At 37.0% G+C, this 144179-nt stretch overlaps 1 protein-coding gene across 2 annotated transcripts; it reads right to left on the bottom strand.

Moving 5' to 3' along the window:
• Positions 1 to 25046: 25046 nt before the first annotated feature.
• LOC150091434 (malonyl-CoA decarboxylase, mitochondrial-like) lies at positions 25047 to 143297 on the bottom strand. 2 transcript variants are annotated; one of them, XM_090383896.1, is made up of 12 exons: positions 143241 to 143297; positions 127931 to 128062; positions 105461 to 105601; positions 99414 to 99554; positions 89338 to 89493; positions 74740 to 74904; positions 69374 to 69503; positions 55543 to 55695; positions 38867 to 39100; positions 38394 to 38441; positions 35466 to 35571; positions 25047 to 25250 (listed from the first exon to the last, which is right to left on the bottom strand). In XM_090383896.1, the coding sequence occupies exons 1-12, from the start codon at positions 143280 to 143282 to the stop codon at positions 25133 to 25135; spliced, it is 1566 nt and encodes a 521-aa protein (XP_090240022.1). In that variant the 5' UTR covers positions 143283 to 143297; the 3' UTR covers positions 25047 to 25132. The 2 variants fall into 2 exon arrangements, with proteins under 2 accessions (XP_090240022.1, XP_090240030.1); XM_090383904.1 differs by lacking the exon at positions 38394 to 38441.
• Between the last annotated feature and the right edge of the window lie 882 nt (positions 143298 to 144179).

Here is a 144179-nt window from a genome sequence, read left to right as displayed (position 1 = left end):
CACACTCCATTTCTGAATGGCCTGGCCAAAAACATGCAACAGTTTTTAAACTGGGGATAAAAGTACATGCACATCGAAGCCCTAAGTGATGAGTCATATCGTCATTAGAGGGCACATAATTTTTATCATCAGCTGAAACTTCAAAATGTGATTTTACAAAGGGCAACTAAACAGTAATACTGTTTAGAGGCAAACAAAACAATACATGTAACAGCATGCATGATTTGGCCTCCGCCCACCCTACTGTGCATGCCAAAATCCCGAAAGTAGCACTTTCGCGAATTGCTCTGTCAGTATTTACCAGGCCAAACTAACGAAAGTGCCACATTTGTGAATCTGGAGGTGAGAAGTGTTTTTTTTTTTTCACAGATAAGTGAAAATGCATGTAACATTTTCAACCACTTTGCCTAGAAATACATATAGGAGTCTTTGGCAGGGTGTAGGTGACCAAGAAACAACCTCAAGAATGCATTTAGGTAAAAAGTGCAAAATTTGCATATTTGTGGACATGGTGCTGACGGTATAGCCCCTACCGCAGACTGCCTCTGATTACATTATCATCTAAAATCTGTTTTCAGCTGTAAATAATAAGAAACAGAATGATAAACATTCTAGTAAAAGACACTTTTATTTTGTTGAAGTGTTAGATCATAGTTTTAGGTTTTTTTTTTTTTTTTTATTCCAGAATATACTTTATTCTGCATTCAATGATCATTATTAAAATAATTGTCTAACAAATAGTTATTTTAATAATGGAATAATTTTAATGAAATAATAATATTAACATTATTATTATTTCATCACTAGAGGGTGATTAGATAGAACATGGCTTGCATTGCTCTGGTTTTCAAATTCTAGTGGTTGTATGTGTGTGAGTATGAATCTGTTAAAATAATATAAGTATTTTCAGGTTAAAGCTTTTTTTTTTGCCCTTTTGTTGACAATGGCTACTAAAATGCAGAATGTTTGCAGAAAATGTAACCTACAGCTTGATGTGCAAGAAGTATTTTGTTATGGCTGCAGATGAAAATATCATTATAGACATTCCTTAAAGGAATCCACATACAAAGCCTAAAGCAAAGAAATCAACTTGGGGATGTTATTTATGTAAGGAGGATAATAAGGAATTAAAATTAGAGATGATAATTCTCAAGAGTTGTCAGAAATTTCACAAGGTTTTGCACAGTACATATCCTTTTTATCTTCTCTGAATGAAGAACTAGAAATACCAGATTCACTGCAAGGAATTTTGCCCAAATTCAAGAACACACTAACAATATTGTTAAAAAAGAATATTTATTTGATTTACTCAGGGAGATTCCCGTTATGAAAAATTGTGTTCATGATATAAGTAAGTTCATTTTCTTTATTCCTTCATCTTTTAGTATTAGTATTGGCAAATGATGCAAGAAAGCAAGCTTGTAAAGCATTAGCCATAAAAAAAAAAAAAAAAAAAAAACCTCACCATCTATACCCTCCAAGGATTTGTCTAGATTCTTTAAATTTATTCAAACTACCCACTTCCACAACAGATGGAAGTTTGTTCCAACGATCAACCACCCACTGGCTGAAGCAAACTTCTGCACATCTATCCTGCAACTATCCTTCCTCAACTTGAATTAATGTCCCCTCATGTGCGTAGTCTGAGCAAGAGGAAGAATGCCATCAACATTTTTCTTACTTAATCCATTCAAGGCCTTAAACACCTCGCTCATATCTCCCCACTGGTGCCTAGTTTCCAGATGCTTCAATTTGCAGAATTGAAGTCATAAAGCAGGATTTTTTTAATTCCATAGAGTAGAATGTAACTAAATTACAAAAAATGGTTACATCATTGAATAAACAACAAAATAAGCATGAACTGACACTTAAAGAACATGATAAAAGAATTAGGGAAAATTCTCTGAAGATAGAAATAATGGAACAAAATCAGTTGTTTAACAATACAGAGAGATTTCACACTAAATCTGGCAACTGGCAGGATGTGGAAGATTTTAATGTTCAGCTAGCCACTTTACTCAATGTATGCTATCAACATAATGACATTATACATAAATATTTAAAAAAAAATAGAAATGAAAATAAATGCTATATGATCTTTCAGTTTAGAGAATATTCCTTGAAGAGGCAACAGCTTATCAAGGCAAAAGAAGCAAGAATACTAATTACTGTATTTTGAATAATAATTCCAATGACCAAATTTATATTAATGAGTATCTTTCTTTGGTGTATAAGAAACTATCATGGAATGCATGACAAATGGGTAAAAGACATAAGTTTAAATTTTAACAGGTAAATGCTGGAAGAATTTATATTAGAAAGAATGAAGAAGCCAGTATAACTAGGATCTATAATCGGTCTGATTTGGATAAGATGATATGGGAATGAGTGATGTCATAGTAAAACGTATCTATAATGGAAGTGACTAATTCATTTGTATTTAATTTAAAGGAGTCTTTGTATTTACAAACTTTTTTGCAACTTATTAACAATGATGTATTGCAAAAAAAGATTGGCTGTTTAGGAAATTTTAATATTATTGCTCTTAATGTACGATCCATCAGAAAGAACTGGTATTACTCCTTACACTATATTAGTTTGTCTGAGAGATAAGACTGATTGCATTGTATTATTGGAAGTTAATATACATGAAATTGAAATTAGTAATTATAAAACTGATGAGTTTAATCTTAGAGAGAGTAAAAGGGGTGGTAGTGAAATAATATTTTATAAATTATGTTATGTGTGTATTACATTAAATTTGAATACCACATCCTGCAAAAATACATATATATATATTAAGCTTATAGGTCAGTGATAATATTATGATAGTTATAGTGGGTAGTGTACAGACCACCATCTTTATCTGTTGTTTTATTAATGTAATGGAAAATAAAGATTTAGTGAATGAAAATTTAGATTCTGCTGAAGGTATTTTAACTGGTGACTTTAGTATTAATTTATTTAATTCATTATGTGGCAGAAATGTTCAAAATTATTGTACTATATAAATGTGAATGGTTATGAGAACTATTTTTGATATTACAAGTAAACATACTGGTATAAGTTAAATAACTCTTGTTTGGTTCATATACTTACTAATATAAAATTAGATAAAGTTATTTCTGTAATGTTAACAACAGAATTCTCTGACCATAATCTCAGTGCCTACATAATTCATATGGATAAAGCTTAAATGCTGTTAGTACGGAAATTAATTATTCAGCTATTGGTAAATTAAACTCACTAGAGACATACTTAAATAATGTATTATTAGATGATAATGGTAACATTATGGTGGCATGAAATTGGGTGATCTTATTTATAGAACACTACAGACAATTAGAAATTCCAGATAGATAATAGAAATTCTGGACTGAGAAAATTAGAGAAATTAGAAATTCTAGACAGTGAAAACACACATGAGTTTAAGCACTGACATACAAAATATGAGAGTTAACAGAGATAAGCCTTGGATAAATAGTGATATTAAGATGTTGATGGGTCAAAGGGATAAGCCCTTAAAACAATTTAGAAATTGTCCAGCTATGAAGACACACGATTTTGAGAAATAAAATTTTTGATTGTAATAAATAAAAAAAATCTTTTCTATAAAGAGATATTTAATGATAAAAATATCACTGTAAAAAATAAATGGCAATTGATAAGATTTTACATAATTAATCCATATGACTATAATGAAAGCTATTCATTGGCTCAAATTTTTGTTCACACCTTTACTAATTTTGACATATCTGATGTTTCAAATTGTCAGCTGAATGTTGGTAATGGTATGCCTTATTACTTCAGTGCCCAACTCATGTAACTTAGTGGAACCTACTCTAAAAGTATCATTGAACGCTTTATAATGAGACAGATTAACTCACTTTTCAATAAATGCTCTGTTCTAAACAATATTTTTTCATATCAAAAAGGCAAACATTCACAAAGGGTACTAAGTGAATTGTTTGAACAGTTCAATACACACTTAAATAATAACTTAATTTTATTACTATTTATTGATTTCAGTAAAGCCTTTAACTTGGTTAATGTTGATGTACTTGTAAAAAAGTTGTGTGCTTATGGTTTTAGGAGCAAATTACATAGGATATTCAATTAATACTTGAAGAATAGAAAAGTAATTACTATGATTAGTAATATATTCAGTAAAAAGATGTTAGTTGGAAAGGGAGTATCTCAAGGCTCTCTTACTGATCCAGTATTGTTAAATCTATACATAAATGGCCAGTTTGATCATATGATGTTAAAGTGAAATTTTTTATTTGTATGCAGTGACTTACTTTTATATTTTGTCGGTACAAATTTAGACTTCATGATAAATCTGATGCAAAAGAATTTTTTTTAAATTACAGTTATGGGCTCGTGATAATAATTTACTCATGAACCAATCTAAAACAAAGTATGTTAATTAAGCCCCCACACACACTATCTTGACTAATTCCTAAAATAATATTTCATAATCATGAGTGTTTATATACTAATCAACAAATGCAGTGTACTTGTGAACCTATGGAAATGAACAAGAAGTTATAAATAACCTGGTTTACAGATGAAACAAAAATTGAATTTATTTAAGCTATCAACTTCCACAACGACAGATGGCAGTTTCTTCCATCAATCAACCACCCACATTGGCTAAGGGCAAATTTCTGCACATCTATTCCGCAACTGTCATTCCTCAATTTGAATTTACATCCCCTCAGGTGTGCAATCTTAGCAAGGGGAGGAGCCCCATCAGCATTGAGCTGATGGGGTTCTTCCTCTTGAAGCTCAATGATGAGGTTCAGTACAGAAAAGGTCACCAATCTCCTTGCCCCTTCTCTGTACTCATTCCAGCAACTCTACATCCTTCCTAAAATGAGGCCTCCATATCTGTATACGGCACTCAAGGTGTGGCCTGACCATTGCCTCATACAAAGAGATAATCACCTCCTTATCCCTGCTAGCAAATTTCCTGTATATATCATTGACAAGACCCCATGGGCTGTTCTGGCAGCTTGCCTATACTGCTCAGAATACCTCATATCCGGCTGCACAATAACTCCCAGGTTCACACTTGGAATACTGTGTTCAAGTATGGAGACTGCACCTGAAGAAAGACATTGTGCTGTCTTGAAAGGGTCCAAAGATGGGTAACTTGTGTGGTGAGATCGGCTTGCAAACTAGGTACCTTAGAGGAGACTTGATCGAGGTGTTTAAGGCTCCGAGAAGCATAAGTAAAATGAATCAGGAAGAAATTTTCATGGTTATAAATGATTCTAGAACTAAGGTCCATAATTTCAAGTTATGGAGGGGGAAGATGTTTAGACGGGATTGCAGGAAGTTTTATTTTAACCAGCAAGTAATAAATTACTGAAAAAGTTACCTACATGGGTGGTAGAGGCCAACAGTTTGTGGGAATTCAAAGGTCAACTGAATAATTACCTACAGGAGGGAGGAAAAACATAGGTTGTCTATTTCCTTTTCTCTTATTAATTATTTTTTTTAAATTTTGTTCTTATTATTTTAATTATTTTTTTAATTTAATTTTTTTTTTTTGGCTGGTGCAGCATAAGTCATAAGCTTCCTTGCACCATGTGGCCATTGCTAATACTAAACTCTTTTTCATTTTCCACTACCCTGAGTGTACCTTGCAGGGTATTATTAGCACTTGCAGGGGTGCTAATAATACCTCGCGAAAGGGCGCCTCATAAGCATGGGGTATTCCTAGTCCCTAAATTCGGCATTGTCCACTAGACCGGCCCTTGATAAATAAAGAAAGTAGATTAAAAACATGGGGAAAAAAATGATTGGATTCATCATGTAAAGACAAATATACCAGTACAATAAGCAAAATTCAAAATTTATGCCCTTCCTATCATTCAGTACATGTATTCCCAAACAACCTGACTGCTTCCTCTCCTTACAGTAGGAGATTTTCTTATATTGAACTGAAGATTAGCAACTGTAAGTCCAAAATGGCGCAATTGTGCTTGTCATCACAGGGTTTTTTTTTTTTTTTTTTTTTTTAATAATAAAAGCCTTTTGGAACACCTGCATATTTTAATACCTATTATTAAATGTATTATCATTTTTATGTAATTAATTAAAATTATTATAATAGAATCAATTATATACTAACAGCAATACATTATAGACGTAGATACATACATAATATATAGTAATAATGAATAAATACATATTTTTATATTTAATTTTAGTAGTCTCTCTCTCTCTCTTCATCATTTTTAGGGAGTTCACCACATTCTCGTTTCTGAAATTAATTCCTTGTGATCAGTCTTTTGCAAAAATATATAGGAAATAGAGGAAAAACTTACGTTTGCTTCCAACCAGCATTACATTCGGGTTTCTTTAAATAATTAACGGTTCATTACTAAGATTATCTAACTACAGCCTTGCTATTGCTTGCTTCAATGTTAATTAATACTGAACAATCAATTTAATAACTTTTTTTTTGCGAAAAAGATAATACAGTATAAGCAGAACAGACACTACCTAAAGTAACTTTGCTGTACCACTGACCAAGCAGACGATACCTAGGCACTCTTTTTTGTTATGATGACAGATTCCCAAAGTGGCGCATTGATCGCATTAAGTTTATAATATGGCGTTACAAATATTTTATATGCCAATTGTGCAAATTACACCAATTAAAAACAATAAGTGCATAGTTAAATGAGTAAATATTTGAAATTATGGAAAATTAAGTGTATACAAAATATTTCGCCCTTTTATTGCAATACTGTTTTTCATTTCTACAAGAAACAAAAAAAAAAAAAAAAAATTCAGTCATAATGTTGAATTCAGCTGTTTCGTTTGGTGACAAAGCAGCTGAAGCTATAAGGTTCTGCGTTGCTTATATCTGCAAATTGTATTTGTTTATGATCAGTGTGGGAGACGCAAAACTATGAATTTTTTTGACCACTCACGCGCATACCTATTCTGAAGAAGGAATCTAATGGGTTAGTCATATTTCCCGCAAGATTATCACAGATATGAGTAAACGCCAAGTTTTCATTTTTATCGAAATTCCTAACCCCCCCCCCCCCCTTCAATTAAAATTCATCCTTCTCTTTCTTGGTGATTTCCTTCTACTTCTGACTCTCTCTCTGCACACACACAGGGTAACTGAAATTTTTTTTTTGGCTGGTGCAGAATAAGCCTCAGGCTTCCTTGCACCATATGGCTAATTTTAGTAATAATAATAATAATGTCTCTCTCCCCGTCTGTGTCCAGTTAATCAGAAGTTACCTGAACTTGTATCGCCATCTACCGACCAAGGTAATAACAATTGAGGTAAAAACACAGATTTTTGGTAAAATTTTGTGTACTGTATTTTCGAAAATTTGTGAAATTTTACCGAACTTTTGTGTACCGTAATTTTTTGAAAATTTCCAGAGCGTACCAGAACACCGTTCTGGTTCATCATACGCATTGTTAATGTCTTGACATACTTGAATCAAGTACTGTAATATATATTTTATTAACGAGCGCTTTGGTTTTTAAAATTTTGCATTTCGACTCCTGAAATTTATTTGACTGGGTTATGTATATTAGGGATGTGAAAATTGTTCGTAATTTAAGGTTAAATAAAACAAAACAAAAATATAAAAAAAAAAGTTTTATATATTTTTGAGCCCTGAGCCTCCCTCAGGGCTCAGTGTTGGGTCCATTATTGTTTTCTGTATTTATAAATGATATTGATAATGGTATATCAAGCTTAATGTCGAAGTTTGCAGACGATACAAAGGTAGGCAGGGTTGTCAAGGACACTACTGATGCTATGCTGCTGCAACAGGATCTGGAAAGGTTGAGCAGATGGGCTGAGAGGTGGCAAATGAAGTTTAACATTGACAAATGTAAAGTACTACACATGGGAAACAGCAACCCCAGAGCAACGTATCAACTCTGTGGTACTACACTGACAGTGGCTGAGAATGAAAGGAACCTGAGGGTGGTTGTGCAGGCAGATATGAAGTTCTCTGAGCAGTGCAGACGGGCTGCAAGAGTAGCTCATGGTGTATTGTCAATGATATATAGGAATTTTTCTAGCAGGGATAAGGAGGTGATTATTCCCTTGTATAAGGCAATGGTCAGGCACACCTAGAGTACTGTATACAGGTCTGGAGGCTTCATTTCAAGAGGGATGTAGAGCTGCTGGAACGAGTACAGAGAAGGGCAACAAGATTGGTGAATGGAACAAAGGGGTGCTCTTACGAAGAAAGGCTTAAGTTTTGCAAATTACAGTGTCTGGAGACTAGGCACCAGCGAGGTGATCTGATAGAGGTGTATAAAGCCTTGAATGGTTTGAGCATGCTCAATGCTGATGGGATTCTTCCTCTCGCTCAGAATAATCACCTGAGAGGGCATACATTCAAATTGAGGAAAGACAGATGTAAGATAGACGTGGGGAAATTTGTCTTTAGCCAGCGGGTGGTTGGTTGGTGGAACAGACTTCCATCCCTTGTCGTGGAAGTTGATAGCCTAAATAAGTTTAAGGCTCAGCTGGACAGGTATTTCGAACGAACAGAGGGGCGAAGTGGAGTGGGTTTTTTTTTTTTTTTTTTTTGGCTGATGCTGCATAAGCTTGCTTTCTTGCATCAAATGTCTCTACTAATGCTAATGCTAATGCTAAAGTTCAAAAATTAAAATACCCTTTGTCCCATGCTAGTTATTCTTTCTCAAACTGCAACGATTGTGTACTTTTTATAAAAAATTAACGAAAATATTTTTAAAAACCATCCCAGTTTATAATATTCAGTCCTTATTTATACTCAGATGGGACCACTAGCTGAGAGGAACTCACAATTAATTATTTTGACATTGAATAGAATCGTTGACCGTATTTAGCAATCACGCGAACTTGAACCATCGTTCGCCAACTCGTGGTGGGCATTAATGCATTCTCGCGCTTGACCGCCCCTACGTATCTCCTTTGTTCGTCCGGTACTGTGGTAAAGTATTTATTAAAATAAACTGTAGCTGAATCAAGCTACTGCCAAACCCCGAGGGAAAGGTCGCATGCAGTTACATGTGGGTGGATTTAGCTAGAGAATCTGATTTGCAAATGGTACGTATTATTTTTAGCATTTCTAAAATCACGTTTTATATAAGATTCTGAAAGTTTTACTATGGCAGAACCTCTTTTAAAATAAAAAAAAAAAAAAAATGATCGAAACATGACCTTTTTTTTTTTTTTTTGGTAATTAATGGTAATTAATCCCTTTAGTAGCGATTCATTACCATGATAAATAATTGGAGTTTTGCTGAATGTAAAAATAAACTTATTGCAAAATGTAAAATTAATTTTATGTTAAATTTAAAGAAAAAAAAAACAATATGCCTTTATTACCCATAAATGTTTTCAAAAGTATCATTGTAATATGGCTCAATACGAATAAGTTACAGATGCGCCGAAAACCCTACAACAACCAACTAGCCGGTCCAATCAAAGACGGACTGGCCACATCTCATCTGGTTAAAACAGTGGTCATACCGAGGAGATTCTTTATGGAATGACTAAGCATCAGGTTGATTGTTATAGGGTTTTAGAAGTGATAGCCAAAGCATGCCATGGTGATGGCTACATTCCTTATAATGTTCCTGCAGATCAGCCATAGATTAAATAATGCCTCAACAAATGAGGCATTATTTAATCAAATGTCTAAACAAATGTCTGTCCTCGAGATATTCCCATAGCCAGAACTGAAAAAGAATAAAGTTCGGACAGCGAGGTGACCAAACATTATAAAAATTTTGGAAAATGGTGTGATAATCATCAACTGGGGCTAAAAAAAGGGGGGGGGGGAATGTTCTTACCAAGAAAGGCTTAAGTTCTGCAAATTGCAGTGTGAGGCGATATTCTTCCTCTTGCTCAGACCACACGCATGAGGGGTCAAAAATTGAAGTTGAGGAAGAACGGTTGCAGAATAGATAGTTGCATAAAAACAATTGTGCCCTAACGGTCACTCTTTCTTTTAGAGGACAGGAATTATATGGCGTTGAAGAAGACCACCTAATTAGAAACCACAGAACAAAGTGTGAGTCGGCGGGAAATCAGTGAAATTAAGTAATGCAGCACATGGATCTTGAGGAAAAACCATTGCAGTAGGGGGAGAATTGAAGCATTTTGCCCATGTAATCTTTCTTGATAACCAAGGGATGATCAAGAAAGATTAAGAGGAATTTTACTGTTCAAAATATTATTATTATTATTAGCTATATGGTGCAAGGAAGCCTGAGGCTTATGCTGCACCAGCCAACAAAAAAACAAAAAGAAAAAAAAAAAAATTCCCGAGTTACCCTGAGAGAGAGAGAGAGAGAGAGAGAGAGAGAGAGAGAGAGAAGGGAATCACCAAGAAAGAGAAGAATGATGATATCCAGCTCAGGACCCTGGGTGTGCCAAGCCCATACTCACCAGATGTGAGCCCCTGGGTTATTAATGAAAACCACATACAGTACATTTAAACATATCAGATATTCATCATATATATATATATATTTTATTCTCTTCGGCTAGGCAATAATTTCTGAAAACCAGCAAAGGATAACAAACTTACTTACAAGGGAAATTCTGTCGTATTGAGCAGTTCTCGCGGTTATGATCAACGTCCTTCCCCACACCGAATGGAAAAGACCCTGGTTCGAGCCCAGTGATTAAACCCAATCACTCAGCCACGGAGTGATTGGGTTTAATCACTCCGTGGCTGAGTTAGTCAGCCTCAAGTGAGGACAACGAGCTCTCCCCTCCTCCGGAAACTCGGGTTTTCGATCAGTAAAACGACAATTTATGGACATAATACAATAGGTAGATGGGTTGCTCTCGGGTGGTCCTAATATGACATTTTTTGTCCTATTGAAAACAACACTAACAGAAAAATTAAACTTCCAGAAAGTCTAAGGGGATCTGTTGATCAGATCCTTTGCATTTGTATGCTATAAATGGTTTAATGATGGAAGTACCGGTAGAGAACATAACCCTGTCACAGAAAGTCCATGAACATCAGTAACCCATGCGACAATTGGTACAGCATCTGCTGGCATCTTTGAAGACAGCGAATTAGTCAGAAAACTTGCAGAGGCCTTGAACATTAGTTATAGGAACGTATAAAGTACAGTATTTTGAAAAGACATTTAGGAATAACATGCAAATTAAGTGGACATGCATCTTTGACATCTGCACTCTCAAAAACACCTACGTCTGTAGAAAAAGTGATGCTGTGTCCTTAAATGATTACAGTGACGTTGTAATAAAAAAATCAGAATCAGAAAGTTGTCCACTAAAGACCTGAATTGATAACGTCCGGATAGCTACTGCACGCGACCTGAATTGCTGAGGAAGCATGGAATCACAGTTTCCCACCCATCCTCCCTAAAGTGCAGATCTTGTCTCCTGCGACCTTTTACATTCTCTAAGCTCATGGAATTCATCAGACTTTTAACATTCCCTAAGCTCAAGGGTTTCATCAGCCCTGAAATTTCCCAAGCGAACTTCAGGAATATCAGCGTTGATGAGGCATCAGTATATTGTCTGTAACTGTGCGTATTCTTCGGTCAAAAAAATTCAAATTCAAATTCAAATTGTTATATTAGTGCCACCCGTAATTTCTTACATATATCCATTTATATTAAGTGTCTGCAAATTGTGTTCTCTGGTCGATTTGCGCTTTGCTGGACGAAAAAAAACCCACTTCCTGGGGGGTAAAAACCTTGCCATCTGCGCCTGAGACTGACTAACTCAGCCACGGAGTGAAAAAAGCCCATTAAAGTTCCTCGCGTCATCGATGGGATTCGAATCCTGACCTTTTCCATCCGGTGTGGGGAGGACGGTGACGATACCACTGTGCTACACGCGCAGATAATTCTTCGGTCAGCAATTTTATTTTTGCTGGATGAAAAACTCAAGTTTCCGGGAGGAAAAAACCCATGTGTTCCTCACCTGAGACAGACTAACTCAGCCACATTATAAACAAAGTCCAGAAAATTCTTTGCGTCACTGACGGAATCCTTTTTTTACTCGGTGTGGGAGGATGGTGATTATATTCAATGTGCTATCCGCGAGAGCCGTGTGAGAGAGAAAAACTGAGGTGGGGAGAGGGGTTGGAACAATCGCCTGCCTGCTTGCGTGACGAGCTTCAAGATGTGGCCACTAGGGAAGACCGTGAACAGCTGAAGGCCATTTAATGGAGTGCGTCGATATTTAAACGCTGCCCACAATAACGAATGGGGCGTATATCAAAACTTTTATGTCCATTTTTATTGTAGCTGGATGGTTAACGACTAATATTGTGGTGTTACTGGTGGAATTTCAACTTTAGCATCTTCGGGTTAATGAGGTGGAAGGTGCCCAAGGATACCATTTAAATGCTTTTCAGGGCGTAACCAACCTTTTGTGGTAATCCGAAATTACTTAGCACACTGTTGTAAACTGTTAGCTAAACCATGGGTGGTGACCCTGAAGGAAAACAAGAGAAAGAATTCTATAAATACAGATTATCATAAATTTCCGCACGTTCGCTATCGCGATGTGTTTTATTAACATTCACGTGGTTTCCACTTTGACTCAATATGGTAACGTAGGGGGGGGGGTCTACAAAACCCCGCCATCTACAAAAGCGATTTTATAAAATTTTGATCTTTATGTAAAATACTGTACACAAACTCCTACAGTGGTACGGGAGAACGTTTTCCAAATAATGATGTCCGAAACACTAATTTGAAATTAGTTTTTAAAAGTTATTAATGTTTCTGGTAGAATTAACGGATTTTCTTGGAAATTACTGTGAGAAAAAAATACTTTATTGCAAGTACATTTTGTCAAATTACAGGTCCAAGCATTTATACTGTTTGTTAATAAGTTTAGCACTGCTTATCCAAGGTATTTTTAATTTACTGAGACTCATCTGTGACACCTACAAAGCAAACCCTTCACTGAAAAAGAAAAAAGGGTTGGAAAGAAGTCGAATGAATTATTGCATGATCCACAGTGGAAGCCATACCATTTATATGATTATGCAATCATTTCCTTCAAATCCTCTAACCTATGCATATCATTATGAGAATGGTGAATGAAAAGTCCATGAGTTAAAAGTTCAGCTTATATCATTTTATTTGTAAATATTTCTTTGAAAAGCCAAAATGGGTTATACCCAAGAATGAATCAAGTATTCAAACAAGCAGCTCAAACATTCAGCATCCCAGCCTTTTCCATTCTTTCTCCATATGAATTTATACCGTAAATATTGTGGCTCTTCGACCAAAGGCAACTGCTGAAATAAAATTACAACATCTTCATCCTGGCACTGTCCCCTTGATGAAATTCCTAACAAGGCTGATGATCCGAGGTTAAGTGCTACCTTCCAAGAAGGTACACTATGAGTGTTGATGCTGTCGCAACAAAAGAAATGATTGTGAAGATTGAATTAAGTGACCTAGAATTCAATCTGACAAATACAGCAATTCATTTCCAACAAAGGAATCAATTGATTGAGATGATTCAATTCATCTCAATCAGTCTTCACAATCATCAATCAAGGAATTGAATTTGAGCAAGGACCAAGGCAGAATTTACTGGAGCTGCAGAAGCACAGTTGGTTTAGGGCCTATAAAAATATGTGCACCAGGACCCGTGACTACTAGCATTGGTGAAGCCTGTGGCACAGTGGTGCTGAAAGTACAGCCTGTGTCCAGGGGCAGATCTCAACAAAATTTTATCAGGCCTGCAAAAGAATTTGAAAATTATCTCTGGTCAAATTACACATGCTAGAGACAAAATATGGATCTATAGCTTTGTACATCAGCAGCTTCAAGATGCTGCTTAGATATTAGCATGCAACTCAGTAGGTTCAGGGTGGGCAGAAGGGGCATATTCTCCCCTTAACCAAAATTTGAAATTAAAGAAAAAGGACGCAGAAGGCATTCTAAAAAAAAAACTCAAAACCTTGATTGCCATGCTCCACGTTACGACGATACATATATGATGAAGATGCAAGTGCTTAAGAATCATTTCTAGAAGTATAAACATCAAAAGTTTTTTCTTTTATTAATATTTAATCACTCCGTGATTGGGTTTATGTTGAAGGGCTACAAAAATTTTGTAGCCCTTCAACATAAAAGATTGAGTACCACTGCTTTAACATCAACAGTAGAGTACAGGGTGTTTGGATAGCTCCATTATTCCCCTATAAAAGTGAAATTTGTTAAACGGAAATAAAGACAACATGCAGACATCCAGTGTGTCTATAAATGAATCTTCATTTTCATAGCATAATATTATGCACCTTGATGTGCTGTGTAAGAATTGACAAATGCATCCCTGGAAAGCTTTCTTTAGTTTTATGTAAAGTCTCTGGGTCATTTTCTGTTTAATGAATCCCCATAATGCATTGTCACGTGATGATGATGTGAGCTTTGGGGCATCCAATAAAAAGGGAAAGATAAAATTTGGAAACAATGTCAATTTTTGTCTTGGAGGAATTCCAGGACACTCAATGCAGGAAGAAGTAGGATCCTGTCTTTGCTGAAACCACAACTGACTAGTTCTAAATGTTCATTTGACATACAAATCATTTCCATTAATACATTGAAGCAGGGGCATATATACAGGTTAAATTATGGGCTTGAGTAGGTTAGCTGGAAATTTGTTTATCATTGTTTGGTGTATATATATATATATATATATATATATAGTTTTTTTTTTTGTTTTTTTACTATATATAGAATACCTTAATAAGTTATGCTATATATAGTAAATGATGCTTTTAATAATAATGTTATACAGTACTCTTATTAAAGTAGATTTTATTAAATGTATATGCAATTTTAAGTAAATTATTTTAAATAAATATTTTCAGACTGGAACAAAGAAAAAAAAAGTCTTCTCTATTAATTAATTTTCTCAAAAAAAATGCAAATTTTCTGATGAGGAAATAAAAAAAAGATGAAGAAATAGAAGCAGAAAACAATGAAGTAAAACAAGAAAAACTACACTACTGACTTCAACAAAGGTAACTGATGACAGAGATGATTTTGACATATTGGTCTACGTTAACAAAATTTTAAGCAATGAGGAGAAAATAAATTTAATTGAAAAATTCTGGAAACCGAAGGAAGATTTCAAATTGCCATTAACATTGCTGGAAATAATAAGGGAAAGAGAAGATTTAACTACAAGTGGCTTGTTCATTTTTCTTGGCTTGTTTATTTGAAATCCCAAGATGGAGCATATTTGTAAATAATGTTTTTTATTTGCACAAGAATGTGTCTGTAAAAATAATCAATTTCTTGGGCAGCTGGTTAGGAAACCTTTCTCTAAGTGAAGAATTGCTGTTGATAAATTCAACACCCATGAGAAAGCGGAGTACCACAAAATGTCTATGCTAAAGGCTGAAAACTTGCAAGAGACTATGACGGAAAAAAGATGTTGTTCAACTAGTGGATACAGCTCGTTTGGCACAAATTAAAGAAAATTGCTTAAAATTGACACCGATCATAAAAACAATCATATTCTGTGGACGAAATGGGTTGGCACTCAGAGGTCACCACGATTCTGGATGGATTGATGTAACAGATTCTTTTGAAAGTGAAGCTCATGAAGGGAATTTCTGGCAGTTGTTGAAATTTAGAATTGATTCTAGAGATATTTTTAAAAAATTATTTAGAAACAAGTGCAAAGAATGATTTATATACACACCAATAATTCAAAATGAAATAATAGACTGCTGCAACCAAATAATAAAAAAAGATTGTAGAGAAAGTAAATGAAAGCAAATGTTTTGCAGTATTAGCAGATGTGATACAGCAGATATAGGTAAAGTGGAACAATTTTCATTATGTGTTCGTTTTGTGGAAGAAGTAGATCAGGCTAAAAAACTTGTTGAATATTTTCTTAAATTCGTCCATTGTATCGACGACTGGGGAAAGCTTGGCCAACACAATGCTGGATTCACTAATAGCAATGGGTATAAACTTGAAACATCTAAGAGGACAGGGGTACGATGGCACTGGTGCAATGTGCAGTAAAGTAAAAGGCTTGAAAAAAATAGTTCTCAACAAGTATCCATCTGTACTCTACGTACACTGTGGTTCCCATTGTCTCAATCTAGCCAATGCTTGCTCCAAAAAAGATATAGAAATTGCATGGGAATAGTTGAATCCTGTTATTCTTTCTTCATTACACCAAAAAGAAACAGTCATTCTTTGGGAATGAATTGGTAAATTATGCCTGATACAAAAAGGCAGAGATTAAAGTGGCTATGTTCAACTAGGTAGGTCAAAAGACATGAATCAATCACTGTATTTGTAGAACTATTAAAACCTGTTGTTTCTTCTTTGGAACAAATTATTGAGGAGTGGACAAATAAACAAACAAAATTAAATGCAGCTTTACTACTTCATTCCTTAAAAAATCCTGTTTGCGATTGCATTACTTTCCATGCAAGTATTGCATTCTTATATGTTGCCGCTGAATAGAATGCTGCAGTCACCTTCAATCGACTTAGGAGAAGCAGTTCAAATGGCTGAAACTGTAACCTGAAACAAACACGTAACAATGTTGATGCAGAATTTGGCAAAATTTACAATACAGCTATTAAGTTGCTGAAAGATGTCATCTGTCAAGATTATGAAATTCCTCTGCCCAGAGTGACAGAACGCCAAAAATTTTGCCATTACTTCAATGTGGCTACTCCAGAGAGTCACTATCGTCATCTTATTTATACCCTTTTTAGACTCCATGTTTGTACAGCTAACCAGTAAGTTTACCAGCCACAAAGAAATTTTAGAATCAATGAACATCTTGTTACTGAATAAGCCTTATTCAGACAATTATCATGAAAAATTAGTTAATAAAAACTTACGAGATTGATTTGTAGTGCAGTGTGAACATAAACATATTAAATTAACAACTGCTACTGTGGAGGGATAAATTCAAAGCTTTCAAATCCGAAGATTTGTCTAGTCACGCAATAGAGTACTTGTGCAATGAAAATATTTTCCCCAATGAATATAAACTCTTACGTATTTTGACTACCCTGCCAGTAACAACAGCTACTGTAGAAAGAACATTTTCAACTTTGAAATATTTGAAAACGTATCTACGAAGTACTACTGGACAAAACAGAATGAATAGAGAGCACTTTTGTATATTCATAAATTACCTATAGATTTTGACAATGTTTTTAATATTCTACAGAAAAAGAGTAGAAAGTTAAACATTATTTTGTGAAGTTACTAAGTATAATTCTTTATTTTGTAAATTATATTTTGTAATTTTTCTTTTCTTTATAAATTTTAATTTTAATGTGTACATGAACTTTATATTATTCTTTCTTTTATTTATTTTGTTACCTATTTCAGAATTTCGTTTACTTTGAGTGTAATATTGTTTTTTTTTTTCTAGTTTGCAATTTTTTTCTAGGCAACTTTATGCATAATTTTAGTGTATACATGTTCTTCTATTACTCTTTCCTTTTATAATTTTCTTAACCTAGTTTGCTCTGCATGTTGTATTGCCAAACTTTTTGAAATATATTATTGTCAGCCAACCGGGCTAGCCGGGTAGGTAAAGTGCCTGCCTGGCAACCCAAAGGTCGCAGGTTCGAATCCCGCCTCGGGCTTGGATCAAAGTACTGCAAAAACCTTGGGAAGTGCATTATGGCCACAGAAGCTGATGCGTCAACAACTACCAAAAAACAACAAGTAATATTATTGTCATTTTTTTATGATTAATACGTATTATTATTCAATGCTTTCCTAATATTCAAATAAGGATAGTCAATTAAACATTATTTATGTCAGTGTTCCTAGATCTATCTAAAAAAAAAAAAAAAAAAACACACTAAAAAATCTGGTTGCCATTCCCCCCCTTATGATGGGGGGGTATGGATACACCACTGCACTGAAGTAAGTAGTCTAGTTGATGGCACCTGGAAAGAAATATAGACTGAATAAGTATGCTTCATACACTGCAGCCCATATAATGTGTGGTGGCAGTGTACTGTTTTCCTGTTTCTCAGTGAAGCATGGGTTCTTAATCTAGAAATAAACTTTTTTTTACTTTTTCACAATGTGTAATCAGAGATCATTATTTTTCCGAATGCAGGAGTTGCTGGGAAAACTTCTAGGAAATATTTACAGGCTTCATATCATTTCATTTCTTCATTCAATAACAAAGGGAGATCTGGTTTCACACTGAATCCTTTGTGATGTGATTTCTCATTGTGGACATGGAGACACCCTATTCCTCTCACCATTTTCAAAGTGATTTCTTTGTTCGCTTGAAGTGTGTAATTACTTGCTGTTCCTTACTTTCAGTAAAAACCATGTCTATTAGTCTTTAAGTGTATTACAAGTTTGCAATTCTTCAAGACAGGATTCAAACCCTGATCTTGCCCAACGAGTGATGGGTGATGAAACTAGTACATTATTATGAAGGATGTTTGATTATCATATATAACTATGCCCCCCATGAAAAAATGAATCACATTTAATGTGGTTACTGGATCCCAGAAGACTTTAAAGAAAATCTATTTGCATCATATACTTTTTTTCCTCTTCTCCTTCCCTATCCTTAATTATTGTGTAGTGTGAGTCTGTCTGCTGCAAGTTTAGTGTGCCATGGGCTCAACCAGTGCTGTAGTGGTAAAATTAGCAGAAGGTATACTCTATGAATGTCAGAGACGTGGTGTCACACAGATATAAGTAATGCGGAACTGGAACTTGGGGAATACAATGTGTATAGAAAGGATAGACAGGACAGGAGGGGAGGAGGGGTTATGCTATTAATTAAGAAACACATAAAGTCCAAGGAAGTGAAGCCAGTCGACATCGATGGACAGGGCAGTGTCGAGTCAGTTTGGTGTGACATAAGCATAGGGAAATCAAAATTGAGAGTAGGAGTGTGCTATAGGCCTAATGACACTGATGAGTATAATAAGATATTGTACAGGGAAATAGAGTGGGCCAGTAAATCAGAGAGTCTTATAATGGGGGATTTTAATTTCCCAGATATTGACTGGAATTTGTGGGTTGGTCACTCGCACACTAGCAAGGCTTTTGTGGATTTATTGGATGATTGTTTTCTACATCAGCATGTTCGTGAGGCAACAAGAGGGAGCAATACTCTTGATCTGATTATCAGTAGTGATTCTTCATGCATTAAGAATCTGCAGATAAATGAACCACTAGGTGGCAGTGATCATAGTGTGTTGAAGTGGGATTTACTCAAGGAGGTAACTACCATCAGAGGTAAAGGGAAGGGTTTTTGTTTTCGTAAAGGCGACTATGATAGTCTGAGACAGTATTTAAATTCTATACAGTGGGACCAACTGATGATGTTACCAACAGCAAACTCAAAATGGGAAGCATTCAAGGAACTAATCTTGGAGGCTACCAGGCTTTACATACCAACTAAGAAATATTGTTCAAGGTTTAGGCCTAAATGGTTGTCAGATGAACTAATGAGACATGTGGCAGAGAAGAAAAATGCATGGGATACATACAAATTAATGGGTGACATGGAAGCCTATGATAGATATAAGTTGGTCTGTAACCAAGTCACAAAGGAGATTAGGCAGGCAAAGGCAGACTACGAAAAATCCTTGGCAAAGGATGCAAAGAAAAACAGAAAAGAGTTCTTTACATATTTAAACTCAAGAAGGAAAGGGATGAATCAGATTGGTCCACTGGATATTGATGGTTCAACAGTTGAGGATCCTGCTCAGGTGGCTAACAATCTAAACGAGTATTTTGATTCTACATTCACGCATGAGGAGTTATTCAGGAAGGAGAATGATGTAGGTAAAGTAAACATTGGCAGTGAGCTGGATGATTTTGTAATAACTGAGAGGAAAGTGGAGGAGAGATTGTTGAGGATAAACATAAAAAAGGCACCTGGGGTGGATGGGATCTATCCAGTTATATTAAAGGAGGCAGCAAAGAAAGTAAGCAAACCCCTAGCCATAATTATGAGAGCTTCTTTGGACTCAGGGGCGGTACCCATAGACTGGAGATGTGCAAATGTAACCCCAATTCACAAAGGAGGATCAAAGGCTGACACAAGTAATTATAGACTTGTTAGAATAACTTCTGTTCCAGGTAAATTAATGGAGGCACTGGTTAAAGAAGCACTGCAGGATCATCTAGACAAGAATTCAGTTATAGCTCAGACGCAGCATGGTTTTGTTAAGGGCAGGTCTTGCCTGACCAATTTGATTGGATACTATGATGTAGTCACAAAAGAACTGGATGCAGGGAATAACTTTGATATTATATATTTAGATCTTAGAAAGGCTTTTGATACTGTTGCACATGGAAGACTGCTGCACAAATTGGAGCAGTGTGGCATTGGAGGCAAATTGCTGCTATGGATAAGGGGATGGTTGAGTGGCAGAAGACAGAGAGTGGTAATCAATGGACACTGCTCGACGTGGACTAATGTTATTAGTGGAGTTCCTCAGGGTTCAGTGCTGGGTCCGTTGTTGTTTTCGGTGTTTATGAATGATATTGATGATGGGATATCAAGTTTAATGTCCAAGTTTGCAGATGATACAACGGTTGGCAGGGTTGTTAAGGACACTACTGACGCTATGCTGCTGCAACAGGATCTGGAAAGGTTGAACAGATGGGCTGAGAGGTGGCAAATGAAGTTTAACATTGACAAATGTAAAGTACTACATATGGGAAACAGTAACCCCAGAGCAACGTATCAACTCTGCGGTACTACACTGACAGTGGTGGAGAATGAAAAGGACCTGGGGGTAATTGTGCAGGCAGATATGAAGTTCTCTGAGCAGTGCAGACGAGCTGCAAGAGTAGCTCATAGTGTCTTGTCAATGATATACAGGAATTTTTCTAGCAGGGATAAGGAGGTGATTATTCCCTTGTATAAGGCAATGGTTAGGCCACATCTTGAGTACTGTATACAGGTCTGGAGGCCTCATTTCAAGAAGGATGTAGAGCTGCTGGAACGGGTACATAGAAGGGCAACAAGATTAGTGAATGGAACAAAGGGTTGCTCTTACGAAGAAAGGCTTAAATTTTGTAAATTACAGAGTCTGGAGACTAGGCACCGGCGAGGTGATCTGATAGAGGTGTATAAGGCTTTGAATGGTTTGAGCATGCTCAATGCCAATGGGATTCTTCATCTTGCTCAGAATAATCACCTCAGAGGGCATAAATTCAAATTGAGAAGGACGGATGTCGGATAAATGTGCAGAAATTTGCCTTTGGCCAGCGGGTGGTTGGTTGGTGGAACCGACTTCCATCACTTGTTGTTGAAGTTGATAGCCTAAACAAATTTAAAGCTCAACTGGACAGGTATTTCGAACGAACGGAGGGGTGAAATGGGAGTGGTGTGTGTTTTTTTTTTTTTTTTTGGCTGATGCTGAATAAGCTTGCTTTCTTGCATCATATGCCTCTACTAATGCTAATGTTACGAAAAGCAGAGAGTATACTGTGCATATCAGGCACTTATTAATCAAATTTCAGAGGGTATATGGTGTATACCCGTGTGTGTGTGTGTATTAAAAATATATCTATATTAAAATAAAAAAACTATGAGTATTGCCTAAGAATCAAATTCTAATAAATTTATTTTTTAATTTTCAGTAAATATTTTTATAATATTTGTTTTTTCAAGTCCTTAAAAAACCAGAAGGTATACGCTATTCACCTAAAAAAATCCTGAGGATATACGGGCGTATACCCTCCACTACAGCCCTGGGCTTAACATGCTCGCTGTTTCCTGAATGCAAATGTGCAGTTTTGGATTTTAATCCACTTGGAAGAAAAACCACCTTACTTTTAGAAATTTTTCTTCCAATTTGAAAGAAGGAAATTCCAGTTGTTTTTGTTAGGTAACCTTCAACAGGGGCTAATTAATTCAGCCATAATGAGAAGAAGGCCCAAAAATGTTTCTGCCCTTTCCAATCCAGATTGACTTATTCCTATGGTTTTCAATCTCATGTCAAAAAGATTGTCCAAAAAAGCCAGCAGTGAAAGAGTTGTTTTTATTTTGATCTGCTATCTTGGCATAACATTGCCATCGCTCAAATTACTTTATCAGTGCCACCCATTTAGAATTTTGGTGTTTTACAATCTGATACAAATCAAATTTAAAGTACATATGAATAGGATTAAACAAAGGTTTTTATAGGGTCCTTATAAACAGCATGATGTCAGAAGGAATTGGGCCAAGTTGAAGTCATGTCAGTGACGTAAGGAACCTTTTTGCAGTTTTTTTTTTCCATACCAAGTTAGTCAGTAAGTGTAGAAAGTTTTTTTCCCAAAAACTGAGCTGATTTTTTCTTCCAAAAAAGACAGCAAACTGACCACAAAACACATGACAAAGACTTTAAGCACCTGTCCTGGCCAACCAGCCACATCCTTGGATGTCAATCCTATTGATCCCAGTAGGATGAACTGGAAAGGTGTTCATCAGCAAAAACCTTATCCACATTGCTCTAGTGATTATGGACAGTTCTGGTCAAATATTACTAGCAACAATTTTCAATATGCTGTCAACTTCATACCAAACTCTCAGAGCAGCAATTCTGGTCAATGCGCCTCCGTAGCCAGGTGGGAAGGAGCAGCAGTGCATAGCACACGCTTCTTGATTAGACCGGGGTTCAAGCCTGTCACCACCAAATACGGAGGATGCGGAAAGGTCAGGGAATGACCACCGCATATCCCGGAGCAATATAGCCTTAGTTGCTAATGCTCCTAAAAACCAAATAACAAAACAAAAAAAATTCTGGTCAATGGCAGTCCAACATGCTATTAGCTCACGTTCCTAATAAAGTGACCAGGCAGCGTACAGCATCAAACATTCCTGACTTTCATAACAGTCTGGTTTAGTCAGACTATTATGAAATGCATATTGATGAAACAATATGTTCGTGATGGCCATTTTCTTACATTCCATGTAGGGAGCACAAATGGTGTAATTGTGCTGGCTCAGCATTCGTAATGGAGAGGATAGACTGAGAGATAACCTCCCATGCTACCATTTTAAGCAAATGTGTGTAATTACTTGATGTTCCTTACTTTCAGTATAATCCCTGTCTATTAATGTATTACAAGTTTGTAATTCTTCAAAATCCAAAACTGATTTTAAAAAGTGCAAGGGTTAATAACTTGCCTCTTGTCAAAATGGCAAGATATGCATAACTTCACATTCATGATTAAGTGTTAGCAAGTTGAAAGTAACCATTGCCTTCCTGCAACCATGATGCAGGAAAGCATGTTTGCCCACAGATGCAAATGACCACAGTTGTAAATATGCCATATGATCAGCAGCAATTTGCATTCATCACAGACGTATACTTTTTAAATGGTGTCTAGAGGAGTTTGAAAAAAATCATGTAAAAATTCCCTTTGTGATTGGGAGTCAGTATATCCACGCAAATATACGTGGATATACTGATTTCAGCAAGATGTGCCTTTGAAAAACGGCATGCAGAGATGATAGGAGCTTGTGGTTATAACCTTTATATAGTTATATTTAGTGCTATATTGGATGTGAACATAACTTTCATGATGTGTAAGCCACAGGCAAAAGCATAATTCTATGATTAGTGTTTTTTTTGTGTGACAAAGGTTATGTAACCAGGTAACCTTAGAGGCAGTGCCATAGTCGTAAAATTACCAGAAGGTATACTCTGTGAATGTTACGTATGCAGAGAATATACTCTGCTTATTAATCGAACTGCAGAGGGTATACAGCATATACCCTCTTAAGAATCCAATTCTAATAAATTTATTTTTTAATTTTTAGTAAATATTTTAATCATATTTGTTTTTTCAAGTCTTTCAAAAACCAGAAGGTATATGCTATTCACCTAAACAAATCCAAAGGGTGTATACCCTCTACTACAGACCTGTTTAGCGGTAATATTTTCTCTGATGAAACTAGGTTTTACTTGAGTGAGTACATCACTAACTTCTCCTTTCATGGAAGCTTGGTTAGGCATGCAATATCATGATGACATGCAACTGGTTCCTTCTTCATGGAATTATCAGCAGATCATATATTTATTAAGTATTTTATATTTAGAAATTTACCTGCAGAACAGAGAGAGAGAGAGAGAGAGAGATATGATCATTCATTAGAACAACCTTCCTCTGCACACAAAAATTATAACCTAGGAAATGTTGCTAAACTTTGCACTGTGTTATAAGTACAATAAAAGACCTACCTATTAACAGGCCTAACTATTTTAATACAAAACATTAATTTGATAATGAGTAACATTTGAATAATAAATGAAACTAGTAATACTTTAAAAAAAATATATGTCAGTTTATTCTGTTTTATTTTCATAGTTTACTGCTTTATAAGCTATACAGTATTTTATAATATGAAATTATGCATAAAGTACCATTTATTTTATATGGTGAATAATGAATTTATTTCATGATTCAACAGGATGATCATTTACTTTTTAAAGCACATTTTTAAATAAACAGCATGCATGTTCATAAGTCAGCTTTATTGAGTGGTGCAGTTTGGTCCAGGGATTTCCATAACTTTATTTTAAAGCCTTTAAAAATAGGTACACTATACAAAGGCCTCAAACTACTTCAATCTGGTATTAATATTTATATGCTTGTGCACAGGTGTGTGTGTGTGTTGTGTGTGTGTGTGTGTGAGAAAGAGAGAGAGAGAGAGGTTAGAAGTAGTAAAACATGACAAACAGACCAAGAAAAATAATTGCTGATATAACAAATGTCAATCTTTTAATACTTGGAAGGTCCTTTATACACATTACAGAGAATATAAGAAATATTTTCCATATTAAAATGTTTACAAATTTATGAAATCAGATTTTTAAAATTATGCAAACTGAACATTCTGGAACAAAGGTTTGCATACAGTAATTTTTCCAATTTGAGGAAGTTACATAAAATTACCTGCAACTTTCCCAATTTTGCAACATTATCAAACAAACACATTTAAACACACACACACACACACACACACACACACACACACACACACACACACACACACACACACACACACACACACACACACACACACACACACACACACACACACACGAACACAGAAAATTATTTATTCTTGCTGAATTGTAATCTGCTGCAAGTTTCATCAGAGTGCAGACTGACAATGATGTGCTGCTAATAATTGCTGTACTTCTTCAGAAACTTCCACATGATATCGTTCAATATATTTTTTGCTGTTTTGCTCTGCAGCTTCTAGGAAATACCTAAATTAAAAACATATCAATCCGATATCAGAAAAAAATGCTGCTTTATTATAGTGCAAAATTTATTTTACATAAATGTTAAGTCAAGATTTCAGTCACAAAATGTTCAACCTGTGCCCTCCCCTTCCCTCTGCTTTTTTTTTTAACAAATATACCATGCCAATTATTGCCTTCCTGACCCAACCCCCTCTCCCTCTCGGTGACATACTTGGTGGTATGGTCTTTTTACTATTGGTACCAATACAGTTTTTTGATTTGTTTGGTAAAGAACAAGAAACAAGGAAAAGAAAAAAAAAAAAAAAAACTGATCCGCATGATTTTTAAGACAAGCATTATTTAGAAATAGTTTTTAAAGTGCCTTTTACTATTTTTTGCATTTCATTTCCTTTAAAGCACCTTTTCTTTTCCTAATCAACATTGTCCAGTTCTTAAACATAGCAGTGGGATGTCATTATTGACTTTCCTCTTGTTTATGGTGATCCTTAGATGGGAGAGACTCAAATACTCAGAATGAGTCTTTGGATTGTCTGATGACATCACATTTTAAGACAAAGAAGGTTTAAAATGTAACTATTCCAAGCTTCAGTTTCCATTTGTTCAAGTTTCCCAGAGAATGCAAGTATTGCTTCACCAGATTTCTGTCCAAGTTACAGAGTCCTAATTGCTATGCAATCTAGATCCAGACACAAGTCACTCAAGTTATCAGTGAATGTACCATCATTATTCCACTGGAGCCATTACCAAGCCTGGATTAGGCATTTCCTTTTTGAATCTTTCATTTTATTTACTGTATCATCATTTAAGGTTAATTCTAATTACAGTAGACTCTCGATTTTCCGGGATAGATGGTAAAAAAAAAATTCCCAGATAATCGATTCCCTGGTTAATCAAAAAATACAGTGTCTCTGGTATATGTGAGAGATACATTCCAGGACTTTTTATGTAACTCAGGAATGACTAATAAAATATTACTACTATATCCCTGATATGCCAAAATTACAAACACCACATAATACCCTCAGAAGAATGAAGAAAAATAGTTATATATATTTAATTAGTTCAATTAAAAACTTTACCTGGGGACGGCGGTGAAGTAGCCGGAGTGGCACATAAGAAAAGAAAACATAAAAGGAAGAAAACAAGCATGTTACTGTACTGTAAAAACTGATATGTATTTTGTAGCCTTGTTTATTATAGTTGACTTCATTGGTGCCAATAGCTTCTCGTATTCTGTCTTTCTCCTTTATTGTGTTCACCGTTGCCACTAACAAATCTGAATTTTGCACGATACTTGTTAATGTTTGGCCATTTTCATACATTCTTATTATTTTAATTTTCTAATCCAACTCGATCGCTTTCCTTTTCCTCATAGATTTACTAGTACCGCTGTCACTTATACTCTTAGTTGGCACCACGATAACAGTCAAAATTAAATTTTCTGAAAAGAACTTCACAGGGAACGAAAACTCACTATTATCACCCTACGCGAGTGCGCTCACATTTTACTGAAGCTCATTTCTGGAAGTCACCGCCATAAAACAATAAAAACAATTTGCACTTTCCGGGTTATTGGGCTTTTAACGGGTAGTAAACTCTCCTATTGCCTTTGTGATAATACTGACAGCTGGAATTCTGTGGGATTTTACGTTATTATGGTGAAATGTGTCCCCCCTTCACTGAAATCTTCAGTCTATAAAAAAAATATACATAATGTAACGTAAGTCCGAAGCTATGTAAGTCATGGACTTACTGTATCGAAAAATGTTCAGCAACCTACATAAAAAGTATGCCGATAGATAAAAAACGAAAAAACTTACCACGCACTACCCGCGTGTCCAATGCGATGCTTCCCTTTATTTTTTACAATGTCGTGTATGGTTTAGTAACCAACATTATAATGGTTCATTAGAGATTTAACGGATGCAACGTTTTCAAACTTTTGAATAATTTCAGTTTTTGTTTAATTGAAAGCACAACTCTTGTGTTTGCCCATCATTTTTGCAATTTCTAAACAAAAAAAAAAAATAATAATAAATAAATAATAATAAAAATAGTTACTATAAAAAAAATCTGACATCCCTGAAATAAATAATGAAACAAAATTTGTCCTTTTGCAGTGCGATAGAACTAAAACAAACTAAACATTTGGTCTCTTTTTTTTTTTTTTTTTTTTTTTTTTTTTTGAGAGGCAGGTGTGAAGACAGCGGGGATTGCAAGATAATAGGTACACTATTCTCCCAATGACGACTTATAACGCTGCTTATTTACGACTTGTAAAACATCTGTTTATAGCTATTCTAGTTATCACTTGAATTTTATGATTTCTGGTTGATTTTTTTTTTTAAATTTGGAGTCTTTAAGTCTCCCGGTTAATCAGACCCCAGTAAATCGAAAGTCTGCTGTATTTAAGTTTCATTTATTTAACTAATATCAATTGAATGGTCTTTTGATACAAATATATGGGACATCATTCACAATTTTTGTTTTGTATAGTTTTATTTTAAATTAACTGTCCCTAAAAATTATTTGTATTACTTAATTGATTTGTGTTTGTTATTTTAATTTAGACTATTCTGACATTTGATTTCAAATGATTTAATTTGTGGAGGAATTTGTGTCTCCTCATGTGATTCCCCCTTTATCTCATTATAATTTTAGCATTTTATCTCATTTGAGTCTTATTTCAAGTTACTTATTTCTACACTTTTGGCAACTCTAAAGGCTACCTTACCCAACATTTAGATGTTTTTCTTATTTTAATCCATATTATGTTTTAATATATATATATTTTTTTTCTTATTTGATTTCTGTTCATTTGTATTTGTGCTTTTTTCATAGAGCAGTGGTTCTCAAAGTGGGTGCCACTTACTCTTTATAGGGGTGCCGCAACGTCAAATTTAGCATCGGCTTACATCGTGGCCATTGCTACAAAAAGTTGTTGAATTTCATGCAATGGTGTAAATTAGAAGTCATCATGAAATAATTGCTGACTGCATCGCAGTGTTATACACGGAACAGCCGAGCCGTCTGTCACGTACACTGTATTTGAAACAGCACCACCTTACAAAATATTCTGCCAGTGCCAAATGCACCCAGGACTAGGGGTGCTGGGCATTTTTCATAATGGATTTAGGGTGCCTTCACATTAAAAAGTTTGAGAACCACTGCCATAGAGGAATCTAATTTGTTAATGAAAGTGCTTATTTTTGGCCTACTTTTTTTGTAAAGTTCAACAAGATATTTCCTTATGATACATAGTTACCATGCTGCATCACTTGACAATTGTGTATATGTTTTTATGATCATGGAGAAGGGAATAACACACAGTATTTTCTCAATGTCAAAGTTTACAGGCAGAAATGTTATGTAATATCTTTTCCCCTTTAAAGTGCAGTTTTTTTCTTTATTACAGTATAGCATGATCTTATTCTAAAAAACATTTTTTGCCTTGTCAAAAGCATGACTTCCAGATGTCTAAGTAACATCATAGACAGAGTTATCCTAAAAGTAGTTGTAACATTACAACTACAACTTTTGTGTTTCTCATGTGCCCAGTTTTCAGGCCACTTTGCTTGATTGCAGGGTATGTGTAACCAAGTCCAATAACACAAGTAGTGTGAATAAAAAAAAAAAAATTAAATATGGCCGATATTAAGACAGTCCACTGTTCAGCTTACTGAAAATGACAGACTCAAAAGGAGTGAATTCTTGGCATCCATTTTTTACAGTGTCAAAATTTCACAGTGAAATGATTTTATTCTATTAAAACAAGCATGAAACAAGCAAGGGCGTGATGTATAGGATCCAATGTACAAGGTGTGTCATGTACACTGGAACAAGACTGTTGCAATAAAATAAATATAATGAAATATTTTGTACCCTTGGAGTTATTCCCTTCAAAATTGCCTTAGGCTAGCACACACTGTTCCATACATTTCTTCCAAGTACAGAGACATTTATGGAGGTCATCTCCTATAAGTCCTTTTAACACTTTGGGTGGTACTTGGTGTGTAGTGGCTGCACATGCAGTCTCATTATTTAACAGCCACACCTTTGTATATATACACAAACAATTTCCACTGCTAAGTAGAAGAGGGAAGTATTCATCTAAACTGAATAAGATGATAACATTAAAAAATTTAAAGTAATAAATAAGTATAAAGGATGAAGAGTTGATATTGAAATAGAAAAAAATTAATATAATAGATTAACTTTTTGTCTCTCAGGAAAAAAAAATAGTTCATGATCTACAAAAGAGTCAGTTTAGGAGAGATTCTAAGCCTCAGGAGAGAAATTTAAAGTAAAACTAGAATGAGCATTTTAGTAAAATTCTAGCTTTACTTCAGCAGAAAGAATGTTAATTGGGAAATATGCACAGGCTTATATTTCTGCTGGCAGAAGAGCTTTTTCCAGTGCAATGTAAGATTTTAATTTATCACTCAGTTTGGCTGAGTGGATTTCCCACATTTTTATGCTTCAAAACTTAGCATGTGGCTATAGAGTTGAATTTTAATATGAATTTGGTCTCATTAACCACCTTATCAACTAGTAATTGTCTAAGTTTTTTTAAAGTGTGTGGCCATGCTCCTTCATTTAGAGATTGTTTTGTGGCTAAAATGTATACAGTGGATTCTGATTTTAGTTTTGCCAGATGCAGTTTTTGAAGGAGAATTAGCGAGGTTAATTTTGTTGTTTTTGGCTTGTAAATCAACATTTTTTGTGCTATCACTATGATGAAACAATGGTCGCCACTATAGCTACAGTATAGACAATGATAGCATTACCACTATCAATAATTTTTCTGTCGATTTGCTCCTTCTGCCTGGCCTTTTCAGGCTTGAACTTGCTAGTAAAATTTATGTTAAGGATTTATTTCTTGACAATAGCTGGGTTTCTGACTTTCAAGGTGTTTTTAATTGTAAACATAACATATTTTTAATTCTGTCCCCCACTTTCACCCCCAAAACTTGAAACATGCCCTATATTTGGGTAATAAGAGGCACAATGGAAATAGGATATCAATGGATTCCTCATTTGATCTAGAATTTAATGTTCACAAGTTTAAAATGTTACAAGCCAATAACTTTGAAATGACAGATTCCAAAACAGAAAGTATTTTACAACCTACTGTCACTCCTAAGAGATACTCTAGAATTGTAGCACAAGCAAATTATGCTGAAGATGAAGAGTTCAAAAACAGGGCTCACATTGAAAAGAAGGCCCACAAAACTACCAGATTGCCCTTGCAATTACCAACAACCTTCCCAAACAGGAGTGAAGTTAGGGAAATGTAAGATACAGAAAACTTTATTTCAAACTGTTTAATTTCTGATGTTTACTCAGAATTTCCTCCAAACACACACACTCAGAAAAGAGGATACACCACCCGACTCTACTGAGGGTGACTGTGAATGCTGAATCAGGCAGCGCTGATTTAGGTTGTCATAGCAAAGGGCCACAGCCTCTTAACTCTGCCTAAGGTCTTGTGGTAAAAGATGAGACCTTAGTGAATGAAAATCTGTTTTGAGTTCTTGAAAAATTTAGGTTAGCTCACTGCTTTTTTGTTGGGAACGGCACAACATCTTAGTTCCAAATTATGCACAATTAAGTGTTTTTAGTAACCGGTAAAAAAAAAAAAAAAAAAAAGTTTTGGGAGGTTTGTAAACATTCTATTATTGTGTTTATTGTTTTTCAAATAACTTCTATAACTTATGCACTTTTCAATTGTGCTTAGTCATCAGAAAAGATAAAATTGTCACTGTCTTTTCTGATGGCTAAATCAAAATCTTTTCGTCTTATAAGCAGCACCTGAAGGTTAAACAGTACTTACATAATACACTACACTTTTTCTCTCCAAGTCTAAGCCCACAAATGAGACATCCAGACGAGACATTCCTGAAACTGATCAGCCTCTCCTCGCATCTGCTCTTCCCTAGTCATCGGCCACAACCAGAACAGAATGAACAGCCAATTGGGCATCTTCCTTGTAGGAATGATGGCACTGATATGAAAGCACCATCATACTCACTTCTTTAAGCTAACCAGGGAAAATATCCTGGTGGGATTTGAAGCCTCTTTTGATGGGCAACATCTGCTCTGCTTTGCTGCACCATCTTGATCATTCCATTAGGCAAGTCTCCAGCACCAGTGAATCAACTCTTCCATAGTCAAATTCAACCGATACCCACAACTTCCCAGATGATCAGCAGGCAGAACTTCTACTCACACTTTCTCTTTCCTTCCCCACCCCATGCCCTTCTCTAGGGACATCTGCATATTTCACTAAGCATTTTCCTCTTTTCTGTTTTTGTCTTGGAGGTACCTTCCACTCTGCTGCCTCCAAATTGCCTTCCCTGCTTTCATCTTTTCTGTAAAATGCCCCTTTCTGCTGGCTTCCTTCACTCTTGCTATTGCAAGAGTGCAGGCAGCCTGACAGTCATTTTTCTACTGTCCCTGGTCTGGAAGGCCCTTTCCCAGTAATCGTGCATCCCAGTAACTAAGAGACCAACTGAACAACACAAACAACACGCTACTCACACAACCCACACTGACTGGCTTTGCAAAGTTGCACAGATCACTTAAAGCAGAGTTGTGGGAAACCACAGAAACCGGCTAACAAATACGCTATGTTCACTACACTTTTAATTATTGCTGACCCAGTGGTTATAGCCAGGGCTATGAGACAATTGTTAATATTCCAAAAACAAGTTTTTATTTAAACAGCCTTTTTGCAAATAGAATATTTTCACATTGCACTGTTTATATACTGTGCTGCCACTTTATTAGGAACGCCTACCTAGTAGCATGTTGAGCCTCCTTTAGCCTTCAAAACAGCCTGAATTCGTCTAGGCACGGATTGAACAAGATGCTGAAAACATTGTGCAGGAATGGAGTACCATGCAGATGTGAGTGTGCACGCAGTTCCTTGAGATTCGATGGAGGTGTAGGCCTGCAGTGAACAGCCCTTTCCAGCTCATCCCAAAGACGTTCAATAAGATTGAGATCCAGGGGACTGAGCGGGCCACTGTAGCAGCAAAGAAACGTCATTGTCATGTTCCTGGAACTATTCCATAGTGATTCGGGCTTTGGTGCATTATCTTGCTGGAAGCAACCATCTGACTGCGCATAAACTGTCAACATGAACGGATGCATTTGGTCAGCAATGATGTGGCATTCAGACATGAATCTACAGGTATCAATGGACCAAACATGCACAGAGAAAACATTCCCCACACCATAACACTACACCTACCGCCTTGCACAGTAGTCGTCAGGCATGACGAGTCCATTTTTGCCAAATTCTGAGCCTTCCATCAACATGATGCACCAGGAACTTCAAATTGTCAGACCAAGCAACTGCTTTCCAATCCTCAATAGTCCAGTGCTGGTGTTGCTGTGCTCTCTTGTTCTTCATTGATAACAAAGGTATGGATGTGGTCGTCGGCTGATGTAGCCCATTTGCGACAAAGTGCGACTAGTGGTCCATTGCGATATTTTGTTCTTTGCACCAAGGTTGTATTCTGATGTGATGTGCGACATTGTGGCCCGTCTGTTTGCTTGCACAATTCTAACCATCCTCCTCTGACCTCTCTCATCAACAAGCGATTTTCTTCCACAGGAATGCCGTTGAGAGGATGTTTTCTGTTCTTTGCACCATTCTCGATACACTCTTGAAACTGCAGTACATGAAAAGTTCAGGAGAACTGCTGTTTCAGAGATGCTTTGTCCAGCACATCTTGAACCTACTACCGTGCCACGTTCGAAGTCCATTAGATCACTCCTTTTCCCCATTCTTGCTATGGTTTGTACGCTTAACTGATACTAGAAAGGTTGTTCTGCTGCATTTATATCCACAACTGTGTCACGTGACCTGCAACGTTGTGGGACAAACCATTTGTGTGCACAGCAGGGGTGTATTTAATAAAGTGGCAGCACAGTGTATCTTCACATGAAACTGTTTGCAGTATAAAACAGTTTCACAAGAAGGGAGAGGTGCTTAGTTTTGATTGTTAGGTCATTATTTTTCATCGTGTTTCTTGTCTTGTTTGCTTTTGTTTCTTGGGCTTTTTTATCATGTGACTTTTATTAATTTTGTTTTCAGACTTGTTCACTGTATTAGTTTTGTAAAATAAAAAAAAAAAAAAAAGATAATTTCTGTTGATGTGCATGAGTTTATTGTTAATTTGCCGTGAAATCACTGTTAATTGATGTGAAATTGTCTAATAATGTATGAGCGAGAAAAATCAGTGGTTGTATGTGATGTTAATTTTTGTTAGTTGTTAAAAAAAAAATTGCTGTTTTGCTGTTTCTTTTTCTTCATTTCAGCTCTGACATATGTCACGTGACATCCTCTAGAAAGATTGACTTGAACCTGGAGAAAAGCAGTGTGTGGGATATGGCTTATCTCAGCCAATCAATGTTGGCACCACTCGTAAGTCACATAGTTTCATGTTTAGTCATCTGAACGCTCCAGTAACTGTATTTTTACTGAAAGTTATATTTTTACCCTTATGCAACTAAAAACAAACAGGATACTGAATTCATCCAGTGTACTGCCACTTCCCACATTCTAACCCTATTATTCACTTAACTGCTAAAAGATGATAGACAATGCAATGTCTATCATCTTCTTGCAATTAAGTGAAAGAACACGACAGACATTACAACTTTAATATGAGCAGTTATGAAAAAAAGCTTTTTGATAATTTTTTTTGTAAATAGATACATCTTAAAATAATGTCAGCACTAAATTTTTATAGGTGGAAGGTCTTATGTAATTCAAAACCACTGCTAAATACTAAATAATACTGATGTAGATATTTCTTGTTGATGATATAAAGGCAATTAATGACAGTAATCAGGGTGTGCTACTTCAAGGTCTAGCTAAATCAAGTGGATGGGCTGAAAACTGGCAACTTTAATAATAGTATATGCAAAGTTTCGTAACAGCAAACTCAGAATAACATACTGTTTGGGTAGGTAGCACCAAACTCAAGGTAGTGGATAAGGAAAAGAGATCTAGAGATAATTGTACAGATTGATATGAAATTCTCTGAGCAGAGCAAATAGGCTGCTAAAATAGCCCATGGGATTCTATTAGTGATATATAGGAACTTTGCCAAGACATAGAGATGATTATCCCATTGTATAAGACAATTAAGCCACATCTGGAAATTTGGAAATCTCATTTTAGGAAAGACACAGACACCTGTAAAGGGTTCAGAGAAGAGCAATAATATTAGCTGGGCAACATAAAAGGATATTTTTACCAAGAAACATTGGTGGTCTGTAAAATGAAATATCAGGAAACCAAGTGCCTGGTAACCTCAATAAAGTATATAAGGTTTCAAAAGAGTTAAGTAAACTAAATAGGGGGAGGGGTGTAATTTTTCCCTTTCCTCAGATGATACACACAAGGGGACATAAATTTAAGCCTCCGTAGCCAGGTGGGCAGGAGCACCAGTGCGTAGCACATGCTTCTTGATTAGACCAGAGTTCGAGCCCGTGACCACCAAATACGGAGGAGGTGGAAAGGTCAGGGAATGACCACCGCATATCCCCGGAGCAATATGGTCTTAGTTGCTAATGCTCCTAAAAACCAAATAACAAACAAACAAACATAAATTTAAATTGAAAAAGGATAGTTGCAGAATAGATGTACAGAAATTTGCATCCAGTCAAAGAGTTACTGATTGTTGGAATAAACTTCTACCAGATTTTAACAAATTATTGGCATGACTGGGCAATTGAAGAGGTTTTTTTTTTGTATCATATTGCCAATACTAATAAAAAGACTTCATCTTACAAACAGATTGAATGAAACACATAAAAGTCAAATTAATGTAAATGTTATATAATAAGATCAAGTTGGTTTTATATGAACTTATTCATATCCTCTCATCATCCATTTCTTGGGTCAGCTAATAATATGTAAAAAGCAAAAATTACCTTGTTTTTTGCTTTTTTTTCATTTTATCTTTCTAAGGTTTTAGTAGTTTTTCAGGAGATCAACATTCAATGCATATAAAAACATAAACCACAGTCTACTGAATAAATTATTGTTGGGTTTATTTTTTTATATTTATTTTTATACTTTGATGGTAAACAAATGAAAAATGGATGAGCTCTAATTCACCCAATACCTGAAAATGGATGTTACCTTTATTTTATTAAAAAAAATTATCCATTATGCTCTTTTTTTTTTAAAATGATTACCTATAATTCACCATAATTCCACAGGAACTGGCAATTCCACGCGGTGATGGGTCTGCTAACCAGTTAATCCGCCATATAACTGCACCATTACGAAGATGGAAATGAGCTATGAAATGGGAAAAGGTAATAAAATAAATAAAACAGTTTGCAGGTACTGTGTGTGTGCGTGCCATTCAGTTTAGATGTACAAAATTATTATCTTCAAATATTAACTGTTTTTAAAAAATAACACAACCAAAATCAGAAAAAAAAAAAAGCTTATTGGAAAACCGAAGATGCACCTAATTATCTGAAAACTATCTACTAAATTGGAAGCTGGCAAGTAGATATTACCCTTTGGAATTTTTTTTTAGTACAGACATAACTGATTAATGTACAGATGGCCAACCTTTTGAAGTGAAACTCCTTTAGACACGGCTCAAGCAGTTTCCACATGGGAGTAACTTGCGTCCGTGGACTGACAAAAATCACAATGAAAATGTGACACGAAATGACATATGCTGTACGTAGCAGTGACACATGATGCAATCAGTACCTCTACAGCAATTTGCTCCTGGCAAATCCACTATCGAAGCAATACAGAACCTCCTCTCTAGAGCCACCCATTGTCAAAGGAAATACTTCCTCGTCATCGCAGTGGATTTTGCCGAGGCATTCGACACCCTCTTGTGGCCGAGCATCTTGACGAGACTCATAGCTGCCAACCTTCCATTGAATCTGTATAATTGCACAAAGGATTACTTGGCTGATAGAGCAGTGCAAGTTACCACACCATATAAATGCCTCAGTCGCCCAGTCCGCAGGGGCTGTCCCCAAGGTTCTGTCCTGTGGAACTTTGTCTTAGACAAATTCCTTGCCATGGATCTGGGTGGTGTGGAGGCCCAGGCCTATGCAGATAACTTGGTCTTGACCATCAAGGCTGACAGCAGATCCTTAGAAATGCAAGAAAATGATGCCCTGCAAAAGCTGCTAGACTGGACGAAGTTACACTTGCTCAAACTAGCACCCGACAAGACAAAATCGGTGCTGCTAAAAGGTACGCTAGACTTAAGGAGACCACCACAAATTAAGATTGAGAACAAAACAGTTAAGCTGTGCGAACAGATTATATACCTAGGAATAATCCTGGACAGAAAATTAAATTTCAAGCCACACCTAGAATATATTAAACAAAAGATAAGAAGATACGTGGCCCTCATCGCTAGAGTCACTCACAGGGCCTGGGGACTTAGACATATTGCCCTGTCTCTCTACTACAAAGCTCTCTTCATCCCTGCCATCACATATGGCTCCCCGTCTGGTACGCGAAGGCGGGACTAGAAGTGAATAAATGGATCCTCGAAACCATTCAGAGGACCATCCTCCTTACCATGTCGAGAGCAACTAGAACGACTAGCACGGCTGCCCTCCAAGTCCTGACAGGAGTTCTCCCCCTGGATCTCGAAGCTACCCGCTGTGGTCTGCTCTACCATCTTGCCAGAAACACATCGGCTACAATGTATGACCTCACCTCTGACATCACTAATGACCGCAACTATGAGAAGAAAAGAATCACGAACCACCTCGTCCAGATTTGGCAGAGGAGATGGAGCAACACAGAAAAAGGTGCAGTGACTAGAAGATTCCTCCCCACTGTCACCAAGCTGTACCCTAAGGCGCCAGCGTGGTTTCACCCCGGTTGAAATACCACCTTCCTCCTTACAGGACACAGCCCGTTTAAAGCTAAATTTCACCAACTTGGCATCATAAATAACGCGGATTGTCCCTGTGGCAACCCGGAGTCCTGGAGACAATGTTTGAGTGCGATTTGTATGATGACCTACGACTACGCCTAATAATGGCAATCCAATATATACCAGACAACCAAGAACCCAGACTGTTAGACACTGAAGTGGACTACAAGGCACTCAGTCAATATGCCCAGGATGTATTTTCTAGAAGAAAAACAATGATAGAAATACACCAAAGGCAACCCGACTAGAAAAAATGCAGGAGGTCAAACGAGTAAAAAAACTCACCATACCACAGAAAGACAAGACTTTAGGGTGATTTGTATGGCCTACTGGCGACCCAAAACTGCACTCCCTTGTGTGGCTTTTTTTTTTTTTTTTTTCCGAGGAGGGGAGTATTTGCTCTTCTCCTCTCCTCCCCATATTTTCACTCTCGTAGGGCACGGGCATGCCCCACTGAAAATGGGGATCACCTTCCTATCCAACCCCTCTTCTTCCTATTTCATCCCCCATCTTCACACTCCCTCCCATCACTTTCTCTTGTACAGCGACTGCCCCACATGTCCAAATTTAAATCACATCAAATTTTGCCCGAACCTTTAGGCTCTCTAGAAATAGTTCTTTCAGCGTAAAACCCCACGCAATGCTTTCTAAATGCAATTTTACTTAAATCAACTGTGATAGCTCCAACCTTTATTTTAGGTCCTAGTCACCGAAATCCCAGGAAAGTAAGTGGCAGGACCTGTCAGAGTATAATTAGTCTCTTGGTACACCCGGCCAGCATCCCTGTTGCTAGGTATGGTAATGCCGGGTCCCACTGGGGGCCCGGTGGCCAACAGGCAGGATGAACAATGGGCACAACAAACTACATACCATATGACCCATACATTATTTTTAAACCTCTGGCATAGACAGGGTACTGTCACTCGATACATAGAACATACACGGAGATAGGAGAAATCCCCGGAGCCGTCAGACCCTCAACATACCTATACAGCATGGCCAGCGTGTAACTAACACGTATGTCACATTTATGTTTTAAACCACTATATCTCAGCTTCTAGCAGTCCGATTTTCAAAATTTAAAAACCAAAATATTTATTTTATTTCTCTACCGCATTTCATAAAAAATTCTGATGGAAAAAAATTTATAATTCAACATGCCAAAGACATTGTAAGGTGTATAGAGCATATTTACCTGTAATGTGACCACCGAAACCACCTCCATTGAGTACAAAGGAGAAATCTGTAAAAACCTTATAATAAACTTGTAAAACAATTGTAAAATATTAAACCACTGTAACATTGAAATAAATGTTTCAAAAGATTCTAAAGAAGTTTCACTTAACTTCTGCTATGCATGCTCGGCACACACACACAATTTTTTTTTTCTGTGAAGTGCCAAATTATCCAAAATATCAAGGTCTGAGGAATCACACAAATATCGATGCACTGTTGAATAAATTAGTTGAATTTATTACCACAAAAATTCAAGTAACATTATTAAATTCAAACTCTTGTTAAAAAAAAATAATAATAATGCTCTCACTTCAAAACATTTGGGTTTTGGAGAGTCGGTTTATAAATTTATACTTTTATTACCATTTCTCTACAGTAAAAAAAAAAGAGCAAACAACTAAAAATTTGATTTCTTGCTATGATAGTACTTACCGACACTATTTAGTGCATAGCTTCTCCTTTTCTCTTTGCATAAATAATGAGCACATGCTCTTATTAGTGGAACTTGAAGAACTTTAGTAATCCTTTCATCATGAACCCAATTGTTACTTCCAAATAGCTTACTTAACTGCATCCAAGGTGAAATATGAGAATTATCAGTGGAGAGGAAATTTTTGACAATTAAAAACTCATCACTTGTAAAGAGTGCAGCTAAGCCTAATTCACCTAATATAAAGAAAAACAAGTCAATAATAGATGCCTATATGCCAGATATAATATCATAAAAATTTATGAAGTGTTAAATCAATCCCTCACCACATGAACAAGTCTAATTTTATAACTTTAATGTTTTGAGTAAACTGATTATCACACAGACAGAGAAAGTAATATATCCTGCCATGAAACACTTTCAATGAAGACATTGCACAGTAAAAGACCAAACAGATTACCAATTTCATTTTGACTGATTTATCAAGAACTGTCACTAGAGACCTATCTATTACTTGATGAGAGACCAGTAAGTCTCAAAAGAGGATATCATGGCAGTGTCTCATCTTTTAAATAAATATATACTTAAATTATAAGAGGAAACCTCGTACGTTTTTAGTAAGACTGTGATTCTCTTGACACTGAATTGCAAATGATTATAATATGAACCTACCCCACGTGCATAGTCAAATTAAATTAAAATAGCTATTAATTAAAATCATCATGCCTTCAATTCTAATGTCACGCCAAGTGAATCGGAAAGAGTTACGGAAAGATGGTGGCCACCAATCCCCAAAAAAACAACCAACATTGCATGCTACCATGAGAATTGAAAAACAATTGTTGCAAAAATCTAAAAACCATGAAACACGTGGTTTTTTGCAACAATCGTTTTTCAATTTTCATGGTAGCATACGATGTTGGTTGGGTTTTTGGGGGTTGGTGGCCGCCATCTTTCCGATTCGCTTGGCATGACATGAGAATTGAAGGCATGATGATTTTAATTAATAGCTATTTTAATTTAATTTGACTATGCACGTGGGGTAGGTTCATATTATAATCATTTGCGATTGAGTGTCAAGAGAATCACAGTCCTACTATAAAGGTATGAGGTTTCCTCTTATAATTTAAGATTATTATAATAATAGGACTTATTGGGCTTCATAGTCCCTTTTGACTCGAATTATAAATATATACTTATGCTTTTGGGGAAAATTTGTTTAAAAGCACTGCAATACCAAGGAAATTCACGAAATAAAGGACAAAATTAATTAGGACAAAATCATGTTTATATTAATGAGAAATAGAGAGAGCAGTATTTTCTGTCAGCTCTCTTTCCAGACAAATTTTGCAAACCTAAAACAAATGGAAAGAAATGCTACTTGCTTCATATTTTATATTACTTATGCTGACTAAAAAGAGAAACCATATTCTGATGGAGAAATAAAGAAACTTTAGAAACATCTGCAAACTATGCAATAATAATCAAACATCAAGCATATGCATAAATGGATCGTTTCAGAAAGTAAGACAACCAATACCATAAAGCAGGGGTCGGTAACCTGCAGCTCTTTAACTTTTAGCCCACATGAAATACAATTTGAAATCGAGTCAGAGGACTTAAAAATCAAGGACATATGGAGTACAAAAATAAAATGCCTTAAAACTGAAATTGAGGATTTGGAGAGGCAAAAGGCTGCCCTTGCAATTCTACACAAATGGACGGTGATAGATGAGTTGAAAAAGAGACCAAATTGTGTTCAATGTGTGAAGTAGCCTACCAGACAAGTATATAAATTTGAAAATATTTGCACCCGGACTTCTGTTTTTGGTTCGACATATTTCTGCAGGCAAATATTTTCGAACATGAACTATATTAAAAGTAAATCAAGAAACCATCTGAACAGTGCGAGTCTCTCAGCATGTTTATAGATGAAAATTAAAGTTCAGCAGCAAAAGTCACATTAATTCGTACCTAATTGGATGTTTGTTACGTTTTTTCAGTATTAATAAATAATATTTCAAAATATATATATATGTTTTTTAAAACACCTTCTCACTCTATTCCATTTTTTAAAAAACTCCCCCAAACTTCAAGCTGAGGGGATGCTCTTTGGATTCTCTTTTTTTTTTAATTAGATCAAAAATGGCTCTTCACTCAAAATAGGTTGCCAACCCCTGCCACAAAGCAGTACATCTTGGTTTAAAAACTGTGGTGTTCTTGGCTGGTTTGGATGAGAGAAAAAATACATAAGAGAAAAACTACACACTTTAAATACATATGTACTTTACATAAGCAAAAAAAAAAAAAAAAAAAAAGCACATGTGTACCCTGTATGCACGAAAGATGTTTTATGTGAAAACATCTTTGATGAAAATCAGAACCGTTTTAAAATCAGACTGCAGTTGAAGTAAAATTTTATGCTCAAGCCCACTACTTACTCTACTGAATCAACGTGTCATTTAGGAAGCAGCAGGAATCAGCATAAACTCATGCCCGCTACTTCCTAAATGACATAAATGCTCATTCAATTTACATCGTTCATCAGTTTTACTTCAGTCTGAAATAACGATGTAACATTTTATGCTCATGCCCGCCACTCACTCTACCAAATCAACATTAGTGACTGTGTTAGCGTCACTCAGGAAGTGGTGCAATTTGCATAATTTCTGTTTCATATTTTTGCTGACAGGCCGAACACCGACTGTCAGACCAAAATTTAGTAGGTGCCACCAAAGATATTTTCACATCAAGAATCAACATTAGTGACTGCAGTCCTTCAGGAAGTGATACAATTTGTGTCAAATTGGTTTAACTTCAGTCCGAAATTTAGTAGGTGCCACCAAAGATGTTTTCACACCAAAAAGGAAAAAAGTTTTTGAAGGGAAAAGACTCTACAACAGTACCCAAGCCTCAAGTGAAAAAATCTTTACAAAAAATTCTCTAGATATAATGGGAACCTTAGACCTCAATGCACTGAAATGGGGATCTGTGTGTAAACAAAATTACTTTGTCTCAAAATACAATAGTGCACAGAAGTTGCTATTACTGTTTAAGGGCTTTACAGCACAAGGGCGGCTAAAGGCTGTAAGTAACAGCACTACACAAAGTGAGTCATATGATATCAATTGCACAGGTTATACTGTCAAATGTTATTACCCTACTGGATCAATTTCTGGAAAATAAACAGTGTTTACCTTTCTGAATAACAATTCAGAATCAATGTCAGAAACTGTCATTCAGAATTTGTTTCAAGGTAGGAACAGTTTTGTGCCATTTCCTTCAATAAAAAGAGGAAAGTCAATAATGATAAGAATAAGTAAAGTGTGTGTCGTCTATCTGAATTCTTGCAAGAGTGACCTCTTCTTTTCTAGTTGAATGGAAACTGGATGGTCAGGTCAGCAGTTCTGGTTTAACCTGTAGGAGTTTATTGACAACTTGAGATTGCCAGAGATGCACTAAACAAGTCATTGCAAGACTTATAAAATGTAAAGAGAACTGTGAAAGCAGAATCAATTGGCTCTTCTTAGCAGCATGGTCAGTTTTTTCATTGCCAGGTATGTCAACATAGCCAGGAATAAGCACAATTTTAAAATTTGCATTTTCTCAGTAAGAATGATCAGCATGGTTTGAATATGTCCAAGAAGATAGCTGTGATGCTTTTCTCCTCGTTGTAAAGAAAGAATGATACTGAGAGAATCATAAAAATTGATGATAAAGGACTACTGTCGGGATTGAACTGATTATAGAGACATTTGTACTGCATGCAATTTTGCAGTGATTTACTGATTGATGAACAGCATAAAGAGAAGTGCCCCCTTTCCAGAGGAGTGCAAATAGGTAACCCCAAGTTGGATGGGTCAGTTGACTCAATTTTAATGGTAAAATTCAAAAAATTATGCATTCTGTATGGAGACCCAACAACTTTAAGGCATTAGTTTTTATTATTATTATTATTTGCTATATGGTGCAAGGAAACCTGAGGCTATTGTTGTTGTTTTGGTTTTTAGGAGCATTAGCAACTAAGGCTATATTGCTCCGAGATATGCGGTGGTCATTCCCTGACCTTTCCGCATCTTCCGTATTTGGTGGTGACGGGCTCGAACCCCGGTCTAATCAAGAAGCATGTGATACGCACTACTGCTCCTTCCCACCTGGGGAAATCTGAGGCTTATGATGCACCAGCCAAAAAAAAAATTTCCTGAATTACCCCAAGAGAGAGAAGTAGACTGGACTCACCAAGAGAGAGAAGAATGATGATATCCAGCTCAGGACCCTGGGTGTGCCAAACCCATACTCACCAGATGTGAGTCCCTGTGTTTTGGCAGGGTTACAGACTGGAGATCCATTGTAGCTGTGATTGTGCAACAGCATGATATTAGTGGAGAAGAGTATGATGATCAACACTCCACGATGTAGCAGACAATACTCTGTCACATTGTGGCAGGTTGTTTTAATTTTTAAAAAAAACTGGATTGAAGTTGGTTGATGTGGTCAAGGAAGATTAATTTTGTTTCTCCAGGATTAGGCTAAGAAATTGAACACTGAATGCAATATGTAACATACGATCACCAACTTTTAGGACCACATTAGGATAAAGATTATACTTTATACAGAGATGAACAGCAACAGTTTTTTTGAGAGATAGGCAAAAACCACTGTTGGCAGCCCAATCTGTAATTATGTTGATAATGTTCGAAAATGACTGAATGTCACCTTGCAGTTGATGTTTGATCATTATGTGTGTTTTGAGAATGAAAGATATGCTAAAATCATGAAAAATAGTAAATATTCAGTGGAATATATTCTGCATTATTCAGTTAATTTTTATAATAAAGAGGGCAGCACTTAAAACCAACCCCTGAAATACGCCTTCTTCCTGGATGAAGCTGCAAGATAGAAAAGACTGAATTCAGACCTGAAAGGATCTATATTTTAAGAAGTTCTGCATAAATCTGAGAAGATGGTCCCTTAGTTTTAATGCGTGTGCATCTGTGTGTGTGTGTGTGTGTGTAGATATCACACATAATACCATAATGCCAAGCTGTATCAAACACTTTCTCAATTTCTAAACAAATATTATTATATGTTCTTTTCTAATGAAAGTGTTACAAACTTGAGCTTCTGTTTGAATCATAAGGTCTAAAGTGGATCAGCCTGCATGAAAACCACACTGGTGGGTTGATAAGACTATATTTGTTAAAAACCAGGCTAGACAAACGCTAACCATTTTTCCCCATGGTTTCGCCCATAAAACTGGTAAGGGAAATTGGCTGGTAGTGGCATGAATTAATTGGGTCTATGCTTGGTTTTAATAAGACTATGATAAAAATCAGGTGCATTGTACCACTTATCTGAGGAGGCATTTTATGTGGAAACCCAGTTTAGGAGTAGCACATGAAGTGCCTCATCACTAAGCTGTTTCAACATAGCATAGTTCATTCTATCAGGTCCAGCAGTACAATATTTGAACTATTTAAAGTAGTAAGACATACTATGATCATGATGAATAAACAGTTGTGAGACAAATGGAGAACAGATGGAATTTTCTTTTCAGCACAGGACTTTAATTTCTGGAAGGAGGGTTGGTATGAACTCTGCACAGTCAATTATATCTTTTGGGAGTGCCAACTAGCTATACCCCAGGGGCTCACATCTGGTGAGTATGGGCTTGGCACACCCAGGGTCCTCAGCTGGATATCATAATTTTTCTCTTTCTTGGTGATTTCCTTCTACTTCTCTCTCTTTCACACACACACACACACACACACACACACACACACACACACACACACACACACACACACACACACACACACACACACCGGGTAACTCAGAAAATTTATTTGGCTGGTGCTGCATAAGCCCCAGGCTTCCTTGCACCATAGGACTAATAATAATAATAATAATATCGTTTTTTAGGAGTGCCAGCTAGCTAAATCTTTTTTGGGAGTGAAACTTTGAGCCATTCACATTCAGTATGGATGGATATGGTGCACAATATTTATTACACATTTTACTGATTTTATTCTAGATTGTCTTAGTATATTGTCTTAGTATACCTGTTAATTGTAGAGGCATATTATCTCCAAAAATATTTTTTGTTTGGTTATTGAATGCATCTGGCATTAGCTCTGGCTCTTTTAAACTGCTACAGATTTGTGGCAGTAGGGCATCTGTGGAAGTTATTCCAGGCTCTTTTTCTCACCCTTGGCTTAGTTTTGTCTATTGTTCTGCCATGCTTTTGGATGAGTTCTAAGACTTGGGAATGTTCTTGAGATGGTTTATTCAGCAGCCTGTACTCACTTTGTGATGCAAGCAACAGCATCTCAATACCCTTGATACAACTAATTTGTTCAATATTGCTAGCTACATACATTTTTCCCAATTAACATTCTCAAAATTCCATCTGATGATGTGATTAGGGCAGGATGCTAAATTTGCATTAATTTGGCAGACTAGGAAATGGTCACTACCCAGTACATTTTTATGAATCTAATGGAAAGAGGGATGGAGAACATAAAAAGAGAAATCAATGGCTGTGAACTTGATCCAGTAGGAAGGTGAAAGTACATATGTGATCCAGTATTTTGTGGCATTAGATTGTCTTTCAATAATTTTCCAAAATTATTTCAATAAGTTTCCAAAATTTGTCCTCATTTGTCAAGTGCCTCACCCCAAAGGGATAACAACCATTAAGATCTCCCATAATACAAAATAGAGATGGAAGTTAGGATACCAGATTTTCAAGATTGACCCACATATCTTGATTAGGGAACAAATACAAAGAGACAATAATAAGCATAAAATTTAGAGATATGTGAACAGTTACAGCTTCCAGATTTATTTGCATATAATTGGTCTGAACAAAACTTGGGGAATGACCAAAATGGCATTTCTTCCACGAGGTGAGCTGGTCACTTCACTAGACACACGATTATTTTTCCTATAACTGATGCTTAGCATTTAAGTAATATGTTAACAGAAGGTGTTGAATTCATCTCTTATAAACAAAAAGCAACCAGATTATATTGTACAGGAGATCCCAAATGTCATCAAAATTGCTGTGATATCCAGAGACATTTAGATAGATATGGCATTCTAAAGGATAACATGGTTTTGTTAAGGGAAAATCATGTTCAACTATCATAGTAGGCTATTTTGACACTCATAAGCTATAGGGAACAATTTTGACATAGTTTATTTGGATTTTAGCAAATCATTTGACAGTTCCTCATGAGAGGTTACTGTATAAGATGGAACGTATGGGATTACTGGAAAAATTCTAAGATGGATTGCAGGGTAGCTGTGGGGGCAAGAAGGCAGAGATTAATGGATATTCTTCAGATTGGTTAATAATGTCAGAAATAGAATCTCCCAAAGATCAGTTCTTGGCCCACTGTTGTTTCTCATTTTCATAAATGACATTAACAAAGGGATAAAAGGTATGATGTCAAAATTTGCAGTGATGTAAAGATTGGCAGAGTCGTTAATGATTAGTGCCAAGCAGTGCTCCTTCAGGATGACTTGAACAGACTTCAAAGATGGTCAGAGAAACTATGTTTTAATGCTGCTAAATGCAAAGTCTTACACTTGGGGAATAGCAACTCCTAAATAAATTATACACTTGGTAGGGTTTAATTAAAAACAGTGGAGGAGGAAAGGGATCTGGAAGTTATATGGGCAGATATGAAGTTTTCTGAACAACGTAAACAGGCAACTAGGAAAGCCCATGATGTCCTGTCGATGATTTATTGAACGTTATCCTGCAGAGATAGGGAGATCATAATTCTACTGTATAAGACAATTGTAAGACCAGGTTTGGAATACTGTGTTCAAGTATGGGACCCCATCTGAAAAAAGACATTGAGCTTCTTGAAAGGGTCCAAAGATGGCAACTTGAATGGTGAGATCGGCAAAAGGACGACTGTAGAAGGAAAGACACTCTGAGTACGAGACAACCAAGAACCTCAGAGGTGACCTGATTGAGGTTTATAAGGCTCTGAGAGGGATTAGTAAAATGAATGAAGGTGGAATTATCACTGTTATAAAGAATTCCATAACTAATGGTCATAAATTTAAATTACAGGAGTTGAGGTTTAGAGTAGATCGTAGGAAGTTTTCTTTTAGTCAGCGAGTTGTTGATTGCTGGAACTACCTGCGCTCAACTACCTGCTCTCACAGGTAGTTGAGGCTGACAGTTGAATAAATTCAAAGGTCAACTGGATAGTTACCTGTGTGAGGAGGGAAGCATATAATTTGTGTTTCCCTATCTACTTGGTGTTTTTTTTTTTTTTTTTGCCAGTGCAGCAAATGACTGTGGCTTCTGCAGGCAGCACAAATAAACTTTGCAAGCATTTTGGAAGTGGCCAAATTTTTGGCATTTAAAACATGCTGAGTTAGGGATGTATGACTTTATGTGACAGCTAAGATAACCAGCCTTGATAGATGGTGGTGTAGGCATATCAAATATTAAGATTATGTTGGAACAAGAATATTCTCTTGTTTAACAAATATTCTTTGACATGTATAGGTTGCTGGTTTTTCAAATCTGTCAAAGTTCCTGTTCTGACAGGGTTTGGAGGTACCACTCAGTTAATATGCCCAAATGAATAGGAGTTCAAAATAGCATGAGATAGTGATGAATATATATTCCTCCAAATGATGTGATTTTCAGAAGATGGTCAGATAATAGAGCATTTGAGAGTTTGATAATGTCAAGCAGACACAAGGCTCTCTCTGGTTAGAGCTAAAGGACTAACAAGAACTAGGACAGCATAGAGGAAATTAGTGAATAGAAGGCTGATAATTTAGAAAGAATGATTTGTATTATGGCAGTACAAATCAGTCTTTCTGACAATGATGAGTAATAATTTAAATAAAAACTGAAAATACCTGATGGATTATCTTTTAAATTATCCTGTGTAACAACATTAGCATTAACATTAGTAGAGGCATATGATGCAAGAAAGCAAGCTTATACAGTATCAACCAAAAAAAAAAAAAACCCTTATCATTTCACCCACCCATTTTCTCCAAACGTTTGTCTAATTCTTCCTTGAATTTATTTAAGCTATCAACTTCTGCAACAAAAGATGAATGTTTGTTCCAGCAATCAACTACCCGCTGGATAAAGGCAAATTTCTGCACATCTATTCTACAACTGTCTTTCCTCAATTTGGGTTTAATGCCCCCCTCAGGTTCGTAATCTAAGCAAGAGAAAAATTCCTCTTGCTTTAGCATTAGCCTGCTCAAACCATTCAAGACCTTATACATCTCAATCAGATCACCTCGTAGGTGAAGAGCCTCCAGATGCTGCAATTTTCAGAACTTGAGCCTTTCTTGATAAGAGCACCCCTTTGTTCCCCTCACCCTTCCTAAATTAGGCCTCAAAACTTGTATGTAGTAATTAAGGTGTGGCCTGACCATTGCCTTATACAAAGAGATAATCACCTCCTAATATCTGCTAGCAAAATTCCTGTAGATCATTGACAAGAACCCATGACCTGCTCTGGCAGCTTATCTGCACTGTCAGAAAACTTTGTATCTGACTGCACAATCACCCTCAGGTCTTTTTCATTCTCCATTACCTTCAGTGTAGTACCACCACACAGTTGGTACGTTTCTCTGGGCTTACTGTAACCCATATGCAGTACTTCCCACTTCTCAGCCCATCTGCCCAACTTTTCTAGACCCTGTTGCAGTAGCATACTGTCATTAAAAACCCTGTCAACCTTTGTGTCATCTGCAAACCTTAACATTAAGACTGATATACATTAATCAATATCATTGATAAATATACAAAATAACAATGGGCCCAACACTGAACCCTGGGGGACTCCATAATAACATTAGTCAACGAAAAGCAGTGGACATTGATTACCACTCTTCTCCCCCTCAACCATCCTTTTATCCATTGTAACAACTTGCTCTTAATGCCATACTGCTCCTATTTGTACAGTAGTCTTCCATGTGCAATAGTATCAAAAGCTTTCCTAAAATCCATGCATATGATATCAAAATTATAATTTTGCATCCAGTTCCTTTGTGATGACATCATAGTATCCAATCAAATCGATCAGACAAGACTTCCCCTTAACAAACCCATGCTGTGTCTGAATTATTAACTGCAGTCTTGTTTGATGATCCTGCAATGCTTCTTTAACTAGTGATTCCATTATTTTCCCCAAAGCAGAAGTTAAACTAACAGGTCTGTAATTACTTGTGTCACCGTTTGATCCCCCTTTGTGAATTGGAGATACATTTGCACATCTCCAGTCTGTCAGACCTCCCCTGAGTCCAAATAGGCTCTCATAATTATGGCTAAGGATTTGCTTACTTCCTTTGTCACCTCCTTTAATATAACTGGATAGATCTCATCCACCTCAGGTGCCTATCTAATGTTCAACTTCGACAATTTCTCCTTTCCTTTCAGTTATTACAAAATCATTTAGCTCCCTGTTAGAGTTTAATAAGCCTCTGTCCTCCACTTCCCTACAGAATTCTCATGTGTGAATGTAGATGCAAAATACTCATTCAGTTTGTCAGCTATCTGAGCAGGATCATCAACAGTCAAATCATTGATATGAAGTGGACCAATCTGATTCATCCAGTGGTGAGCTATGGTGGGCTCGCATGGGTTTGCGAGAGCCCATTGTTATTATTTTTTTTGAAAATTTGCGAGCCCATCATTGAGATGATCTTTTATTTTACAAATGAAATCCTAAATGCAATTATTGAGTATTCACAGTCGAAAAACTACGGTGGGGCCATTCCCACCATTAAAATGCTGGGAATGGTCCCAGCATTTTAATGGTGCAATCGATCGGTTTTTATTTTAAAATTGCTTCATTTTTGATTTAATTACAGTCAGACCCATGTTTAACGAACTTCTTTATAGCGAATTTTTTTGATTCCCCTTGGCAATTACATTTAAAATAGCTTCTGCTGAACGAAGAAAATTTCCATGTAACAAACGGATTAGGAGAGACAACTTTGTGTGCATTATTCTCACCTCTGGCCTTTAGGCAATTTAAAAAGTGTGAATTAAGGGTGAAAGGGATTACAGTTTCACAATGTTAGTGGTGTCTGTAAAACCTACAGAGAAGTAAGATATGTTACTATTCTGTAGTAAAACCTATGCAGTCACATAACGAGAAGTCGCACTATTCAATATGCTTTCCATAGCCAGTCAGAGGATTAAGAAAATTCTCGACATGGATTATAGCCTCTGGTCAACCTGTTGCGGTTCCCCTTTACTCCGACAAATGGGCATATGCTTTTCGGAGAAGTGAGTGATCCATGCCTTCCAGTAAATTTCTCCTGTCTATGTTTACATGGTCACAGTAGCTGCATATCCATGTGATTCCGACATATTGCACTGTATTCAAAGAACTAGTGAGAGTAGCAACGTAGGGGGCAGGATCGAGGCAACTAAGACATTATATAAACTTTACGAAGATGAAATGTTGGCAGATTTTGAAACTTTGTTGAGCCTTTCACTGTGTAGAAAATATTCTAAAATATAATGGCATACGGACAATAATTAAAAAAAAAAAAAAAAACTATATCACCAATCTCCAAAAAACTAGCACGAATTAAGGATGATTGCTAAAGAACTTGATGTGGAAACCATAAAGATTGGTTGATTGGTTGTGTGTTCGGGCCACAATGAGCAGCTTGTAGCTTGCGGACGGCAATTGTGGGTTGGAGAAATTATCCCACTTTGTGCAAACATTTTGAATCAGAGTTAAATATTCCGGATTATTAAATCGACTTTTAAATTTGTAATTTCTTAACGATTTAGTAGTAATGATCAACGGCGTGCAGGAGCTCTCTTACCTTTCAGAAGCTTTACAGAATCACAATGGTAAAAGAATATAAATTAATTATTTGAACTATCAATGCTATTGCTAATTTGAAAAATTCTGAAGGAAATTATGAAGCTAAAATTGAGAGCATGTTGAAGTGAAAAGAATTTGAAGGAATCAAAATTGAAAGAGTAAAAAATTTACATTGTAACAAGTAATTAAATGCACTATTTTATCCTTAAAGGATAAGTTATTAATGCAACAGGGTGATTTTAAATTAAAAAAAAAGAATGCGAAAGAACTTTCATCTCGGTGGCAAGACGGTGAAAACCGAATAAGAAATTTAAGTTTTCTGATAAAATATGAAATAAAAATTAATGATTTTAAAGATTTTGTCGAAGACAGTTTATCTTTAAAATTGAGCGAAATTACCTTTTCAATTAAGAAAGCCAGAAAATATCTTTGAAACCATTGCGATTAGCAGTGCTGAAGCTGAGTGAACTTTCAGTGTAATGAATAATATTGTGACAATTAAACACGTTGCAGATTATGGCGAACATACATCTAAATGGAAAACCATTGCTTCAATTTGATCTGGATCGTTACGTCAAATCATTTCTCTGTAATCATCACCCAACTATTGAGCAAAGCAGATCGACAAGAAATATTAATAAAGAAGTAAATTCTATATGGCAATTTTTAGAATAAATTTTTGTTGAATATTTGTGAAATAATTTTTTTTCATTTAATCTGTGATTTTTTTGTGTACTTTTTCTAGAAAGTTTTGTTTTTATATTGTGGAATATTTTGTGATAGTTTTTGTTATTTGTAATATGGAAAATATTTCATGTTATTTTTTATTCACAATATTAAAATTTATTATGAAAAAATGTATTCATTACATATTTCCCTAGTTGTTAAAAAAAAAAAAAAAGACGAATAAAAAAGTTGCACGTGTGCCGAGCACGCGCGGTAGATGGTTTATGCAAAATATCCTTCGCGTTTCGTTTAGGTATTTTGATTTGCATATATTGATTACGAAATAAAAGAGCTTTTTTATTGTAAATATTTTATTGATCATTCACAGATTTTCATAATTTCTGGAAGACAAGATACGATGGATTTATGATAACTAAAGTAAGAGATGTATACTTGCGATTGCAACATATCTACTCTCTGTCTCTGTAAAATACATATCTGTCTCTGTAAAATAGCACCGATTGATGTACCGATCTTGTAGTTGAAGCGACATATGCAGCTGTTAGAGGCACCTAACAATGGAACATAACAAAAATGCGAGACAGAAAAAGAAATTGTTGACAAATATTTGTATTGTTGCAATCATACTGCAGTAGTAACTTCAGGAAGCATGATTGTGACGTCATACTATTGAAAAATTCTAAAAAGTTAGAACTCCAGACACTGTCATATCGAGTTATCATCGTAAAACGAGGCATGATGACCATGTTTTTAAGTTTTTGTTTTTTTTAGATAGACCTAGGAACGTTTTACGCAATCACTTATACGCATGGTTAAGGGGGTAATAAGCCACATCTGTCCCTGCTAAATCTGCCTCTGACTCAAGATATCATACCGGTCAGGAAAAAAAAGTCACACGCTCTAATCACACTATTAGTAGTGCGAGCGTGGGAACCGGCTCTGGCAGAAGCCACGGATGATGTCACGTCCGTGACCGATCAAATTTACACTGTAGAAAGTCGGAAAAACTGCGAGTCCATTGTTAAAATATTCACAGCTCACCACTGGATTCATCCCCTTCCTTCTAGAGTTGATATAAGTAGAGAATGTTTTGCTGTTTTTCTTTGCGTCCTTTGCCAAAGATTTCTTGTAATATGCCTTTGATTGCCTAACCTCCTTTGTGACTTGATTACAGACTAGCTTACATCTACCATAGGCTTCTGTGTTGCCTGATAAGCTATATATATCCTGTGCAGTTTTCTTCTCTGCCACGAGTCTCATTAGTTCTTCTGTCATCCACTTAGGCCTAAACCTTGAACAGTATTTTTATGTTGGTATGAAAAGCCTAGTAGCTTTCAAGATTAATTACTTGAATGCTTCCCAATGTTTATTCACATTTGTGAAGGTTTAAAAAGCTTGAAGAAATGCCTATGATGCTGAGGTGATGTCTATCAGGAATTTTTGTTGTTATAAAATATATGTCCTGACACGAATCTGTATAAAATCATTATTTTCACATATGTGAATTTTTAATTTTTTTTTCATGATGTTTACATTCTGATATGAGGAATAAATTTATTTTCAAGCATTTGGGGGTTGAGGGAAGTGTACAGTATGAGATATTTTTAATCGTTTGCGTCCTTGTATAATAATACACTACATATTGTTAAACAGTGTACCTCTATTTATAAATAAATATATGGCACTTATTTTATTTCAGAGGAGCGGAAGTGATTTGGCTTCCTATGCTGTTAAGCTCCTCACCCCAAAAAATAAACATGAAGGCAAGATCTGGCCTTGTTCATACTAACATGTCTATGAAAAAAAAAAATAATTTAAGATTCTTTCCATTTATTATGCTGCACCTCTGGACTGGCAGAGACATTTCTAAGCACAATAAGTTCTCTGATTCCCAGATAGGTATTGTTGGGCTGCATAAAAATTGCTGCTTTGTAACTGAAATAAGTATGTGAGAAGTAGTCATTATCTTTATACTGTATATGCATTCCAGAATGTCAAACACAGATCATTTTCATTTTACCCAATTGTTGTTTCTAGTGGCCCACAGAGAGTTGAACTTAATAAGCATGCAAATTCAATACAGGCACTCCCTGACTTACTTAAGGGTTGCATTCCACGGAACTCTATGCAAGTTGAATTTTACGTAAGTTGGAATTTCCCTAAAGGCTTATGCAGCACTCGAAACTATGCTTGCTGAATTTGATTGAAGCAAAAAAGAAATGTTCGACGAACATGTAAATAGAATTATTTATTCAATTTTTTTAATCTCATGCATAGGAAAAATTACAAAAGTGTGCAATTACAAAAATTTCAAAATTATAAAATTACAAAAAAAAGGGAAGAGACAGGCATAATGTCAGCAAGTTTTAACTTTTGAGCATCGTTGCCAGAACCTACGTCTCCAGCTGATAAGTATGCTGCTGCAGAGGTTGAGGGCTGTGGAAATTTAGAAGAGGTTTTTTCCAACATGTCACAAAATTTCTCTGCTGCTGCAGAATCGGTACTGGCTACTTCACTGACCACTTTAACGTTGTAGAAACCAGCACGATGCTTGAACTTATTAAATCACTCCTTGCTTGCCATGAACTTGGCTTGGGGTTTGCCGTACTTATCGTTAATATCTTCATAAATACTTCTTGCTTTTGCTTGAATGGCCATTAGATTCAGGGGCACTTGCTTCTGAATCTGATTTTCCATCCATATTATTAATAGTTTTTCCATCTTCGATATAGCACCCGAACGCTGTTTTGTGATCACTGTTGATCTTAAATGTGTTGATCCTATAACATGTTGTTTTATACATGCACTGTCCTTTAAAATAGTATTCCCTATTGAAGCAGTGAGACCTAATTCTCGTGCAATAGATGACAAACTTTGTCCTGCTTCGTACTTCTTTATCATTTTCATTTTCATTTCTAAATCACTTTTGTTTTGTTTCCTAGCACTGCCACCACTTGCATTTTCCATTGGCCCCTTTCCCTTCATCATTGTAATAAGTAAATAGGAATGAAGAGAAGATTCTGAAAATTTATTTGTTTTTTATATGATTGAAGATTTCAGTGAAGGGGAACATATTTCACTATAATAACGGAATAACTCACACAATTCCAGTTATCAGAATTATCGCAAATGAAATAAGATCGAGTTTCCTACCCATTTATAATAGGATTGCACTAACAGAAAAGCCCAATAAACCAGAATATGCAAATTGTTTTATGATTGTGACCTCAAGAAATGTTCTTCAGAAAAAAATCAACAAAGGTGTTCAAAATTAATTCTTATAACAGAACATATGATAATGAAAGGGTAGCACTCCATTATAAAAATGGCCTTTTAGAGAGATAAATAGCTTAAATAGTGAAAATTTCAACTTTTAGGTCTTGGAACGAATACAAAAAAAAAAAAAAAAAAAAACACTGTGTTATTGGGTTCAACACTGCAATGTTTTCACAACACCTCCATTTTTTCCCTATGGGATGCAAAATACGTTTCCACGATTTTTTTAGATTCACCGGCAGGCAAAAACTTATGTAAAGTCGAATTTACGGAAATCGATTATTATGTAAGTCGGGGTGTGCCTGTACTCTTGCACAATTTAATGCAGAGTTAATTGAGGAATACGAAGTTCACAAAATACACACCTGGCAGCGTTGCTCAGATTTCTCTCAAAATTCAAGTGGATGTAACTTGTTATTAAATGAGCAGTCACTGCAGGTTTCTTCAGCCAGAAGTTACAGACCAAAGAAAACTAGAAAAGTTTTCATCCACTTCTTGATGATATTAATCATAGGGAAGGGTCTTCTTCTACATAATTTTAATTGCATTAACATAATGACTTTGATTCAGTCAACTAAGTGTTGCACTGTAGCTTTTCTTAGTCAGTTAACTAATATAGTTGAGTAGCATGGGATAACAATTTAAATAAAAAATAAACAAAAAAATAAATAAATAAAATAAAAATACTTTTATAGTTAACTGATTTATATGTGAAAACTGCATTCTTCCATCTAAAACTGACTATTTGTAATTCATAGAGAAATTTTCAATATAACCTGTACTTTCAGTTGGGAAACAAATACCAAGCTGGAACAGTATTTGTAATTTGCAAAAAAAAATTTAAACTTAACCACATGCCAGATTTTTTTTACCTTTCTCAATTTTTTTAAAAAGTGATATCAGCCATTCTCGAAAGCCAGGAATAGGGGACAGTGTAGAAAACTTGTCAATGTGAGGGTATTCTGCTTGAACTTCTTTTACAACTCTTTTGATTAACTGGTTACCCAATTCAATACCATGAAGACCTATAAATAAAGATTCAAAACTGAAATATATTGTATTAAATTAACTTAAAGTTAAAATATTAACGTATTTGTTTTAAAGTTTATGATAAAGTGTATCCCCAAACCTAAATCCTGAATGTCGTTTTCTAACTATACTGAAAGACTAGTCGACAGTACAAGCTTGAGGCTTCATTTTATGCAAGACAGTGCTTTGAAACCCTACCCAGTATTAAAAATAGTAAAAACATTTATCATCATTAAACTGACCCTGCTGGTAGATAAACTGAGAATCTTTTTATTTAAGTTCAGTTCATTAATGTACATTAGCATTAGCAAGGGCACATGATGCAAGAAAGCAAGCTTATATAGCATCAGCCAAACCCCCCCCTTCACATTTCACCCATCCACTCGCTCCAAATGTTTGTCTAGTTCTGCCTTGAATCTGTTTAAGCTATCAACTTCTACAACGACAGATGGAAGTTTGTTCCTGCAATCAACCACCTGCTGACTAAAGGCAAATTGTTTTCCTCAATTTGAATTTATGCCCTCTCAGGCGATTATTCTGAGCAAGAGGAAGAATCCCATCAGCATTGAGCATGCTCAAACCATTCAAGGCTTTATACACCTCAATCAGATCACCTTGGAGGTGCCTAGTCTCCAGACAGTGTAATATGAAACTTAAGCCCTTCTTCGTAAGAGCAACAGTTTGTTCCATTCACCAATCTTGTTGCCCTTCTCTGTACTCATTCCAACAGCTCTACATCGTTCTTAAAATGAGGCCTCCAGACCTGTATACCATACTCAAGGTGTGGCCTGATCATTGTATTATGCAAGGGAATAATCACCTCCTTATCCCTGCTAGAAATATCCCTGTATATCATTGACAAGACACCATGAGCTACTCTTGCAGACTGTCTGCACTGCTCAGAAAACTTCATATCTGCCTGCACAATTATCCCCCTAGGTCCTTTTTACTCTCTACCACTGTCAGTGTAGTACCCCACAGTTGATACATTACTCTGGGTTACTGTTTCCCATATGCAGTACTTTACATTTGTCAAAGTTAAACTTCAGTTGCCACCTCTCAGCCCATTTGCTCAACTTTTCTAGATCCTTTATTAGTGTCATTAACAACCCTGCTGACCTTTGTATCGTCTGTAAACTTCGACATTAAGCCTGATATACCATCATCAATATCATTAATGAATACAGAAAACAACAATGGACCCAACACTGAACCCTGGGGGACTCCACTAATAACATTAGTCCATGAAGAGCAGTGTCCATTGATTACCACTCTCTGTCCTTTCCCTTTCAACCATCCCTTTATCCATAGCAGCAATTTGCCTCCAATGCCACACTACTCTAATTTGTGCAGCAGTCTTCCATGTGCAATAGTATCAAAAGCCTTTAGAAGATCCAAATATATGATATCAAAATTATTCTTTGCATCCGGTTCCTTTGTGACTACATCATAGTATCCAATCAAATTGGTCAGACAAGACTTCCCCTTAACAAACCCATGCTGTGTCTGAGTTATAACTGAAGTCTTGTCTAGATGGTCCTGCAATGCTTCTTTAACCGGTGCTTCCATTAATTTCCCTGGAACAGAAGTTAAACTAACAGGTCTGTAATTATCTGTGTCTCCCTTTGATCCTTCTTTGTGGATTGGGGTCACATTTGCACATTTCCAGTCCGTGGGTACCTCCCCTGAGTGGAAGGAAGCTCTCATAATTATGGTTAAGGGTTTGCTTACTTCCTTTGCTGCCTCCTTTAATATAACTGGATAGATTCCATCCACCCCAGGTGCCTTTCTTATGTTTATCTTCAACAATTTCTCCTCCACTTTACTCTCAGTTATTACAAGATTATCTAGCTTACTGCCAGAATTTAATACACCTCTGGCATTCCCCTCCCTGAATAACTCCTCATGTGTGAATGTAGATGCAAAATATTCATTTAATTTGTTAGCTACCTTAGCAGGATCATCAACAGTTGAACCATCGATATCAAGTGGACCAATCTGATTCATCTCCTTCCTTCTAGAGTTAACATAAGTAAAGAATTCTTTGTTGTTTTTCTTTGCATCCTTTACCAAATATTTCTCGTAATCTGCCTAACCTTCTTTGTGACCTGGTTACAGACCAGCTTATATCTGCTGATCGAGCTAGCCGGGTGGGTATAGCGCCTGACTGGCAACCCAAAGGTCGCGGGTTCGAATCCCGCCTCGAGCTTGGATCAAAGTACTGCAAAAACCTTGGGAGGTGAATTATGGCCACAGAAGCCAATGCGCCAATAACTACCAAAAAAAAAAAAAAAAAAAAAAAAAAAGCTTATATCTATCATAGTCTTCTCTGCCACATGTCCAATTTGTTCATCTGACATCCATTTAGTCCTAAATCTTGAACAATATTTCTTAGTTGGTATGAAAAGTCTAGTAGCTTCCAAGATTATTTAATTGAATGCTTCCCATTTTGAATTTGCTGTTGCTAACATCATCAGTTGGTCCCACCATATAGAATTTAAATACTGTCTCAGACCACCGTAGTCACCTTTACGAAAGCGAAAACCCTTCCTTTTACCCCTGATGGTAGTTACCTCTTTGAGTAAATCCCACTTCAGCACTCTGTGATCACTGCCACCTAGTGGTTCCTTTTTCGGCAGATTCATAATGCATGAAGAATCACTACTGATAATCCGATCAAGAGTATTACTCCCTCTAGTTGCCTTCCGAACATGCTGCTGTAGAAAACAATCATCCAATAAATCCACAAAAGCCTTGCTAGTGTATAAGTGACCAACCCACAAATTCCAGTCAATATCTGGGAAATTAAAATCCCCCATTATAAGACACTCTGATTTACTGGCCCACTCTATTTCTCTGCTCATTGCTCATTATACCCACACAATTGCTCATTATACTCATCAGATTCATTAGGCCTATAACACACACCTACTTTCATTTTTCCTTTCCCAGTGCTTATGTCACACCAAACAGACTCAACATTGCATTGTCCACCAACATCGACTGGATGCACTTCCTTAGATTTTACGTGTTTCTTAACTAACAGCATAACCCCTCCTCCCTTCCTGTCTTGTCTATCCTTTCTGTACACATTGTACTCCCCAAATTCGAATTCTACACTTCTTATGTCTTTGTGACACCATGTCACTGATATCCCAACAATATCTACCTTTGATGTCTTGACTAGCACTTCCAGCTCATTGAATTTATTAACTATACTCCTAGCATTGGTGGACATGCAAGTATACATGCACTTGCTTTTACTGTGTTTGTGTGTGTAACTCAGAAAAAGATTGGACCAACAGCATAACCTAAGTGACTTGGTACCATATTGTTGCAAGTATCACATACACCACTGCTCTGTTGTGATGTTCATACACAACAGAGTCTACGTGCTGAGAATGGTTCAACAACCAGAAAACATCCAGCCAAACAGCAGTCCTATAGCTAGATATAGCAAGAGGTTGATGGAGGATGAAAATGTGTAGTTTAACAGAGCGGCCATAATTTGCCAAATGGCAGTGTAGTACAAGAGTGGGCTAAGTAAAGAAAGCCAATGCAAGAACCATGGGAAACTTTGGAAACTTTATCAGGCAAACTCATTTCCCACTATCGCAGTTTCTCCTTGCATTTTCGGTAAACAGATGGTGCATGTTATCAGTAATGACAGTAGAAGTCGATAATGATGTATTGATTAGTTTTTTTCCCATTAACAAAAGCAGATTATAGGAGTTCGTGAGTGGGCTGAAATTTACTTACAGGTACACCCTCCAGACTGCCTTAGTCTTAGGGTTTTTAACCCCCCCACCCCTTCCTGCTGTTTTAAAATAGGAAAACAACTTCTATTGCCACTACTGATAACATGCACCATCTATAGAAGTCATTTTCCTATTTTAAAACAGTGGGAAGGTGGGATAAACACCCCAAGACTGAGGCAGTCTGTAGGGTGTACCCATAAATAAATTTCAGCCACCAATAATCTGCTTTTAATAAAGAGAAAAAACTGATCAATATATGATTGCCTTCCACTAACACTACTGATAACATGCACCATCTGTTTACTGAGAATGCAGGAAAAAACTGTGGTAGCGGGAAACAAGTTTGCCTGGTAAGTTTTCCAGAAGTTTCCCAAGGTTCTCATGTTGGCTTTCTTTACCTTTGCCCAAGAGTGATATGCAAAGGAATATATCTGAACAAACAATGAACTGGAAATTGTCAGTTCATTGTGTGTTCAGTGGGTCTGTCTGCTGACAGACCCACTGGGTTCCATTGTTGACAGCTAAAAATAAGCGGCTATGGGTATGTTGTATGCATGTATATCTGAGGGATTTGCATGTCAATGTGGTGAAGCATATTCATCACATTGACACTATGCAAATATATTCAGGTATATTATATATTGGTATCATGTTTTGTTGTTGTTATTTGGTTTTTAGGAGCATTAGCAACTAAGGCCATATTGGTCCAGGGATATGCGGTGGTCATTCCCTGACCTTTCCGCATCCTCCGTATTTGGTGGTCACGGGCTCGAATCCTGGTCTAATCAAGAAGCGTGTGCTATGCACTACTGCTCCTGCCCACCTGGCTACGGAGGTGCCATCATGTTTTGCATTGTGTTGTTTGTGTTATGTGAGTGGCCCTCTTAGTAACCAAGAAGTGATGATTACTAGGAAAGGAAAGTTGCTTTGATTCCCAACTCTGCTGAGAGGTGAGCCATCCACTCTTTAGAAGTTCATTCTTGGCTTTTATCAGTCAGCCCATAAGGTTTAAGAAGGCAAGCCCTGGTAAAAAGTAGTGAAGGAAATGGGGGAGTGAGAGTCAGGGAGGGAGAAAGATGACAACAGATAATGGGAAAGAGGCAGAAAGTTTCCTTCAAAAAAGAATTTCCCATCATGCTCTAGTTTGCAGTAGAGTTATCCCACCTCTAGGAAACCATGGGTCAGTCATGTATAGACTTAACAATTTGGGAAGGTCAGCCTAGTCTGTAAGATGACCAAATAGTTAAGAATGATCCTTGAAACTGCTTGTAAGAGAAAACAAGATCATTCAGAATGATTAAGAGTGACATGACTAGCATGTACCCACTTACTCATAATCACACAGTTACTTAAAAGGGGGGGGGGAGAACTGATTTTCCTTACCTCACCAGTACAACAACCAGAGTTACATGTGGAGAAAGGGGTTTGCATAATGTCAATATGTCACTACACTTGTTGTTATTTGGTTTTTAGGAGCATTAGCAACTAAGGCCATATTGCTCCGAGAATATGCGGTGGTCATTCCCTGACCTTTCCACATCCTCCGTATTTGGTGGTGATGGACTCGAACCCCGGTCTAATCAAGAAGCGTGTGGTACACACTGCTGCTCCTTCCCACCTGGCTACGGAGGCACCAGAGTTCCTTGTGAAAGGAAACGGGTCAGAATGCAAAGATAGCATTCTGACCTGTACATGCTGAACCCAGACCAGGGCCATACTTAACTTCTCAGGGCCCAAGGCACTAAGCTCTTTTGGGGCCACCTTTTAGGATACCAGTCCAAAAAAAAAACTTGCATATATAAATATTATCAAAAATTTTGTTACAAAAATATTATAAAAACATCTACATCTTGTTTGTTGGCAGTAAATAATAGCAAGTACATTATAAAATAGCAAGGCAATAGCTAAATTATGAGTTCATACAGTTTGTGCATAAATATTTTTTCTTGGCTTTGCCTTGGCAAAAATATCTATTAAATCATCATAATTAATGCTGTTTACTAGTTTATATTCAATAAATAACAATGACAAATTACTCATTTTATCTTGAATTAAACTATTCCTCAAACAGTTTTTTACTCGTTTGAGAACAGAAAATGACCATTCCCCACTTCCGTTTGTCACAGGCATTGTGAGAAATATTTTCAGAATTGTTTCAACATTCAGAAATGTCGATCTAAATCTATCATTAATAATATTGTATACAGGCATACCTCGAATAACGAATAGGATGCGCTCCACGAAATTACTTCGTTAAGCGAAACTTCGTTTTCAGAGGTAAAAATACTATGGCCAGAATAGGGATACGTTCCTACGTAAAGAAAATGAAAAGCTTTTTTTTCGAACAAAGAAAAGTTTTATTAAATAAACAGTCAACTTACATACAAAGTGAAATCACATTTTAAAATACGAGTCTAAAGTTGTTGTTTATGCTCTTTTTCTCTTTCATTTAACAATTGCCTATACGGAGTTATTGCATTTAACACTGATCGCTTAACAATAACACTTCTTCCTAAATCAGGATCATTTTCACTAAAAAAATTTAAAACGTTTTCAATGTCGTTTAAGCACCTTTTTAAATCTTTGGTTGTTAACACTTTTTCGGCAGGAACTTCTTTAACCTCGTCTTCATTATCTTTGTCTTCGTTGCTAACAAGGTTTTCTAAATCTTCCACTGAAAAACCATCATCTTCTGCATTCAGTAAATTTCTAACATCCTCTTCATCGATATTTTCGAAACCTATTGATTGAGCCATCTGGATAACTTCATTTCTAATTTCTTGGATGTTATTTTCTTCTTCTAGTACAACTTCTGGCCATATTTTGCGCCAAACTCCATTTAAGCATTTCTTAGTGATTTCTTTCCAAGAACTATCAATGTTTTCAATTGTGTTTTTAATGGTGTAGTTTTTCCAAAAAGTTTTAACTGTCATTTCCTCTTTATCCTCTAGTTCAGTTAAACTGCTTAATGTTCGATGCAGATAATAAGCTTTAAATGATGCTATTACTCCCTGATCCAATGGTTGAATCAGGGAAGTTGTGTTTGCTGGAAGAAACACAACTTTGACAGGAATGCATGTGTCCAACGTGTTAAGATCAGTAGGATGTCCCGGAGCATTGTCTAACAACAAAAGAGCTTTTTCTTCAAAGTTGTTTTTTTTGACAATACCGTTTTACTTCAGCACAAAAGTGGTTAACAAACCAATCAGTAAATAACTCCTTGGTAACCCACGCTTTTCTATTTGCTTTCCATATTACAGGTAAATTCATTTTTATGTTACCTTTTAACGCCCTCGGATTTTCTGAATGGTAAACTAATAACAATTTTAATTTATAATCGCCAGAGGCATTTGATCCAAAGAGTAACGTTAAATGGTCTTTGGCTGCTTTGAACCCAGCAGCTGATTTTTCTTCAATAGAAATGAAGCTTTTTGTTGGTAGCCGTTTCCAGAACAAACCGCTTTCGTCAACATTGAACACCAAATTTGGAAAATTTTGACGTTCAATGATTTCCTTTAGTTTTCTGGAAACTTATTTGCAGCTTCTCCTGTTAATTTTACACTATGAATCCTGGCCCGTTTTTTAAATTTCTCGAACCAACCACGAGAAGCCCCAAAGGTTTCCGTAATTTCTTCAGTTTGTTTAGATTTCAGGTGATTGAACTGGAATATATTTTTTTTTATGTTAAATGGGGCTTGAAATTGCCGACTTCGTTATATCGAAGCTTCGTTATCAGAGGTAACGTTAACCGAGGTATGCCTGTATATATACTCAATATTAGAAAAATTTTCTTTTTTGGCATAGCAGCTGCTGTTATGATTAATGCCTTTTTAAATATTAATATATCATTGTTTTAATTACTGCTTTATTTAATTTGTTGTTTATTGACAATTTCAGATTTTTAATTCAATGAGATAGTAGCAGCTTAAAAGTAATATAACTGATAATGATTCAATATAAAAAATTAATATTTGAATCAATTCATGTTTTAAGAGTGAGAAAACAAAAAGCTTTCAATAAAAGAAACATATGCTACAGTCAATAGATAGCGAAACTTTGCATAGATTTGATATTTAAATTTTCTGTTACAACAGAATCAAAATTTATTAAACTACAACACTACTTTCAGAGAGATAGATACATACCTATATTTACTTCAGTGTGTGTACTCCTATGTATCACACTTTTACTTTGCACATCAACAATTAAACTAAATGTTACAGTTTTCTGGTCTCAGCTTATATAGATTCTCAAATCCATGGGTGGTCCAATTAAAACAGTTTCTGCAGAGCGAATAAAATTTCCATATAACGAATGAATTTCAAGAGAAATTCACTGCTGCTGTAGAAAGCACGAATTAAGAGCTAAAAGGAGTAACATTCTGCAATTTATAGTTTGTAATACATTTACAACCACCCTCTCACATACTATACCGAGAAGTCACACTGGCCATTGCTTTCTTGTGTTCATAGCCAGTGGAAACGATTACAGCATATTCTCGATGCGGATAATATATTTTTCGAGACGGGGAATATATTTTGTAAAACGGATAGGTGGAACAGGACCAGGGTATGTCTGCCAGGGGCAAAGGTTGATGACGTTGTAGAGCGGATATCATCTTTCAAGGGCACAAAAGGTGATATAGTTGTACACGTTGGCACTAATGATATTAAGGGTAGGAGACCGGCGGAATTACTCAACAAGTACAGGTCACTGTTGAAAAAAAGCCGTGAAATAGGATTGAATTTGAAAGTGTCTGCAATTCTGCCCAGACACGATAGGAGGGAGTATATGATGAGAGCCTTGTCGATCAATTCGGCCCTGGAAAGATTGTGCAAGGCTCAAGGGGTAGAATTTTTTTCAGCCTGGACTGTACTTGTTAACAGGAGAGATTGCTTCTACAGGGATGGGATACACTTAAATAGAAAGGGTGCAAGAATATTTGCTGATGCTATCGAGGCAGTGTTAGGTGGGTCGGAAAACTGCTAGTTTGGGGGGATACAAAGACTAATAGTTTAACAGTAACCGCAGGCAGAGGTGAAGGTGATTCTTGCACAACTTCTATTAGAATAAGAAGCGACCTGGAGCGAGGGGTGTTGGGGGTTTCAGGGACGGATGGCAGTCATCATGGAATAGTTGGGTATATGGGATGTGTTAGGGTAACAAGGAATAGGCATAGGAGCATGTATGCTTGCATGTATACCAATGCTAGAAGTATAGTAAATAAATTTGATGAATTTGAAGTGTTGGTCAAGACATCAAAGGCGGATATTGTTGGGATAGCAGAGACGTGGTGTCACAAAGATATAAGGAATGCAGAACTGGAATTTGGGGAGTACAATGTGTACAGAAAGGATAGACAGGACAGAAAGGGAGGGGGTGTTATGCTGTTAATTAAGAAAAACATAAAATCAAAGGAAGTGCACCCAGTTAATATAGATGAACAGTGCTCTGTTGAGTCAGTTTGGTGTGAGATAAGCACTGCGAAAGGAAAAATAAGAGTAGGAGTGTGTTATAGGCCTAATGACTTGAATGAGTACAATGAACAATTGTACAGAGAAATAGAGTGGGCCAGTAAATCAGAATGTCTTATAATGGGGGATTTTAACTTCCCAGATATTGACTGGAACTTGTGGGTTGGTCACTCACACACTAGTCAGACTTTTGTGGAGTCATTGAATGATTGTTTTCTGCAGCAGCATGTTCGAGAGGCAACCAGAGAAAGTAACACTCTTGATCTGGTTATCAGCAGTGATCATTCGTGTATTAAGAATTTGCAGATAAAGGAACCACTAGGTGGCAGTGATCACAGTGTGCTGAAGTGGGATTTACTCAAAGAGGTAACTACCGTCAAAGGTAAAGGAAAGGGTTTTTGCTTCCGTAAAGGGGAGTACAGTGGTCTCAGACAGTTTTTAAATTCTGTACAGTGGGATCAACTGACGATGTTACAAACAGTAAATTCTAAGTGGGAAGCATTCAAAGAATTAATCGTGGAAGCTACTAGACTTTATATACTTATTAAGAAATATCGTTCAAGGTTTAGGCCTAAATGGTTATCAAATGAACTAATGAGACTCGTGACAGAGAAGAAAAATGCATGGGATGCATATAAATTATCAGGTGACGCAGAAGCCTGTGGCAGATATAAGCTAGTCTGTAATCAGGTCACAAAGGAGGTTCGGCAGGCGAAGGCGGATTACGAGAAATCTTTGGCAAAAGATGCTAAGAAAAACAGCAAGGATTTCTTTATTTATATAAACTCTAAAAGGAAGGGGATGAATATGATTGGTCCACTTGACATCGATGGTTCGACTGTTGATGATCCTGCTCAGATAGCAAACAAACTGAATGAGTATTTTGCATCTACATTCACACGTGAGGAATTATTACAATTTGAAAATGGAAGAAGGTTATCAAATTGTAGCAGTGTGCTTAATGATTTTGTAATAACTGAGAGCAAAGTGGAGGAGAAATTGTTGAAGTTAAACATAAAAAAGGCACCAGGGGTGGATGGGATCTATCCAGTTATTTTAAAGGAGGCGGCAAAGCAACTAAGCAAACCCTTAGCCATAATTATGAGAGCATCCTTGGACTCAGGGGAGGTTCCCACGGACTGGAGATGTGCAAATGTGTTCCCAATTCACAAAGGTGGATCGAAGGGTGACACGAGTAATTACAGACCAGTTAGTTTAACTACTGTTCCGGGTAAAATAATGGAGTCGCTGGTTAAAGATGCATTGCAGGATCATCTAGACAAGACTGCAGCAATAATTCAAACACAGCATGGGTTTGTTAAGGGAAAGTCTTGTCTGACAAATTTGATTGGTTATTATGATGTGGTCACAAAGGAACTGGATGCAAAAAATAATTTTGATATCATATACTTGGATTTCAGGAAAGCTTTTGACACTGTTGCGCATGGAAGACTACTGTACAAATTGGAGCAGAATGGTATTAAGGGTAAGTTGCTACAATGGATAAAAGGATGGTTAAGTGGGAGAAGACAGAGGGTGGTAATCAATGGGTGCTGCTCTTCGTGGACTAATGTTATTAGTGGAGTCCCACAGGGTTCGGTGTTGGGTCCACTGTTGTTTTGTTTATTTATCAATGATATTGATGAAGGTATATCAGGCTTAATGTCGAAGTTTGCAGATGACACAAAGGTTGGCAGGGTTGTTAATGACAGTAATGGCAGTGTGCTACTGCAACAGGATCTAGATAAATTGGGCAGATGGGCTAAGAAGTGGCAACTGAAGTTCAACCTTGACAAATGCAAAGTACTGCATATGGGTAGAAGTAACCCCAGAGAAACGTACCAACTGTGTGGTACTACACTTAAGGTGGTAGAAAATGAAAAAGACCTGGGAGTAATTGTGCAGTCAGATATGAAGTTTTCTGAGCAGTGCAGACAGGCTGCTAGGGCGGGTCATGGGGTTTTGTCAATGATATATAGGAATTTTGCTAGCAGGGAAAAGGAGGTGATTGTCCCTCTGTATAAGGCAATGGTCAGGCCACGCCTTGAGTACTGCGTACAGGTCTGGAGGCCTCATTTTAGGAAGGATGTAGATTTGCTTGAGCGTGTACAGAGAAGAGCAACACGATTGGTGAGGGGAATGAAGGGATTCTCTTACCAAGAGAGGCTTAAGTTCTGCAAATTGCAGTGGCTGGAGACTAGGCACCTGCACGGTGATCTGATTGAGGTCTATAAGGCCTTGAATGGGTTGAGCACGCTGAATTCTGATGGGATCCTTCCACTTGTTCAGATTACCAACCTACGGGGACATAAGTTCAAATTAAGAAAGGACAGATGTAGAATAGATGTGCGGAAATTTGCCTTTAGCCAGCGGGTGGTTAATTGCTGGAACAAACTTCCATCTGTCGTTGTAGAAGTTGATAGGTTAAATAAATTTAAGGAGGAACTGGACAGGCATTTGGAGGGAATGGTGTGATTTTTTTTTTTTTTTTTTTTGGCTGATGCTGCATAAGCTCCTACACTTGCTTTCTTGCATCATGTGCCACTACTACTACTACTACTACTACACCATGGTCAGCCAGTGTCCTACTGTCTATTAGAGAATTAGGAGAGAGTGATTTTCCTTTATTCTGGAAATTAATCTTTTCTTTCAGAGAAATGAGTCATCCACACTTTCAGTAAATTTACCTGTCTCTGTTTACAATGTAAACATGGTAGGTACAAGTGAGCCATAGTTTAGATTAGGGTGTTAAAAAAAGAAACTGCTTTAAAATTTTCAGATTTCAGAGGCCCGAAGCTGGTGCTTCATGTGCCTATTTATAAGTATGGCCCCGACCCAGGCAATACAGTAGTAATAGCATACTGCAAAATGTTAAGAGCCCAGAGTGCCAGCACCTCATAGCTTTCACCACAGATGACTAGACATTTAAGGTTAGTTGCAAATTCCATCTTCTCTTGGCTATCACAATTCTAACCCACAAGGACATAAATTATTAATGGTGGGGCAAATGGATACAAAATCTGATCAGAGTTATAATATTGTTTTTCCTCTTACAATTGATTGTATTTTTCTTTCCCATTCATCCTGTCTTCCCAATCTATCCATATATCCTTCCATTATATTTATCCATTTCATGTAGGATCACAGCAGGTCTATTTACTAAGTTGTATTTGTCTTATCTTCTGGATCTACTTTGCTCTGTTGTATTCTTCGGATGTGGTCAACACTGGCATCATGTTCATGTTCTTGCTAACTAGTTATTTTCCTTCTCTTGTTAAAGATATTCGTTGCACCCGGCATGTCCAATATTACCTGATGGAAGCATTAAAAGTAATCATTATTATGACAGTTATTCATGGTTGAATATGTAGTCACCTGCATTACTGTTTGTTGTGTCTTGTATACCTCATACAGGGAGACAAGCACACAAGATATGAAACCATGATTTAGTATCTCCACAGCAATATTTCTGTGAGTCAGTGAATTCCACCTCAGAAAATTTTGCCTGAAGGAGCCATGCCTAGTCAATGTTTATTTGGATTTTAGCAAAGAATTTGACTCAGTTCCTCATGAATGTCCATAATCCAACCAAGACTTGCACCTCTGCTTTTTTTTGGGGATAGTGGTTCTACATGCTTTCATAGTTTTGACATTTGTTTAGTTTTGGGTTAAAATGATGGATCCAAGTTTCATTCATGTGACTAGACATGAAATGAACTCCTCTTGCTTTTCCTGGAACATCAACAACATTTCATGTGTACACTGTGCCTTTTCCTTCTGGTAAGAAGTCAGAAATCTGGGCACCCATCTAGCAGACACTTTACTCACATGCAACTGTTGATGGATGATGTTCTCCACAGACCCTACATTAATTTGGAGCTGGGCAGCTAGTTATTTGATGCTAATATGGCAATCTTTTAGGATTAATGCCTCAATTTTTGCAGCACTCTTCTGTTACAGCAATTACTAGACATCCTGGAATTTCTTCATCATGCACTGAAGTTCTTCCACATTTCAATTGTTTATACCAATGTGCAACAACTGTAACCTGAGCAGTCTTCTCCATAAACAGCGACCATTTCTTTGTGGATTGTTTTGGGTTGTTTTCACTTACAGAAAGAGGAAACGAATCACTGATCTGTATTTCACTTTATCAATCATGACACTTCACTTCATTTACCTCTGCAAATAAAAAAATGAATTGTCAGGTCCAAACAAAAATTTGTGTGGTTGCTATAGAGATCTCAAGGTATCAAACAAAAAAAATTTCAACTTTCTATCACAACCTACTTCTTGGTGAATACAAATCTTTTTTGAACCCCCCCCCCTTTGTAAATACAGAGCAAAATAGAGAAAATTAATCAGTAAAAGCATAATATCTGTTCAATACAAATGTAAAGATTTTTTATATAAATTAGCACTGTATTAAGACAGTTAATTACCTTTCTGAGTAGAGGTAATAGAATAAAAGACAGCAGCTTTTATCTTCATTGGGTCTTCTTGATAGTCATACTTTATATTACAGCTATTAATATCTCCTTCTGAGTGCATTCTCTGATTGGATACAATGCTCTGTAAATACATGAAATTAAGAGTTGCAAAATTTTACTGAAAGATGAAAAAGGCACTTTCAACTATATGTTGGTAATGTAATTTATTGCTGGTGAATTACATAGTAATTACACAAACACAGAATAAATGCCAGGAATAACTGCATTAAATTAACAAATAACACATTTCATTCATGAATAATACTGGTTTACTTCATCACTGACAAAATACTTTAAAACAAATTATAAACATTTAAATAACACTTACAAACAAACTAAAGAAACAAATCATAAGCTAACAACAAAATAAAAATAAAAGCACAAAGCATTATGAGATTACAGACAACTCACCTGAGTTATGTTGTAATGGTCACCTCTGGGTAAGAGGGGAGCTGTTGAAGACTGACTGCTACCCAGGTGGAGTGTGAAGCGTGTGTGTGTGTGTGTGTGTGTGTGTGTGTGTGTGTGTGTTATGGGTGTTTAATGGTGCATAAGCTACACTTGCTTGTTTGTTTGTTTGTTTGAGTTGCTTGTTTGTTTGTTATTTGGTTTTTAGGAGCATTAGCAACTAAGGCCATATTGCTCCGAGATATGCGGTGGTCATTCCCTGACCTTTCCGCATCCTCCGTATTTGGTGGTGACGGGCTCGAACCCCGGTCTAATCAAGAAGCGTGTGCTACGCACTGCTGCTCCTTCCCACCTGGCTACGGAGGCGCCGTATTGAGTTGCGAATAGTTTTGAATTGCCTCTGCGAACAAATCTAATATTGTTTCTTGAGCAATATCGTCACAGGATTCTTCACTCGTAGAATTACCTCCACTAGGAAAAAACTGAAAGTGTTTAATTTAAGCATTAATGATACTACGTCTACTTCAGATTCTACTTCAGATTCACTTAGTTCTCATAGATATTTCATATAATATGTAGGGATATTCGCATAAGAGTTTAGTAACTTCTCATCTTAAATTATAGTTTTATTCAATAAGGGTAATAAAGATTGCCAAATGACACTCTGCACATGCATATTACAACCAACTGAGATACAGTGTAGCCTTCTACAAGCTCTGCTTGGCAGCAAAGTGCCAAGGTGATTATTTCATCAAAATAATCACCCAGTTTGGTTCTTTTGCAAAGTACCAAACTGGGCAATTATTTTGTGTCCTGGCCTTAAGGGAACATTAGATTGACAACACCTGCTCTTTGGTTGTGAGATACCCTAACTTCTCATGCATTGAGTGAAAAAACCCTTGAAGGTTGGGCACTGGACACATGAATAGTCCTTGATTACTACGACCAGACTTAAAAATATATTTATTATTAAAAATCTAAAAAAAAATATATAATATAAATCTAAATAAACATCAGTTTAAAACATGTATTAAAATATTTAAAACACAATGGTTTAAAAGCACATTAAAATATAAAATCATAAAAACTAAAACACTCACACTTGGGAACTATCAGCATGAATAACATTGATTAAAAATATACATTAAAATATTTAAAATATGATGATTAAAAGTCAAAAAATAAAATCATAAAATCTAAAAACATTCAGACTCAGGAACTTCTATATGGCATCTGAGAGGCATCTGTATGGTGCCTTTAACACTTGCATGAGGGCAGTGAGTATAAATATGTGGAGGGGGGTTATCCCACCTCTGCAAAAACACAGGTTTCCTAGAGATGCAGAAGTGTATGTAAATTAAGTGATGAGACGAATGGATAAGAAATAAAGGAAAGGGGAAAGTCATTCACAACTTACTGGAAAGAGGGGGAGAGGAGAATGGGGAAGAGAAGACGAGAGATAACATTCATCCGACACTATGGTTTCAAAGATGGAATGTACTCATATACTATATTTCTGTTCAAAGTGTATCTGGTGTTACATATGTTGGCAGAATCCAACCAGTCATGAATCTTAAAATCTTGTGCACTATCAATAATTTCGACATCATCTGTCTGGAGGTCATGTCCTCCTGCCAATGGTGCACAGCTATCGCTGACTGAACAAAATCAGCATTCTTAATGGATATAACATGGTCCTTCAAGTGGTCCTCCAGATGACAGATAGCTCTGCTGATATGGCTTGCTATTTCACTATTGGACAACATTTCTGACAGTGAGCCTGGATGATTAGCAAACTCAGAGGAAGATTATGTTCTATGACAGCATTTCTAAAACTGTTGTCTGCAGACCACAGTTTTAGTAATGCATTTACCCATGGGAGGGCCATATAAATACTATAGGGGATCTGCAAATAATATTCAAAACTTCTTATATTTAAAAACTGAAAGAATTTACAGCATAGAAATAATTTTGTTAAGTTTGGAGGTTCACAAAATAATTTTTCAAGCTAAAAGAATATCCTTACATAAACATGTCCGTACATAAACATTCAGTACGTATGACAGTATCATTATCATTGTGAAATGCCACATACAATTTTGAATTCTTTTCTACATGATGCATGTTGTCATATTTGTTTGTGCTGTGCTTGTCTGATTACATCATGTTTCGAGTCATTTGAAACTGAAAAACCTTATCTACATGCAGAATACAAAGCAAACATGTTAGCTTTTCCAAAATTTACAATATGCGGAAAAATCTTGCATATATACATCTTCTGAAATTTTACATCATACCTCTTTGGCATCTTAATGAAGGATACTGTTAATTAGAGAAAAACAATGCTGTTTCCTTGAATTCTCCAAATACATCATGCAATGTCGATTACCACATTTGATGGACCTAATTTTTTAATGAAAATAAGCATAAACTTGCAGAATTTCAAAAAATTTCTGAATTTAATGTAGTTTCACCATTTTTTTTTTTTTTTTTTGAAAAAGTTGTTTGTTGTTGTTTGGTTTTTTAGGAGCATTAGCAACTAAGGCCATATTGCTCCGGGATATGCGGTGGTAATTCCCTGACCTTTCCACATCCTCCGTATTTGGTGGTGACGGGCTCGAACCCCGGTCTAATCAAGAAGTGTGTGCTACGCACTGCTACTCCTTCCCACCTGGCTATGGAGGTGCCTCTTTTTTTTTTTTTTTTTTTTGAAAAAGATGAAAGAAACTATGTTATGATGGCAGGACAGAGAAGGGTCAAACAGATGGATTCTTCATCATAAATCCGAAGGGCATACAGCTATGTATATGCGAAACAGGTCCTCTAACAGAACCCTAGGACCTTCCAGCATATCACTTCTGTGATATCAATATGCTTTTCTTACAGTTTCCAGTTTCAGACAGCTACAGCAGTTTCATGTTTCTACAGAGACATGATATACAGGTAACCCCCACTTAACGCTGATAATTCGTTCTGGAAAAACAGAGCGCTAAGTGAATCTGCACTAAGCGAGCGCCGCATTCCCATAAGGTAACATATGTATTTGTGAGTTGCGGTCAGTGTCATAGGATATTTCCTAATCAATAATAAACGGTAGTGAAAAGATGCACAAATGTCGGTCAAAATATTTAATATTCAAATATTTGTACATATAAAATATTCTGCATTACATACATATATAATTATGTGGTAACTACTTATGTATCAAAATTAAACTTATTGTTTTTCTGAATCTGTGCAGTTGGGTGTTGGGATTGCATTGTCATGCAGCATAATGGATCCATCTGTAAAAGTCCATGGCATTTTTGGTGAATCACAGTCTTCAGTTTCCCCAAAGTTTGGCAGTAATGTTCTTCATTAATGGTATCATTAATGAAGAGCATTAATGGCAATAATGTGCTTCTTTAAGCAGTCTTCATGGACCTCTTAATGAGGCCTTCATAAAGTCAATAAGTATAGTGATACTGAAAAATAGAGGCTATTACTTTCTTGGCTAACAGACTTATGAATTTTTTTTTTTTTATTGACGAGATGTAACGAGATGAATTTTGGTTTTTTTTGGGGAGGCAGGAGGACATTATGTATCCAAACTTCATTCTCTGTCACAATTCTGTTCAGGAACTAGTCGGCCTCTTCACTGTAATACTGAAGGCATAATCCCAATCTCATACTGCCTTGTGATTGTCTACTAACTGTTTTATATCCCATAAAATGAAGCATACATCTTACTGAAGCTGACTGTCATGCACAATTTCTTGAACGACTGACTTTGAAATCTACAGTTGTTCTGTGACTACATGATGATTGACAATTTTGCTTGTACTGGATATGCCGACCCTTCAGTGATAGCCATCCAATCATTCCTGAACTCCTAACACAAAAACATTTTCTGAGCAAACATAACCTTTTCTCCCTGCACTGACACACATTCATGGTACAATTTCACTACCCGTCTTCCCTTTGGTGACAAAAATCGAATAACAGAATGTACCTTTTCATCTGGAATCAATCTGTATCAGAGTAAAGCAGTTTTACTTTTGCAATTTGTTTGAACATATATAAAAAAAAAAAATCTGCAATGCAATCCATTGCATTTTGTAAACTGTGACTGCATAAGTTTAACATTCTTTTCTGTAGATTCAAATTTTTTAAGAAAAAATTCTTGAAAGTTCTGGATATCACCTCATAGTTCTAACATTGCTTTTACCTTCAAGCAATCTCATCTATTTTAGCACTGAAGTGTGTTCTCTTAATAAGTGTAAGCCTGTATGCAAGTGCAGTTTGATAGACAATATAATATTCTGGCACTGGATCAGCAGGACAATAATCCATTTTCCTAACACCACCACAACAGACAGCATTTAGGTGCCTCCGTAGCCAGGTGGGAAGGAGCAACAGTGCGTAGCACACGCTTCTTGATTAGACCGGGGTTCGAGCCTGTCACCACCAAATACGGAGGATGTGGGAAGGTCAGGGAATGACCACTGCACATCCCGAGCAATTTGGCCTTAGTTGCTAATGCTCTTAAAAACAAATAACAAACAGACAGCATTTCCAGTGTTTATCTTTCTTTTACCTTACTAGTTTTTCTCTGTTTTTGCCAGGTGAAAACATTTAGAGATGATCTTCACTAATGTCACAGATACCTATAGAGATGTCCCAGATGCATAAGATTGTAGATAAGGATGCCTTTGAAAGTTGTTAATATCACTTACTCATACATACTATTCATAATGAATTGGAAGTTTGCTTCTGTGCTTATATAATCAGAGTGATATGTAATAGATAAAAAAATAAAATAATAAAATAAAATAACACAGCAGAGCAGAATAAACAGATGGGAAATTCTTTAGTTTTTTTTTTTTTTTTTGTCTGGGGAGTACATTAGACAGAAGGTAAGAAACTAATACCTGTATAGAGGAAGATATATCTTCAGTAAGTGCCGTATGCAATACTACTATTGGCTCCTTTGGCATACTACTATGTGTAAATGCATAGCATCTTCTGTAACTTCCAACTCTGCGTTTCAGGTCCATCCAATTTCTCATTGGATGAACAGCTTCATATTCTGATATCTAAAATGAGAAAACAAAGCAATATAATAAGTATGAAATTAGGATTTTAGATTTATTAAAAATTTAGCCATTTGCATAGTTAAAATTTTCATGTTTCTAACAAATTCTCTACTGCACTCTTTTGGGCCTACTGGTTTTAAGCAGCCTATCAGACATTGTAACAGCTAACCAATAATTAAATTTTATTGAGTTTTATCATAAAATAGTGTAACAAGGAACATAACTGATAGAGTGAAAAATTCTAAAATTCCAACCAAGAAGACAAAACAAAATTCTGTTCACTAGATATTTAATTATTCTTCACATTTTTTAGTGGTGCACATTAAAAACAATAAACTTACTTTACAATAATTTTGTCTAATATATTAAATAGAAGGTAAGAAAATGATATCTATATAGAGGAAGATATCTCTTCAGTAGTGCCATAAAGGTAAAAAAGGTAAACTGCAGCCATTATTAACCCACGCAGGATGGAAGCCTCCTCAACAATTCACACTGAGGGAAATGGACCATAATCTGCCACGCTGGTCCAGTGGGGGGGGGTTGGCAGATCGACCGTATTTAGCAGTCAGGGGCTTGAACCCCAGTCTACTCAAAGAGCGTGTGCTATTGCACTCCTGCTCCTGACCACTCAGTAACGGAATACTAAATACACTGATTAAAAAGCGATGATATTATGACTTTCTGGAGGGAGGTAGGAGTGAGTGTGATATACTTCATTAATTAATATAATTTACCTCTGCATAAATAAATAAATATCCGTTCATTAGGCTAGAAGAGTTTACATCAGCTCTCAATGATACATAAAAAAAAAATCATGAAAGTCGCTTTATCGGACCTACCTCTCCCAAGCTTGAAGTGATGGGTGAGGCAGAGAGTGGTGCCATTCGGTGTTACTCCCATAACTACCACTCAACACTGGACGTCAAAGCTAAATAGGTCCACCTCCATAGCTGGGTATCTAGTTTTCTCTCTGACCGCTCACTGCAGATGATGGCAGATGGCTCTCTGTCTTCTAACTTCTCTGTTAATGTTGGCGTTCCCCAGTTCAGTTCTTTCTCCACTCTTTTCCTCTTGTACATTAGTGACCTTCTTCCATTGATGGGAATTCCTATCCATAGTTTTGCTGATGATAGCACATTGCATTCGACCTTCCAGTTTGAGAAATTTTGCCCTGCTCAAACAGCTTCAACTTCTTAAATATCCACTATAAATTCCTTAAATGCTGATCTCAGAGAAAAAGTTAATAATACACATACAAGCCTATAGATGAGAAGAAAGGATGAAGTCAACAATTTCATTGTGGTATTGGCTGTCAACAGAGAATAATATATCAACACTGGGCTGATGAATAAGTTTGAGCAATGGATATGGAAAGACCCTATCAAGAGAAGAGATTTGATTGAAGAGAGGAATTAAAGACAGCTTCTGTCTAATACTCTTGGGGGAAATGTGCCAGCCAACCTTATCCTAAATAGAATGGCCTGCCTTGTGTTTGAGAAGAGTTTGGAAACTACCTATAAAGATTTAATGTGTAAGCAATTTGCTGAGTGGAACCTAATTTAAGTTTTCTATCTTCGTAATTTGGGAGATTGGTGTATGCTCACGTTAGTAGCCTATATCCCACCAAAGGGAGACTCTTAATGTAGGCAGATGCTGCAGCTGACCACATTTCAGCAGCATATATGACATAAGAAGGAAGGCAGGTTTTTATATAGCAAAAATGGTACCTGGATTGGAGACATGAAGGAGCTGTTGTCTCAAAAGCTGTTTCATTCTCAAGTAACTCTAAGAAAGTCATGAGTTTAGTATCAAAGAGTATGCCAAGATCTTTATAACAGAGAAATGATTTACAGGATTATAAAGTCCAAACAGGATAAAATAATTGGTAACCACAGCAGTAGCATTAATAAGTGAGTTGTTTTGCTGTGCTTCCTGAATTGAAGTGGAGCTAGTCCTGATTTCAATATCAACAGCATAAGTGATGATGGGCACTTACATAAGCAGTTGTTGTTTGGTTTTTAGGAGCATTAGCAACTAAGGCCATATTTCTCCGGGATATGCGGTGGTCATTCCCTGACCTTTCTGCATCCTCCGTATTTGGTGGTGACGGGCTCGAACCCTGGTCTAATCAAGAAGCATGTGCTACGAAATGCTGCTCCTTCCCACCTGGCTACAGAGGTGCCTGCATAAGCAGTAGAGGTGGGATTAAGGCAGAGAAGAGAAGGGCAGAAAGAGTATCACCCTGTGGAATTCTAGCAGACACTCCTTTAATTAGCAGGGAAGCATTAAACTGTAGTAGAAGGGTTCTATGGAGGTGGGATTCTTGAATGAAAAAGAGCAAATTTCCCGATACACCATAAAATTTATCCAACAGTTACAGAAACACTGATGGGCAACCAGCTTCAAATGCAAAGAATAAATCAAGGTAAATCAGATAAAGTTGACCATTGTGGTTAATAGCATCAGATGGAAGGAAAGTAGTTTATAAAAAATTAGTGATGATGGAGGAACCCTTCTTTCCATAGTGAATGTGGCAGAAAGGTGGAGCCAGAATTTGTGAAGTTAGAAGAGACAGAATGAATCACTGAAACAATTTAAGCAGTGAAGAGGATATGGCAAAAAGCCACCAGTCTTTTTATACTTTACTATTATGGACCTCAGGAATAGAAAAAATAGAATACTCATGCCAGGATGGAGGGAAAATTCTTTTCAGTAAGACATCTGTTAAATAGAGAGACTAATAATTATAAAATGTAAGAGCTGGCAAATTTCATAACAAAGTTGGGGATGTTAACAGGCCCAGTGGAATTAGAGAGGGAGCAGGTTATTGATGATTGTTTGAGGTTAAAACCATTATTAAAGAAAAATTCAGATTAAAGATTCTCACAGAAAAGGTTAGAGGGGAAAACTGAGAGATTAGGCAGAGAGGAAGGGTCATCAAACCTGCCTACATGTTCAAGCCAAGCAAAAACAGGCCAGGAGGAGGGGAGTAATCAGTCTCCTTGATAATTTTATCTAAGACAGTTCAAAATGCTAAATTATTTCTTTCTCACACTTTGTCCCCTATTCCCCCCCCCCTCATAAAAATGCAAGAATTTTTTTCACCTTGCTGTCATTTGGAACTGTGAATGATGCTAGTCTGTAAATGGTACACTATTTTCAAATTCAGTTCAAGTTGAGGAAAGGAATTTGAGTTTTATTATGTTCAAGGCTGGGGTAAACTTAGGAAAAAGCTTCAGAAAGTATAAAACATCACTGCAGGGGTTTTCAAATTTTGCAATAATGCAACCCCCTAAAAATGATGAATGAATTTGTGAAACTTTTCCCTTAAATAACAAATGAATATGTGCAGCCCTCTAAAACGAATATGACTAATTTTACCGACTGAGACTTCAGTAGACAAAATTGGTCAAAATTTGCAGACAAAGTAAAGATTGGTAGAGTAGTTAATGATCAGTACCAAGCAGTGCCCCTTAAGGATGACTTGAACAGGCTTAAAGAATGGTCAGAAAAGTGGCAGTTATGTTTTAATGCAGCAAAATGCAAGGTCTTAACACTTGGGGAATAGAACCCCAAAATAAATTATACACTTGGTGGGGTTGAATTAAAAACAGTAGAGGAAGAAAGGGATCCAGGAGTTATATAATGGGCAGATATGAAGTTTTCTGAACAGTATAAACAGGCGGTCAGGAAAGCCCATGATGACCTATCGATGATTTATCGAATGGTACCCTGTAGAGATATGGAGGTCATAGTCCCACTGTATAAGGCAATTGTAAGACCAAATTTGGAATACTGTGTTCATGTATGGAGACTTCATCTGAAAAAACAACAAGTGTACCCTGTATGTACAAAAGATGTTTTATTTTATGTGAAAACATCCTTCGCTTGGATGAGGCTAAAGGGGTTTAGTATGAAAAGAATCCGAACATGTTTAACATTTTAAAACATTTTCATGAATTTGAGGTTGCAGTACATGTTCAATAGGTAATTTACTCACAATGGGTTTGTGATAGCTAAAATATGATACATACACTTGAGATTGTAAAGAGTGTCTTTGAAACACAGCATCAATTATAGTTCCATGATTAGAAGTCGATACAGATCTAGACGTATTTAACATTAGCCCAAATTTATTTTCTAAGAAATCAGTCAAAGGTTTGGATTGAGTGTCTGCAAAATGAATGTTGAAATATCCATTAAGTATCATTGGTATTCAGTTGCATTTCTTGTGAGAAAATTGTTGTAGCAATGCAGCTCCTTCAATCGTGTAAGGAAGTAAAATGAAATGGATGAATTCAATGATGTGTTTGATCTTTTGGTTAGGTGAAATGTAAATGACTACCAACAATATTGTTTGACTATCAGAAAAAAGGCATTCAGCTACACAAATGTCTCCAACAGGTCTAACACTCATGGATTCGCCAACAGTTTGTCGATAAATCACTTCCATATGAGAAGTAACAACATGAGTAAAATTTTCTCTCTTATGATAAACTGCTGCACCACCACCAGCTTGTTGATCTTCTCGTTTGAATTGAAAGACACAAAAGTTAGGTATGCTTACTTCTTCTTTGTTATTTAGCCACATTTCAGAAAGTAGAAGTAAATTGGATTGTTGTGTGACTGCATCAGTGAGATTATCACTGTGAGCACATAAACTTTGACAATTTAACGTTAGAATGGAAAGATCTTGTCAAATACTGATGAACTTGTATAAAGTATCTTACATGGTAAATAGAGGATTACTCGACAACCTGTTCATTTCAGCTTGAAGTGCAAGAGTGAATGTAGCGTTTCTCAGTATATGATAAAATTTCTTTTCTCCATTTCCAGCAATAATGTAAAGATTACTGATATCGGTAACTTGAGATAATGTAACATAAACTAGTTGTTCATGACATTTCTCATATTCATAAACTATGGAATCGAAAGTACCTCCCCAAAATTTATGGATAGTAATAGCACAAGCTGGTATTATTCGAAAATGATTTTGTTTAGCTGAGATTGTTCTGCTGTTATTCAATGAAACCCTCGTACTTCTTCTTGCAATCGGTACAGCTTCTAAATCGATTTCTCTATCCATAGCAAACCGATGAGCCTTTGTTCTAGCAGGTCCCTCAAAGTTGAAGCTGGTTGTTGCAGTATACTCTGTCTAGCTGGTTCAGGATTCATTTGAACTCAAATCTTCTGGATCGAAATCTTCAGAAAGTTCTTGAATATAATTTTATGATGTCGATGGTCCAGCTTCTTGATGAGAAGTCTATGTAGAAGGTTCATGTTGATCAAAATCTCGAGAAGCAGGTTTTATTAAACTGTATTTTTTTTCATTTTCTATGTTTTTGAACTCGTTCTTTTGTCGCTATGGGAAGCTTTCTTCAGTGGTTTTGAAGTTTTTATTCTTGCATACTTCTCCCGATTTCCCTCAGCTGGAGTTTTATCCATCTTCGAAATACTCTTATAGGTATTTTTACAATTCAATAGTTACTGAAAATCCATTTGTAGACTAGTATGACATCATAACCAAAAACTAATGCAAGAAGTTATTGTTTGTTGAAATGATTGTTTTATTGTTTTGTTCTTGAATCAAAGCTGTTTAAATTTTAAGCAATGAAATGGTCTTGTGTGAAAGAATATTCTTTTTAATAAAATCTGCAGATTTTATTAAAGTCGCATTTTTTTCATTCTCAATGTTTTTGAACTCGTTCCTTTTTGACACAAGAGGCTTCTTTGATGGCTTTGAAGCTTTTATTCTTGCATAATATTACTACCCGCTGCTTACTCTACTGAATCAACGTCAGTGACTGAGTTAGTGGCCTTTAGGAAGTGACGTCATTTCCGTATCTTGGTATGAACTTACTCTACTGAATCAACATTGGTGACTGAGTTAGCATTGTTAGTGCCATTTAGGAAGTGACATCATTTCCATCTTTTAAAATCTAACAGCAACCTAATAGGAAGTGATGTAATTTGCATCATCTAAAATCTAAACGGTCAGCTTTCTTCATTACCAATCAATTGCATCATCTCAGTTACAAGAAAATTTCATTACCAATCCATTTTATTCTACTGCCGCCATAGATGTTTTCACATCAAAAAGGATTTTTTTAAAGATGGAGCGAGGCCCTTGTAATGTGAGGCCCTAAGTAAATCCAGCCCAGCCTACCCCCATAAATAAAATTAATGATTTAATTTGACTTATAGTTAGAAAAGTCATAAATGTACCATTTAATTTCAGTACTCAGATTTTAACCTATATATATATATATCAAAAAAAATAATAATAAGACCTTATAACCTTATAAAACTGTTGCACTGGAGATGAACAAAAAACAGAAACATATAAAACTTGAACAAAATTTTAAGAAATTTTGTGAAATTTAAAAAAAAAAATTAGAGAGAAAAAAATTTGCGATCCTCTGAATTACTTATGAGCCAGGAGGGGTTTTCAATCATTATCTATTAACCATTTTACTACAAAATAACAAAATGGGTAATGGAATGCATATCAAATAAATTTCGCCAAACCTACCTTCCCCTTAGAAAGCAGTGCATTTTATTTGAAGTGCAAATGTGGGATTGGTGTAACTCTTGGTTCAATTCCAATTTCACATCCCTCCCCCATTTCCCTCTCATAAAAGAAAAGTCAGATCAATGCCAAATTTTCAGCATATTTTTTTGATTTCTGGGGAAGTATCAATTCTCATTTTACAGCCGCCAGTCCCCCTACACCCCAAACAGAAACATAATTATAAGCTGGAACAGCAATTTTGATCCTTTTAAAAATTTCAGGACTTATTTAGAATATTCCCTAAGAATATTCCAAATACTCTACACTAAATTTCACATTGATAAGCTAGACCCATTTCCCTTATGCATCAATCTCCCACCTTAAGAAAGAACTAATACAGAAATCCCACATGGCTGGCCATCATTTAAACATGAAGTGATGAAGTTTTAGTAAACATTTCTTGAGTATACACTGAGGTATGTTATTCAGTGGTGGTCCCAGGTAGGCTAAAGGGGCTATAGCCCCTCTCCCCACGATTAAAATAGTGTGGATTTTTTTTCCTACTGCTACATAATGATTCTCCGAACACTGCTTTAAGTCCCCTTTATAAAATTCTGGGACTGACTGCCACCGATGTTATTTAATAATTTAATGTGCTTGAAATGCAATGCAGTGTGTAAAATGTTGCAGCATCTTTCATTATATTTGAACAGAAAAAATATTCATAAAAATTTACTTAAGTTATAAAGTTCTATCTTTTTCTGTTTATCATCTTTATTAAATTATTGAACTGCTTGAATTTTGAATATAAACAGATGATATGCTAATCATCTTCAAGCAAAAGAACATTCTCTTTCTGTCAATCACTGAAATGGTGTTCTTGCTGAACAGACTCATACATAAATTGACAGGCATACAAATGTTTTTGGGTTGTCCTAAAGGAAGCATGGCTTGTGCAGTGGCAGTTTCACAAAAAAATTTAGCATATCAGCAAATTGTGTACCTGGAGGGGACATCTGGTAACATTAATAAGTCCAGTTCAATCAGTCAAGATGGAACTGGACTTGAAAGAGCGAACACTGACCTGAAGTACAGCTCTGGGATCCAGAGCTGTACTTCAAGTGTGCTCAGTCAATACTTGTTCATTCTGCCATCGTAATAAGTATTATAAGAGTCAATTATAATATGGAATAAAAAGGATCATCATCCAAATCTATTTATACCTAATGGACATACAGGTCACTGTGATACAAATTAGTCTTTCATTCAATATTTCCCTCTATCTTCCTGTTAGATTTTTAATGCTTACTTAATACCATTACATGTTTGCTTCAAATGCCTGACTAATCTTCCTTCTCCTATCCTTTCTACATGCTCATACCACCTTAAGTTTACTTCACTTATTTTTGAGTGGATATTTGTAATGCCAAGTTGAAATAGTGTCCATGAATTGTTTTAATTAAAAAAATAATTTTAATTTTTTAATTAAATTTTTAGTGTAACTAATAAAAAGGATATTAGTTAATATTAACATACCTTAGAATTTTACATGGATTGAAATTGTGGCAGATATTTACTGTCTACCCTGTATTTATTTTTTGGAAGTTGCTATAAAAATGTTACCCATGCTTTCTTTTTACGCACAATCATTAAATGTAATGATACTGTAATATTTACTTATCACAAAAACTTCAAAAGAATATTATCTTGACAATATCTGGAATTAAATTTTAATACTGTAGTATGATTTTGAAAGAAAGTAATAACTTGTGCTTGGAAGGAATGGTAAGGTCCGTTACACTGCTGCATGTAATCCAGCAGTGTAACGAACTTAACCTGTTACATTGGATTTAACATATATTTAACATATATTTAACTTGTAAATTGGCTGTAAATGACAATTCAACATAAATAAGAAGAATAATAATTAAGAAACGCATCACTGCATGGAACAATTTTCTTCAAACCACAAATATTGACCCTGCTTTATGGGACTTCTTTAACAGACATTTAGAAAATTTAATCTACATTAATATTAAATAAAAAACAGAAATAGTATTAGTATTAGTGGAAAATGATGCAAAAAAGGAAGCTTATGCAGCATTAGCAAAAAAAAAAAAAAACTTTCCCATATTATCTCTCCCCATCCCCTCTAATAGTTTGTCTAGTTCTTTCTTGAATTTATTCAAACTATCCACTTCTACAACACCAGATGGAAGTTTGTTCTGCTGGGTGAAGACAAATTTCCACACATCTATCCTGCAAACATCTTTCCTTCAAATTGAATTTATGCTCCCTTATGTGCATAGTCTGAGCAAGAGGAAGGATTCTATTGGCACTGAGCTTACTCAATCAGATCTTGCAGGCATCTAGTCTCCAGATGCTGCAATTTGCAAAATGGAAGACTTTCCTGGTAAGATCATCCTTTTGTTCTCATTAACCTTATTGCTCTTCTCTACACCCACTCTAACAAATCCACAAATAAGGATTCCAGACCTGCATGCAGTATTCAAGATGTGGCCTAACCATTGCCTTATACAATAGGATAATCACCTCATCTCTACTGGCAAAATTCCTGTATATCACAGACAAAACCCCATCGGCTGTTCTGGCAGCCTGTCTGTACTGCTCAGAGAACTTCATATCTGACTGCAAAATCAGCCCTGAGTGTGTCAAGCCCATACTCACCAGATGTGAGCCCCCCCTGGGGTGATTTTTTGTCAATGTTAAACCTCAATTTGCACTTCTCAGCCCATCTGCCTAATTTATCTAAATCTTGTTGAAGTAGAATGCTCTGTTACTGCCATTAACCATGTCAACTTTTGTTTCATTTGCAAACTTGGATATTAGGTTTGTAGATGATGTGAAGGTTGGCAGGATGGTTAATGGTAGTAATCAGGTACACACAGATATGCACAACTAAGGACAAGTATGGGACTAGTGTTAGGGTTAGATCACATCATACAGAAAAATAGCCTAAAGCATACATCTTTAGTTATATGGCCTTAAACCATTCTACTATATTAAAAACAGTAGGAATTTGCCGCTCACGAGATTACATTTCTGAAGATGCTCATAAACTGGAAATCCCTGAACAATGAGATTGAGGAATGAGAAAGGGATAAGGTTAAGTTCCCTTTGCAAAATATTTCTGTATAAAATATATTTTTAAATTGCACTGTCCAAAGACCCTCTCATAGTTATGGCTAAGGGTTTGCTTATCTCTAAATAGGCCTACAAGGCTGGGAAAACTCATATTAAATAATTAAACTTCACACCAACCAGTACTTGAAAATATTTTAATACTGTAACTAAAAACACTGTATTTACAATAAAATAATTAAAACTAGTTTAAAATATTTAAAATATATAAATAAAAAAAATTAAAATAAGACTAAAAACAGATATTTAAAAAAATTTTAAAAATTTAATTTTTTTAATTTTTTTAGAAATTTAAATATTAAATTTTTTTAATTTTAAAAATTAAAAAATAATACAGTATATATTTTAAATTTTTAACATTTTTAATATCTGTTTTCAGTAATATTTTAATTTATATATTTTAAACTAGTTTTAATTATTTTATTGTAAATACAGTGTTTTTAGTTAGAGTATTAAAATATTTTCAAGTACTGGTTTGTGAAATTTAATTATTTAATATAAGGGTTTGCTTACTTCCTTTGCCATCTCATTTAATATAACTGGACAGATCCCATTCACTCCAGGTGCTTTTTTATGTTTAACTTCAATTTTCCCTCCACTTTGCTCTCAGTTATTACAAAATCATTTAGCTCCCTGTCAGAGTTTAATAAGCTTCAGTTCTCCACTTCCCTACAGAATTCCTCATGTGTGAATGTAGATGTAAAATACTCATTCAATTTTCCAGTTATCTGAGTAGGATCATCAACAGTCAAACCATCGATATGAAGTGGACCAATCTGATTGATCCCCTTCCTTCTAGAGTTTATATATACAGAAATCTTTGCTGTTTTTCTTTGCATCCTTTGCCAAATATTTCTCGTAATCTGCATTTCCTTGCCTAACCTCTTTTGTCACTTAATTACTGACTAGCTTATATCTACAATAGGCTTGTGTGTCGCCTGATAATTTATATGTATCCCATGGATTTTTTTTCTCTGCCACGAGTCTCATTAGTTCATCTGACATCCATTTAGGCCTAAACTTTGAACAGTATTTCTTAGTTCGAACAAAACACTTCCAAGGTTACTTCCTTGAATGCTTTCCATTTAATTTGCTGTTGGTTACATCATCAGTTCGTCTCACTGTATAGAATTTAAAAACAGTCTGAAACCACTGTAGTCACCTTTACAAAAGCAAAAACCCTTCCCAGACAGACATGTACTGGACCACTTGTTTGTTTGTGTGATTATGGATCATTTAGAGGTAACAGGAGTAGTGCGGGCAGACCACGTTCGATGCGAACTCCCACCATGGAAGAAAGTGTGTTGAATGCCGTCCAGAATAATCATACTACTATCACACGTGCCATTGCCTTAGGAGTGTCTCGTTGCAGTGTCTAGCATGTCTGGCACCACGATTCCTTACACCCCTTTCATCTCCAAAGGGTTCAGTTACTGCTCTTCCAAGATCATCCTGCATGTGTGGCTTTTGTGTAGTGGTTTCTCCAAGAAAGTGTTCAAGACTTGAATTTCCCAGCCTATTTTTTGGTCACGGATGAGGCTTATTTCACCCCGGAAGGCTCATTCAAATGGTTGAACCTTCGGGCGTCTGTTGTAACATCATGAAATGCATCCATCTCGTACTCCATTGTTAATATTATGTGAAATAAATGTTTGCCACTAATTACTGTCTTGTGTCATTTCTGCTTCTTGTGCCTCTGCTACTACTTTCCCGTGACATTTCCGGTTATGGGTTCCTATACGATTCACATTCCTTTAGATGTTACCTACTTCCCCTAAACGTTTGTACCAATATTTTTGAGACACCCTGTATATCAGGGATCTTATGATGCTCACATAATATGCTGAAGGAGGATTCTAGTAGTTGCTTTAATTTTCTAGTGCTAGGGAAAAATATTTTTTATGCCTAAAGATTTGGCTTTCCTAGATATTCCATCATTAGATGGTTGTTTGTTATTTGGTGTTTAGGAGCATTAGCAACTTATTGGCCATATTGCTCCAGGGCTATGCGGTGGTCATTCCCTGACCTCTCTGCATCCTCCGTATTTGGTGGTCACGGGCTCGAACCCTGGTCTAATCAAGAAGCGTTTGCTACGCACTGCTGCTCCTGCCCACCTGGCTACAGAGGCACCTCCATCACTAGAACTGCTATATATGGATCATACAAATAGGGGATGAGAAAAGTAGAAAGGGCAATTAGTTTTACTGGTTGGTAGACACCTTCCAGAACAAAAAATGTTTGGATTCTGGGAGAAGTATGGTTGCAAAGTTGATACTTAAAGGAATTGATGGAAGGGCATCATCAGGTTTGGAGCTAGGGTTATCAAATTAAGTAACTATGGCTTTCTTAAGATTGCCAAATGACATCTCATTTCAAGTGATACGTATGAATAGATTAATATGATCTCTCTCTCTCCTCTTCTGACCAAATGGCAGAAACCAAATGAATGAAGTTGAGAGCCTTAACTCTCGTATAAACCACCCCCTATACTGCCTATTCAGGATGATATCAGAACTGGGTATTTGGTAAAAACATGAAAGTTTTGCTTATCTATAAGCTTTGCATTGGTAACCAGGTTCTCCCATATGAGCATAAAACCTCTTTCTGGGTTTACCCTCCTACAGTATTACGAGAAATTATGTAGGGAAGTGTTCTGAATGCACAACAGATATGCACTCAGTGAACCTTGTAGAGCAAGCAAATGAGCGAGCTTGATCATCTGGAATGGTTTTGTGCTCCTGGCAAAGAATAAACAAGTGATGGCTTAGTTGCTGAAGCTGCTCTCATGCAACCTTACAATTAATGTGGGTATTGTGAGTCAGTTGTTTGAACCAAAGCGCTATGGCAGAGAGGGCCACTACACCATAAATCCTCAAGCTTGGACAAATTGGGATAGAGAGAGAAACTTAAAAAAAAAAAAAAAAAAAAAAAAAAGATACAAGAGCTTCTAATGCAGATTCAAAGAAATTCGACCAGATTAATAAATAGTGCTAATCAATGTCCATATGAAGTAGCAGTAATAGTAGAGACATGTAAGGCAAGAAAGCAGGCTTATGTAGCATCAGCCAAAAAAAAAAAAAAAAAAACATTTCACACATCCATTCCCTCTAAAAGTTTGTACAGTTCCTCCTTGAATTTATTTAAGCTATCAACTTCCACAATGACAGATGGAACTCAACTACCTGCTGGCTAGAGTAAAATTTCTGCACATCGGTTCTACAACAGTCTTTCCTCAATTTCAATTTATGCCTCCTTAGGTTTGTAATCTGGGCAAGAGGAAGAATCCCATCACAATTGAGAATGCTCAACCCATTCAAAGCCTTATACACCACAATCAGATCACCTCACAGGCGCCTAGTCTCCAGCCACTGCAATTTGCAGAACTTAAACCTTTCCTGGTAAGAGGATCCCCTTCACTCCCTTCACCAATCTTGTTGCCCTTCTCTATACATGCTCAAGCAATTATACATCCTTCCTAAAATGAGGCTTCCAGACTGTATGCAGTACTCAAGGCATAGGCTGACCACTGCCTTACAAAGGGATAATCACCTTTTCCCTACTAGCAAAATTCCTGTATATCATTGACAATATCCCATGACCTGCTCTGGCAGCCTGTCTGCACTACTGAGAAATTTTCATATCTGACTGCACAATTACTCCCAGGTCTTCTTCATTTTCTACCACCCTAAGTGTAGTACCACACAGTTGGTACATTTCTCTGGGGTTACTCTCCATATGCAGTGCTTTGCATTTGTCAATGTTAAACTTCAGGTGCCACTTCTCAGCCCATCTGCCCAATTTTTCTAGATCCTGTTGCAGTAGTGTACTGCCACTGCTGTCATTAACAATCCTGCCAACCTTCATAGTATTTGAAAAGTTGGACGTAGCCTGATATACCTTCATTAATATCATTGATAAATATACAAAACAACAATGGACCCAACACCGAACCCTGGGGGACTACACTAATAACATTAGTCCACAAAGAGCAGTGTCCACTGATTACCACTCTCTGTCTTCTCCCACTCAACCATCCTTTTATCTATTGTAGCAACTTGCCCTTAATGTCATACTGCTCCAATTTGTACAGTAGTCTTCCATGTGCAACAGTATCAAAAGCTCTCCTAAAATCCAAGCATATGATATCAAAGTTATTTTTTTGCATCCAGTTCCTTTGTGACCACATCATAGTATTCATCAAAATTCGTCAAATAAAAGCACATGCTGTGTCTGAACTATAACTGCAGTCTTGTCTATATGATCCTGCAATGCACCTTCAACCAGTGATTCCATTATTTTCCCCAGAACAGAAGTATGGATTAGAAGGTGCAAAGCTAAACAAACAGACGTCTCAGGAGGAACACAACTGAAGTGTTTAATGCGTTTCAGGGATTAACTAAAATGAACAAAGGCAGTAGTACATTCTCACAAGTTTACATTCTGCCAACGTGTTGTAGATTAATGGAATGAATTACCTCCCAATGTGGCTTAGGCCTTACCAAACTCTCTGCTTCAGCAGAGAGTTTGGTAAAGTTCAGAGTGAAGCTAGATGGTGACCTTTGGATGATGGGAAAAGTACGAGTGATTGGAATTTTTTTTTTGCAGATGTAGGGAAAAATCTGTTTCCTTGCATCATTTAGCCATTTGAATACCTACTAATATACCTAATTAAGACTTGATTTGGTGCAATTATGTTTTTATTTTGATAAAGAGGGGGAAATAAAACACTATCAGATAATCTGATATATTTTCTTTACCTTTTGAAGCATGCTGCATGATGAGTCCCAAGTAATTCTTTCAAGGTTTAGGAAACCAACTGCAAACCACAGTGACAAAAGTTCCCGTAAATCTATGTTTAGAGCTCTTAGATAATGAATACTTGATTCCTCAGCATCAGCTACAGATAAGAGATTCTGCATATACATATATTAGAAATTTGTACTACTTAAAACTGTAAATTTATTATTATTAAGAATATTATAACAAAGTTGTTCTTAAAAAAAACATATATTAGTAAAGGTCATGCAAATAAACTGGAAATGAATTATAATTTATTCATTAGAGCAAGTTAATTACATAGAACAAAAGTTGGCAGTAAGAGAGACCACAATTAAGAAATTAATAGGCAAATTTTTGCTTTTCCTTAATTTGTTTAAATATATTGTAATTCTCTTTTCTATGTGTAACTTTATAAATTTATTTTTGGCAATTTACTGAATTTATTTCCTGTAATATTTTGTAAACTTAATTCTCATCTTTTCTAAAGCTAATTACATTAGTTACTTTTGCTTAGTTACATTCTTTTTCGGTACCTTGCAAATTTAAATTAAGTTCATAGCAGAGAAAATTTTGGCAACTGCTTAATTACTGTAATACATTAATTTTGATTAAAATTAGCCAATTCAAATTCTGTAAATTGTATTTTTTTAAATATTTACCACTTTAATTCTTACCTTAATAATGATAGTGACAAGGTCCACACTGTTGCGAGTTCATCTCTTGCATAACCTGTGGCATGTATTCAAAGGTCAATCTAGTTGATAATCATCACTCAACTGATGGTTCTTTTCTTTGTTTCCAATGTAAGGAGTGTACCGATCTCAAATTAAAAATTAGTGCATTGCTAGAAGAATTTGAGTCACTGAAGAAATGGGTGCTTGCCCAAGAAACAAATATAATTGGAAACTCATCAGGGACTAAATATTCTAGTAAGCTGCTACGTGATGCAGCCTTGATTCGGACCCAGAATAATCACATGCACAATGCTTTAATTCAAGAGGGTTTAGTTTTACTGGGAGATTCCATTATTGTCAGGGAAACAAGTAATATTTTTGTAATAGGACAGGTGGGCTAGAACCACGGTATGTCTACCAGGATCAACAATTAACAAGGTCGGCAATATACTGCAGATTTTAAATGGGATAAAGAGAGCATTACGGAAACTAATGATATTGAACACACAAATTGATGATTTGTTGGACAAATATAGAACCCTGCTGAAAAAATTCTGTGAGTTAGCTCAAAATGCGTATGTGTCTGTAATTCTGCCCAGCTGGATTAACTCAGGACTTGAACTCTGCAAAAGCTTTTAGGAGGAAATTTTTATCAGCTTGGCCTGCACTTATAGGTAGAAGAATATATTTTGTAGAAACGGGATATACTTGAACAAAGACAATGAAGGATTTTTGCCAGTATCACTGAAGATATATTAGGGATTCAGGGAAACTGCTAGCTGGGGGAGACAAAGGTAATATATGTATGTATTTATCTGATGATACAGGTCAAAGTAATGCCTGAACTCATCTCATCTCATCGACTTGTTTTTTTCCACAACAGCAAATATAATATTGGCAAGATGCTTTGAAAGTAGCAACATTTCAACTGGGTAGAAAGCTAATAACAGGGAAACAAACAAGTAGATGAATCCTACAATAGCTACAAGTTGATCTGTAACAGTAACACAAAAAATGTTAGACTGGCAATAGCTGTGTTAGGGTAACTAAGAGTAGAAACTTAAATAGAAAGGGTGCAAGAATATTTGCTGATGCTATCGAGGCAGGTTAGGTGGATCGGAAAATTGCTAGCTTGGGGGGGGATACATGGACTAATCGATTAACAGTAGCCAGTGGCAGAGGTAAAAGTGATTCTTGCACTACTTCCATTGAAATGCAATTGAGCAGCAGCCTGGAAAGCAAGGCAATGGGAATTTCCAGGACTGCTGGGAGTCATAGTGGAACAAGTTGGGTGGAAGTGCATCCAATTGATGCTGATGGACAATGCAATGTAGAGTCTGTTTGGTGTGACATAAGCACTGCGAAAGCAAAAATAAGAGTAGGAGTGTGTTATAGGCCTAATGACTCGAATGAGTACAATGAACAATTGTACAGAGAAATAGAGTGGGCTAGTAAATCGGAATGTCTTATAATGGGGGATTTTAACTTCCCAGATATTGACTGGAACTTGTGGGTTGGTCACTCACACACTAGTCAGACTTTTGGGGATTTATTGGATGATTGTTTTCTGCAGCAGCATGTTCGAGAGGCAACCAGAGAAAGTAATACTCTTGATCTGATTATCAGTAATGACTCTTCATGCATCAAGAATCTGCAGATAAAGGAACCACTAGGTGGCAGTGATCACAGTATGCTGAAGTGGGATTTACTAAAAGAGGTAACTACCATCAAGGATAAAGGGAAGGGTTTTTGCTTTCGTAAAGGTGACTATGGTGGATTGACAGTATTTAAATTCTATACGGTGGAACCAACTGATGATGTTACCAACAGCAAATTCAAAATGGGAAGCATTCAAAGAATTAATCTTAGAAGCCACTAGGCTTTTCATACTAACAAAGAAATATTGTTCAAGATTTAGGCCTAAATGGATGTCAGATGAACTAATGAAACATATGGCAGAGAAGAAAAATGCATGGGATACATAAAAATTAACACGTGACACAGAAGCCTATGATAGATACAAGTTGATCTGTTACCAAGTTACAAAGGAGGTTAGGCAGGCGAAGGCAGATTACGAGAAATCTTTGGCAAGGGAAGCAAAGAAAAACAGCAAAGAGTTCTTTACTTATGTAAACTCTAGAAGGAAGGGGATGAATCAGATTGGTCCACTTGATATCGATGGGTCAACTGTTGATGATCCTGCTCAGGTAGCTAACAAACTGAATGAATATTTTGCATCGACATTCACACATGAGGAGTTATTCAGCGAGGGGAATGCCAGAGGTGTATTCAACTCTGGCAGTAAGCTAGAGAATCTTGTAATAACTGAGAGTAAAGTGGAGGAGAAATTGTTGAAGATACATACAAGAAAGGCACCTGGGGTGGATGGATCTATCCAGTTATATTAAAGGAAGCAGCAAAGGAAGTAAGCAAACCCTTAGCCATAATTATGAGAGCTTCCTTGGACTCAGAGCAAGTACCCATGGACTGGAGATGTGCAAATGTAACCCCAATTCACAAAGGAGGATCAAAGGGCGACACAAATAATTATAGACCTGTTAGTTTAACTTCTGTTCCTGGAAAATTAATGGAGGCACTGGTTAAAGAAGCACTGCAGGATCATCTAGACAAAACTTCAGTCATAGCTCAGACACAGCATGGTTTTGTTAAGGGGGAAGTCTTGCCTGACCAATGTGATTGGATACTATGATGCAGTCACAAAAGAACTGGATGCAGGGAATAACTTTGATATTATATACTTGGATCTTAGAAAGGCTTTTGATACTGTTGCACATGGAAAACTGCTGCACAAATTGGAGCAGTGTGGCATTGGAGGCAAATTGGTGCTGTGGATAAAGGGGTGGTTGAGGGGGAGAAGACAGAGAGTGGTAATCAATGGACACTGCTCATCGTGGACTAAAGTTATTAGTGGAGTCGCTCAGGGTTCAGTATTGGGCCTATTATTGTTTTCTGTATTTATAAATGATATTGATGATGGTATATCAAGCTTAATGTCCAAGTTTTCCGACGATACAAAGGTCGGCAGGGTTGTCAAGGACATTACTGACACTATGCTACTGCAACAGGATCTGGAAAGGTTGAGCAGATGGGCTTCGAGGTGGCAAATGAAGTTTAACATTGACAAATGTAAAGTACTACATATGGGAAACAGCAACCCCAGAGCAACAGATCAACTCTGTGGTACTACACTGACAGTGGTAGAGAATGAAAGGGACCTGGGGGTGGTTGTGCAGGCAGATATGAAGTTTTCTGAGCAGTGCAGACGGGCGGCAAGAGTAGCTCATGGTGTATTGTCGATGATATATAGGAATTTTTCTAGAAGGGATAAGGAGATGATTATTCCATTGTATAAGGCAATGGTCAGACCACACCTGGAGTACTGTATACAGGTCTGGAGGCCTCATTTCAAGAAGGGCGTAGAGATGCTGGAACGAGTACAGAGAAGGGCAACAAGATTAGTGAATGGAACAAAGGGGTGCTCTTACGAAGAAAGGTTTAAGTTTTGCAAATTAAGTGTCTGGAGACTAGGCACCGGCGAGGTGATCTGATAGAGGTGTATAAAGCCTTGAATGGTTTGAGCATGCTTAATGCTGATGGGATTCTTCCTCTTGCTCAGAATAATCACCTGAGAGGGCATAAATTCAAATTGAGAAAAGACAGATGTAGGATAGATGTGAGGAAATTTGCCTTTAGCCAGCGGGTGGTTGGTTGGTGGAATAAACTTCCATCCCTTGTCATGGAAGTTGATAGCCTAATTAAGTTTAAGGCTCAGCTGGACAGGTATTTCGAACGAACAGAGGAGTGAAGTGGAAGTGGTTATTTTTTATTTATTTATTATTATTTTTTTTTATTTATTTATTTATTTTTTGGCTGATGCTGCATAAGCTTGCTTTCTTGCATCAAATGCCTCTACTAATGCTAATGCTAAAAATAACTCCTCATGTGTCAATGTAGATGCAAAATATTCATTTAGTTTGTTAGCTACCTGAGCAGAATCATCAATAGTTGAACCATCAATATCCAGCAGACAAATCTGATTCATTCCCATCTTTCTAGTGTTTCATAAGTAAAGAACTCTTTGCTGGTATTCTTTGCATCCTTTGCCAAAGATATATTCATATATGTTTGATCAGGACCCCATAAAAGTCATAACGTTATCTGTGATTACAATAAGTGGTGTGCACTGTACATTTTTATTTCCTGTAATCAAGCAAAATTAATACAATAGAAGGAAGTTTTCTTGCTATTTGTTTATATTTGTATATTTTATCCATTACTATAAGAATATCAGTGTTATATCACCATATTTTTCCCTAGTAGTAAAAAACTACAGAAGTAGTGTAAATGGCATCGATTTAATTGTATGTCATATTGTGACTACCTTCACAACAAGTTGCCATGTATTGCACTACTGCGAATAAGTAATGCTTCACCAATGGAGAAGACTATTGTTACTTATTCTTGGGGGATACCACCACACAGACAGCAGCATTTCAAGCTGTCTGTGTTAAGCTTGCCTATTGTCAGTGGACGGGTAGGCACCCAGGTCTTGCAATCATGCCAACTCATACCGAGTTGGCATGATTGCAAGACCTGGGTGCAACACAATATGAGTGATGCCAGTTGATATGAATAGTAATAATACTAAAAAGAATAAACGCACAAGACGTAACAGGCTATGGATTGGTAATTCACTATAATGCTATCGAAGCAGTATTAGGTGGGTTGGAAAACTGCTAGCTTGGGGGGATACAAGGACAAATAGATTCACAGTAGCCACTGGCAGAGGTGAAAGTGATTCTTGCACTGCTTCTATTGGAATGAGCAGCAGCCTGGAAAACAAGATGCAGGGTATTTCAGAGACTGCTGAGAGTCACTGCGGTACAAGTAAACACATGGATTGTGTTAGGGTAGCTAAGAATAGGAACAGGTGCATGTATACTTGTGTACACACCAATGCTAGGAGTTTGGTAAATAAATTTGATGAAATCTGACATATTGCTCAAAGCATCAAAGGCAGATATTGTTGGGATATCAGAGACGTGGTGTCACACAGATATAAGGAATGCAGAACTGGAATTTGGGGAGTACAATGTTTACAGGAAGGATAGACAGAATGGGAAGGGAGGAGGGGTTATGCTATTAGTTAAGAAACACATAAAATCCAAGGAAGTGAAGCCAGTCAACACTGCTGGACAGTGCAGTGTCGAGTCAGTTTGGTGTGACATAAGCATAGGGAGATAAAAATTGAGAGTAGGAGTGTGCTATAGGCCTAATGACTCTGATGAGTATAATGAGCAATTGTGCAGAGAAATAGAGTGGGCCAGTAAATCAGAGTGTCTTATAATGGGGGATTTTAATTTCCCAGAGATTGACTGAAATTTGTGGGTTGGTCCCCCACACACTGGCAAGGCTTTTGTGGATTTATTGGATGATTTTTTTCTACATCAGCATGTTTGGGAGGCAACTAGAGGGAGTTGCCTCCCAAACATGCCTCTTGATCTGATTATCAGTAGTGATTTTTCATGCATTAAGAATCTGCAGATAAAGGAACCACTAGGTGGCAGTGATAAATGTGTGCTGAAGTGGGATTTACTCAAGGAGGCTACTACCATCAGAGGTAAAGGGAAGGGTTTTTGCTTTCGTAAAGGCGACTACGGTGGTCTGAGACAGTATTTAAATTCTATATGGTGGGACCAACTGATGATGCTACCAACAGCAAATTCAAAATGGGAAGCATACAAAGAATTAATCTTGGAAACTACTAGGCTTTACATACTAACTAAAAAATATTGTTCAAGGTTTAGGCATAAATGGATGTCAAATGAACTAATGAGACATATGGCAAAGAAAAAAAATGCATCGGATACATATAAATTAATGAGTGACATGGAAGCTTATGACAGATATAAGCTGGTCTGTAACCAAGTCACATAGGAGATTAGGCAGGCAAAGGCAGATTATGAAAAATCTTTGGCAAAGAATGCAAAGAAAAACAGCAAAGAGTTCTTTACCTATGTAAACTTTAGAAGGAAAGGGATGAATCAGATTGGTCCACTTGATATCAGTAGTTCAACTGTTGATGATCCTGCTCAGGTTGCTAACAAACTAAATGAGTATTTTGCATCAAACATTCACACATGAGGAGTTATTTAGGGAGGGGAATGGCAGAGGTGAATTGAACTCTGGCAGTGAGCTAGATGATTTTGTAATAACTGAGAGGAAAGTGCAGGAGAAATTGTTGAAGATAAACATAAAAAAGGCACCTGGGGTGGATGGAATCTATCCTGTTATATTAAAGGAGGCAGCAAAGGAAGTAAGCAAACCCTTAGCCATAATTATGAAATCTTCTTTGGACTAAGGGGAGGTACCCATGGACTGGAGATGTGCAAATGTTACCCCAATTCACAAAGGAGGATCAAAGGGCGACAAAAGTAATTATAGACCTGTTAGTTTAACTTCTCTTCCAGGAAAATTAATGGAGGCACTGGTAAAAGAAGCACTGCAGGATCATCTAGACAAGACTTCTGTTATAACTCGGACACAGCATGGTTCTGTTAAGGGAAAGTCTTGCCAGACCAATTTGACTGGATACTATGATGTGGTCACAAAGGAACTGGATGCAGGGAATAACTTTGATATCATATATTTGGATCTTAGAAAGGCTTTTGATACTGTTGCACATGGAAGACTGTTGAACAAATTGGAGTAGTGTGGCATTGGAGGCAAATTGCTGCTATGGATAAAGGGATGGTTGAGTGGGAGAAGACAGAGAATGGTAATCAATGGTCACTGCTCATTGTGGACTAATTCTATTAATGGAGTCCCTCACGGTTCAGTGTTGGGTCTGTTGTTGTTTTCTGTATTTATAAATGATATTAATGATGGTATATCAAGCTTAATGTCCAAGTTTGCAGACGATACAAAGGTTGGCAGGGTTGTTAAGGATACTAATGACAGTACGCTGCTGCAACAGGATCTAGAAAAGTTGAGCAGATGGGCTGAGAGGTGGCAAATGAAGTTTAACATTGACAAATGTAAAGTACCACATATGGGAAGCCGTAACCCCAAACTAACGTATCAACTCTGTGGTACTACACTGACAGTGGTAGAGAATGAAAAGGACCTGAGGGTATTTGTGCAGGCAGATATGAAGTTTTCTGAGTAGTGCAGACGGTCTGCCAGAGTAGCTCATGGTGTCTTGTCAATGATATTCAGGAATTTTTCTAGCAGGGATAAGGAGGTGATTATCCCCTTGTATAAGGCAATGGTCGGGCCACACCTTGAATACTGTATACATGTCTGGAGGCATCATTTTAAGAAGGATGTAGAGCTGTTGGAACAAGTACAGAGGAGGGCAACAAAATTAGTGAATGGAACAAAGGGTTGAACAAAGGGAAGAAAGGCTTAAGTTTTGCAAATTACAGTGTCTGGAGACTAGGCACCTGCAAGGTGATCTGATTGAGGTGTATAAAGTCTTGAATGGTTTGAGTATGCCCAATGCTGATGGGAATCTTCCTCTTTCTCAGAATAATTGTCTGAGAGGGCATAAATTGAAATTGAGTTAAGACAGTTGTAGGATAGATGTGCGGAAGTTTGCCTTTAGCCAGCGGGTGGTTGGTTGGTGGAACAGACTTCCATCCCTTGTTGTGGAAGTTGATAGTCTAAATAAATTTAAGGCTCAGCTGGACAAGTATTTCGAATGAACGGAGGGATGAAGTGGAAGTGTTTTTTTTTTTTTTTTTTGGCTGATGCTGCATAAGCTTGCTTTCTTGCATCATATGCCTCTACTAATGATAATGCTAATATGAGAGATGCCAAAAGGGGTACAAAATAATACTATTAAAATATAAATGCACAAAGCATAATATAATAGGACCTAAAATACACCACAGATTGCTCATAAATGAAAAACTACAATCGTAGTCTAAAGGCATCGATTTAATTATATCTCATATTGTGATTAAGTACAGAACAAGTACAGAGGAGGGCAACAAAATTAGTGAATGGAACAAAGGGAAGAAAGGCTTAAATTTTGAAAATTACAGAGTCTGGAGATTAGGCACCTGCGAGGTGATCTGATTGAGGTGTATAAAGCGTTGAATGGTTTCAGCATGCTCAATGCTGATGGGATTCTTCCTCTTGCTCAGAATAATCACCTGAGAAGTCATAAATTCAAATCGAGGAAAGACAGAGGTAGGATAGATGTGCGGAAGTTTGCCTTTAGCCAGCAGGTAGTTGGTTGGTGGAACAGACGTCCATCCTTTGTTGTGGAAGTTGATAACCTAAATAAATTTAAGGCTGGGCTGGACAGGTATTTGGAATGAACGGAGGGGTGAAATGGGAGAGTTTTTTTTTTGGCTGATGCTGCATAAGCTTGCTTTCTTGCATCGTGTGCCTCTACTAATGCTAATGCTAATGAGAATATCAGTGATATATCACCATATAAACCCGGGGCTCACATCTGGTGAGTATGGGCTTGGCACACCCAGGGTCACGAGCTGGATATCATCGTTCTTCTCTTTCTTGGTGATTCCCTTCTACTTTTGTCTCTCTCTCTCTCTCTCTCTCTCTCTCTCTCTCTCTCTCTCTCTCTCTCTCTCTCTCTCTCTCTCTCTCTCAGGGTAACTTGGGAACTTTTTTTCTTCCTGGTGCATCATAAGCCTCAGGCTTCCTTGCACCATTTGGCTATTAATAATAATAATAATAATAATAATAATATTTGTTTCTAATAGTAAAAAACTACAGAAGTAGTGTAAATGGCATCGATTTAATTGTATCTCATACTGTGACTATCTTCACAACGGTCAGGTTGTGAAGTTACTATGTACTGCACTACTCGAATAAGTAAATGCCATTTTTCCTTTATATTTGTATACGTTTGATCAGGACCTCATAAAAGTCATAACATTATCTGTGATTACAATAAGCGGTGTGCACCATACATTTTATTTCCTGTAATCAAGCAAAATTAATAAAATATAAGGAATTAAATCGATGCCATTTACACTACTTCTGTAGTTTTTTTTTACTGCTATGGAAAAATATGGTGATATACCACTGATATTCTTATAGTGAATCCAATTTGTAGCCTATTACGCCTTGTGCATTTATTCTTTTTAGTATTAATTTTATCTATAACAACATGATAACTTTTGCAAATTTCACCATGCTAGAATTTGTTTAAATTGTGTCACTATGATGGAAAGTGATTTATTTATTAATATAAAAGTCCTCCTAAACTAGAACACTTTGCTAATTATTCAATATGTACCCATCCTAATTGTTCTTTTACCAATTTTTTTCCATTGCCAGCTGTTCTGCATGACTAGAAATATAATTACAAAATTTTTAATTACCAGCACATCTGTACGTAAATCCACCAGGAATTTTACACCTCCTTCTAATCTACCAATTCTGTTAAATAGATTACTGTATCGTGGAGTCAGAGACAATCGTAATTTTTCTTGTGCTCTTACTTGGAAACCTTCACTGTATTGCTAAAAAGCAGGAATAAAATCAAAAATTTATAAGTAAATGACAAAGGTCAAAATATAAGCATGTAACAAACTTAAATCAAAACTATTAAAAATAGATATATTTTAATATTGCACAAAGCATCCACAAAGTTGCTCCAAGGTTTTCAGTGGATGTTATAGACAAATTAATGCAATTATATACATGAAGTTTGCTGTAAATTGTAGTAAATCTCTCAGTTTCATTACTTAACTTAGTACACCTCAATGTGAGCAACCTGCTGGTATAGTGTATCCAGCTGACACCAAATTTCCTGTCATGTTTTTTGCAGCACAGCATCTATTACCATAGTAGCAACATTTGTGAAATGAGTCTTCAGATTATAAAACATAATTACTGTAATGCGTTATGTGATATTTTTAACATATCCCACTGAAAAATTAAGATGAGTTATGTCTGTGGAGTTGAGTGGTAAAGGGATTAGCCTGTTTCTGCTAACCAATATTTTTCCAGGAAATTCATTTATGAGATACTGGTAAACAGCTAGACCTGAGGGGATAGTGCTATCATATTGCAGAAAATGTGTGGTACAAGTGCCAAATCTGAGGAACAACATAATGCTGCTTGATTGAGGGTTCACAGAGGACTGCTACAGAAAATTACAACTGCACAAATTAATTCTCAGTATCACAACAATGAATTTCTGGGAAGATGCATCCACTGGCAGAGATATAGTTACCAATCTTTTAACCACTCTACTTTCCCAGACATAACTACCCTTGACTTCTCGATATGGTGATAGTGGCAGTAGTAATAGAGACATGTAATGCACGAAAGTAAATGTATGAGTATATGTGGCAAAAAAGAAAAAAAATTCACACATCCATTTCCTCTAATAGTTTGTCCAGTTCCTCCTTGAATTTATTTAATAGCTTAAATAAATTCATGGAGGAACTAAATTCAAGAAGGAGAAATAAATAAATTCAATCAACTTCCACAACGACAAATGGAAGTTTGTTTCAGCAATTAACCACCCGCTGGTTAAATGCAGATTTCTGAACATCTATTCTACACTTGTCTTCCCTTAATTTGCATTTATGACCCCTTCAGGTTTAATCTGAGCAAGCGGAAGAATCCCATCAGAATCTCGCATGTCAACCCATTTAAGGTCTTATACACCTCAAACAGATCACCTCATAGGTGCCTAGTCTCCGGCCGCTGCAATTTGCAGAACTTAAGCGTTTCTTGGTAAGAGGACCCCTTCACTCAACTCACCAATCTTGTTGCCCTTCTTTGTACATGCTGAAGCAACTCTACATCCTTCCTAAAATGAAGCCTCCAGACCTGTATGCAGTACTCAAGGCGTGGCTTTTTTTTTTTCTTTGTTAGTTGTTGGCGCATCGACTTCTGTGGCCATAATGCACCTCCAAAGGTTTTGCAGTACTCTGATACAAGCCCTAGACGGGATTTGAACCCGCGACCTTTGGGTTGCCAGGCAGGCACTTTATCCATCCAGCTAGCCCGGTATGCGAGGCGTGGCCTGACCATTGCCTTATACAAAGGGATAATCACCTCCTTTTTCCCTGCTAGCAAAATTCCAGTATATCATTGACAAAGAGCCAGACGGACCTGGCCCGCCCCTGAGGTGGAACCACTCAGGCAACTGTACAGGGAAGCCAGGAACACCTATACTGCGACGATCAGGCAGTGGAAAAAGCTGTCCTGGGAGCATCTGGTCTCTACTGTCGGCAACTCTGACCCCTGGAGTATCATCTATCGGATAGTCACAAATAAGCTGCCAAGGGGGGAGGTAACCCCTTCCACCATCACTCCCCAGGGTGCCATGACCAACAACTGGCACGATACTGTAAACAATATACTAGACGCCACTTTTAAATCCATTGAAGGAGACAACACTCCTGAACAGCAACTGCTATGCCAAGCCAACGATGCATACAAATCCCCTAGGACGGAGGAGCCCTTCACCCAAGCAGAACTCCAAATTGCTATTAACAAGATAAGAAACAGGAAAACCCCAGAATTAGATATGCTCGAGCCGGAAATAGTAAGGAAAGTGGCTGAGTACACCCCGAATCTGCTCCTGGACCTTTACAACCACTGTCTCCACTCAGGCTGGTTCCCTACGGACTGGAAGGTGGCAAACATTAAATTGATCCTTAAAAACCCTTCAAAACCACAGCACAAGCCGGACTCCTATCGGCCAATAGCCCTCCTGTCTGTGCTGAGCAAAGTGTTGGAGCAGCTGCTCAGACATAGGATTGAATCACACTACCTCACAGCTAGCTTAACAGCAAACAAACAGTTTGGCTTTAAACCTGGAAACTCAACCCTCGACGCACTGGAATGTATCCTTAACATGACAGAGAGCTGCCGACAAAAATACTTTCTCCTCATCTCTATAGACTTTGCGGGGGCGTTCGACACCCTCTGGTGGCCGAGCGTCCTCGCAAGACTCAGGGCAGCCCAACTGCCATCAAATCTATTCAGCTGCATAAGAAGCTACCTAACAAACAGACGGATCCTGGTACAGGCCCCTTACTGCAAGGTAGATCGACAGATACACCGAGGATACCCCCAGGGCTCAGTATTAGGCCCCCTCCTGTGGAACTATGTACTGGACGAGTTCCTCTCCCTCGACTTAGGGAGTGTACAGGCATTGGCCTATGCAGACGACCTCTCCTTAGCCCTTACTGCAGATTCAAGAGCCCAATTAGAAACTCTCGCGAATGCAGCAGTAACCACACTGCAAGAATGGACAGAAAGGCATCGGCTCACCATTTCGGCCACCAAGGCTAAATCCATCTTACTTAAGGGCTACCTAACCCCAACTAGACCGCCGCAAATTAGAATCAACAATACAACAATTAAGCTAGTCACAGAACTAAAGTACCTGGGAGTTATCCTGGACCGTAATCTGTCTTTCACCCCACACCTAAAATATATACAGGCTAAGATGAAAAAATACACTGCCATGCTTGCCAGAGTCACACGTTGCGACTGGGGCCTGAAAAGGCGCACACTTGCGATCCTTTATAAAGCAGCCATTATCCCGGCAATCGCATACGCCTCCGGTGTCTGGTTCCACAAAGCCTCAACAGCGGTAAACCGCAGATGACTGGATATCATACATAGACCCATCCTATTGACACTCACCCGAGCATGCAAGACAGTCTCTACTCATGCACTACAAGTGATCACGGGCGCTCTCCCTCTTGATCTTGAGGTGACTCGCAATGGCATGCTTCAGCAACTCAGACGTGGCAAAGTCACAACCTTCCAGGACCACACTACGGACCCGGCCAATAACTGTAAAATTGAGAAATTCAGGCTGCAAATGTACTTGACATCGATATGGCAACAACGCTGGACGATTTCTGACAAAGGCGACATCACACGAAGGTTCTTTCCGAACTTGCAAAAGGTGTACCCAAAATATCCGACATGGCTCTGCCCTGGTCTCCACGTCACCTACCTTCTCACAGGACATGGAGCTATCCGCCACAAGCTAAACCTCTTTGGACTGACAGATAACCCAGCCTGCGCATGTGGTTCCCTCGAGACCTGGGACCACCTACTACATGAGTGTGAACTGTACGAAGATCTGCGTGGACACCTCATCACACAAGTCCAGTTCAACCCCAAAAATCAGGAGCACTACCTACTGGAGGATGAGGGAACCTACAATGCCCTAACTAACTTTGCTCAGTGCCTCTTTGTAAGACGCCAGACTCTTCCTTTGCCGGAAAACCTAGGACAACTAGGATAAATACAACAACAATCACAACAAATGATGAACGAAGATAAAACTCGACTGTTGCTGAACTGCACTCTCCCAAATACTGACCGATGGAGGACACCGATTCAATTTGAGAACTGTTAACCAAACGCATTGACTACAATCGGACCTTCGGGAGTCCACCCTGACTGTGACTGAAGCCTATCCTACTGAATATCCACCAGTGGACGGACCTGGATCCCACGAGTAACTACTTAATAAAAGACCAAGCATGATCTGCACAAATGTCAGACAGACCTGGACTGAAAACCTGGACAGAGATATCTTCACTCCACTCCTGGGAATACCAAATGGGGTAGCCCTGACGCCTTGGCGCCCGACTGAAACCACCCCACATGTATGCCCTGTTGGCGAATAGGCCAGCTCCCTTGCCTGGCCTACTTTCAACCCTTCCCTGGCGGGGGATGAGGGGACAGCCCTGCTGTCACCTCCCCTTCTCGCCACCCCTTCTTTTCTTTCTGGTGGGGCATGGGCATGCCCCACTGTAAACTGGAGTTGTCTTCCCTATCGGCTCCATACTTCTATCTATCTCCCCCCCAGTCTTCAGTCTCCCTCCCCACTCTACCTGCACACTAGTGAACGCCCCACACAATCTAAATTCCACAACTGAAAATCAATTTCGCCCACCATTTCTTTTGACCTCCTAGCGCTTCCTCCTCAACGTGATCACATTTTTATTTATTTATTTTTTTATTTTTTATTTATTTATTTTTTTTTTTATTTTTATTTTTTATTTTTATTTTTTTTTTAGGTCCTAGCCACTGAAATCTCAGGAAATTAGGTGGCAGGACCTGCCAGAGTGAACTATATTCTAGTGGATACCTGGTCTGCCTCCACGGGGCGAAAGTGGGACAACGTCGGGCCTCAGTAGGGGTCTGGTGGCTAAATGACCAGATGAACAACGGTACAAGGCATCACACATATACAAAGTCCATACACTTTTAAATCTCTGGCTTTTCCAGTAAACTGGTTCACCTACAATGTAAACTATGCGGAGATGGGGGAAACCCCTGGTACCGTTTGACCCTAAACACACTTTACACTTTACTTTACACTTTATATCATTGACAATACCCCATGACCTGCTCTGACAGCCTGTTTGCACTGCTCAGAAAATTTCATATCTGACTGCATAATTACTCCCAGGTCTCCCTCATTTTCTACCACCAAATTGTAGTACCACACAGTTGGTACATTTCTCTGGGGTTACCCATATGCAGTACTTTGCATTTGTCAATGTTAAACTTCAGTTGCCACTTCTCAGCCCATCTGCCCAAATTTTCTAAATCCTGTTGCAGTAGCACACTGCCATTACTGTCATTAACAACCCTGCCAACCTTTGTATCATCTGCAAACTTCGACATTAAGCCTGATGTACCTTCATCAATAACATTGATAAATATACAAAACAACAGTGGGCCCAACACCGAACCCTGTGGGACTCCACTAATAACGGTAGTCCACAAAGAGCAGCATACACTGATTACAATTCCCACTCAACCACCCTTTTATCCATTGTAGCAACTTACCCTTAATACCATACTGCTCCAATTTGAACAGTAATACTGCAATGCAGTTCTTTCACAGAGAAGGCACTGCTTTCGGTACAACCTTCATACACATTTTTTTAGTCTGTATATGGCTAATACTGCAATGCAGTTCTTTCACAGAGAAGGGACACCACTATTCTGGAGGAAAGATCCCAAATCGATGACAATATATATAGCCTTATAATAATCAAAATGTTTCATTTTATTAAATGGTTTTGCTAAAACGATTTGGGTTTGGTAAAGTTGCCACTGTCAATGATATAATAGATTTTGGGATTACAAATGACTTCCTGGATATGAGAATTAATTATAGATTTCTTTCTCTCCACTCCATTCCTACAACAGAAACTATAATGTATGCTTGAGCATAAGGAGAGAGAAAGGAACAAACTTTTTTTAAACCAATACAGAGAAATAGTTTTCAACCAACTAGTGTCAAAATACATGGTACATTTCACAAACCCATTTCACCAAATACCTCCACCTCAATATTTAACAATTAATTAAAGAAATAGTCATATAAGATAAATATTCTGATATACATGAAATAGTATTTAAATACCTCGGGATGGATGACAGATTGAGCAGCTTTTTTGATATTAAAATGGTCTACATGGTAATTCTGTGCCAGGTGTTTAACAATCATATGCTTTTCTTCATTTTTAAGGTTGTGGTATTGCATGCAGAACTGATGAGCTTTTGACTGTAAATATAGTTAAGAAACACAACAAGAGTTCTATTAATACATAATTAGATAAATATTATATATATTTAATATAATACATTATATTAAATAAATATAGAAGAAAATTCTATTCAATCATGTTTGGGCTGGATTTCAAATTTATATATTCGCATGAAGTTATCACATTCACTAAAATTATTTTAAAATATGGTTACTACAAAAAATATTGTGAAATATACTAGATCTAAAGGGACAGGTTACTAAACAGATGCTTTGGAATAAAAAAACAGTAATCCATCCAAGAATCTGGTGTATGGAGGAGAGAAGTGGGGAGGGACAGAAATCACTACGGTGCCTAGCAAAATTTCTACTGTGTATTTTCCCTCTCATTTAATATTAAATGATTCATAATTTTGAGAAAAGATGAGGACTGAGAGTGTATATTGCTGAGTATGTATAATGAATTAACATATATAAATGAGAAGATCAACTGTAAGTAGTATAATCTTTCAGATTTTAAAATTTCTTTATGAAATACTAATAAAGAAAAACCAAAAGGATTTTTTATCTATTCATGTTCAACATGTATTCCTTTTGCAGTGCTGCAGCCATCAATGAAGTATTCTGTTTCCTACACTCCTTTATGCTTTCCTTCCAATTATCCAAAGTTGTCGGCATTAGAAGAACAAAAAGTTCATTTCTGACATAGAATTGACACAGAATTTCTCTTAGAAAAGGGTATTCTTACCAAGTACCTTGATAGGAGTACCCTTTTTATACCCTTAATCTTGGGATTCTTCTCCAGGACCATTTCAGATGAGTGGGAATTTCATAATCAACATGCAAGTAGTGATAAAAGTAATTTTGAGTACAATCATAAATTACACTTAAAATTACTTTTAAGTACAATTTAAGATTACATGAAGGCAAAATTTAATTTTTTTTATAATGAACTTTCTGCAATAAAAGAATGTATTTTTAAACTGACACATAGGAATATATAAACCCAGGAATGGTCCTGCTCTTCTCAGCACTTGTTGCAACAGTTTACACCCTTCCTAAACTGAGGCTTTTAAAGTTGTATGCAATACTCGAAATTCATCCTAACCATTGTCTTATACAACAAGATAATCACCACTTTGCCCCTGCTAGCAAAATTCCTATGAGCTGTCCTAGCAGCTTGCCTGCACTTCTCAGAAAACTTCATATTGGTCTGCTCAATTACTTCCAAGTCATAATCATTCTCAAATACTTGAGTGTACCACTGAATTAGTGTGCTATTCTGAGATTATTGCTACCCAAATGAAGTACCTTGTATCTATCAAGGTACAAGGTACTTGATTGTACTTTGTATCTATCAATGTTAAACCTTGATTGGCACTTTTCAACCCAAATGCCTTGTCTTGTCCTGATTAACTTGTCTTGGAATAGTATAAAAAGTTATACTGAAATCTAAGTATATGATGTTACCATTACTTTTTCTGACAGAATTCCAATTATTGACTTCCTCAATCACTTCTCATCTGCATTACCCTTAGGGACACCTCAAGTTGGTAGGTGAGGTAGGCATTGTCTATGAGCTCAGGAGGGTGACAAAATTTTTTTTGACATTACTTTCTGTTTGGTTAATGTTTATTAGTATTCAACATTTAAGGTGGCAAACTTTATTTTGCCTACTAGCAGTATATAGGGTCACAGCGCTACTGATTGCTCTAATTATTCAGTCTATGATTCCTTCTGTTTTAAAGATGGTACATGCAAATATGACCACTCTGATATTCCTTTTCAAAGACTTTCCTAATTTGAAAGTCCTCCAGAACAGTATAGGGGTTTTACCATTTGTCAATTCTTTGGAGAGGTTTGAAGTCAAATCCCACCATAGGCCAGAGAAACTTATAAAGTCTTCTTCAATTCTGGCTGTTAGCCAATCCCAAGTGGATGAAGTAAGGTTCCCCCCTCTTTCCCAGAAGTAATTTCAGATTTTTCAACAGATGAACACACTTTTACAGACGTAATACCCAATGTTACAAGATGCACCTAAAAACCCAACAACAATAACCTAATTTAGATTCTCTTTTTGGTGTCCTCTGTCTTAAAATCTTTCTTTCCTACTCTGTAAAATTCATCTGTTGTCTCTATCGTTCTTCTAACTCCACTAATCAGTCAGAACTCTCTGACTTCCTTTCTCTCAAACTTGACTTTCTCCAGTATAATTTTCCTAACAGTGAGGTAATTTTCTTTGGTGATTTTAATGTTCACAACTTCAGATAGCTTCAGTTTTCTAGTTACACAGACCCAGCCGATAAAGAAGCCGTGGATTTTGTAATTACTAATGAACTCAGACAGCTTGTTCATTTATCTACCAGAATACTAGACAGCCATAACCACAAACCCAACATTCCTGATATTTTTCTTTCACCAACAAACTTTCAAAGCACACAGTCAACACAGTTCTCCGGAAACCTCAGATCACAACTTGGTGATGGTCTCTTTTCCATTGAAGTCCCTTAATCATGGCTAATTTCAGCAATGTGCCATTTGACATTCCAGGAATGAGAAATGGATGACTTTGAATGATTTATATTGTTTTTTCCGTTTGGATTACTGTTTTAAATCTTCTGATCTCAATGTTTGCTCAGATCAAATTATGTCAGTGAAATTACTCTTGTAGAGATGAAATCCTTTATTCTACATTATATCCTAAAATCTTGCCCCTTATCCCTTCCCTTGTCCTTTGTCCCTTGGTTTTCCAATAAATGTGCTAAGGCTGGTCAAGATAAGAATGCAACTGTTCAAGATAAGAATGCAGTATATTGAAACTGACTTGTATCCAAATCTCCGCTTAATTTTCTGTCTATATTAAAGCTTCCAGAAATTGAAAAACAGTTATTAATCAACCCAAACTTGATTTTGGGTTGATTAATTGATTGCAGCCAAAGCCTATTGGCTGCAACTTCTGTCCATCCATATTCCTATCTCTGATACAACCTGATAGTTCCGTTGCAGCCTCAGCTAAAAATAAAGCCAACTTACTAGCATCCTGTGTCTTTTGCTTTACAAAAGTCTGTTCTAAAATGGTTCTGTCCAACTCTCTATACTCTTTCTTCTAACTAGTCATGGTTCCCTTTGTACTAAACTTGCTATGTTTAATCTGTCTGATTCTCCCCTCTGTAACTGTGGCAAGCTCAGAAGACTGGCAATATGTTATTTTCACCAGTACATATTACTTGAATCTTTGTCAGCCTCATTCTGCTGTGTGTCAACCATGTTCACCAGATAATGAATCATCTCTCTTGGACTCCAAAGAAAAATTTAATCTTCTGCAAGTGCTTGTTGCTTCCTGATAATAAAATAGCCAGAAACAACTAAACAACATAACACATGCACAGCACAAACATAGCACTACACACACACATTTCTGGCCTTTATGCAGTTTCTGTAGTGTTTGGGAGCTGTCCTACATAAGAGATTACATGTCTCGCATCCTTTTCTTCTAACTCTTACATCAACAATCTTAATAAACTACTTCCTACCAAACCCAATACACTGAACAATGCCTCCAGTGGTCTTCCAACAGAAGGATATTAGAATTCCAGGACCTCAGGACACATCTCCACTTGTTTTCAAAACCTAAGCTCCTCAGCTTGCCCCTGTTCCGTGTTGCCTTTTTACACTTTCTTATTCCACTGAGGTATTTTTCATTCTGCTTGAAAATTTGCTCATATCCAGCCAGTTCCTAAACATGGTGACAAATCCCTCCTTTCTAATTATTATCTCATTACTCATTATTATCTCATGAGAAATCATGAGATAATAATGAGTAATGAGTAAATCAATAATCGACACATTGGATTCTGTCAGTGTTAATACACTAGTGACACATTGGTTTAGGTTAGTCATTTTCTAGAAGTTTGATGGAAAAGTTTGGTGAAACTACTGCTCTTGATGTTCCTAAGATTTGACATTCCTAATTGTTTTTTGCAATTGTGTATCTGGTTTTCTCTCTGACTTCTCCCTATTGGTGATGTTAAATAACTGCCTGTCTTCTAACTTCACTAATGCTGGTGTTCCTCAAGGTTCTGTTCTTTCACCCACTCCTTTCCGATTCTGTATTAACAACCTTCTTCCACCAACTGGAAATCCTATACATAGTTTCGCTGATGACATCACACTGTATTCTGCATACCAAGAAAGAAAGTTAAAGAAATCTTACCCTGCACAAAGAGCTTCAACTTCAAAAATATTCACCTCAATATTAAATGCTGATCTCTAGGTAATTCTCCAACGGAATAAAGAAAACTTAGTTAACTTCAATCATTCTAAATGTCAGTCCTGTTTTACTTCTTGCAAAAAAAAAAAAAAAAAAAAAAGAGTCTACTGCTCCTATGCTGATCTTTGATGACACACTATAATATCATGCCCCAAACTAGAGCAGCAAAGCAATGGGCAAAAAGTGGCAGGAGTGCTGTGACTCGGGGGAGAACTGAGGGGGGCGATTCTCCAACGCATCAGAGCCTAAAAAAATGTGCGACTTGTGAAATGTTTGCCGAACTCTCTGGAATGGAACATTATATTGCCATGGGGGATGTCTTTGTGTGTGCGAGACGCAAGGAGTGTAACAAAATCAGGCGACAACTCAGCGTTGTTATGGGCCTATATGAGAGCTTGAAGGACAGGGTGGATGCCCTCGAAGGATTTAAAGTGAGGGGCCCATCAAGCTCTCAGCTGCCCACATCAACGCCAGAGCTTGCACTTGGTCATCACGCAACACAGCAGCAACCCCTAAAGCAGAATGCGCTGGTCCCACAGGAACTAATAGTTGTTGGCGACTCTATTGTCAGGGAAACGGGAAACATGCTTTGTAGTGTTTGGGACACAATGTCATCAACCTTTGCCCCTGGCAAAGGTTGATGACGTTGTAGAGCGATATCATCTTTTAAGGGCACAAAAGGTGATATAGTTGTACACGTTGGCACTAATGATATTAAGAGTAGGAGACTGGCAGAATTAACAAGTACAGGTCACTGTTGAACAAAAGCCGAGAATTAGGGTTGAATTTGAAAGTGTCTGCAATTCTGCCCAGACACGATAGAAGGGAGTATATGACGAGAGCCTTGTCGATCAATTCGGCCCTAGAAAGAATATGCAAGGCTCAAGGGGTAGAATTTTTTTCAGCCTGGACTGTACTTGTTAATAGGAGAGACTGCTTCTATAGGGATGGGATACACTTAAATAGAAAGGGTGCAAGAATATTTGCTGATGCTATCGAGGCAGTGTTAGGTGGGTCGGAAAACTGATAGCTTGGGGGGATACAAGGACTAATAGTTTAATAGTACCTGAAGGCAGAGGTGAAGGTGATTCTTGCACAACTTCTATTAGAATAAGTAGCAACCTGGAGCATGGGGTGTTGGGGGTTTCAGGGACGGATGGCAGTCATCCTGAAATAGGTGGGTATATGGGATGTGTTAGGCTAACTAGGAATAGGAGTAGGAGCATGTATACTAATGCTAGAAGTATAGTAAATAAATTTGATGAATTTGAAGTGTTGGTCAAGACATCAAAGTCGGATAATGTTGGGATAGCAGAGATGTAGTGTCGCACAGATATAAGGAATGCTGAACTGGAATTTGGGGAGTACAATGTGTACAGAAAGGATAGACAGGATAGAAAGGGAGGAGGTGTTATGCTGTTAATTAAAAAAAACATAAAATCAAAAGAAGTGCATCCAGTTGATATAGATGAACAGTGCACTGTTGAGTCAGTTTGATGTTTGGTTGGTTTGGTATTTGGATTTTAGGAGCATTAGCAACTAAGGCCATATTGCTCCGGGATATGCGGTGGTCATTCCCTGACCTTTCCACATCCTCCGTATTTGGTGGTGACAGGCTCGAACCCTGGTCTAATCAAGAAGTGTGTGCTACACACTGCTGCTCCTTCCCACCTGGCTACGGAGGTGCCCAGTTTGATGTGACATAAGCACTGCGAAAGCAAAAATAAGAGTAGGAGTGTGTTACAGGCCTAATGACTCGAATGAGTACAATGAACAATTGTACAGAGAAATAGAGTGGGCTAGTAAATCGGAATGTCTTATAATGGGGGATTTTAACTTCCCAGTTATTGACTGGAACTTGTGGGTTGGTCACTCACACACACTAGTCAGACTTTTGTGGATTTATTGGATGATTGTTTTCTGCAGCAGCATGTTCGAGAGGCAATCAGAGAAAGTAATACTCTTGATCTGGTTATCAGCAGTGATCATTTGTGTATTAAGAATTTGCAGATAGAGGAACCACTAAGTGGCAGTGATCACAGTGTACTGATGTGGGATTTACTTAAAGATTTAATTACCATCAGGGGTAAAGGAAAGGGTTTTTGCTTCCGTAAAGGTGAGTACAGTGGTCTCCGACAGTGGGATCAACTGACAATGTTACCAACAGTAAATTCTAAGTGGGAAGCATTCAAGGAATTAATCGTGGATGCTACTAAAAGTTTCATACCTATTAAGAAATATTGTTCAAGGTTTAGGCCTAAATGGTTATCTAATGAACTAATGAGACTCGTAGCAGAGAAGAAAAATGCATGGGATGCATATAAATTATCAAGCAACTCAGAAGCCTATGGCAGATATAAGCTAGTCTGTAATCATGTCACAAAGGAGGTTAGGCAGGCGAAGGCAGATTACGAGAAATCCTTGGCAAAAGATGCTAAGAAAAACAGCAAGGATTTCTTTACTTATATAAACTCTAAAAGGAAGGGGATGAATCTGAGTGGTCCACTTGACATCGATGGTTCGACTGTTGATGATCCTGCTCAGATAGCAAACAAACTGAATGAGTATTTTGCATGTACATTCACACACGAGGAATTATTAAGGTTTGAAAATGGCAGAAGGTTATCAAATTGTAGCAGGATACTTAATGATTTTGTAATAACTGAAAGCAAAGTGGAGGAGAAATTGTTGAAGTTAAACATAAGAAAAGCACCTGGGGGTGGATGGGATCTATCCAGTTATATTAAAGGAGGCGGCAAAGCAACAAACAAACCCTTAGCCATAATTATGAGAGCATACTTGGATTCAGGGGGTGTCCCCGGGACTGGAGATGTGAAAATGTATCCCCAAATCACAAAGGGGAATCGAATGTTGACACGAGTAATTACAGACCAGTTAGTTTAACTTCTGTTCCGGGTAAAATAATGGAGTCACTGGTTAAAGATGCATTGCAGGATCATCTAGACAAGTCTGCAGCAATAATTCAGACACAGCATGGGTTTGTTAAGGGAAAGTCTTGTCTGACAAATTTGATAGGATATTATGATGTGGTTACAAAGGACTGGATGCAAAAAATAATTTTGATATCATACATTTGGATTTCAGGAAAGCTTTTGACAGTTTTGCGCATGGAAGACTATTGTACAAATTGGAGCAGAATGGTATTATGGGTAAGTTGCTACAATGGATAAAAGGATGGTTAAGTGGGAGAAGACAGAGGTTGGTAATCAATGGGTGCTGCTCTTCGTGGACTAATGTTATTAGTGGAGTCCAACAGGATTCGGTGTTGGGTCCACTGTTATTTTGTATATTTATCAATGATATCGATGAAGGTATATCAGGCTTAATGTCGAAGTTTGCAGATGATACAAAGGTTGGCAGGGTTGTTAACGACAGTAATGGCAGTGTGCTACTGCAACAGGATCTAGATAATTTGGGCAGATGGGCTAAGAAGTGGCAACTGAAGTTTAACCTTGACAAATGCAAAGTACTGCATATGGGTAGAAGTAACCCCAGAGAAACGTACCAACTGTGTGGTACTACACTTATGGTGGTAGAAAATGAAAAAGACCTGGGAGTAATTGTGAAGTCAGATATGAAGTTTTCTGAGCAATGCAGACAGGCTGCCAGGGCAGGTCATGGGGTTTTGTCAATGATATATAGGAATTTTGCTAGCAGGGAGAAGGAGGTGATTGTCCCTCTGTATAAGGCAATGGTCAGGCCATGCCTTGAGTACTGCGTACAGGTCTGGAGGCCTCATTTTAGGAAGGATGTAGATTTACTTGAGCATGTACAGAGAAGGGCAACAAGATTGGTGAGGGGAATGAAGGGATCCTCTTACCAAGAGAGGCTTAAGTTCTGCAAATTGCAGTGGCTGGAGACTAAGCACCTGCGCGGTGATCTGATTGATTTATATAAGGCCTTGAATGGGTTGAGCACGCTGAATTCTGATGGGATCCTTCCACGTGTTCAGATTACGAACCTAAGAGGGCATAAATTCAAATTAAGAAAAGACAGATGTAGAATAGATGTGCGGAAATTTGCCTTTAGCCAGCGGGTGGTTAATTGCTGGAACAAACTTACATCTTTCGTTGTGGAAGTTGACAGGTGAAATAAATTTAAGGAGCAACTGGACAGGCATTTGGAGGGAATGGTGTGATTTTTTTTTTTTGGCTGATGCTGCATAAGCTCATATACTTGCTTTCTTGCATCACATGCCACCACTACTACTACTACGGTTTCATGCCAAGATCACATATCTGTGTTAGAGATTACCCCAACTTCTAATCTCTCTTAGCATAAGCACATCAAAAATACTGCTTCCTCTACATCAAAAAAACTGGGTTTTCTTTTTTTCCTCTTGGTGTTACTCTCTGTCTAAACAACTGTTCATTCTGTATAAATTTCAAATTCACCTTACCATGAAATACTGTTCTCATATCTGGATTGGTAACAGCTGTCTCAGGCTTCTTGACTCCATTCAAAAGAGGATGGTCAGGTTAATTAATGATCTGTCTCTTACAAAGTCTCTGCAATCTCTGTTTCATAGATGATCAGTTCCTGCAGCATGCATTTCCTACAGATTTTTCCAAGGCACTGTTCTTCTGAATTAGCACCTGTAATTCTCCCACTCTTCCAAACTAGTTTGAACACATGCTGGAAACAGTCACATGTCCAACTGTAAACTCACAGAGCCAACTTTTGCTCATTTATTCCTTCTACAGTCAGTCCTTGTATAGCACGATAGTTGTGTTCCTAGAAACCCTCGTGCAGTGAAAAATCGTGCAATATAAACAACAGGCCCTATGGGAAAAATAGGGTTAGGTGCCAACCACACAAGATTGAACACACATTTGTAACCAAAACATTACCAAACACAATAAATTATCGTAATAAAATACTTACGTATTTTATTACGACTATTACGCAATAAAATATTGCTAATGCTTTTGCTTCTATCGTAAGCAAACTCTTTTTCTGTTTGATTTTCTATCCAAACAGATGACAACCGTCCCATCTCTTCCAATTCTTTGTGTCTTAATCTAATGGATTTTAATTACACTTTGAGTTGTTCCTGCTATGAAAGTTGTTTTTATTTTCTCTGCATTCTTTGTAATTCTCGGCATTGCTTCATTTAAGCCTGTAGCACGTGCAATATCACATGGTCTTTCATTTCGCTCAAAGCGTTTCACAATTTCATATTTTTTCTCTATGGACAGAGGCGGACTGGCCATAAGCCTTACCGGGGAAACCCCAGTGGGCCAGAGGCCAGTGTGATTTTGGCCATAAATGCTAGTATGAGGTCACTACAAATTTTCCCGGATAAGAATTTTTGACCCAGTCTGCCTCTGTTTATCGATATTGCTTTTCTTTTTCTCTCTGAATCTGTAGTCTTCATCAGGATGCTTCCTTTTCACACCTTTTAAGTATTTTACTCATTTTTAGGGAATAAAGCACAATTACAAAACGAGGAGGCACACTTGATACACATAAACAAAGCTGCTCGCATGTAGCAACTGAATAAACAACACCGTAAAGGCAGAGACACACTATGAACACCTCACTAGCTCACATTTTACTAAAGGACATTTCTGGGGGTTACTACCATAAAACAATAAAAACAATTTCCAGTTGCATTTCCAGTTGGTAGTGAACTCGATCTAATTGCATTTGCAATAATACCGATAGCTGAAATTGTGTGGGTTTTTACGTTATTATGGTGAAATGTGTTTCCTCTTCACTGATATAAAAAACATAAATACATTTTCAGAATCTTCTCTTCATTCCTGTCATGTTGCATTCAGTTGGGGTGATTCCACGTTCGACTGCCATTTATTGTAAACACAAAGGCGAATCGTGTATAAGCGAATTTGGTTCGTGTTATATTCGATATCATTCCCCAATTTATAAATCATGTATGATCGAATTCATGTAGTGTAAACAGGTGTTATATGAGGACTTACTGTACTTCTATTTTCTGGAACAACCTTCCTTCACATATTTCCTGAAAACCGTTACACTCTACAAAAATTCAATTCTAATGTCAACAAGTATGTTCTGCCTCTCAGCTTCAAACTATACACTCAAAGATAATGAGCTTTTTCTGAGAGTGTCCAAAGTCAGGCAACCCACATGTTGATATCTGTAAAAGGGCAACAGTATGAGAAAAGACTTTATGTGGGCTACAAATCATGGCAACCAGAACCAGACACCTTGGAGGGGACAAGACAAAAGTTTAAAAGGCTTTGAGAGGAAATAATAATTACAGGGAAAAAGTTTAGACTGGATTCCAGGAAGTTATCTTTTAGCCAGAAAGTTGCTGATTACTGGAATTGGTTGTTTCCATGGATGGCTGAGGCTGATAACTAGAGAAAATTCAAAGGTCAACTGGATAATTTTTAATAAGCACATATTTAATCAATTTTCTTGTTTACTTTTTTTATAAATTCTTTATATTTTTGTTATTTTTGAGTTATTTATTTATCATTATTATTATTATTATGTTATTATTATTATTATAAAAACTCTTTATCCTTTGTGGGATTTTTCTGCCCTGACACAGGTACTGCTACCAAGTGGTGGTTGGTTGTGTCTGGTTACTACTATTGTTGTTATTACTGTTGGTTGAGGAACTCTCTTACTATCCTACAGGTGTTAAGGATCATTGCTTTCTGGAGTTCCATGTAAGTGTTCTCTGGGAGGCTACTGCTGTTAGGTTCTTATGGAGGTTCTTTGGCACCATGCTGGTGGTTGACACGGTGAACAGGATGGTCATTACTTGTTCCACAAGCACATTTCTTTGAGTTCCTGTCCTAGGTCTGTGTACTTCCTGATCTTTTCCTCATAGGCTTTATGGAGGTTGCTGGTGTTGGGCACCACCATGTCAATCAGGTAGGTAGGTAGGCTTTTCCTTCTTTTTTGATGAGGGTTATGTCTGGTCTGTTGTACGGGATTGTCTTGTCCATTATTATGGCACAGTCCCAGTATAATTTGTGAGAAGGGGTCTCTAGTATGGCCTGAGGTTCATACTTACAATACAGTACACTTTCTTTGATCAACCGGCATTTTTTCTCTAGCTTCTGACATATTATCCTGGCAACCTGGTCATGTCTGTAAGTGTACTCCATCTGGGTGTTTCTCCTGTGGTGATGTGCTGGATTATTTCTGGGGCCAGGTGGCATTGTCAACATGTGTCACCTGTCACTCCAGGGCCCTTGGCAATGTATTTCTCATAGTCCCTGGTGTTAATTACCTGGTCTTGAATGGCAAGCATGAATCCTTCGGTCTCAAGGAAGAGCCTTCCATTAATGAGCCATGCATGGAATCCATCTTATTTATGTACTCTTGATGGAGGTCGTTGTAGTTTCTGCCTTCTTTGCCCATCTTTTTGTCCTTGTTTCTTCTGTCTGTGTGAGTAGGTTCTTCTTGTTAAGGTTGAGTTTTGTGTGCCATTTGTCTATCTTTCTTGTGGCTTGGTAGATTGCTGCTGTGCTTCCCTGAAAGTAATCCCGCAGGTTCTTAATTGCTTTCTTCCCTTGTGCAATAAGGCCAACCAATCCCCTTCCTCCTACTTTCTGGGATATGGGCAGTCTCTTGAGAACCAACTTTGGGTAATGTTGGCAGCTCTTGGTTCATTTTGCCACAGTTGCGTCTAGGAAGTGTGCCAGTGTCAGATTGACTCTGTACATCTTCAGCATCTCTATCAGCCAGCTATGGGGAATGGAGTTGCAGGCCTTGCAATTGTAAATGTAGGCCATGTATATGTTGCAGTGTTTCTTGTAGACTTGCTCTCTAAACGGCACATCAATGGTCAATTGCTCCTTGCATTCTTTGCTCATCTGCTTACATCCCTTCTGCTGTTCGACCATGCCATTCTGGCTCTCCAAGTGGTCTGGTACCTTCTTAATTATGCAGCTGATCAGGATCTTGTACATTGTTGGAAGACAGGTAATTGGTCTGTATTTTGCCAGGTTTGTGGTGTCTTTGTCCTTAGCCTTCAGGTAGGTGATTCCTTGAGTCAGAGACTCAGGGATTGTGTAAGGGTGTGTTATCATCTGGGTAAACTGCTGTGCTATGTGTCTCTGTATGTGCAGCTGAATTTTTTGTACCAGTAGTTAGGATGCTTTGTATTCTGGGGTTCACCAGTTATGGGACTACTGATTGACTGTTTTACTTCTTCTGAATATCCCACAGGTTACCCCAGAACTCCTCGCGTGCTTTCTGGTCAGGGGATCCATTGCCCTCCTCCTGTTGTCCAAAGTTCTGGTAGAAGGCTCTCTGGTTTTCTTCAAATATCCAGTTGTCTGACTTCCTCTGGGCACTCTCCCTATATGGGCAAAGTCTCTTACTGAGTACAAAGAGGTTCTGCTGGAGGGTGTCCAGGTATTCTTCAATTCTCTTATTATGGGTCTCGTGTTTGCTGTGGATGTTATTTTTCTTGGATGGTCTTCACTTTCCTGATCAGCTTCTTACTTCTGTTACCCAGTTGATATAGGTTGGCCTATCTTCACCCTTAGCTCTTCAAATCTGTGCTATAGTCTCCTTTCCCCTCCTTTTCTGATGGTTCCTTGCCTTTACGTTTTGTATTCCATTGTTATCTGGTTTTCTTTCATTCATCCTGGTGGCTGGTACAGAGGCACAGTAAATGGCTTGGCAGATGATATCTATTGTTACTTCTTTGTTATTGAGGTAATCCGGTATTATTTGCTCATTGAGGTGCTGTGACTTGCCACAAGGTGTAGATGGGTCATCTACCACTAGGTAGTAAATGACTCTCATTAATCAGTGCAACCACCACTTTGCTTATTGGAGGCTTGAAGTGGAACTCACATTTAGTCTCCAGGGAAAAGCAACAGCAACCCCCCATCTCTTCCATCATGCAGTATGACTGATGTAGTTATGAGGGACAAGATCAAATCTTCCTTACATTTCATGTGCATAGCTCCAAAATGGTATTCGTAGGCTGGCCCCTAGATAGTCCACCAGAACAAAGTGATTGGTAACTCTCTAGGAGGCTCCCAGATCAGCTAGTGTATAATCTCACTGCCTCTACTCTGCCAGATGGTGACTGGAGGGAGTCCTAGTAGTGTGTATGTAGGGGACATTGTCGAAGCCACATTATGTCAAACAGCTGAGTATATTCTTGTTGTGTGTAAGCCATATCCAAAAATTTCATTACTTCATACAACATTGTCTTTCCACCTCTTCCTACTACTGAATATATCACGAATAGTCAAACTATTAGAACAAACTTATGTGCAAAAAGAACTAAACCTCCCAAACATTTTTTCATTCATTTCAAATGGACTCACTTCCAAACTCAATGATGTCCATTTCTCCTTACAGTCTGCCAAGCCCCACATACTTTTTTCTGACGGAATCCCAATGATCGGTTGATTCAAATGATAACTGGGATTCTCAGTTGTCCTAATTATTTGATGTATCATTCCTTTTCGCTTCAAAGGTGGTACTTGTACATATCTCTGCTCTGATATTCCCTGCCAGAGAATTAGTCATTTGGAATCTACCGTTTTCAATCTTCTCTGGCTTAAAATCTCTCTACCTGATTCTGTCAAGTTCATCTGTTGCATCTATCATTCTCCCAACTTCACTGATCACTTGGAACTCTTTGACTTCCTTTCTTTGAAACTTGACTTTCTTAAGTTCAACTTTTCTAACAGAGGTAATTTTCCTTGGTGATTTTAATGTTCACAACTCCAATCAGCTTCCATTTTCTAGACACACAGACCCAGCTGGTCAAGATGCTGAGGCTTTTGCAATTACTAATAATTTACACTGACTGTTCATTTACTTACAAGAATACCAGACAATTCAAACCACACAGCCAACACTCTTAGATCTTTTTCTCACAAACAACCCTTCCAAGTACACGATCAAGGTGAGCAGCATCTCAGATTACAACTTGATGATACTCTCTTCCCCAATGTAGCCTTTCTCTCATGACCATTGTCAACTTTGTGTCATTTGCATTATAGAATGTAAAATGGGATGATCTGTGAGATTTTTTTTTCTTCTTTTCATTGGTTGGATTACCGTTTTTAATCTCTGATGTAACAACATTTACTCATATTGCGTCAGTGAATTTATTCTTGTAGGAATAAAATCCTTTATTCCTCACTCCACCTTAAAATCTTGATTTTATCTAAACCTTGGTTTTCCATTAAATGTACTATTCAAGGTAAGAATGGTGCATATCGCAAGTGGTTTGTATTCAAATTTCAAGGTTCATTTTCTGCTTACACCAAAGCTCTCAATAACTGCAAAGCAGTTATTAATCAGTCCAAACTAGATTTCGAACAGGCTAATAGTAGAAAACTTGCTTCTTGTCCAAATGGTAGTTGAGCATTCTGGTCTCTTGGCAAAGCTATTGGCCACAGTTTTTGTCCACCTCTATTCCCATCACTGTAAAAACTGGATGTTTCTATTGCCACCTCAGCTAAAGATAAAGCTGACCTACTACTTGTCTTCTAACCTGTATCATGATAACCTTGGTAAACCACATCCTACCATTTCCAGTACACTCAATCGAATGCCTCCTGCAGTCTTTCATCAAAAGGATGTCAGAAGAATTCAGAACAGCCTTGATGACAAGAAAGCCCCAGGTTCTGATGGTATTTTACATTGTGCTCCTGAGCTTACTCTGTTCTGTGTCACCTTTTTACACTTTCTCACTCCACTTGTGTTTTCCCTTCTGCCTGAAAATTTGCTCATATCTAGCCAGTTCTAAAAAAGGGTAACAAATCTCCCCATCCAATTATTGCTCAATTACAATTATTTCTACTCTTTCCAAAGTAATGGCGAACTTCATTAACTGCTGAAACCTTCCATTTGATTGACGATCACCATTATGGATTCCATCAGTGTTGATCCACTGGTGATATATATTGGGTTTGCTACCCATCTATACACAAATTCAATGGAAAAGTTTGGTGAAACTTAAGCAGTTGCTCTTGACATTTCAAAGGCTTTTGATTAAGTTTGGCATAAAGGTCTTCTAAATAAGCTTCCATCTTATGGTTTGCCAACTGTTTTTTGTAATTGGGTAACCAGTTTTCTCTCTGACCACTCAATGTGGGTGATGGTATGCTGTCTTCTATCTTCTCCACTAATGCTGATGTTCCCAGATTCAGTTCTTTCTCTCACTCTTTTCCTCTTGTATATTAATAATCTTCTTCCCTTGACTGGAAATCCTTCCATAGTTTTGATGATGGACAGTACACTGCATTCCACCTTCCAGATGGCAAAACTTTGCCCTGCAGAAACAGCTTCAACATCTCAAATATCGTACCAATTCCTTAATTAGCATTAGCATGGGCACATAATGCAAGAAAGAAAGCTTATATAGCATCAGCTAAAAAAAAAAACAAAAAAAAAAAACAAACCCTTATTTCACCCATCCACTTGCTCCAAATGTTTGTCAAGCTATAATAATAATAATAATAATAATAATTTATTTATCCCTATTTTATGTTACACTTTTCTGGGAGAGGAGATAAGAGCAAAAAGGGAGGGAGAACACATGAGCCAATGGCTTTTTAGGGGGTGTTCCCTTAAAAAATAATGAATATACAAATATACAATTGAAAAATGTACAGTTCTGAAATTGTACAGGTAATGTTCAACAGGAAAGAGGTGCTTCCGTAGCCAGGTGGGCAGGAGCAGCAGTGTGTAGCACATGCTTCTTGATTAGACCGGGGTTCGAGCCCGTGACCACTAAATACAGAGGATGCGGAAACGTCAGGGAATGACCACCGCATATCCCCGGAGCAATATGGCCTTAGTTGCTAATGCTGCTAAAAACCAAATAACTAGCAACAGGAAAGACATAAATAAATTGGAGTGTTTTGTACATTTCTTTATAGAAAACTTCAAAAAGCATCACTACTTATAATATAATTTGAACATTTTTACAATTAAATGAGGAGAGAAAAAAAAATGATGAGATACATGCACAGAAATTTATAAACTATTTGCCAACTGCTTCCTTTAACATTTGTACATTATTTCCATGTTGGTGTTTTTAAAATCCAGGAGTTGAGGGGAAGATAATTTGAATCAGACATCCCTGGTGATTTGTTCAATTAGTAGTTTCTTGAATTGATTTAGTGAAGTGACATTTTTGATTTTTGCAGGAAGTTTGTTCCAGGTTTTAGTACCTCTGTACTTTATACTTTTCTGACCTATGACTTTTCAGAAAAGCAGAATATTCAGGTTGGCTTCATTTCTTAGATTGCATGATATTTCTTCTTCATCTGTGGTTATGAAAAAGGATCTGAAGAGAGGGGGAAAGTCTGCTGTCTTCATAGCATTGTAAACAAGGATCGCCTCGGCTTTCTGCAATAGCTGGTAGATGCTTAGGAGTCTCACTTCCTTGTATCTCGAACTAACCGATGCATTCCAGGGAAGGCTCAAAATTGAACAAATGCATCGATTGAGAATAGAGTTGATTCTCACAAGGTTTTCTTGGCTGGTAGTACCCCATGAGATGATTCCATAGGTGAGGTGCGGCTGAATTAAAGAAAGGAATACTTGTCTGAGAAGAGAAGGAGACACCCAGGCAGAGGCCCTGGCAAGTTCTGCCTTGAATCTATTTACTATCAACTTCTACAATGACAGATGAAAGTTTGTTCCAATAATCAACCACCCGCTGTCTAAAGGCAAACTTCCGCACATCTATCCTACAACTGTCTTAACTCAATTTCAATTTATGCCCTCTCAGACAATTATTCTGAGAAAGAGGAATATTCCCATCAGCATTGGGCATACTCAAACCATTCAAGACTTTACACACCTCAATCAGATCACCTTACAGGTGCCTAGTCTCCAGACACTGTAATTTGCAAAACTTAAGCCTTTCTTCCCTTTGTTCAACCCTTTGTTCCATTCACTAATTTTGTTGCCCTACTCTGTACTTGTTCCAACAACTCTACATCCTTCTTAAAATGATGCCTCCAGACATATATACAGTATTCAAGGTGTGGCCTGACCATTGCCTTATACAAGGGGATAATCACCTCCTTATCCCTGCTAGAAAAATTCCTGTATATCATTGAAAAGATACCATGAGCTACTCTTGCAGACCATCTGCACTGCTCAGAAAACTTCATATCTGCTTGCACAATTACCCCCAGGTCCTTTTCATTCTCTACCACTGTCAGTGCAGTATCACAGAGCTGATACGTTACTCTGGGGTTACTGCTTCCCATATGCAGCACTTTACATTTGTCAATGTTAAGCTTCATTTGCCACCTCTCAGCCCATCTGCTCAACTTTTCTAGATCCTGTTGCAGCAGTGTACTGTCATTAGTGTCGTTAACAACCCTGCCAACCTTCGTATTGTCTGCAAACTTGGACATTAAGCCTGATATACCATCATCAATATCATTTATAAATACAGAAAACAACAATGGACCCAACACTGAACCCTGAGGGACTTCACTAATAACATTAGTCCACGAAGAGCAGTGTCCATTGATTACTACTCTCTGTCTTCTCCCACTCAACCATCCCTTTATCCATAGCAGCAATTTGCCTCCAATGCCACACTACTTCAATTTGTGTAGCAGTCTTCCATGTGCAACAGTATCAAAGGCCTTTCTAAGATTCGAATATATGATATCAAAATTATTCTTTGCATCCAGTTCCTTCATGTCTGACCTTCTTGTCTGACCAATTTGATTGGTCAGACAAGACTTCCCCTTAACAGACCCATGCTGTGTCCGAGCTATAACTGAAATCTTGTCTAGATGATCCTGCAATGCTTGTTTAACCAGTGTTTCCATTAATCTCTATTAGGGATTACTATGACTTCTAATCTCACTTAGCATAAGACCATCACAAATAATGCTTCCTCTGCATCTAAAAAACTAGGTTTTCTCTTTCATTCTCAGCATTATTTTTCTTCCAAACAGATACTCGCTCTGTACAAATCTCAAATCTGTCCTACCATGGAATATTGTTCCCGCGTCTGGGGCCAGTCTCCCCAAAACCTCTCTTAGGCTTTTAGACTCCATTCAAAAGAGGGCAGTTAGGTTAATTAATGTTCCATCTCTATCAAAGTCTTTCCACTCTCTGTCTTATAGATGTTCTGTTTCTGCTGCATGTCTTTTCTATAGATACTTCCATGGGTACTGTTCTTCTGAATGGCTTCTATAATTCCTGCCCTCTCTTCCAAACCAGCCTGAACACATACAACAAGCAGTCGACATCCTTTTAACAGAACTAACTTTCCTTCTTCCTCATTTATTCCTTCAACTTTTGTTTTCCCAAACGACCTTCCTTCACAAATATTTCCTGAAAATTACAATCTGCAAAATTCAAGTCTAATGTCAACAAGTAACTTCTCAACCTTCAATCCATGTATGGTTCTAATACCTTTGACGCTTGGGGTGTTTATATAAAAAAAATCTAATATATATACCGTCCATTCCGGTTATTTGGGGCATATCGGGACCAGTGCATTTTGGCCCGATTAAGCGGCTGCCCTAATTATCTGAAGTTTCACGTAAATAGTTAAAAATACAATGTACCCCCAACTTTACAATTAGTTCACTGTACAATAAAATCACGTTACGACGAACTCACCATAGTAAAGTACCATTCGCTATATGATGTGTAGTAAGCGCCGGTTATTGTGATCACATTTGTGAATTGAATTTTAATTCTATTAAACAGCGATTCTAATTAGAGAAAATATGAGGAATATTATCCACAGGCTATAAAAGTAAAGATATATTAAGCACAAATTTACCCTTTATTACCTTACCAATTAAATAATTAAATGATACGTGAAAATCGGAAGAATATACGTGATAATCGGAATAATTAATACGTACTGTAATATGTACATATGAACTAGTTGACATTTCTGTTCACTGACATTTGTGGGTGGCGGTTAAAATTTAAAACAGTAAAAAGATAAGCAATCAATAACAAAGAATATGGCACACACAAATTGCAAGTAACATGATACGAGCAAGTGAGAATGGATAACGAGTTACAAAGCTTTAAAAATAGGAATGAAGAGAAGATCTGAAAATTAATTTTTTTATATGATTCAAGATTTCATGGAAGTGTAAACTCATTTCACCATAATAACCCACAGAATTCCAGCTGTCAGTATTATCGCAAATTCAGTAAGATCGAGTTTACTGTCCGTTTATGATAGATTTCACTAACAGAAAAGCCCAATAAACAGGTGACTGCTAATTGTTTTTATTGTTTTATGGTTGTGACCTCCAGAATTTCGACCGAACCAAGTGGTACAGTCAGAGACAATCGTAGAGTAATTTCTAGTGCTGTGGTCTCCTGCCCCTGATTAAACGGCATGCTGTCCCAATTAAGCGAAGTAAACCCTGGCTATTTTTTCGATTGGTTTCTGTTTTTTAAGATTTGCCCCAAATAAACGGCTGCCCCAATAACCGGAATCCACTGTATATAAAAATATTTAAGAGATAGAATTGAAGATATAAACCGGATAGGATATGGCAAATGCACCAAAGCGCGCAAAGCAGCAGCAATGGATGCAAATGTAAGTATATGCATATTAAAAAATACGACAAATAAAAATAAAGATGATGGTAGTGTGAAACGTCCAGAAAGCCACAGGCCAAAAAGGAAGATAGCTGAAAAAGTGGTAACCTTTAAAATAAATATGTACTAACATTTAAAAAAAAAAAACAAAATAAAAAAATAAAATAAAACAGCAGCCTACATTAGATAAAGGTGGGAAAAATTTTTGCAAAAATACCTCGAAACGGGGAAGAGAAGCAAATATGCCATTAATAAAAAAATTAAATCTGATGACGGCAAAGTGAATATTGACATGATTAGGTATTTCATTGGGGGACTACACTCAACCATGCATCAAAGGACTGTGTTTCCATATTTGCCAATAGCTGTGTAAGGGAAAATTTTAATATAAACGAAAAGGAAAGATATCTCTTACATAGTATGGACAAGGTAGTCCATACGCAGTTTTTAAAAAAGGAAGATACAATTAAACATTAGTAAAAAGAAAATAAAAAGCTGGAAGATTAAACAATTATACCTGAAAATGGCAAAGAAAAATATATGAGGTTAAACCGATAGCTGAAAACCAAACAGTAATAAGTAGGGACAAATCTGTTAAATAATACGTCAACTAACGTGAAAGACAGCTATGAAACAATGGAGGACTAGTGACCTCGATAGACTATTTAGAAAACAAAGAAAATAAACTGAATTTTGTTCAGACAAGAAAGGTAAGAAAAATGTGGCAAGAAGCGCAACTGACAGGACTATAAAAGAAATAAAACAGAAAAGGCTGTAGTTTAAGTTTAGCAATGTGCAAAGCAGCAGATGGCTAAAACTTAAATTGATATAAATAGTTAATTAAAACCAGTAGAGATAACAGAAAAATAAAAATGGTTTCGACAAATCAAATGCACCAAAGCACGCAGAGCAGTAGCAAAGGATGCAGATGTATATATCAGGAGTGGCCTACTTAATTTGTGATGTGATCTACTTTTTTACTTCAAAATGTGCCGCGATCTACCATCTCAAAAATTACATTGCACAAGGTGCACAAATCGAGGGATGATTGTATATTTAAAATTCGTCGTGATCGACAGAAATTAAATCCGCGATCGACTCGTTGACCACCCCTGGTATAGATAATAATAAATGTCAAAGTTAGTAACACTAAAAGCCACAAGGAAAAGAGTAGATTAGCTATAGATTAAAGATAAAGCTAGCATAGGGCAAATGGCAAAACGAAGTTACAAACGAGACCATAGAAAGACAGAAAAACAAAAATGGGAGTATTATTAAGAATAGTATCATGCAAAGCAGCAGATAACTAAATCTTAAATTGATAAAAAATTTTAAGAGATAGAATTGAAGATATAAACCGGATAGGATATGGCAAATGCACCAAAGCGTGCAAGGCAGCAGAAATGGATGCAAATGTAAGTATATGCATATTAAAAAATATGACAAATAAAAATAAAGATGATGGTAGTGTGAAACATCCAAAAAGCCACAGGCCAAAAAGAAAGATAGCCGAAGAAGTGGTAACCTTTAAAATAAAAATGTATATATATCGTATATATATATATATATTTTTTTTTTTAAGAAATTCTGCTAGTTACCAATAAGTGGTAGGCGATGTACAGTTTGTGAGCAACCAGTTGAATACTTCAGTGTTAATGATAATTTGGAAATTGATACTGAAATTCCTTTTACAATACTTCATTATGGACAATGCTGACAGTCTACCACTTGGAAAAAAAATATATTTATTACTGACTCAAAGAAAGTCAACAGATGAAGCTCTGAGATGTGATGAAACAATTACTGCAAATGGCATTGTCAAGAGAAAGTATATGAGTAATAAGTGATTCATTTGTCACAAATCTGGCACCCAAGTGCAAAGAAACAATTACAGTTTCTTTACACTTGGGTATAAATTGGGTTCTATGTTAGAGATTTCTTATAGAAATCTATAAGAAGAACCGTTACTATGACATTCAATCTGTGCTTGGTATAAACTCTTTAAAGAAACGAGCACTTAGTGAATAGGGGTATTGGAAGTCAGTTACAATGAATGGTATACACAGTGTCACGTAAGTTTTTATATCTGCATGCATACAAGTTGCAAAAATTTTTTCATAAATTTATTTGACATACAGATTGATTGTGTAATGGTGTTTTTATTTTATTTTATTATTATTTTTTTTTGTAGGTTGTTTAGTTCCTTTGAACTTGAGTATCAGTCTTCCCCAGATGTTATGTCATATCACAAGAGCCACTTACTAACAGTTCAACATTAATGAACTTTGAGTTTCTCTAAGCAATAGAACAAAGAATTTTCTCTATCTCATTTACTTTTTTTTTTTAATTTTTACAAAATTAAAATTATATTTAATTTAATACAAAGAAGTTTTACCAATAATGCATTTAACCTGCATTATTGGTAAAACTATATTTTAGTTTTAACACTATATTTTTTGAAAATCATCTCTTTCATTATTTAAAATCAATATCAATGGGATATAATTTTAAAAGGTCTCACATACCTCAACAGATACTGCACTTATTCCACTTATGATATCTTTCAGTAACACCTGCAGAGTTGACAAATTTGTAAAACCAGTAGCCATACCATTACCAGTTGAAACATTGAGCCACTTCTTTGTTGAAATGAAACACTAAAAGGGATACATTAATTATATCAATATATGCATTAATAATTATAATAATTCATCAAAAGAAAGTGAATTATCCACACAATTACACCACAATAATAAAATTGGTTTATTTTTAGCATTATATTGTGGAACTTTTGCTAATTTGTTGTTCATTCACATGCAATGAAACCCCAGGGGCTCACATCTGGTGAGTATGGGCTTGGCACACCCAGGGTCCTGAGCTGGATATCATCATTCTTCTCTTTCTTGGTGATTCCTTTCTACTTCTCTCTCTCTCAGGGTAATAGGGAAAATTTTTTTTTTTTTTTTTTGGCCGGTGCAGCATAAGCCTCAGGCCTCCTTGCACCATATGGCTAATCATAATCATAATCAAAAGAACAAAGACATGATATATATAACTGCCTAGATACATTTCAGCAGTGGCTCATTATCCTATAGGCAAAAAAGACATCTGCCTAGGGTCCCAATCAGAGGGGAGCCTTAGACAGATGTCTCACTGTTTGAAAAACTCATTGCTGTTTTTTAATAATATTTTTTAAATGATTTTTATAGGAAACTGAACTTTCTACCTGCCAAGTTCAATGAACTTTACTTGAAGATTAATTTGAAAATTATGATTTTTTTCAAAAATGGTTTTTACTGATTTTGATGAAATAAAACATTTCACACATCTATTCCCTCTAAGAAGTTTGTCAAATTCTGTATCCTTATACTGTATATGATCTTATAAAACATTTTTATTAATTTTTAATTATAGATGGGGCTCCCAAATTCCATTTTTCCTTGGGCCCCATGAAGGTATAATGCAGCACTGCACTTCAGCAGGTACTGACATCATGCCAGATAAGCCATTTGTCTCCCTTTGTTGATAAAAATTTTGCCTATAGGAACTGCACATGTAAAACAATTACAAATATCAGTGTTCCTACAATTTCATCCTCTCCCTTATCCCCCATTATGACATTCTGATTTGCTGGCCCACTCTGTCTCTCTACAGTTCTTCATTATAAACATCAGTCATTTAACACACTCCTACTCTCATTTCTGTTTTCCCATGCTTACACCACATTAAACTGACTCTAAATTGAACTGGCTACCCATGTTGACTGGATGCAATTTAAATTTTGTGCACTTCTTAATTAAAAGCATAACTTTCCCACCCCTCCTGCCCTGTCCTGTCTGTCCTTTTCATACATATGTATATATGCATAGCTGTTGATAATTAGTTTTTAATTGCATGTTCCTTGTAGTCTTCTTACTTTTCTCTTTTACATTCTTCTGCTTATATTTCTAGAGGATATCTGTATTCCTCTTCTCTTCCATTCCTTTTTCTTCAGCCTCTCTCCCCTTTTCCCTTTCTAAATTATTTTGAGGTTCTCCTTGTGACAACCTTGGTACGTGTCTCTTGATAGTAGAACCTGGCTGCCTCCTCGTGGCTTAGGACAGGAGTCAGGGGATAGGGGAGACTTTGTTCTCCTGCTCCCGACAATATACACATAAAGATACAAACATTTCATTAGATTTTTTTTTTTTAAATGCTGGCCTTGGCACTTTGCCGTTAGATGACTCGGCAACGTATAGGGGAAACCCTGGTTACTGCTTTTACATACAAGAATACTTTGAATACTTTGTCTTTTTATACATGCCATATTCACTATATTCAAATTCTGTATCTTTATATATGAATGACATCAAGTCTCCAAGATGTGACTGCGATGAGTGTAACAAACACTCAAACAAATAGTGTGCAAGTAAATCAGAATGTCTTACAATGTGGGAATTTAATTTCGGATATTGACTGGAACTTGTGGATTGGTCACTTGCACAGCAGCATTATTTTTATGGATTTATTGGATGACTGTTTTCTACACCAGTATGTTAGAGGCAACAAGAGAAGACAATATTCTTGATCTGATTACCAGCAATTTGTCAGGCAATAAAAATTTTCAGATAAAGGAACTGTTAGGTTACTTTATCTGCAGATTCTATTATTATTCCCAGTGATCAGAATATACTGATGTGGGATTTATTTAAATATGTAACTACTGTCAAGAGCAAAAGGAAGGGATTTTGCTTTCATAAAGGTGACTACATCAATCTCTGACAGTATTTAAATTCTATTCAGTAGGACCAACTGATGATGTTACCAACAGCAAATTCTAAACAGGAAGCATTCACACAATTAACCTTAGAAACTATTAGGTTTTTATACCAACTAAGAGATACTGTTTGGGCTTAGCCCTAAATGGATGTCAGATGAACTGATGAAACTCATGGCAGAGAAGAAAAATACATGAGATGCATATAAATTATCAGGTAATATAAAAGACTACAGCAAATTTAAATTAGTTTGCAATGAAGTCACAAACAAGGTTAGGCAAGCTATGGTACATTATGAGAATTCTCTGAAAAAGAAAAGCAGCAAAGAATTCTCTATAGTTACAAGTAGAAAGAATTCTCTACTTATGTAAACACTAGTAGGAACATAATGAATCACATCAGTAAACTAAGTATAAATGGTTTAACTGCCTGGCGATCCTGCTCAAGTTGCTGACAAACTGGATAGATATTTTGCATATACAATCACACATGAGGAAATTTTTAGTGATGTTGATGACAAAAGTGTATCAAATTCTAACAAAGAGCTAAATCATTTTGTGATAACCAATAAGAAAGCAAAAGAGAAACTTTTGAAGCTGAACATAAAAAAGGCACCTGGGATGAATGAAATCTATCTCATTATATTAAGGTAGGCAGTAAAAGAAGCAAGCAAAACTTTAGCCATAATTATGAGAGCATCCTTGGATTCAGGGAAAGTCCATATGAACTGAAGATGTGTGAAGGTATCCCCAATTCACAAATAGGGATCCAAAGTTGACACTAAAAACATTGATCTAGAAAAATTAGGTAGATGGACTGGGAAGTGATAACTGAAGTTTAATATTGACAAATGCAAGGTACTACATGTGAATAGCAGTAATTTCAATTTTGGTACCATATTCAGGGTAGTGGAGAATGAATTATACCTGGTGGATTTTATATTTCAAAGAAGAGATATCAGAACCAGAGCTGTTTACCCAAATTGAGTTGAATGAGCTCATTAGAGATTTAATCATCTGCAAAGATAAAGCTACACATCTTGCCTTGGGACTAAAGAAGATACACTTGGTTAAGAAGAATGTAGGAGCACCTATTGAAAAAGAAATCAAATTTTGGCAACATTTTCTAAATCAAAATCACTGGTTTGTTAATGGGCATGCAAGGACGGTTCTCAAATATTGTTCTTTTATATGACTATGGGGTGGCCATTCTACCACAGACTATTATTATTATTATTATTAGCCTTATGGTGCAAGGAAGCCTGAGGCTTATGCTGCACCAGGCAAAAAAAAAAATTATGAATTACCCTGAGAGAGAAGTAGAAGGCAATCACCAAGAAAGAGATGAATGATGATATCCAGCTCAGAACCCTGGTTGTGCCAAGATGATGTGAACCCCTGGGGTTAATTACACTACATATGACTGTTTTCAAAGAAGCCCATGAGCCCAGGAATGCGTGGTGTGCAGTATGGTCTATTATTGGATCCAATGAAGATTTTTCTTCCACTTCTCAAATTAAACTTGGTTTAATCTAATATAAGTTTAACAGTCCATCTGTCATTCCATATACTGGAACTGAAATATAGAATCAAAAACCTAATGAAAGTAATGGCTAAGATGAATTTGAGAGGATTTCAATAATATTTAAGTGAGAAATTTCCAAAGATCAGTGCAAAAGTGAAAGAGGGAATCTTTGTGGGGCTTCATATCAGATAGCTTTTGCAGGACAGAAGTTTTTTTTTTTTTTTTTTGAAAATGCTTCAATGGATTAGAACTAAAAACATGGCACACTTTCAAATAGCTGTGGAAACCTTTTTGGATAAACACAGGTTTTCCATATATAAAGATGAAGACTGCTCCAGAAATTGCTCAATACGTACAAAGAAATAGGACAAAATGTCGCTTCCCTCAAGACATTAAGTTGATGGAAAATCACTATCAAGGTTTCTGGAACAAATGTACATTGACAGTCTGCCACTGGATTTCCTGTGGTGCACATTTTAAGTTCTATACCTGTCTTTTTTCACAATAATGTACTCTATTATTTTAACTATACATAAATAAATATATTAGGTTTAAACTGTTAAAGTGATAAAAATGCAATTGTAGCCAGTCTTGTAATAAAATCATCATAACTTGCACTGGAATCATTGGTCATATTACAAAAACTGCATGAGAACATATTCATTCAGCACGAAGAACCAGTTTCGAAAACTGCATTTTCATCTTTAATGAAAACAAATGGGGCTTTCAAATCTGAATGCAGTACTCAAGATGCAGCTTAACCATTACCTTACACCAGTAGTCTCAAACTCAAATGCATGCGGGCCGAATGCACGATCTGAAAGTAGTGGACGGGCCGAAATTTTTTTTTAACAAAGTGAATATAAGCACCATATTTACAACAAATACATAATTGAAATGTATTTGCGGGCCGTGTAAAATTGCTTCGGGGGCTGGATGCGGGCCGCCAGTTTGAGACCACTGCCTTACACAATGGGATAATTACTCCTTTATCCTTGCTGGTAGATTTCCTGTATATAATTAACAAAACCCCATGAGCTGTCCAAGAAGCCTGTTGGCACTGCTCAGAGAACTGCATGTCCGACTGTAAAATTACCCTAAATATTTTTATTCTCCACTACTTTGAGTGTGGTACTTTCAAATTATGGTATATTATTTTGGGATTACTGCTACCTATTTATCAATGTTAAACCTCAAATACCACTTTTTAGCCCATATGCCTAATTTATACAGGTCTTAGTGGAGTTGAACACCCTAGCCATTAACTGTATTACTGTTATTAACCACTCCCAACCTTTTCATTATCGGCAAATTTACACATTACACTTCATATTATGCTTTCGTCAATAGTGATAACTAAGAGCATTAGCATTAGTAGAGGCATTTGATGCAAGAAAGCAAGCTTATGCAGCATCAGCCAAAAAAAAAAAAAAAAAAAAACCCACTTCCACTTCACCCCTCTGTTCGTTCAAAATACCTGTCCAGCTGAGCCTTAAACTTATTTAGGCTATCAACCTCCACCACAAGGGATGGGAGTCTGTTCCACCAACCAACCACCCGCTGGCTAAAGGCAAATTTCCGCACATCTATCCTACATCTGTCTTTCCTCAATTTGAATTTAAGCCCTCTCAGGTGATTTTTCTGAGCTAGAGGAAGAATCCCATCAGCATTGAGCATGCTTAAATGCTTAAACCATTCAAGGCTTTATACACCTCTATCAGATCACCTCGCTGGTGCCTAGTCTCCAGACACTGTAATTTGCAAAACTTAAGCCTTTCTTCATAAGAGCACCCCTTTGTTCCATTCACTAATCTTGTTGCCCTTCTCTGTACTCGTTCCAGCAGCTCTACATCCTTCTTGAAATGAGGCCTCCAGACCTGTATACAGTACTCTAGGTGTGGCCTGACCATTGCCTTATACAATGGAATAATCACCTCCTTATCCCTGCTGGAAAAATTCCTGTATATCATTGACAATACTCCATGAGCTACTCTTGCAGCCCGTCTGCACTGCTCAGAGAACTTCATATCTGCCTGCACAACCACCCCCAAGTCCCTTTCATTCTCTACCACTGTCAGCATAGTACCACAGAGTTGATACGTTGCTCTGGGGTTGCTGTTTCCCATGTGTAGTATTTTACATTTGTCAATGTTAAACTTCATTTGCCACCTCTCAGCCCATCTGCTCAACCTTTCCAGATCCTGTTGCAGCAGCATAGTGTCAGTAGTGTCCTTGACAACCCTGCCAACCTTTGTATCATCTGCAAACTTGGACATTAAGCGTGATATACCATCATCAGTATCATTTATAAATACAGAAAACAATAATGGACCCAACACTGAGCCCTGAGAGACTCCACTAATAACATTAGTCCACGATGAGCAGTGTCCATTGATTACCTAGTCCATTGATTACTAAAGGGCCCAATACCAAACACTAAGAGCCTCTGCTAATAATATTAATCAATGAAGAGTACTAGCCATTAATTAATAACCACCCTGCCTCCTGCCACTCAGTTATCCCCTCATCCATATCAGTAACTTGCCCCTAAAGCCACAGCTTTAATTTGCACAACAGGCATTCGTGCTGAATAGTATCAAAAGCTTTAGTGAAATCTAAGTGTATGATGTCATCATTATTTTTTACTTCAAGTTCATTTGTGACAGACTCTTAGTAGCTAATCAGATTGGTCACAGTCTGCCGCTAGATTCCCTGCGGCAGACTGTGACCGATAAATCCATACTATTATAGCTATAACTGCATTCCTGTCAAGATGACCTTGCAATTCTTATTTAACCACCAATTCCATTATTTTTTGTGTCACAGAAGTCAAGTTACAAGCCCATAATTACTCAGTTCACCATTTGATTAATCTTTGTGAATAGAAGTGATTTTCATATTACCAGTTTGTAGGGATATAAGGGTTCTCTCATAATCATAGCTAAAGTTTTGCTTAACTCTCCTCTTTTATTGCTTTTTTTAATATAACTGGCAAAATACCATCAGTCTCATGTGCCTTAATTACTCTTAGATTCAACAATTTCTCTTCCACCTTCCTCTCAGTTACCACAAAATAATTTAACCTCCCAGTGTCAGAATTGGGCATACTTCTGGTATCTCTATCCATAAACACATTTTTGTGTGTGTATGTGTGTGTGTGTGTGTGTGTGTGTGTGAATGCAAAATATTTATTCATTTTGTCTGCAACCTGAAGAGGATCATAAATTTTTATGTCATTCATACCCAGTGGATCAATGGATCAGTGGATCAATGTCATCCCTTTCCTCCTAGTGTTAACATATGCAAAGAATTCCTTGCTACTTTTTTTTGCACTTGTAAACAAAGGTGTCTTTTATAGGTGGTAGATGACTCTCATCGACCAGTGCAATACCACCACTTTGCTTATTGGAGGCTTGAAGTGGTGAAACCCATGTTTAGTCTCTAGAGCAAAGTTTCCGGCATTCCCTCCATACTTCTCTTTCAACCCATGCACGGTACTAAGTACTATAGGTTTTGATACCTTTTGTGTTTGGGGTTTCCATAAAAAAAAAAAATAATAAAAATATTATGTCTCACCCCCATTAGTAACTTGATTGCAGGCTATTTTATACTTACTATAGGCTTCTGTGTCCACTGATAATTTATAATCATCCCATACAGTTTTCTTCTCTCACGCTGTCTCACACACTAGCTTCACTGTGTTTGAGATTTAGACCTAAATGGATGTCAGTTCACCCTGACATCCATTTAGGTCTAAACCTCAAAAGATAACTGTTTGTCGGCATAAAAAGCTTAGTAGCTTTTTTTAGCATTTGCATTTGTTAACAACATCAACTGGTACTACTGAAAAGTATTTAAAAACTACTTAAGACCATTGTAATTACCTTTATAAAAGCAGAACTTCTTCCATTTATCCTTTTCAGCAGGATAAATGGAAGAAAGGATGAAAGTCCTTTACAGTGGTTATATCTCTAAGATAAAATATAAATATTTTACTCGTTGTTTTGAAGAAGAAAGGTTTTGAATTTCTTCAAATTCAAATTGAATTTCCTTTTGAATTTCCCACAAAGTTGTGTGGGCTCTTAGTTCCCACACAACTGGTTGAGGATTAAATAAATCCCCATCAATATGCTAAGATCACTGGCACCTAGCAGTTCCTTGACCTAAAGGTTCTAAATGCATGAAGAGTCACTGCTGATAATCATATTAAGATTATTGCTCTCTTGTTGCCTAACATGCTGGTATAGAATGCAGTCATCCAGAAGTGTTCTGCTACTGAGTAATTGACCAACCTACAGTCAATATCTAGAATGTTAAAATCCCCCATGATAAGAAATTCTGATTTAATGGCCCACTATATTTGTCTATTATAGTTATTCATTACACTCATTAATCATTTTTCCTATAAGCTACTCCGACTCTCCTTAGTATTAATGTATAAGCAAGTAAATGTGTGGTGTGTCTGTCTGTGCTCTTAGTATCCCTAACACAGCCCATATATTTGCTTGTCCCAATAAAAGGTTCAGGCATAAACAATGGTAAATGATATTTTTGTGAAAACTGAGGATACTGCATTTAAAGAACATTATGTGAAAATCTGACCAAATCTACATTGGTAGCTTCACAGGTGTAAGCTGCTTTGCAGGTTGTTGAGGCATCTGCAGTTACATCAGAAAAGTCTATTTCTTTTCAATATACTATTTTATTGATATTATTGACAGGCTGCTAACCACTCCTGAGATACTCAAATTTTCATATGGTTATTTGTTGGATATTTTCTATTAGGTTCTAGGGATGACTTGGGATCCATTGCGACTAGATAAAAAACCCACTTATAAAGTATTTGTCCAACTGGCCATGGCCCATGTGGGGCTTGGTGCATTGTACCCCCTGCACCCACCTACAACCAGGACTTTTCTGGGTTCAAATTCAGTCAGATAATGGAGGAATTCTCAAAGGCTTGTTTGACTGGGACTGTAGTTGACTGATCCCCTACATGCAAATTGCCTCATGAAGGCATAAAGACATAATACTATATTAAAATACAAATGCACAAAGCATAACATGATATGAACTTAAATTATATTATAAAATATAGGTGTAAATACACCACAGATTACTCATAAATGAAAAACTACAATCGTAGTGTAAAGGCATCAATTTAATTGTATCTCATATTGGGACTACCTTCACGAGTTACTGTGTATTACACTACCTCAAATAAGTAACGCTTCACTAATAGTGATGACTACTGTTACTTATTCTCAGTGGACACCACCACCCAGACGACACTATTTCAAGGCTTTTTGTATATGTGTGGGATAATAACTCTACTATCCACTCATCCCTATTAGACTTAGAACAGCAAAAAGTAGAGGGAAAGTTATAGTAGGAGTGGAAGAAGAAGAAGAAAAGAAACAGTATAGAAGAATGAAAGGGACAGTAACACCAACTCCTACCACTCAAAAACTCATAAATTCCTCGAATAGGTAATGCTTCCCAAGTAGAGAAGACTGTTGTTACCTATTCTTGGAAACTCCTTGAATATCAGGCTCCCCTTCGTGCCATTTCAAGGCTTCTTGGCCCTTCATCGGTGGCAGAGAAGAAAAATGCATAGGATACAAATAAATTAACATGTGACACAGAGGCCTATGATAGAAATAAGTTGATCTGTAACCAAGTACAAAGGAGGTCAGGTACCATTTCAAGGCTTGTTAGCCTATCATCAGTGGGTGGGCAGGTACCCTGGTGTTGCAATCATGCCAACCCAGTTGTGAAGTTAATTCCACAATATGGGGGAATACAAGGACCACAAGCTTGGGGAGATATAAGAACTAATAGATTAACAGTAGCCACTGGCAGAGGTGAAAGTGATTCTTGCACTACTTCTATTGGAATGAGCAGAAGCCCGGAAAACAAGATGCAGGATATTTCAGAGACTGCTGGGAGTCATTGCGGTACAAGTAAACACATGGGTTGTGTTAGGGTATCTAAGAACAGGAACAGGTGCATGTATACTTGCGTGTACATCAATGCTAGGAGTTTGGTAAATAAATTTGATGAATTTGAGGTATTGCTCAAAGCATCAAAGGCGGATATTGTTGGGATATCAGAGACGTGGTGTCACTGCAGAATGGATAGACAGGATAGCAGGGAAGAGGGGTTATGCTATTAGTTAAGAAACATAAAATCCAAGGAAGTGAAGCCAGTCGATATCACTGGACAGTGCAGTGTCGAGTCAGTTTGGTGTGACATAAGAATTGGGAGATCAAAATTGAGAGTAGGAGTGTGCTATAGGCCTAACGACTCTAATGAGTATAATAAGAAACTGTACAGGAAAACAGAGTGGGCCAGTAAATCAGAGAGTCTTATAATGGGGGATTTTAATTTCCCAGATATTGACTGGAAATTGTGGATTGGGCACTCAGACACTAGCAAGGCTTTTGTGGATTTATTGGATGATTGTTTTCTACATCAGCATGTTCGGGAGGCAACTAGAGGGAGCAATACTCTTGATTTGATTACCAGTAGTGATTCTTCATGCTTTAAGAATCTGCAGATAAAGGAACCACTAGGTGGCAGTGATCACAGTGTGCTGAAGTGAGATTTACTCAAAGAGGTAACTACCATCAGGGGTAAAGAGAAGGGTTTTTGCTTTCGTAAAGGCGACTACAATGGTCTGAGACAGTATTTAAATTCTATATAGTGGGACCAACTGATGATGTTACCAACAGCAAATTCAAAATGGGAAGCATTCAAAGAACTTATCTTGGAAGCTACTAGGCTTTACATACCAACTAAGAAATATTGTTCAAGGTTTAGGCCTAAATCGATGTCAGATGAACTAATGAGACAATGAGACATATGGCAGAGAAGAAAAATGCATACGATACAAATAAATTAACATGTGACACAAAGGCCTATGATAGAAATAAGTTGATCTGTAACCAAGTACAAAGCAGGTTAGGCAGATTATGAGAAATCTTTGGCAAAGGATGCAAAGAAAAACAGCAGAGTACTTTACTTATGTAAACTCTAGAAGGAAGGGGATGAATCAGATAGGTCCACTTGATATCGATGGTTCAACTGTTGATGATCCTGCTCAGGTAACTAACAAACTAAATGAATATTTTGCATCTACATTCACACGAGGAGTTATTCAGCGAGGGGAATGCCAGAGGTGTATTCAACTCTGGCAGTAAGCTAGATAATCTTGTAACTGAGAGTAAAGTGGAGGAGAAATTGTTGAAGATAAACACAAGAAAGGCACCTGGGGGTGGATGGGATCTATCCAGTTATATTAAAGGAGGCAGCAAAAGAAATAAGCAAACCCTTAGCCATAATTATGAGAGTTCCTTGGACTCAGGGCAGGGGAGGTACCCATAGACTGGAGATGTGAAAAGATGACCCCAATTTACAAAGGCTGACACAAATAATTATAGACCTGTGAGTTTAACTTCTGTTCCAGGAAAATTAATGGAGGCACTGGTTAAAGAAGCACTGCAGGATCATCTAGACAAGACTTCAGTTATAGCTCGGACACAGCATGGTTTTATTAAGGGAAAGTCTTGCCTGACCAATTTTATTGGATACTATGATGCAGTCACAAAAGAACTGGATGCAGGGAATAACTGATATTATATACAGTACTTCGATCTTAGAAAGGCTTTTGATACTGTTGCACATGGAAGACTGCTGCAGAAATTGGAGCAGTGTGGCATTGGAGGCAAATTGCTGCTATGGATAAAGGGGTGGTTGAGGGGGAGAAGACAGAGAGTGGTAATCAATGGACATTGCTCATTGTGGACTAATGTTATTAGTGGAGTCCCTCAGGGTTCAGTGTTGGGTCCATTATTGTTTTCTGTATTTATAAATGATATTGATGATGGTATATCAAGCTTAATGTCCAAGTTTGCAGATGATACAAAGGTTTGCAGGGTTGTTAAGGACACTTCTGATGCTACGCTGCTGCAACAGGATCTGGAAAGGTTGATCAGATGGGCTGAGAGGTGGCAAATGAAATTTAACATTGACAAATGTAAAGTACTACATATGGGTAACAGTAACCCCAGAGCAATGTATCAACTCTGCGGTACTACACTGACAGTGGTGGAGAATGAAAAGGACCTGGGGGTAATTGTGCAGGCAGATATGAAGTTCTCTGAGCAGTGCAGACGAGCTGCAAGAGTAGCTCATGGTGTCTTGTCAATGATATACAGGAATTTTTCTAGCAGGGATAAGGAGGTGATTATCCCCTTGTATAAGGCAATGGTCGGGCCACACCTTGAATACTGTATACATGTCTGGAGGCATCATTTTAAGAAGGATGTAGAGCTGTTGGAACAAGTACAGAGGAGGGCAACAAAATTAGTGAATGGAACAAAGGGTTGAACAAAGGGAAGAAAGGCTTAAGTTTTGCAAATTACAGTGTCTGGAGACTAGGCACCTGCAAGGTGATCTGATTGAGGTGTATAAAGTCTTGAATGGTTTGAGTATGCCCAATGCTGATGGGAATCTTCCTCTTTCTCAGAATAATTGTCTGAGAGGGCATAAATTGAAATTGAGTTAAGACAGTTGTAGGATAGATGTGCGGAAGTTTGCCTTTAGCCAGCGGGTGGTTGGTTGGTGGAACAGACTTCCATCCCTTGTTGTGGAAGTTGATAGTTTAAATAAATTTAACGCTCAGCTGGACAAGTATTTCGAATGAACGGAGGGATGAAGTGGAAGTGTTTTTTTTTTTTTTTTTTTGGCTGATGCTGCATAAGCTTGCTTTCTTGCATCATATGCCTCTACTAATGATAATGCTAATATGAGAGATGCCAAAAGGGGTACAAAATAATACTATTAAAATATAAATGCACAAAGCATAATATAATAGGACCTAAAATACACCACAGATTGCTCATAAATGAAAAACTACAATCGTAGTCTAAAGGCATCGATTTAATTATATCTCATATTGTGATTACCTTCACAACGAATTACCATATATTGCACTACTTCGAATAAGTAATGCGTCACTAATAGTGAAGATTATTGTTACTTAATCTCAGTGGGTACCACCAGCCAGACAGCACCGTTTCAAGGCTTGCTGGTGGTACCCACTGAGATTAAGTAACGATTATCTTCACTATTAGTGAAGCGTTACTTATTCTAAGTAGTGCAATACATGGTAACTCATTGTGAAGGTAGTCAAAATATGAGATATAATTAAATCGATGCCTTTACACTATAATTGTAGTTTTTCATTTATGAGAAATCTATGGTATATTTACATCTATATTTTATAGTATAAGGACACAATACATAAAAAGTTATGTGAACTACAACCAGAACCCAGATGCAAATATGAAGAATGTAGTCCCCTTTCCACTATATGGAAAGGGTTCTATTGTTACCATTAATTTTTCTGAATTCAGGCACTATCTCTCAGGTAGTGCCTGGATGCAGTTGCTTCCAGAGCTTCCATCTTAATATAGCCCTATGACCAAAGTATTGTTAATAATTTTCTGTTTATATTCTGAGATGGCCACATAACAGCCAGAGCAGTTTACACGACAGAGAATACAAGAACAGTATTTTGTGGATCGAAACACACAGCATGAACAGCATCGAAAAACAATATACAAAGAATTCCAACAGTAATCTGGTTGTTTGGAAATTTTTTGTGCACCAACAACTTTCTTTGGTCAAACTGCACCAGTTCATATGGTATATTAGTTTACATCAAGTAATAGGTACTGAATGAGTCTTTGAGTTACAAATTTTTCAGTACATGAAAACTATTTGTTTTCTTTTGAAACTAATCTTTCTAGTTAGTCTAATCTTCCAATATATTTAATATCTTTTGTATTCCAAAATTCTCAAAAAAAAAACAAACAAACAAAAGCTATTGTGAAGCAAGTGATTTGTCGAACTCCACCTTCACATAGAACCGTTTCATTTGAAATTTTACATTATTATAATTTGTTTATTACTATTTTAATAAATCACAAGAGAAACCTGTTTCAATTGATTTCTCTTGTTAGCTCTTCACCTTCTCAATCATCGTATTTGTGTATATTTTTTGTTATTTGTAACAAGAGAGACAAGCACAAGATGTATTCTACTACATTTTTAATTTCAGGAAAAAGAAAAACAAACTGCACTATCATGTATTCAGATTATTAATCAAATAAATAATTATAAATCATCATGTATACCTTATGCATTAATTGCAAATGCTGTAGTGTGTCTGCAATACTTCTATAAAATTCAGTGCTGTGGCAGTGACATGGCAGGAAATTAAGGCAAAATTGATCAGGGGTCCCGTCGAGGGAAAATGTATATTATTTGAAAGGACAAAGATATATGCTTTACTATTGCAAAGATTAAGTAGTTAAATAAAGACTCTTATGTAGAATGCTGAGTTAATTGGATGTAGCCAATATTGTGTTATGTTTATTTATTGAGGTCAATCTTCTAAATGTAACATTTAAATAAATCAACTTGATTCATAACATGTGGTTACAGAAGGGTGTTTATTTCAGTAGTTTATAAAAATGTATTTTTTTTCCCAAAATATTCAAAGTATTTTATTAAATTTTTGCAGGCTCCAAGGTTTTCCCTATCCGCCATATAAAAAATGTATATTCAAAGGGTGCTGAGAACCACATTAAGGCATTTGAAATGTGACTCTTAAAGAAGAATCATGAGAATATCTTGGACACAAAGAAAGCCAAATTATTATTATTAGCTATATGGTGCGAGGAACTGCACCAACCAAAAAAAAAAAAAAAAAAAATCTGAATTACCCTGAGAGGGAGAGAGAAAAAACAACAAGAGTCAGAAGTAGAAGGGGATTCACCAAGAAAGAGAAGAATGATGATATCCAGCTCAGGACTGCAGAAACAGCTCAGGACTGCAGAAATGCTGGACCCACTCACTGACCATTCGCAAAGGAAAACAAGGTAACTAGGTCATCTTCTGAGACATGGCTCTATACAAAAAAAGCTGTTGGAAGTGATGATAGACGGAAAGAGGGGTAAAGGACGACATAAAAAGGCTGCAGTAGCCTAGTGGTCATGTGCACGGGCGCATAAGTACACGTGCCTTGAGTGACCGGGATTCAAGCCCGTGACTGCTGAATACGGTGCTGTTTCTTGTATTCTGTTTATCTTGTGAACTCCTCTGACCGTTTGGTCGTCCCGGAGTATAAACAGAAAATTTATTTATTTATAGAAGGAACTGGATTATCAACATTGAGGAATGGACTAATCTTTCTTATGAAGCCTGTGCACAGATGCGAAGTTGGTGGAAACTCATGCTAGTCAACCTCCTGGATGGAGAAGACACATGAATATACTGTCATCAAGCGGAACTTACTAATTTCATATTTCAGTATAAAATAATTATTTTTTAGGCTGTTTTATTTTCTATGACAATTATGAAACTATTCAGCGGAGTAACTCCCCCCCAAATTCGGAGCGTTCTACTGGTCGAATTCAGCTTGTCGTAGACTAAACATACAATTTCAATATCGAATTTATAGCTGGAATCAAACCATGTGACTTACACGTGGAAACTGGCCATATACATGTATCTTGGCAATAAACATGGTACCATATGCACTTGCGCATTATATAAATTCACGTAATGACACACATGAAATTATAAATAAAAGAAAGTGGAATTGGCGATATTAAAAGAAACAAAAAGTATGGAGTCAGCATTCAGGATTTTTTTCCCCCTTTTTCTTATTTTTGAACAGAACTATACATCGCCATAAACAACGATGCTTTGACATAAGAAATGCGTTTAAAAAAAAATTCGTACGAAAATCACACAACCCATAATCGATCTTGCTTACTGATAGTGAAACTTTGCAATTGCAATATACAAATTGAAACACAAATTTCTTGATCTTTGATCTCGAATTCCAAACCTTAAATGCACAGGTTATCAAGCCCAACAGACGCGAAATCTAAAATGGTACTCGGCAAGCAACAGGAAACACGAAGGTGGATAGAGGGATTATAAAATAACAGTTCGAAAAAGTTAAAAATGACGCAGTCCAATATTATTATTAGTTTTTTCAATACAGAAACTTGCTTAAGCAGTTCTCGTATTAAAAAAAAAAAAAAAAATCTTACAAGGAACCCATGAAACAGGTTATTCCATGCTATGTCGTCGAGGTAGCATGTATATTATTATTAGCCATATGGTACAAGGGAGCGTGAGGCATATGCTGTACCAGACAAAAAAAATTTCTGAGTTACCCTGAGAGAGAGAGAGAGAGTATATAACTGAATGGCCATTATTAGGTACACCTATTTCATAACAAGTAAATCCCACTTTAGTTCTCAAAACAGCCTGAATTCATCGTAGTATGAACTGAACGAAGTGCCAAAAGAGCGCCACAGGGAGGCTGATATATCTTAACTCAAATGCTTCTCTCATTTTTTGCAAATTCAATAGCTGGGTAACTCCAAATCTCCGAATAGTGTGTTCCACC

The sequence above is a fragment of the Mastigoproctus giganteus genome, chromosome 1 (assembly GCF_048544385.1).
Source record: "Mastigoproctus giganteus isolate SK-2022 chromosome 1, ASM4854438v1, whole genome shotgun sequence".
Lineage (NCBI taxonomy): Eukaryota > Metazoa > Arthropoda > Arachnida > Uropygi > Thelyphonidae > Mastigoproctus > Mastigoproctus giganteus.
The sequence above is the reverse complement of the archived record's forward strand: the minus strand, read 5'-3'. Positions and strand labels throughout refer to the sequence as shown.

Excerpts from the sequence above, each read along its gene's own strand:
- LOC150091434 (XM_090383896.1), bottom strand. The coding sequence starts at position 143,282 with ATGTTTATTGCCAAGATACATGTATATGGCCAGTTTCCACGT. Across the intron at positions 105,602-127,930 it reads TAAGTGCAGTATCTGTTGAG|TCAAAAGCTCATCAGTTCTG; the intron begins GTATGTGAGACC and ends CTATATTTACAG. Across the intron at positions 39,101-55,542 it reads TTTTAAAAAAATTGAGAAAG|GTGAATTAGGCTTAGCTGCA; the intron begins GTAAAAAAAATC and ends TCTTTATATTAG.